This window comes from Dama dama, chromosome 18 (genome assembly GCF_033118175.1).
Source record: "Dama dama isolate Ldn47 chromosome 18, ASM3311817v1, whole genome shotgun sequence".
NCBI classification, from domain to species: Eukaryota; Metazoa; Chordata; class Mammalia; order Artiodactyla; family Cervidae; genus Dama; species Dama dama.
Genome location: NC_083698.1, coordinates 84,866,947 through 85,011,125, shown reverse-complemented (window position 1 = coordinate 85,011,125; position 144,179 = coordinate 84,866,947). Strand labels below are relative to the sequence as shown.

The following is a 144,179-nucleotide window of genomic DNA, read 5'->3' as shown; positions in this document are numbered from 1 at the left end:
AAAGATGTTTACTCCTTGGAAGAAAAGTTATGATCAACCTAAACAGCTTATTAAAAAGCAGACACATAACTTTGCCAACAAAGATGGTCCGTCTAGTCAAAGCTGTGGTTTTCCCAGTGGTCATGTACGCATCTGAGAGTTGGACTATAAAGAAAACAGTGCCAAAAATTGATGCTTTTGAACTGTGGTGTTGGAGAAAACTCTTGAGAGTCCCTTGGACAGCAAGGAGATCCAATCAGTTCATCCTAAAAGCATTCAGTCCTGAATATTCATTGGAAGAACTGATGCTGAAGCTGAAACTCCAATACTTTGGCCACCTGATGTGAAGAACTGACTGATTGGAAAAGACCCTGATGCTGGGAAAGATTGCAGGCGGGAGGAGAAGGAGACAACAGAGGATGAGATGGTTGGATGACATCACCGACTCAATGGACATGAGTTTGAGTAAACTCTGGGTGTTGGTGATGGACAGGGAGGTCTGGTCTGAGGCAGTCCACGGGGTTGCAAAGAGTCAGACACGACTGAGAACTGAACTGAACTAATTTAATATTAAAGACTTCCCAGTTCATGTGTACCTGAGGTGCATTTAACTTTATTTCTCTTCTATTTAGAATTGTTTGGTTTGTAAATGCTTATTTTTATTTAAGCCAATTAAATAGAGCTCTTTTACAAATCAACGGTAGCTATGCTATCCAAAAACAAAGATGAATTATGGGACATAGTATTAAACAAATAATTTACCAACACATTTTGATATGTGAATTGAAAGTAATTGATGTATCCCTTAGGTATAATGTCAATTTCTTTTCTAATACTAGTTAAATATAAAAGTTCTTTCTTATGCATAATATTTTCCTAAATTATTAGTATCATTATATATGAATATGTTAATATCATAATATTGTGTTAGTGTCTTACATAGTCTATTATTTGCACCATAAACTTTTGTTTATGTGTCATGATCCTTTCAGATTGTAGAACTCTTGCCTAATTCAATGCAGTCTTTAATAAAACCAATATAACTTTTGAGATAGTATATTAAATAAATATTAAAATGTTAAAGAAACTATTCAGACTAGCTTAAAACTTGTTTTGTGGAAAGTGCCTAGTTTTTTCTATTGACTGTTATTTATTGAATACCTTCCAAGCATAGACATGTCATAAGCTGTGTATTATAAAATCAAATTAATTATAAAAAATTCTCCCCAGCAAAGTAAAAAAAAAAAAAAATCTAGACATTTGATAATGTAGTAAAATGTGTTAATACCACAGTAAGTTAAGTTTAAAAAAATTAAATGCAAGATTTTCTACAAAGTTCATTCATTTATTAAACAAGGTTTAATTAAATGATCTGTATGCAGCAGTTTAGTAGACATTAGGTAAATATTTGAGAAGAAAATCATTATAATCTCCAGTTCTTTGTATTGTTCTTTAGTCCTTGGGATATGCTGATGATCTTTGTACTGTAATAGCATCTTCTTAGCCCTTGAGAATTTTCAGTTACTTGGAACTTGGAAAAATGTAGAGAAATTTCATATGTAAAGACCAGCTTAAATGAATAGTACTAGAGGTCACAAAGAATCCCTTCAACCTAATTATTTTTGTTCTAACAAGTTTAAATACAATATGGATTAATCATTCTGAATATGAATTATGACATCTCCTAAAAAGATAATACCTTCCATGTTGAAAATTCATAGATTTTAGAGAGATGACAATAAATCATATTCAAAGGTGACATATTAGTTGCTATAGATTTTGTATTTGTTGATAGAAATGCATTTCAATCCCAGAAAGAAAATAACAATGAAACTCTGAAATCTAAGCAAATTATCAAGTTTTCAAGTGAGTATAATATAATACAATAAAAATAATTACAGGAAAGGAAAAGCTCAAAAAAACTGTGGACTTCATTTTTTCTGGCAATAGTTGCTTCAAATCCAAAGAAAATCAAGAGCTTCTTTGTTATTGAGATTTAAAATGTTTGGAAGAACTTAGATGTGTCTAAACTTTTCTGAAACCTACTCTCCAGATAGAAATTGAAGTTTTCTAAAATTAACATTAAGAAAGACAGGCCAAATCTATCAGAAGTGAAAGCATTTTTAAATAGTGATTTAAAAGTCAATCATATTACTTCAGGTAAATAGGCTCAACATGTGTATGCATAAATGTATAGAAGAAATCATTTGATTAGTACAGAAATGTAAAATGTTTGCCATTAATTCTCTCAAAAGGCTATGATAGAAATAATGCATAAATAATTATCCTAAAGTTTACAAACCACGTTCCAGTGGTCATCCATTGGAACTTGAGAAAAATGTAGAGAAATTTCATATGTAAGGACCAGCTTAAATGATTAGTACAGTACTATTCATAGTACTCTTAAGTTAAGAGAACTAAAAGGCCACATCTGACCAACTTTTACTCTAGTTGGCATTCATGTTTTCTCTTTTATTTACTTTCTTCTTGGTTTTTTAAAGAAATCCTGACAGGTAGCAGTTGTAAAACTTACTTCTTTCTCTAACGCAGAAAACTTGCAACAGAATTATTTAAAATGATAACAGTAATAAAAATTTGCAGAGCACCATGTGACTGAAAGGCAATTTCACATTGATAATTTAATTTTCAGATATCCCTTTAAAGTCCTTATTGATATATTGCAAACCATTTTGTTTCTTAAAGATAGATTGCTATGCATAGAGAACTTGAAGCTATTTCTGTGATAGTAAGGATTGAGTTGTTCAAATCCATCCCTGAATCTTCTGCCTTTCATGCATACTCAGAGTAAAATTGAACTACTAAATAAGCTTATCAGCAAGAAAATTAAGATTTAAAAAACAATAAATGTATACATCTCAAAATTAGGTAGGGGTACTGCATGAATGTATACACTTGTAATCATTCTCAAGAATAAAAGAGAGAGAAAGAGGGAGAGCAGAGGAATCCATTTTTATTTCTTTAAAATTAACTGAGATTTCATTTTTATCCCCCAAACAGAAGAGTTACATGGATAATTTCCCTTTGACAGATCTAACATCTTAAGAAGAAAGGCAAAACTAACAAGTATTTTTATATGGAGATATGCAGTGAATCACCATGGAAGAACTTACAATTGGAGGAGCAAAGAGGGTAAGTATTTTCTCAATAAATATCTTCTCAAGAGCTTTTAGAAATAATACTCTCCTCTATAGGGTATGCTTTATACATCAGCCTCATCTTCTTAATGACAGATGGCAAGTATCAATTCCATAAGGGAAGTTTAGGAACCAGGCAAGAGAAAATAGAATGAAGAAATTTCTTCTAAAGTCATATGACAAATCTGTGAGGAAAAACAAAAAAAGAAATAGATGCCCAAACTTTAAACTTTATCTTTGTTGCCTGACTGAATAGACCATGTTGCCTCTCAGGATATGTGGGGTTGAGTAATTCTTACAGCAATAGAAACCAATGGGAAAACAGTGATTCTGTTTCAAGCTTGAATGGGTGTGAACCGACAGGTAGTCTGATGAATGTAGTCATATGATTTCTTTATAAGAAGATGTTTGACAAGCTGTCAAAACTCTTTTAGAGAGAGAAATAGTGGATAGGGTTGCTCTAAGGAATACTTGTCAATTCAGTTATCTTATTCCTACATCATATTTTGATGCAAGGTGAGTAATCTCCATGGGTCTCATGCGAAGAATCAGGTTAAAGTAACAACAGTCAGATTGATTTTGAAACATAGATTTAGTTAATGTCATCAGAGCAAGATGACATTCATGCCAAAATTTTACCACAAAGTAAGCTTGTTTTTAACCAAGATTTAAGGCAAAAATTTATAATAAACAGATATGTCTATGGCTTAGCCAAATAATTCAATACTCTAAGTCAGAGGCTTGTAATAGATCTTCAAATGTTAGAATCTGAAGGGAAAATCTATCTGAGAATAGGGGGAAAGCAGTAATTCTCTGACAGCAGACCTTCAATCTGCCATCTGGGCAAGGAGATCAAGAATCAAATGTACAGTTGACATATTGAGTGGAACATGATTTTCCTAAAAACTCTATTCTGTCATGCACTAAAATATTTTATGACTTAACATTTCTTTTTTTTTCCCTCTGTGTCCAGATTTGGATTTTACTCTTTCACAGCAGGATAACCAACATAGAATATCAGTTCAGTTCAGTTCAGTTGCTCAGTTGTGTCCGACTCTTTGCGACCCATGGACTGCAGCATCCCAGGCCTTCCTGTCCACCACCAACTCCCGAAGGTTACTCAAACTCATGTCCTTTGAGTTGGTGATGCCATCCAACCATCTCATCCTCTGTCCTCCCCTTCGCCTCCCGCCTTCAATCTTTCCCAGCATCAGGGTCTTTTCCAATGAGTCAGTTCTTCGTATTAGGTGGCCAAAGTATTGGAGTTTCAGCTTCAACATCAGTCCTTCCGGTGAACACCCAGGACTGATCTCCTTTAGGATGGACTGGTTGGATCTCCTTGCAGTCCAAGAGACTCTCAAGAGTCTTCTCCAACACCACAGTTCAAAAGCATTAATTCTTTGGCACTCAGCTTTCTTTATAGTCCAGTTCTCACATCTGTACATGACTACTGGAAAAACCATAGCTTTGACTAAATGGACCTTTGTTGGCAGTAATGTGTCTGCTTTTTAATAAGCTGTCTAGGTTGATCATAGGTCTTCTTCCAAGGAGCAAGTGTCTTTTAATTTCATGGCTGCAGTCACCATCTGCAGTGATTTTGGAGCCCCCAAAAATAAAGTCAGTCGCTGTGTCCACTGTTTCCCCATCTATTTGCCATGAAGTGATGGGACAAGATGCCATGATCTTAGTTTATACATGGAATATAATTGCAAATATTCAACTGTGCAATGACTAGGTATTTCTTAAGGAATACCATCCAGCTACTTGGCCCTCTGTGATCTCAACCCCATTTGCCTTTCCAGTCTTATTCCTTGTTCCCTACATTCCAGTTGCACTAGTCCACTTTTTTGATGTCTACACATTGCCTACTAGCCTTCACTGCTAGTCTCTTTCCATGAACTCCTTTCTCTCTCTCCACTTCTGACTGCTGAAATCTTACCTAATTTTTAATACTTAGTACAAATGCTCAAATCCCATATCTTCCAAGGAAATACCCCTGATTTCCTAGCAAGCATTATACTCTTTTTGCACATATTGATCTTGAGGTGACTCTATAGCTGACTCAACACTTTTTGTCATAAATCATAGTTAATTGTATTTATCGGTCTCTTCCGTATATATAGTCCTAAAAGTAAGGAGTCATATTTTTGTCACTTTGTATCTCATTTCTCTTTGAAAGGTTTGTGGAATGTAACTAAATGAATGAATAATCAGACTAGGTAATCAACGTTACATTTAAATATCCTTTATTTTAAAAAATTAACAAAACCTCAGACAGTCTTTACAGGCCTGACTTTCCATTTTTTGTAAATGGGGAAAAATATCCTCTGGGATCTTCTGTCACAAGTCTACTTTGCCATTTGAGTGCCCAGGTATGATCCTAGGGTCATAAAGTTCTGAAAAATTCATCTTAGACTTACTTGTATATTTATCTCCTGGTACATCACCACAGCATCATGTGTTCATGCCCAAAAGCACCACACAATTTCTTCTCTTTTGGGATTTTAAGAACAGTCTCTGAGCAGAACATCATGCCGACTGCACTCTAAATGCTGAACATTAAAGTTGGAGACATAAGATGTTGACAATAACTATTATATACTTGTAGGTATATGTGGAGTTTCAGATGCCAGACTAAAAAGGAAACATTTCTTTGATGTGCAATAACTGCAGGGTGTTCCACAATGACATTCTGAATTTTCCTATGCAGCAAAAAGGAAAAGGATCTTTGTGTTCACTGATTTAAAAGAAAAGCATTATGTTGGAGTTATTCTCTGATATGAGCTCATATCTCCTCCAGACACTCTCAGCAGTTAACATCTACTAACTAAGCCTTGTCATATTAACATTTTATGAAAACACAGGCTTAAATGATCAACATAAGAACTATCTCTCCCAGAAAATTCTGACTTTCTGCTCTGGCAATCCCGCAGAAGTCAGGTCTTTGTTTTTGGATGCTAATACCTATAGGCATCCAGGCAAGAGTTACTCAGGACTGAAACTCATTGGCATGAGATAAGAAGAAAGTAAGTTGGGCTGTGCGGGAGCAAATAGCCCCAGTTTCAGAATCATTTCTTTTTCCATGACTCTGGCTCTGTATCTCTGTTCTCCAGTTACATCGCCCTAGCTCCTTCAACTGGTGAACATTTCTGATTCATCAATATTTTGACCAACCCTTCTCCTACTGCTGCTTCAGCTTCTCCAGATCTCTTTGCTCCTGATCACTTACTTGAACCTTAGAAGTCCTGCTTTGCTTGGTTTCTTTCTTTCTTTTTTTTTTTTTTTTTTCATGTATTTTTATTAGTTGGAGGCTAATCACCCCACAATATTGTAGTGGTTTTTGTCATACATTGACATGAATCAGCCATGGCTTTACACGTATTCCCCATCCCGACCCCCCCTCCCGCCTCCCTCTCCACCCGATTCCTCTGGGTCTTCCCAGGGCACCAGGCCCAGTTTTCTGCTTTTACTTGGCATTGGGTGCTTCTCTTACCTGAACCTATTATTTGTCTGTCTTTGGCTTCCTTCCTTACAGTCCTTTAGGGGCTTCTCTACCCACTGCCTGAAGAAGCAATCATAAATAGCAGTTTTTACCTTCTCAACTTTTCTCAAATAATCAACTTATTAAAAGCATTGAACTTAAAAATTTTACTATGAGAAATGGTTTATCTTTAAATGTTGTATTTTAGAACAAAATGTGATCCTTTTACTGGCATTAAGATCTAGTTTTCCCTATGAATACACTTTTACCTAATGAATACTAAGATATGGGAAATCTTGTCAACATTTATGAAAGTTAAACATTAATTCTAAAAATAAAAATCTACAGCAAATATGAAATTCTCCATTCATTGTCTACATGTCTCCCCATCTTAGGTGCCCTGGGTGCTCCTCACCTCCCACTGACGCCATCTTGGCAAACCCATTATCATGTGTTTTACCTTTATTCCCAAGCAGACTCGAAGGATTTTAAGTGTAAACCAGAAATAATATCTCAAAACCATGCCGTCTAGAAAGACTCCTATATTTCCATTACATTAAACCAGTCCTAGGTGAACATTTATATCAAATCAAGGAAGCCAAGAATTCTCCAGAGTAAATGTCCAAGTATTATGAATATTAGTGTCTTGTGAATATTAGTGAGATTTAGTAGTTCTGTTTATTTTGTTTGCTATAGCTACAAATAGTTTCACATTTGTACTATAAACAGGCTTATATCTTATTCAACAAATGTTTACATTTCTATTCATTAACAAACCTCATTCCTCTCTGGACCAAAAAATTAGCCATTTTAGGAGTCATGCCTGCTTATCTTCTTGGCAAATGTCTTTATCCAGATGCACTGAGAGAATTAGAACACATTTGAGAGCAAATTCATACCAAATAGAGAAAAATTTGATAATATTTTAAAATATGAATCTCTTGATACATAGACAGACATTAATAATTCTGCCAGAATATGGAAGTAAAATGCATTTGCAAAAGTAACTTTATACATTCTTAAAAACATCTTACTCATAATTGCTCAGTACAGAATATTTCTCCCATGCCTGCTTTTTTTTTACATTTAAAAGAACACTGACTTTTAGAATTTAATTGGCTGCTAAGCTGTCATGTCACAGATAATAAAGTTGCATGTAATTTTTAAATATCATACAAAGAAACATTGAGGGCAAATATTTATAATGTTAAGTTCTCAGTGAAAGTATAATAAAAAATTCTTTTAGGTTTATATGGAAAAAATCATATGCCCTATACTGTCCACCTTTATTTAGAAAGTCAAAATGAAATGTTCCTAAAGACACATAAAAGTTACATAATAAAAATTCATTGTTTATGAAATAGTTCATTAGTAAAGCAAGTGCATTTTTCATGCTAGAATTTATCAGCAAACTGGTATTTACTTGTCTCTGTATGTGTACAGAATTTTTGATCTGCCAGAGTAACAAATGCTATCCCTGAATGTAGAGCATTCACTATGACAAATTATTGATGAAAACAAACAATAAGTCATTGTTCACTTTTATGGAAAGGTGTTGGGTGGAAATGAACTTAATTGAATTAAATACTATCTGACATTTGGATGATCATGCTGAACTAATTAGTACAACACTAACTGAAAGGAATGGAGAATTGGGCACCAAGCCAAGATATCTCCTTTTAAACAGGCTCTTCTGCTCCCTTTTAAAGAAATGAAAGAAATGACAATCTCTAAATGAATGCTTCATTTACCCCATAAATAAAACACTAACAGTGAAGAGGGTATAAAAGTAGCACAAGCATCAGTGAGATTGTGAATCATTTCACAGTTCTATTTAAGTAACCATTTTCTCCCCTCATTTTTTTTTTAACAGTTAAGACAGTAATACCTTGAAACATATTTTTTTAAATTATTGTTATAATCTGCTAAAGTCTTTCATCCAAGCAACTGATATCAATGGAATTTGCTCAAGGTAGCGTCAAGGGCTTCCCAGGTGGCAGAAGTTATAAAGAACCAGACTGCCAGTGCGGGAGACATGAGAGACATGAGTTTGATCCCTTGATAGGGAGGATCCCCTGGAGGAGGAAATGGCAACCCACTCTAGTATTCTTGCTTGGAGAATCACATGGACAGAGGAGCCTGGTGGGTTACACTTCATATGGTTTTGCACTTCAGTTGAGATCAGTTCATTCTCTCAGTCATGTCTTTGCAACCCCATGGATTGCAGCATGCCAACCTCCCTGTCCACGGCCAACTCCTGGAATTTACTCAAACTCATTTCCATTGAGTCGGTAATGTCATCAGCCATCTCATCCTCTGTCAGCCCCTTCTCCTCCTGCCTTCACTCTTTCCCAGCATCAGTGTCTTTTCAAATGAGTCAACTCATCACATGAGGCGGCCAAAGTATTGGAGTTTCAGCTTCAACATCAGTCCTTCCAGTAAATATTCAGGACTGACTTCTTTAGGAAGAACTGGTTGAATCTCCTTGCTGTCCAAGAGACTCTCAAGAGTCTTCTCCAACACCACAGTTCAAAAGCAGCAGTTCTTCGACAATCAGCTTTCTTTATAGTCCAACTCTCACATCCATACACGACTACTGGAAAAACCATAGCTTTGACTAGATGGACCTTTCTTGGCAAAGTAATGTCTCTGCTTTTTAATATGCTGTCTAGATTGGTCATAACTTTTCTTCCAAGGAGCAAGTGTCTTTTAATTTCATGGCTGCAGTCACCATCTGCAGTGTTTTTGGAGGCCAAGAAAATAAAATGTGTCACTGTTTCCATTGTTCCCCCATCTATTTGCCATGAAGTGATGGGACCAGATGCCATGATCTTCATTTCCTGAACATTGAGTTTTAAGGCAATTTTTTCACTCTCCTCTTTGACTTTCATCAAGAGGCTCTTTAGTTCTTCTCTGCTTTCTACCACAAGGGTGGTATCATCTGCATATCTGAAGTTATTAATCTTCCTCCCAGCAATCTTAGTTCCAGCTTGTGCTTCATCCAGTCCAGCATTTCTCATAATGTACTCTGCATATAAGTTAAATAAGCAGGGTGACAATATACAGCCTTGACTTACTCCTTTCCCGATTTGGAGCTAGCCAGTTGTGCCTGCCATATCCAGTTCTAACTGTTGATTCCTGACCTACATACAGATTTCTCAAGAGGCAGGTCAAGTGGTCTGGTACTCCTAGCTCTTGAAGAATTTTCCAAAATTTGTTGTCTACACAGTCAAAGGCTTTGGCATACTCAATAAAGCAGAAATAGATGTTTTTTCTGGAACTGTCTTGGTTTTTCTATGACCCAATGCATGTTGGCAATTTGATCTCTGGTTCCTCTGCCTTTTCTAAATCCAGCTTGAACATCTGGAAGTTCACAGTTCATATGCTGTTGAAGCCTGGCTTGGAGAACTTTGAGCATTATTTTACTAGTGTGTGAGATGAGTGCAATTGTGCAGTAGTTTGAGCATTCTTTGGCATTGCCTTTCTTTGGGATTGGAATGAAAACTGACATTTTCCAGTCCTGTGGCCACTGCTGAGTTTTCCAAATTTTCTGATATATTGAGTGCAGCACTTTCATAGCATGATCTTTTAGAATTTGAAATAGCTCAACTGGAATTCCATCACCTCCACTAGCTTTGTTCATAGTGATGCTTTCTAAGGCCCACTTGAACGTGGTCCACTGGAGAAGGGAATGGCAAACCACTTCAGTATTCTTGCCTTGAGAACCCTGTGAACAGTATGAAAAGGGGAAAATATAAGGCACTGAAAGATGAACTCCCCAGGTCAGTGTGTGCCCAATATGTTACTGGAGATCAGTGGAGAAATAACTCCAGAAAGATTGAAGAGATGGAGCCAAAGCAAAAACAACACCCAGTTGTGGATGTGACTGGTGATGGAAGTAAAGTCCCATGCTGTAAAGATTGATATTGCATAGGAACCTGGAATATTAGGTCCATGAATCAAGGCAAATTGCAAGTGGTCAAACAGAAGATGGCAAGCATGAACATTGACATTTTAAGAATCAGTGAACTAAAATGGACTGGAATGGGTGAATTTAACTCAGATGACCATTATATCTACTACGGTGGGCAAGAATCCCTTAGAAGAAATGGAGTAGCCATCATAGACAACAAAAGAATCCTAAATGCAGTACTTGGGTGCAATCTCGAAAATGACAGACCTTTGTTAGTTTCCAAGGCAAACCATTCAATATCAGAGTTAGCCAAGTCTATGCCCTGACCAGTAATGCTGAAGAAGCTGAAGTTGAATGGTTCTATGAAGACCTACAAGACCTTATAGAACTAACACCCAAAAAAGATGTCCTTTTCATTATAGCGGACTGGAGTGCAAAAGTAGGAAGTCAAGAAATACCTGGAGTAATAGGCAAATTTGGCCTTGGAGTACAGAATGAAGCAAGGCAAAGACTAACAGAATTTTGCCAAGAGAACACACTGGTCATAGCAAATACCCTCTTCCAACAACACAAGAGAAGACTCTACACATGGACGTCACCAGATGGTCAACACTGAAATCAGATTGATTATATTCTTTGCAGCCAAAGATGGAGAAGCTCTATACAGTCAGCAAAAACAAGACTGGGAGCTGACTGTGGCACCGACCATGAACTGTTTATTGCCAAATTCAGACTTAAATTGAAGAAAGTATGGAAGACCATACTAGACCATTCAGGTATGACCAAAATCAGATCCCTTATGACTATACAGTGAAAGTGACAAATAGATTCAAGGGATTAGATCTGATAGACAGAGTGCCTGAAGAACTATGGACGGAGGTTCATGACATTGTACAGGAGGCAGGGATGAAGACCATCCCCAAGAAAAAGAAATGCAAAAAAGCAAAATGGCTGTCTGAGGAGGCCTTACAAATAGCTGTGAATAGAAGAGAAGTGAAAAGCAAAGGAGAAAAGGAAAGCTATACCCATTTGAATGCAGAGTTCCTAAGAATAGCAAGGAGAGATAAGAAAGCCTTCCTCGGTGATCAATGCAAAGAAATACAGGAAAACAATAGGATGGGAAAGACTAGAGGTCTCTTCAAGAAAATTAGAGATACCAAGGGAACATTTCATGCAAAGATGGGCTCAATAAAGGACAGAAATGGTATGGACCTAACAGAAACAGAAGATATTAAGAAGAGGTGGCAAGAATACACAGAAGAACTATCCAAAAAAGATCTTCACGACCCAGATAACCACAATGGTGTGGTCACTCACCTAGAGCCAGATCCTGGAATGTGAAGTCAAGTGGACCTCAGGAAGCATCACTATGAACAAATCTAGTGGAGGTGATGAAATTCCAGTTGAGCTATTTCACATCCTAAAAGATGTTGGTCGCAGAGTCGGACACAAACTGAAGCGAGTTAGCTGGCACACACAGGAGCAAGGTAGACCCCAAGCAGCTTGTATGAGGAAGATAAGCATTCTCTTCAGGCCGTGGTTCTAAAGCAGACAATTATGGCGTCAGGAATATAAGCCCTTATGTACTGTGCATGCTAATTCTTCATTTTTAGTTGTTGGGACAGGTAGTGAATGTGCTGGGCGGACCTCACAGGGGGCTAGACTTAGCAAGAGAAAGCACAGATCTACACTGATAGAGCATTCTAGAGGTACATGTTGCTTAGGATAGTCATTTGTACAATTCATATAAAGCCAGGAACTGGTACCCAAGGTCAAAGTGTTGGTGAGTTTCTAACAACCCTAAACTTTCATCTGAAGCTGACCCTCTCCCTTATTTGGTAGAACTTTGTTTCATCCCTGTTAATTGGAAAATTTTGGACCTACTTTTCTTGCTCTGATCTTTTTCTTTTTCTCTCTTCTACATCATTTTCGCCTCTATCCAGGTTTATTCTTGATTTTATTTAGCTCTTCCTGCTCCTATGTGTATTTCCCTGGAAGTTATATAGAAGATTTGGCTTTCTGGTTTGATATTCATCCCGTTACTCTCCAACTCCCTTTATCTTTGGTCATACCAGAGAAAGAATAGGAAACAGCATTAGGGAAAGTTTGTAGGTAGGAAAATGTTATTAAATAAAAAGTCTGGCAAGGCAATAAATGGGGGGAAACGACATGAAATTAAAAGGCTGAACAATCAGAGACATATTAGAATGTGACGATTGTAATAATGAGATGCACTTTTTAAGAGAGTTACCAAGAAAAAAGGAAGGATGTTGGTGACCACTTATGTAGCATGCCAACTGTGTTGTAGAAGTAAGTCAGAAAACTTAATAGGACTTGCCTGTCTCCTTGAATACCCTTGTCCACCCCACTCCAATCTGCCTTAATAATTCCTTATTTTTTTATAACATTTGGCAGCATCTGTAACTAATGTGCTGCATTTATTTGTGAACATATTTATCAGCTCTTTTTCCTAATAGAGTATATGCTGTGTGATGTCAGAAGCCTCTCTTGTTTACAACATAGAGCCAGCACTAAGCATGGTGCCTGGCACAATATTGATGCCTAATAATTTTGAGACATACATTCATGCTTGAATAAAAGAAGGAATTAATGAATGAATTCAAAGTCTAATTCAAGCATCATATCCTTTGTAAAGCTTTTACTATACACCTTAATAACTTCTTACAGTGAGGGTACCTTCTATATACCATTGTATTGTGTTCCACTTTAATAAAATCATTTTTTCACTTTTGACTTCTAACAGAATATTAGTCCCTTAAAGGCTGGGTCATGTATTATTTCTCTTTGGAACTCCCATTTAGGGTACAGTTTTGTGATTAGATGAACATTTTTGAGAATATATTATTGGGGGCCCAGAACCATCCTGACTACAAGAGAAAAACCAAATTTTCTAAGTTATTGCATATGAAAAATATACTTTAAATTCAGATAGCAGAGAGGTTTATATTATTTACTTATGAAAATATGTCATATTTTAATTACATATATTTCTTTACTTGTAAGCTCTATACCCTAATCACTTCCTTAGCTAAAATAATAGCTGTCAATATAGGCACATGCATGGCTTTCAAACTCTAAAGTATTCTTTCTAAAAATTGATAAAAAACTTAATAGCTTTTTCACTTTCTTGAACTAATCAGATGGTATGGTAGCTGAAAATAACTGTGAGTTTCTCTACAATGCTTCATAAAAACTCAAGGAGTACTAGAGACTTGACAATACATATTAATCTAAAGGAAGTCATATTCCACCATTTTGTAAATTTCCATTTAATAAAAACACTATATTTAACCAAAATAGAAGGAGATATGTAGGCTACAAAAGCATAGACATTTTCCTTTTGTAGCAATAGAAATAGAAGACTTTGATTTTTAAAAACTGTTATACTTTTCTCTATTATGGATATTAATTTGGTTGTTGCCCAAACATGTACTTAGTAAAATTTAAGTAAAAAGTATGAGTTGTATGCGTTATAGATTTCTTAAAAGAAGACTGAGATTATTTAGGCAACAAGATAGCCCAGTTTCCTTGAGATTGAATTACAACCTGAGAAACTTGATTTTCAGTGCTAAAATGAGGCAGACCAAACGGTTGTTCACCTTAGACTGACAGCATTATTTTTTCTTTTCTAACTTAAATAATATGCTTGAAAGACTTTCTGGAATTTTACAAGAATACATCTCTAAGGTACAGTTAAAGAAAGGAAGGTAACTCATTTTTGCCTGAAAGGTTGACACTTTTATGTTTTATTGTTATCCCAAGATGGCCATTATTATTTATTTATAATAGTTGTAAGGGTACATGGCACTTATAAACACATAAAATACAAAGCTCCTGTGAGACTTTCTATCTAACTCAATATAGGGTACACTATATAAAGGCATAGGAGGAGGTAGAAATGGGCTAGAAAAAAATCAATACTGGTAGGCTTAGTGGGAGAAATGTGTTCTAAACTTTCAAGGAGAGATGTCAAGGAATAAGGAGAAGTTTGTTCAAGTAGGACTAATCTAGTTTGAAGCTTTTTGAGAATTATATATTCATAAGTAACAGGAAAATGGATTTCTATATCTTTTTTCTTGTTATATCTTCCTAGTGAGTCTTTTAAAAAATCATTTTACAATGACCCTTTTAACCTGATAAATGATTCTTTCCTTAAACTGTTTTCCCTGAGAGTTACATAGTCACAGAATCTTCTTGTGGTTAATATGTGTCAGATACAACATTTTTATTCCCCTTATTTTCATATATACTGAGGGCAGTTAAGGTAAATACTTATTTCTAATATTTTTAATTTAAAGTTCTGATTTCATTCACATTGACGACAATGTTATTTTATATGATTATCAATGAAATGTGCTTTTAAACAAAAATATAAAATATTTAAATTTTCTTTTGTCAAAATAGTTTTCTTTCTGGAAGGCTGTAATGTTTTTTGCTGTCAAATACATTTTAAGAAGCAATAAATTGCATTTTAACACAAAAACTTATTCTTCCAGATAAATATCACAACAAAACATTTATTACAAATACAGGTCTTCTTACAAATTATGAATGATTTCACATAGTTCCAAAATATCTTCTAGCCATACAACCTTGACTACCTTCATCTTACCTGGTGAGAAAGTTAACAAGCTGGATATATACATTAAATATATATGGGTTTTATTCAGAAAGGAAGACAAGCAGAAATCAAGGTATACAATATGCTTCACTTCAGCTCCGTTCAGTCACTCAGTCGTGTCCAACTCTGCGAAACCATGGACTGCAGCACGCCAGGCCTCCCTGTCAATCACCAAATTCTGGAGTTTACTCTAACTCATGTCCATTGAGTTGGTGATGCCATCCAACCATCTTATCCTCCGTCAGCCCCTTCTCCTCCTGCCCTCAATCTTTTCCAGCATCAGTGTCTTTTCAAATGAGTCAGTTCTTCCCATCAGGTGGCTAAAGTATTGGAGTTTCAGCTTCAACATCAGTCTTCCAATGTACATTTAGGTCTGATTTCCTTTACGATGGACTGGTTGGATCTCCTTGCAGTCAAAGGGACTCTCAAGAGTCTTCTCCAACACCACAGTTCAAAAGCATCAGTTCTTCAATGCTCAACTTTCTTTATAGTCCTACTCTCACATCCATACATGACTACTGAAAAAACCATAGCCTTGACTAGACGGACCTTTGTTGGCAAAGTAATGTCTCTGCTTTTTAATATGCTGTCTAGATGGGTCATAACTTTTCTCTCAAGGAGCAAGCATCTTTTAATTTCATGGCTTCAGTCACCATCTTCAGTGATTTTGGAGGCCCAAAAATTAAAGTCAGCCACTGTTTCCACTGTTTTCCCCATCTATTTGCCATAAAATAATGGGACCAGATGCCATGATCTTAGTTTTCTGAATGTCGAGCTTTAAGTGAAATGTTTCAGTCTCCTCTTTCACTTTCATCAAGAGGCTCTTTGGTTCTTCTTCACTTTCTGCCATAAAGGTGGTGTCATTTGCATATATGATGTTATTGATATTTCTCCTGGAAATCTTGATTCCAGCTTGTGCTTCTTCCAGCCCAGTGTTTCTCATGGTGTACTCTGCATATATATAATTTAAATAAGCAGGGTGACAATATACAGCCTTGACATACTCCTTTTCCTATTTGGCACCAGTCTGTTATTCCATGTCCAATTCTAACTGTTGCTTCCTGACCTGCATATAGGTTTATCAAGAGGCAGGTCAGGTGGTCTGGTATTTCCATCTCTTTCAGAATTTTCCACAGTTTATTGTGATCCACTCAGTCAAAGGCTTTGGTATAGTTTGTATGAATTTATATATATATAGCTTACTTCATCAATTAGAATGATTGTGAAGTCATACATTTAATAAATGTATGTACCATATGGTATAACTATAATTTATCTTAGCTTCAACAAAAAGATGTTGACTTAAAAAATATTGACAACTTAAAAGTTGAAGGTTATGTTATATTCAGTGGGAATTTTAGAATTTCAAGCCCAGGAGACATCATCTCAAGTGACCTAGGTGAAAGAACTACTCAAGGAGACAAAGGGGACTAGCCAGGTAAATAGAAGTTTTGTAACAAAAGGTAGGTAGTGTAAACATCAAAAGTTTTTTTTTTTTTTTTTGTAAATTAAAGAAAAACAGATATCACAAGTAAAGGAATTTAGTTTTTTTCCTTGTAGTAGAAATGGAAGAGTCTGGGAACACTAAAATTATTCCTTTGATATGGACCTCAGCTATCTGGAGCCAGGATCCTGTTTTCACATCCTGAGCTCCTTAGGTATGCCCTCAGGGCTCACCTTAGGGAATGGCTGCAGTCTCAGTTCAGTTCAGTGGCTCATTTACAACTCTTTGTGACTCCATGGACTGCAGCATGCCAGGCTTCCCTGTCCATCACCAATTCCTGGAGCTTGCTCAAACTCATGACCATCCAGTCGGTGATGCCATCCAACCATCTTATCCTCTGTCATCCCCTTCTCCTCCTGCTTTTAATCTTTCCCAGCATCAGGGTCTTTTCCAATGAGTGAGTTCTTTGTATCAGGTGGCCAAAGTACTGGAGTTTCAGCTTCAGCATCAGTCCTTCCAATGAATAGTCAGGACTAATTTCCATTAAGATTGACTGGTTTGATCTCCCTGAAGTCCAAAAGGCTCTCAAGAGTTTTTCCAACACCACAGTTCAAAAGCATTGATTCTTTGGCACTCAACTTTCTTCACAGTTCAACTCTCACATCCACACATGACTACTGGAAAAATCGTAGCTTTGACTAGATAAAGCTTTTTGGGAAAGTAACATCTCTGCTTTTTAATATGCTGTCTAGGTTGGTCAAAGCTATTCTTCCAAGGAGCAAGCATCATTTAATTTCATGGCTGCAATCACCAACTGCAGTGATTTTGGAGCCTCCCGAAATAAAGTCTGACACTGTTTCCACTGTCTCCCCATCTATTTCCCGTGAGGTGATGGGATCAGATGCCATGATCTTAGTTTTCTGAATGTTAAGCTTTAAGCCAACTTTTTCACTCTCCTCTTTCACTTTCATCAAGAGGCACTTTAGTTCTTCTTTACTTTTTGCCATAAGGGTGGTGTCATCTGCGTATCTGAGGTTATTGATATTCTCCTGGCAATCTTGATTCCAGTTTGTTCTTCATCCAGCCAGGCATATTGCATGATATACTGTGCATAAAAGTTAAATAAGCAGGGTGACAATATACAGCCTTGATGTACTCCGTTCCCGATTTGGAACCAGTCTGTTGTTCCAAGTCCAGTTCTAACTGTTGCTTCCTAACCTGCATCAGATTTCTCAAATGGCAGGTCAGGTGGTCTGGTATTCCCATCTCTTTCAGAATTTCCCAGTTTGATGTGATCAACACAGTCAAAGGCTTTGGCATAATCAATAATGCAGAAATAGAAGTTTTTCTAGTATTCTCTTACTTTTTCGATGATCCAGCAGATGTTGGCAATTTGAACTTTGGTTCATCTGCCTTTTTTAAATCCAGCTTGAACATCTGGAAGTTCACAATTCACGTACAGATGAAGTCTGGCTTAGAGAATTTTGACCATTACTTTGGTAGCATGTGAGATGAGTGCAATTGTGTGGTAGTTTGAACATTTGTTGGCATTGCCTTTCTTTGGGATTTGAATGAAAACTGATCTTTTTCAGTCCTGTAGACACTGCTGAGTTTTCCAAACTTGCTGACATATTGAGTGCAGCACTTTCACAGCATCATCTTTTAGGATTTGAAATAGCTCAACTAGAATTCCATCACCTCCACTAGCTTTGTTCATAGTGATGGTTCCTAAGGCCCACTTGACTTCACATTCCAGGATGTCTTGCTCTAGGTGAGTGATCACACCATCATGATTATATGGGGCGTGAAGATTTTTTTGTACAGTTCTTCCATGTATTCTTGCCACCTCTTCTTTATATCTTCTACTTCTACTTCTGTTAGGTCCATACCATTTCTGTCCTTTATTGTGCCCATAATTGCATGAAGTGTTCCCTTGGTATTTCTAATTGTCCTGAAGAGATCTCTGGTCTTTCCCATTCTGTTGTTTTCCTCTATTTCTCTGCATTAATCTTGAAGCAGGCTTTCTTATCTCTCCTTGTTTTTCTGTGGAACACTGCATTCCGATGGGTATATCTTTCCTTTTCTCCTTCGCCTTTAGCTTCTCTTCTTTTCTCAGCTGTTTGCAAGTCCTCCTCAGACAACCATTTTGCCTTTTTGCATTTCTTTTTCTTGGGAATGTTCCTGATCACTGCCTCCTGTACAAGGTCACAAACCTCCATCTGCAATTCTTCAGGCAGTCTATCAGATCTAATCCCTTGAATCTATTTGTCACTTTCACTGTATAATCATAAGTGATTTGATTTAGGTCATAGCTGAATAGTCTGTTGGTTTTGCCTACTTTCTTCAATTTAAGTCTGAATTTTGCAATATGTGAGCCATAGTCAGCTCCTGGTCTTATTTTTGCTGACTGTATAGAGCTTTTCCATCTTTGGCTGCAAAGAATATAATCAATCTGGTTTCAGTTTTGACCATCTGGTGATGTTCTTGTGTAGAGTCTTCTCTTGTGTTGTTGGAAGAGGGTGTTTGCTATGACCAGTGTGTTCTCTTGGCAAAACTCTGTTAGCCTGCTTCATTTTGTACCCCAAAGCCTGTTACTTCATATTTCTTCACTTCCCACTTTTGCATTCCAGTCCCTTATGATGAAAAGGACATCTTTTTTGGGTGCTAGTTCTAGAAGGTCTTGTAGGTCTTCATAGAACCATTCAACTTCAGCTTCTTCAGCATTACTGGTCAGGGCATAGACTTGGCTAACTCTGATATTGAATGGTTTGCCTTAGAAACAAACAGAGATCATTCCGTTGTTTTTGAAATTGCACCCAAGTACTGCATTTTGGACCCTTTTGTTGACTATGATGGTTATTCCATTTCTTCTAAGGGATTCTTGCCCACAGTAGTAGATATAATGGTCATCTGAGTTAAATTTACCCATTGCAGTCCATTTTAGTTCACTGATTCCTAAAATGTCGATGTTCACTCTTGCCATCTCCTGTTTGACCACTTCTAATTTACCTTTATTCGTGAACCTTACATTCCAGGTTCCTATGCAATATCACTCTTTACAGCGTGGGGCTTTACTTCCATCACCAGTCACATCCACAACTGGGCCTTGTTTTTGCTTTGGCTCTGTCTCTTCATTCTTTCTGGAGTTATTTCTCCACTGATCTCCAGTAGCATATTGGGCACCTACTGACCTGGGAAGTTCATCTTTCAATGTCTTATATTTTTCCCTTTTCATACTGTTCATGGGGTTCTCAAGGCAAGAATATTGAAGCTGTTTGCTATTCCTTTCTCCAGTGGAACACATTTTGTCAGAACTTTCCATCTTGACCCGTCTGTCTTGGGTGGCCCTACATGGCATGGCTCATAGCTTCACTGAGTTAGACAAGGCTGTGTTCCTTGTGATCAGTTTGATTTGACTCCTTCAGGGTTCACCGTAGGGAGTGACTGTAGTTTGATGGCTGCTAAACGGCAGGTTTCTTCTTCCTGAGTTCCCTCAGGTCTCACCAGCTCACATTGAAGGGCTGCAATCATTGATGACTGTGAAATTCTTTTTACTAATGTGGCAGGAAATACTCCATTTCTCAAAGGTTTTATAGAACATAAAACTTTGTTTTATATTACATGCTGACATTATTTTATATATTTTTGAACGTGTGTTATGGTTGATTGTTGATCTAATTTAAACATGGGCATGTGTGTGTACTCACTCAGATCTGAATCTTTGCGACCCCATGAGTTGCAGAAAGGGGGACCCCCTTCCAGGGCCGAAAGTGCACTCTTGTCTAACACTTGGAAATGAATCTGAGGTGACACATGAGCAGACAAAGCAAGATATTTTATCGGGAAGGGACTGCCAGGAGGAGAGCAGCAGGCTAAGAGAGCCCAGGAGAACAGCTCTGCCAGCTCTGGCTCACAGTCTCGGGTTTGATGGTGATGGGATTAGTTTCCAGGTTGTCTTTGGCCAATCATTCTGAGCAGAGTCCTTCCTGGTGGTGCACGCATTGCTCAGCCAAGATAGATGCCAGTGAGAAGGATTCTGGGAGGTGGTTGGACGCATGGTATCACCTTTTGACCTTTCCTGAACTCTTGTGGGTGGTGGTGGCTTGTTAGTTCTATGTTCCTTACCAGGATCTCCTGTCATAAAACAACTCATGCAAATGGTCAGTATGGTGCCTGGCCAGGGTGGGTGGTTTCAGTCAGTGTACTTCCCCTAACATATGGACTGTAATCCTCCAGGCTCCTCTGCCCATGGGATTTTCCAAGTGGAAATACTGGAGTGGGTTAGCCACTTCCTTCTTCAAGGGATCTTCCTGACCCAAGGATCGAACTGGAGTCTCTAGAATCCCCTGCATTGGCAGGCTGGTTCTTTACCACTGAGTCAGCCGGGAAGCACACTTCCAATTTATTAAAATATGTATTTGATTTTGTGTAATTCTACAGGTTCAGTGTCGTAGGATGAAGATTTAAGCATGCCATTGCAACAAAATTAACAGCTGATATTGCCTGCCTTAGCTGTGAGTTTATTTCATAAAGAATTGTTTTGCTCTGTTGCATTCCCCAGTAGATTTTAATCTCATTTCCTCATAATTTAATCTTTTAAAATCTTTACAAGTGATGTTTTTATTATTATGTTAATTACCTTCTAACGAATTTTTTTTTTTTTTTTTTTTTTTTTTTACCTTGTAGAAATAATCAACTCATTTTCACATTTAGGTAAAAGTGTAATATTTTTGTTTTAAGCATATCAGGTTTTGCAGCTCATTCACTTTTCTATATCCATTACTTAAAAGTTTCCATTCAGTTGCCTGGATGTCAAATAACAGTAGTGCCATAAAGTAAATATAAGGGCTTTTCATTAAAGATGCATAAGCTTCAATAGTCTTTCAATTAGTTATTGATAAATGGAAAATGACATTCTCCCCAAAAGAAGAAGGGGAAAAAAAATCCTTGTATTTATCTCAGAACTTTTCTGTTAAGGCAAAAAGAAAAAGTATCACTGCTTGCATTCTTTCCATTGCAGTGAAAATTTAGTATCTGACCCATCCCAATAGAGACTGTGAAAATGATAACAGTTTCCTAGACACCAATAACTAAAAATTGGTCCTAAAAATCTTAAGTATTTTTGTACAAATTATCAGAACTGCAAGAATAATGTCAAGTACAAAATACAATGTATATGTTTTTGTCACTTGATAAATTTAAATTTTCTATAAAGATATCCATTGGTGTTATAGTTTACCTACCACTTTTTCTATTATGTAAGTGTCCACAGAAAGATTTTGAAATCAGTGTGAGGTAATGGTTGAACATAAGAATTCAAAGTAATATGAATGTTTTCATTTCAAAATATCTTCATTTTTCAGATGATTTACTTTAAATTTTATACAAACTCGGTATATGAGCTACAGATTGTGAGGGCATACACTTCTCAATGTAGACTTTGCTGCATTTTCACAACCTAAGATTCTAGTTACCAAGTAATAAAATAACTAGCCTCTCTGGTTTCAGATAGTGTTTATGCTATAAATCAAAGCACTAGCTACAAGTAGAATCTTAGGTTGTGAAAATGCAGCAAGGTGTATATTGTAGACTCTCTATGAAGCCAAACAGCCTGGAACAATTTAATACCAAGATGATTTACTTTAAATTTTACACAGACTCAGTATATGAGCTACAGATTGTGAGGGCATACTCTCTCAATGTAGACTTTGCTGCATTTTCACAACCTAAGATTCTAGTTACCAAGTAATAAAATAACTAGCCTCTCTGGTTTCAGAGATAGTATTTACGCTATAAATCAAAGCACTAGCTACAAGTAGAATCTTAGGTTGTGAAAATGCAGCAAAGTCTACAATGTAGACTCTCTATGAAGTCAAACAGCCTGGAATAATTTAATACCAAGAGATGTGGGGATTTCCTCTATTTATCCTAAAAAAGTGTTAACTTCAAAATATTTAAGTGCTTGCAGTTTTATTTCAAAATAAAAACCGCTCAGATCCAGTTATGGCAACTTAATGAAGTCACTTTTCATTCTTCCGTCTTTCTTAGTTTCTGCTGTGTAACTACTACTATAAAAAAGAATTCTCTAGAACTGATGACAATAATTGGTAAAATACATTTCTGAGCATAAGCACAGAAACATTTTACTATACAGTCAAAGATTTTTATCAATAATAACCTTGAATTTGCCTACCCTGTAATAAAATTGCAATGTTACTGCATAGTTAGACATTGGCTTAGAACAGAAACTGAACTTGGTTATAAAGCATTGGGTCTCCAGTGAGATTTTACTGGACTGTAAGTTAATAGACAGAAAGCTGAATTTTAAAAAGTCAGGAGACCAGAAGGGGAGCTCTCACACCCTGTGACCAGTATCTAATGAAGCTTGGAAGAAGACAGACTCCTTGTCTCTTGGCAGTGAGAAGTCAGCCAGTGAGAATGGTCACAAGTCAACCAATGAAAATGCTTGGATGCTTTGTTTCCCATAACCCTCTCAACTTCCTTTTCCCCTCTCTGAAAGAGTTCTGTTCTCATTCTAAGAGGTGATTTTGCAACTCTCCCTCAAAAATGAGAAGATTGGGATGCTCTCCTCCTTGTTGATTTCATTTCAAGGAGATACCTTCCAGTTTCCTAGAGAGAGACATAGCTGGGTCATAAAGTTCTTAAGAATTTTATTTCATTTCTAAAAGATTTACATAAGTTTCAGAGACAAAGGAAAAGCTTATCAATTGCGGCTTTCTAAAGTAAGCATTCTAAGAAAAGGGGTGAGGGAAGTCTCTCCTTTATTTTCAAAATGGAGAATTGTCTCTTATTTTTAATTTATATATGCCTTTATAGTAGAATTGGAAATAGAATGGGGAAAAGCAAATAGAAAATCTCTGCCATTTATCTTCAGACTTAAGATGCAGAATAGAAATCATGGAGAAGGAAATGGCAGCCCTCTCCAGGATTCTTGCTTGGGAAATCCCATGGACAGAGGAGCCTGGTGGGCTACAGTCTATGAGGTTGCAAAGAGTAGGACATACCTTACAGACTAAACAGAATGACCAAAAAAGAGAAACAAGCATTTTTAAATTAATTGTTGATGTATAGTTGTTTTACAATTGTGTTAGTTTCCACTGTACAGCAAAAAGTGAATCAGCCATATATATATAAACACTCTTTTTTGGATTTCTTTCCCATTTAGGTCACCACAGAGCACTGAGCTGGGTTTTCTGAGCTATACAGTAAAGATGTTTGGTTTTTATCTACTTACTAATGTGTAATATCAACAGTTCTCATTAAGAAGGAAAATATTTGTCATAATGTAATCTAAAATTATAAGAATTATTTACCATTTATATCTAAGCTTAATCTAATAAAATTATGCTTACAAATGTGAAAAAAAGAACTTTCTTTACTTGTTTCCAAGTTCCAGTATTCATTGTTCCAGGAAGGTAACTGGAAAGTAAGATAAAAAAGAGTTTCACAGGGAAGACTTGTACAACATTTACACAAACCCATTTCCTGGAATATGCTCTGAGAAAAGAAGAATACATGGGAGAATAGCATGGGAAACTTTTCATTTGCCTCCCTTTGTAGGATGTTCAAAAACCACATTTTCATCTTGAAGTCTTTGTGGAGTCCAGCTTTTGGTAAGTCCTTTTAATTTTATTTTTGAAATAACATAAACTATCCAAATTAGAGCAATCTTTTTTTCAAAGCTTGCAATAGTAAGTGTCATCTATGTTCACTTGTCTGCTGCTTTTACAGATAAGCAAAAATTTAAAGTAGTACAAAATATTTGAGTCATACTTTTCCTACTTGAGGGTTTCCTAGAATTGCTTTATTTCTTTCTAACGATGAAACATGTTGTAGTGAGGGTTAAAACCAATCTGACAAGTAGCTTAAAATAAGTTACTCTTCCATTTTATTTTGATTTGGTGACTTAAAATCCATAGGAATCTTTCTTCAGTTTTAAGTCCAGGAAATGTAAATGAAAGTGTCATAGTGTTTATAATTCTGAGCCAATTTTAATTACAATTCAATGTCCATCTTCTGTTTATTGAATCAAAAATTTTATCTCAGAAATTTTTCTTTATTTATATTTGTAACTCTTTTAGGTTCAGATTGTTGTATTCTCCTCTACATGGATCCCAGGTATGTGTGTAATGAGTCTATGTTGGCAAACTTCCACAACTATCTCTTTCTAATTATTAAATGCTTTTTTGTCTTTACATTTAATTCAATATGCTGAAATTTGTCCTTCATTAGATAGCTGTTGTTGTTTAGTCACTATGTCATGTCCACCTCTTTTGCAACCCCATGGGCTGTTGCCTACCAGTCTCTTCTGTCCATGATTTCGCAGGCAAGAATACTGGAGTGGGTTGCCATGTCCTTCTCCAGGGTATTTTCAGGACACAGGGGTTGAAGCTGTGTCTGCTGCATTGGCAGGCAGATTTATCAACACTGAGGTAATGAATAAGGGAAGCCCCTCATTAGATAGACTTGTTTAAAATTGTGTGGGTGCATCAACTGTTGTATCATTATTGTGGTTTTATTTTTGTTCCCACTTATTTTGTTGTTTTATGATTTCTCCTTATATTTCTTATATTCTTATATTTCTACCTTAAATCTTCATGCATGGAAGGCTTTAAACAATTAGAAAAAAATTTTGATTTATTAAGCTATTTGATTCTATAATAAAATAATTTGCAAAAGTTTTTATCTACTCCATGTTAAAACATTTTGTTAGCCATCTTTGTTGTCAGCTTTTATAATCTGACTTTGTTTTATGTGTCCCTCTTATATTCCATCCCCCAAAAAGAGAAATGCAAAAAGGCAAAATGGTTGTCTGAGGAGGCTTTACAAATAGCTGTGAGAAGAAGCAAAGCTAAAGGCAAAGGAGAAAAGGAAAGATATACCATTAGAATGCAGAGTTCCAAAGAATAGGAAAGACAGATAAGAAAGCATTCCTCAGTCATCAATGCAAAGAAATAGAGGGAGAAAAAAATAGAATGGGAAAGACTAGAGATCTCTTCAAGAAAATTAGAGATACCAAGGGAACATTTCATGCAAAGATGGGCACAAGAATGGGCAGAAATTTTATGGCCTTAACAGAAGCAGAAGATATTAAGAAGAGGTGGCAAGAATACAGAGAAGAACTATACAGAAAAGATCTTCACAACACAGATAATCACGATGGTGTGATCACTCACCTAGAGCAAGACGTCCTGGAGTGCAAAATCAAGTGGGCCTAAGGAACCATCACTACGAACAAAGCTAGTGAAGGTGACAGAATTCCAGTTGAGCTATTTCAAATTCTAAAAGATGACGCTGTGAAAGTGCTACATTCAATATGCCAGCAAATTTGGAAAACTCAGCAGTGGCCACGATCTGGAAAAGGTCAGTTTTCATTCTAATCCCAAAGAAAGGCAATGCCAAACAATGCTCAAACTACCGCATAATTTCACTCATCTCACACGCTAGTAAAGTAATGCTCAAAATTCTCCAAGCCAGGCTTCAGCAATATGTGAACTGTGAAATTCCAGATGTTCAAGCTGGATTTAGAAAAGGCAGAGGAACCAGAGACCAAATTGCCAACATCTGTTGGATCATCAAAAAAGCAAGAGCATTCCAAAAGAACATCTACTTCTGCTTTAATGATTATGTCAAGCCTTTGACCATGTAGATCACAATAAACTGTGGAAAATTCTGAAACAGATGGGAATACCAGACGACCTCTTCTGCCTCCTGAGAAATCTATATGGGGGTCAAGAAGCAACAGTTAGAACTGGACATGGAACAACAGACTGGTTCCAAATCGGGAAAGGAGTACATCAAGGCTGTATACTGTCACCCTGTTTATTTAACTTATATGCAGAGTCCATCACGAGAAATGCTGGGCTGGATGAAGCACAGGCTGGATCACCGGGAGAAATATCAATAACCTCAGATATGCAATGACACCACCCTTATGGCAGAAAGCAAAGAAGAACTAAAGAGACTCTTGATGAAAGTGAAAGAGGAGAGTGAAAAGTTGGCTTAAATCTCAACATTAAGAAAACTAAGATCATGGCATCTGGTTCCAACAATTCATGGCTAATAAATGGGGAAACAGTGGCTGACTTTATCTTTTTGTGCTCCAAAATCACTGCAGATGGTGACTGCAGGCATGAAATAAAAAGATGCTTATCTTGGAAGGAAAGTTATGACCAACCTAGAGAGCATATTAAAAAGCAGAGACATTGCTTTGCCAACCAAGGTCTGTCTAGTCAAGGCTATGGTTTTTTCACTAGTCATGTATGGATGTGAGAGTTGGACTATAAAGAAAGCTGAGCATTGAAGAATTGATGATTTTGAACTGTGGTGTTGGAGAAGACTCTTGAGAGTCCCTTTGACTGCAAGGAGATCCAACCAGTCCATCCTAAAGGAAACCAGTCCTGAATATTCATTGGAAGGAGTGATGGTGAAGCTGAAACTCCAGTACTTTGGCCACCTGATGCAAAGAGCTGACTTATTTGAAAAGACCCTGATGCTGGGAAAGATTGAATGTGAGAGGAGAAGGGGACGACAGAGGATGAGATGGTTGGATGGCGTCACAGGCTCGATGAACATGAGTTTGAATAATTTTCGGGAGTTGGTGATGGACAGGGAGGCCTGAAATGCTGCAGTCCATGGAGTCACAAAGATTCGGACATGACTGAGTGACTGAACCGAACTGAATTGAGTAATCTACATCTATGACATGTTGTTGTTTACTCTCTAAGTCGTGTCTGACTCTTTTGTGACCCTGTGGACTGTAGCCCACCAGGCTCCTATATCTATAGGATTTCCCAGGCAAGAATACTATAGTGGGTTGCCATTTCCTTCTTCAGATGATCTCCACCCAGGATCAAACCTGGTCCTCCTGCAGGCAGACTCTTTACCACTGAGTCACCAGGCAAGCCCACATCTATGATAAGTCATGTTACTATTTCTGATATTTTTATAACATTTGGCTCAGTCTAAAGATGTTAATTAAATGCCTTTCTTCAAAAATTGGGTTTGACCACTTATGTAATAAAGCATGTGTGCTTGCTCAGTTGTTTCAGGCGTGTCTGACTCTTGGCAACCCTATGGACTGTAGCTCACCAGGCGCCTCTCTCTTTGGGATTCTCCAGGCAAGAGTACTGGGTGGGTTGCCAAGCCCTCCTCCAAGGGATCTTCATGACCCACAGAATAGAACCCACATTTCCCCTGTTTCCGGCATTGCAGGTGGATTCTTTATACACTGAGCTATGTGGGAAGCCCTAATAGTCTATTTTCCTTACACTGCTGCTGCTGCTGCTAAGTCATTTCAGTCGTGTCCGACTCTCTGCGACCCCATAGACGGCAGCCCACTAGGCTCTCCCCGTCCCTGGGATTCTCCAGGCAAGAACACTGGAGTGGGTTGCCATTTCCTTCTCCAATGCATGAACGTGAAAAGTGAAAGTGAAGTCGCTCAGTCGTGTCCAACTCATAGCGACCCCATGGACTGCAGCATACCAGACTCCTTCGTCCATGGGATTTTCTAGGCAAGAGTACTGGAGTGGCTTGCCTTCTCCGTTCCTTACACTAGACCTTATGATTTTGCTTGTTAATTTCTGTTTGGCTGTCTGTGGTATATGTTCTGACATCAGAGCTGGCCTCGAGAAACCATGGGATTGAAATGCTGGTCGACCGCCTGAGATTTCTGTCTGATTATGTCTGGTTTCAGTGACTCAGACACTGACTGTCACCACTTTGCTCTGAGGGCAAAGGCAGCTGAGGCCCAGAAAAGAAGATTCTGCCCAGATCTTCCACATGCACTCACCCAAGTAATCCCTTCTCTGGGGATCTCCCCAACCATTTTAATGCATTGCTCTGTTATTGAATCATCCTTTGGTAAACATTTCACATCTGTCCCTCTGTCCTCCTCCTAATGTCTTTTGGGCATTTTGCATGAGCCGCTTTTCTCTGTTTTACGTATGTAACTAATTCCTCAAATTGCATGGCTCCTTGATAAAAGATATTCTAGTTTTCTATCACCACTTTATACTTATTATTTTGTAAAATATATATATGACCATTTAAAAGGGATTTGGCTAGGAGAGGGTTCTTATGTTTAGTCAGCCACCTTCATCCAATGTCCTTGTTCAGCACTTCCTATGATTACTGATTGGAAGCCTGATTTTTTTCTCTGGTCCAGGTTGAACTTTCCTAAGAAATTGTCTTTGTGGATTTATTTATTCTAGAAATTTAGGAGGTTGTGTTAACGGTATTTTTGGTGAGGGAATTTGTCACTTGCAGAATGTTTTTTCCATGTGCATTTAAGAGATGGGGCATATTGCAAAGCCCATAATGGTAGAAGAATGGCTTTATTATGGCTTACACATTAAAACACAATAATTTGTGGTACAAAGTTCTGAAGAGTATCATTAGATATTGTATTATCTAGTGGTCCTAATTGAAAGGGGCCCTTTAAAGCTTGTAATTTAATTAACTTTAGGGGTTTGGGGGCTTCCCAGGTGGCACCAGTGGTAAAGAATCAACCTGCCTATGCAGGAGACCCAAGAGATATTGGTTCCATCCCTGGATCGGGAAGATTTCCTTGGAGGAGGAAATGGCAACCCACTCCAGTATTCTTGCCTGGAGAATTCCACAGACAGAAGGGCCTGTCAGGCTACAGTCCATGGAGGTGCAAAGACTCGGACATGACTAAGCACACATGCATGGGGATTTTCAATATTTAATAGTGTCTTTGTTTTTCACCTCTGTGGTAGTCATCTCCACAGAATACAAATATCAGGTCACAGGAATGGTGTAGATGAATCCATGCAAAAATGTGGATATTTGTTCACTCACTTAAATGAGTGTTGTTTTAATATTTGCTTTCATTAAAAAATTGGAGATATGTCAAAAGTCTAGCTTCAAAAGTCCAGCAGTTAAACTTGAAGCTATCAGAGAGTAATCAAAGTATGCAATTAAAATTAGAATGTGCTTAGCCCATCAGTCTACAAATATGACTCTAGCTGTAGTGTATATTTTATTATTTGAATCTGGGGAAAGCTGGAAAATTGTGACGTATATACAGGCCTGTGGAAATTGCCCCATATACTATTCTGGGAAGTCTTATAATTTTGATATTTCATCTTATATTAATAGTTTATATGAGTTTTTTTTTTTTTTCTTTTTACAGTTCTCCAATATTAACAACAGTGCTAAACTAGGGTAATAGATAATTTTATTTGCCAAAGGGCCTCTAAGAAACCAGAATTAGATTATCAATTACAGGTTCCAGAATGTTCTGAAAAGTGTTCATATTATTGTTTTCTCACGGATTGCTGATTCATCCTCAAAAACAAATAGTTTGGATGAGATTTGTTTTACTTTGAGGTTTTTACTGTCTGGACTTTTTCTTTTTGTTTAATATTCCCCAAGGGTAAGTGCTTTACCTTCTAATTCTGTGTCCTGGAATAGATAGCTGTAAATCAGTTTTCAAAAAGTGAGATAGAGATACCTAGCATATACCATATGCCCTCTCTTTGCCTTTTTAGACCTTCTCACTCTTCTTCTTTGATCTGCTCTCTGCCAGAAGAGCCTTACATGTATAGACCAATCATTTGTACCCCATCCCTTTTGGTTTCCTAAAACTAGGGATCTGTGGTTTATCCTGAAGCTGGCTTCATCACTACACTGAAAGTCACATCTCTGCTCGACATAGTCTTCTCTACGTGACTTTCTCCTTCTAAGATCTAGCATCTGCTCCTTCTCCTTACTGTTGACATAGGTGGTCTCAAGTTTCACAAAGGAAAGAGTAATGGAACTGGTAACGAAAAGGAGATGGCAGTAGTTCTAATAGTGAGGTTCACATAATATAGCCAAGCTCAGATTTTGGCTCACGGAGAGTTAAAAACTTGTACTAACTATTAAGTTATGACCAACCTAGATAGCATATTAAAAAGCAGAGACATTACTTGGCCAACAAAGGTCCATCTGGTCAAGGCTATGGTTTTTCCAGTGGTCATGTATGGATGTGAGAGTTGGATTGTGAAGAAAGCTGAGCACCGAAGAATTGATGCTTTTGAACTGTGGTGTTAGAGAAGACTCTTGAGAGTCCCTTGGACTGCAAGGAGATCCAACCTGTCCATCCTAAAGGAGATCAGTCCTGGGTGTTCATTGGAAGGACTGATGCTGAAGCTGAAACTCCAGTACTTTGGCCACCTCATGCGAAGAGTTGACTCATTGGAAAAGACCCTGATGCTGGGACGGATTGGGGGCAGGAGGAGAAGGGGACGACAGAGGATGAGATGGCTGAATGGCATTACTGACTCAATGGGCATGAGATTGAGTAAGCTCCGGGAGTTGGTGATGGACAGGGAGGCCTGTTGTGCTGCAATTCATGGGGTCGCAAAGAGTCGGACACGACTGAGCGACTGAACTGAACTGAACTGAACTGAACTATTTTGTTGCAAATTAAAACAAAACAAAACAAAAAACAATCTCATGTCAAAATGTTGTAAGCAAAAATGGATTATAGCTCTTATCACTGAAAAATCTAAGAGTAGATGATCAATTATCAACAGATCTGGTGGTCAAACATTGTCAGTTGGACTGATAATATATAGTCACCCATTTGCTTTAGAACTAATACAAGATAGCAAAGAATAGTGAACAAATGGTTAGAAAACCACCCTCCAGCAAGGTAACTTTTCAGTAGAGACCTCAAGGAAGACAGTCAAGTTTCTTGACTATTTGGAGAAGAGAATTTCAGTGTGTTTAGTCTGTTTCCAAACCAGGAGAAGTCAGTACTTTTTAGCAGAGAGACAGGGGGGAATATCTGGATGTAAAAGTGGAAGTGTTGAGAGGCTAGATTTTTTTTTTTTTTTTCAGTGTGGTGAAAAACCACTGAAAGATATTGTAAGCGGAAGTGACATTTTCTCAATATATTTTTTAAAAAATCCCTCTGGGTCCCATGTGGGGAATTAGATGTAAAATAATAAGAATGATGGTTAGTAATCCATTTTAGAAGGCTGTTACTTTGAAACAGTGAAAGATGATTGACTTGATGGAGGTGATGGCAAGTGCCTGGATCCAGAATAGGATATGATCTGAAAACAGAGACATCAGAACTTTCAGATTGGTTGTGGAGTGTTAGAAGAAATAAGAGCATCCTCAATGTGGTTTAGCCTGAGTAATTAATTGCATGAAAGTGGTGCCATTCATTGAATTAGAGAATATTAAAGTGGAACAATTTGGAGTTCATAACATCTGGAGTTCTCTCTTAAGCCTGTTCCGGTTTGAAAGTTGGAGATATCTTCCAGACATATGAGTGGAGATATCCAGGATGCCAATGAAAATATTAGATTATTATTAGCAATGTTAGATGTATGAATTCCCTGGTGCTAGTCTGAAAGAAGTCTTCTTTTGACTGCCAGTCATGTAAAATTGAAACAAGTTCATAAAACTTGAAATTCAGAGGCATGTGAATTTCAGAGTTAGTTGATACAAGGGCTTAAAGTTATCAAATGCAGATTTTTTTAAAAAATCTGACATTCTGCTCCTTTAGCACAGACTGGCTTCATTTTAAATGTGTTTCCTTTTTGGCCATGGAATGGCATACAGGAATAATTGATCTACATGTTTCCTCACTTTGTATCAGAAAGATGGGAGGCTGGTTTGCCATACTGTTGCTGTGACAACAGAGAGAGGAAAAAATTTTCTCACAGAAGTCCCCAGCAAATACTTTTTCATCTGTCTTTGGGCCACATGCTCATTCCTGAATGTGTAATTGTGGCAAAGAGAATAGAATTTTTCTGAGGGAGGAATGAATGGTTTGATATAAAGGCTAATGGGCAGAAGTTGAAAGAAAAGAAGAATGTTTAATATGAGGGAAAACTGAGATTTATCAGGATTAATATTATTAGTATTGTAAAGGTATTATGAATAGAATTGATTAGCGGATTACTTGGAGTACATAAACAATTCTTCATGGTAAGTATAAATGACATGCAGAAAAAATAAATTTTCTTTTCACCGATTCCTTTCTTTTTGATAGAGTTACAAAACTGTTAAACAAACACGCATCTAGACTTTGGACTCATTTACACCATCTTAATATGAAAATAAGTAGGAAAAGCAAAGTATTTGCTTTTCTCCATCTGTTCTATTCCTTTGACTATGCCAGACTTTGACAGTGCCAGATTTTGACACTGTACTCTGGGTTGAATATATTCTAATTGAACTAGAAGTTTTTCAAACATGATTATATGGTAATCATTTCTATTCTACTCTAATCATAGGAAAGATGCTTTGAACTAATTTTTTTACTACTGAGGACTAGATAAAAGTAGGGCCAACACAAATCATATTTCATCCTCCAATACAGTAGCTATAACCTATTACTGTAGGGAGAAAAGATAAACTGTCATTTATATACAGAACTTCTCACTGTTATTGTATACAAGTAAAAAAAAGAATAACATACCCTCAATTTTCATCAAGGGGATTCTATGATGTTGAATTTTGCAATTCCTCAAAAAATGTATGAATGTAATGAATAAATGCAGATTCTATTTAAACTAATAGAAGAAAGATCTGACAAAAGTACAAAATGTCTTTTTGTGTTAAAAAACATATTTTGAACCTAGAGCAAATGGTTCTCAATTATGCCAAATAACCATGAAGAACTAAAAAAAATGCAGCTTCTTAATCAATTTTCCATTATTTAAACTATTTTTAAACTATTCATTATGAAGGATTAAAAGTCTGCCTATTTTTGATCACTTGAAAAAGATGGGTAAAAAAGAGAAAAAAAATCAGATTACACTTTACCACTTGTTACCATGCTCTCCAACTTTCAGCACTGGACCAGAGTCTTTTTAAAACACATATTTTGAAGTCTAACACATTTTTTTAATCCTAAGATTATATAAAGTTCTATAGTGAGTATTATTGCATGCAGGATTTTCCAGAACTATCCTCATATTATACTCTGCAGGACATTCAGAAAATAGTGACTCTAAACTCAAGATATAAACCCATACATCTACAGTGTTAAGAAATTGAAAGTTCCTCTTTGACTAGTCTATCCTTCATGTCTGCTCATTTTCAGCAGGTCTTTCATTATTATTTTTCTTTCTCTCTCTTCAGTGTGTGCTGCCTCAATTATACTTGTATCAGTCTGAACATAGACCAAATCCCATACTTACTGTGATCAATCAGATCAGTTCATTTCGATGGCTCAGTCGTGTCCGACTCTTTGTGACCCTATGGACTGCAGCATGCCATGCCTCCATGACCATCACTAACTCCCGGAGGTTATTGAAACTCATGTCCATTGAGTTAGTGATACCAGCCAACCATCTCATCCTCTGTTGTCCCCTTCTCCACCTGCCTTCAATCTTTCCCAGCATCAGAATCTTTTCAAATGAGTCAGTTCTTTGCATCAGGTGGCCAAAGTATTGGAGTTTCAGCTTCAGCATCAGTCCTTCCAATGAACACCCAGGATTGATCTCCTTGAGGATGGACTGGTTTGATCTCCTTGCAGTCCAAGGGACTCTCAAGAGTCTTCTCCAACACCACAGTTCAAAAGCATCAATTCTTTGGTGCTCAGCTTTCTTTACAGTCCAACTATCACATCCATTCATGACTACTGGAAAAACCATAACTTGGACTAGATGGAACTTTGTTGGCAAAGTAATGTCTGCTTTTTAATATGCTGTCTCAGTGGGTCATAACTTTTCTCCCAAGAAGCAAGTGTCTTAATATCATGGCTTCAGGCACCATCTGCAGTGATTTTGGAGCCCCCCCTCCCCCAAATGAAGGCTGTCACTATTTCCATTGTTTCCCCATTTATTTGCCATGAAGTGATGGGACCGGATGTCATGATCTTAGTTTTCAGAATGTTGATTTTTAAACCAACTTTTTCACTCTCATCAAGAGGCTCTTTAGTTCTACTTTGCTTTCTGCCATAAGTTCTTCTTTGCTTTCTGCTTGATTGGGTCAGGCCCCAAGATAACCTCCAGTTTTTTGATGTTTAGTGACTAAGTTGTGTCTGACTATCAATGCTAAAAGATAACCTCCATACTTAACATCAATTGATTTGTAAAATCCCTTCACAGAAGCACCCAGATTAGTGCTTGATTGTTAATTAAGGAAAACCAGATATCTCAAGGAACTTAATGCTTTTCTATGTATGGGAAGATGCAAGCTGGGCTTACTGAAATCATTTCTTTCATGTGCACCTAATCTATCTGGGGCCACTATCCTGTTTTCGCATCCTGAACTTCCTTTCCTCAGGGCTTAATATAGGGAGTGGCTACAGTCTGACGGCTGTTCAGTTCAGTTCAGTCTTGTCTGACTCTTTGCGACCCCATGGACTGCAGCACACCAGGCTTCCCTGTCCATCACCAATGCCTGGAGTTTACTCAAACTCATGTCCATTGAGTCAGTGATGCCATCCAGCCATCTCATCCTCTGTTGTCCCCTTTTCCTCCCACCTTCAATCTTTCCAGCATCACGGTCTTTTCAAATGAGCCAGTTTTTCACATCAGGTAGCCAAAGTATTGGAGTTTCAGCTTCAACATCAGTCCTTCCAATGAACATTCAGGCCTGCTCTCCTTAGGATGGACTGGTTGGATCTCCTTGCAGTCCAAGGGACTCTCAAGAGTTTTCTCCAACACCATAGTTCAGAAGTATCAAATCTTTGGTGCTCAGCTTTCTTTATAGTTCAACTCTTACATCCACACATGACTACTGGAAAAACCATAGGCTTGACTAGATGGACCTTTGTTGTCAAAGTAATGTCTCTGCTTTTTAATATGTTGTCTAGGTTGGTCACAACTTTTCTCCCAAGGAGTAAGCATCTTTTAATTTCATGCGATCAACAACTTTACCAAATGAGAAATTGTTTTAATGGGTTAATGAAGGACAGCACAGGCATCAAAAAATAACATCTCTTCAGGGAATCACGTATACCCCTCGGCTTTTTGCTAGCTCCCTCTCAATTCCTCTCTCTTCTCCACCTCTACAGAGAAACAAAGAACCATTTTCTTAGGCAACGTGTTTCATTTCACACATTGGCACCTCGAGGTTTTGTTTGTTTGTTTTTTAAATTTTTTTTTCTATTAACAGTTTTCTCAGAGAATCTTATTCTGAATTAACTTATGTTGATATTGTAAATGCAGATCGTTTCCAATACTTATCTTTAGTGTAACTTAACTAAAATTTCTCTCTGTTGAGACAGCCTGTTTCAATCAACCCTGTGCCTCTTAGATTCTATGAATTACTTAGGTGCCTAATGGCTTAGTTGGAGAAGACTCTTGAGAGTCCCTTGGACTGCAAGGAGATCCAACTAGTCCATCCTAAAGGAGATCAGTCCTGGGTGTTCATTGGAAGGACTGATGCTGAAGCTGAAACTCCAATACTTTGGCCATCTCATATGAAGAGTTGACTCATTGGAAAAGTCCCTGATGCTGGGAGAAATTGGGGGCAGGAGGGGAAGGGGACAACAGAGGATGAGGTGGCTGGATGGCATCACCGACTCGATGGACATGAGTTTGAGTAAGCTCCAGGAGTTGGTGGTGGACAGGGAGGCCTGACGTGCTGCGATTCATGGGGTCGCAAAGAGTCGGACACGACTGAGTGACTGAACTGAACTGAACTGAATGGCTTAGTCCAAAAGGAAGAGTGTCTCACTCTTCTTTCTGATAAGATCATGGTCCTTCTTGCTTTGCTCACCCTTCCTTCATGTATCCGTATCCCTGTAATGTTTACTAAACGTTCAGGCTGTTATGTTCTGTTTCCAGTCATTCACTTTTTCCTTAGTGTGTGATTTGTCCCTTAGTATTCCTCTCAGACAGAGCTTTTCACTGAACTTGATGTGATGATAACTGGAAGTTAATTGTAATTTTTAAAAAATACTACTAAAATACAGAAATTGTGGTGGAATCTCTTCAAGCGACTCTAATGTTTTTCTCAATTTGTGATATTCAATATTATGTTTTAAAAATATCTTTATTGTTTTCATAATATACCCTGTGATTACAATCCTTATTTAAATTTATGTTTGAAATATAATGTTGCTATAAATTTATGTTTGAAACATCTTTTAAACTATATAACAATATAAAAAGTTGATGCTTTAGAAATAAGATTTGATACAGTTACTGATATGTTCATTAGGATTGGACACAAATGCTATTAGATTGCAAGGAAATGAACTCTAAACAATGTAATCTAGTTACTACTGTTAGGAAAACTAAAGAATAAGTAGAACATGATATTGTCAAGCACTTGGGATGCAACATGATACCAAATGCTTGCAGGAAGATAGCTGATTGCAACAGGAATGGGTAACAACCCCACAAGTAATGCATAGGAAATAAATTTGGAGTACTGGGTGACTAGAAAATTCAATTCAAAATATCAACATTAAAAAATAAATAGGTAAGAGCAGTTTAAAAATGCTTATGAGAGATAAGAAGTACCAGAAGCTTGTAGATTAATTTCTTTCCTTCTGGTCAGTCACTTAGGAAAAAAGTGTCCATCCATCATGCTCAGTTGTGTCCAACTCTTTGCGACCCCAGGGACTGTAGTCTGCCAGGTTCCTCTGTCCATGAGATTCTCCAAACAAGAACACGGGAGGGTGTTGTCATTTCCTACTCCAGGGAAACTTTCAGACCCAGGGATTAAACTCACATCTCCTGCATCTCTTCCAAGGGCAGGTGGATGCTTTACCACTGAGCCACTAGGGGCGCACCGAATCCTTACATTCATGCTTTTCTTAGTTAAAAATTCTACTTTCAGCACTTATTTTTTATTAGTGAGAATCTCATTTTAACTTTTCTTAAAATTGAACATTTTTACATTGTAGATTTTATACCAAAACTTCCTTCTCTGCACCTTTAAAAATTATAACTTGGAATAGCTGTTACATGAATTGTTAGTCTTAGTGTAGCGTTTTAGATTGCTTCAGTAAAGGTAGAAAAACAATAATGGATTGATTTGGCATTATATGAGTTCATTGCCCTATCTAGTTGATTCAATCTCTTTTTTCCTCCTCTTATTATCTTAAATTATACTGTATTTCGTATTCAGTTTTTTGTGGGTTTTTTTTTAATTTGTAGAAAAAACTAATTGCTAATGTGAGGAAGAAATGTGTAGGATCCGGAGCCAGACCCATCCCCATCTCAGCCACTAACTGGGAAGTTATGAAGAAGAACAAGATTAGAAGTTGCTTGAATGTGTAGGGAGCATTTGGGTCCTAGAGTAATTAAGAACAATCACAACAAAAAAGCAGTTTTGTATACTACCTCTCTTAGATATCTTCATCATAGTAGAATATGGACATTCATAGACTTTAACAGGAAAGAAAATAAGAAAACTCTAAAGGTTTCTATTGATAGAGGGTAAAAGAAAAACTAAGAATATGTGGTAGTGTTACCAAACTTAAATTTGGCTGCTCATGGCTCAAGAATCTAATACTGAGAGACCAATATTGGGTAAAAGGAAAGAGCATTATTAAGGAAGTTGACAATCCCAAGGAGAAGGTTGACTCACAGACCAAAGAACTGAGTCCCTACTCCCCATGGTTTGCTTGGATGTTATACAGGGGAAAGAGAAAAAGAGCTACATACTCGTGAGAAGGTTTCAGGATATATGCTCAGTTCATGGACATCCTTTTGTTTGACTGGTGATGAGATAACCAGGAGTCAACATCATCAACTTCTGGTTCCAAATGGTCTGTGGGTCTACATGCTTGTGGGCAGCATGTTTGTGAGCAAACTCGTCTGATGGGGGTTTTAGTATATGCAAAATAGTTCAAAAGATATGGTGCAGAATGTTTTATATAGCCCTTAAGAAAAACTGTCTTTGACTTTGTTTAATAGCTAAACTTTCATTATTTTGTCTTGTTTGACAGTTTTCCTTTGTTTCTGCATTTTCTCATTTTTCTGATTAAATTTATTATTTGGCTAAAGTTTTTTTTTACAGACAAGAGGCAAGTGGAGGACATGAGTGGCGAGGGTCTGTCCCAGAGAGGCCCCAAAAGGCCTTGTGCAGTTACAGTAGCAAGATGAAAATACTTTTTTAAAAGATGAGTAAGAAAGACTAAACAGTGTCCTTTTGGCTTAGCAACAAAGAACTCTTCAGTTATCTTGGAATGACAATTTCAATGTAATATGGTAAATTAGGGGTGAAATGGAATGATGGAAGCCAGAGGTGAGGAAAGAGAAAATTTTTTTCCTGAACATTTGTTCATTCAACAAATATTCAGCACCTACAATGTGCCAGACATTGTTCACAACTGGTCACACTGGTCACAATAGCAAACAATCCTCCTTGCCCATAGTAAGCTTAGGCTGTGGAAGAAGGTGTTTAAATGCCAATTGCAAATGTAAAAATAAATAAAATAAAATAAGCAGAAACCTCAATTAAATAGAGTTGGATTGGATACATTTAGAATTGCCATTGGATACAATGACATATTATTCTCCACAGTCAAACTGAACTTTCAAAACAGTCCTTGTGTTCTAAACTTTTCCAACATATACCTGATTTATATAACTTTGTTGTTGAGTAAATTGTCTTGCGGTTTATGGAGATGAACTATTATGTTTGTATTAAGATTTGCTGGGAGTGATAGGTGGACATATCTATATATCAATAAGGACTAACCATCTCTCTCTTTTTTTGTATATAGAAATTGACAACTATACTGTTTGAACCCCACAGTGTTTTACTCCACTTTCAAAAAGATCAACTTGGCACTTTTCCCCGTTTTTTTTTTTTTTTTTTTAATTGAAACTAGGATTTTTTTCTCATTTTAGGGCAAAGGAGAACTTGAAGGATTAAACTAAAAAGATAGTTTAGATGGTGTATATTTTTAAAACTAAGAACATGTATACAGGTTCTGTGTTGCCAAGTTTACATGTGACAGTTGAAAAAAAAAATTCCCCTGTAGTGATCATGGTGTTAAAATTTTGGGCTTAATAGTAAACTTGGAGAACCAGTAGTCATAAGGTCAGTGGATAGTTTCATTCCCAAAGAAATGAATTGCCCCTGTGTATTTCCCTGTAGGACCCAATAGTAAATCCTGTCTCAGTCCTGTATATTTATAAGGATCCTATAAGATGACCACCAAGGCTTTGGGCCTACGCTAAACAGTAAGCTTATGAAAATATCTTGTATAAATTTGTTTTTTTTTTTTTTCTTTCCAATAAGCTTACATTTGGATAAGTTTAAAAAGATAGTAATTACCTTTATGTTTCCATAATGCTATAATTTAGGTGATTGTTAATTCAGTTAGATATTGGAAAAAAAAATAGAGTTGGGAGACTAGAAAACTGAAGTCTCATACCCTGCTGACCTCAACAGGAAGAAGACAGACTTCCCTTTCCTGGCAAAGATATTTGATACAAATGAACTTACAAAACAGAGACTCACAGATTTAAAGAATAAACTTGTGGTTGCAGGGAGGAGGATGGAGGGAAGGGATAGATAGAGAGTTTGGGATGAAGTACATACTGCTATATTTCAAATAGATAACCAACAAGGACCTATTGTATAGCACATGGAACTCTGCTCACTGTTATGTGCAGCCTGGATAGGAAAGGAGTTTGGGAGTGAACAAATATGTATATATGTATGGCTAAGTCCCTTCATTGTCCACCTGAAACTAATCACAACATTGTTTATTAATTGACTATACTCCAATATAAAATAAGGTTAAAAAAGACTCAATGAAAAGCCATGAACTCTTTGCTATTAAAACCCTCCCAGCTCCCTTTCTCTCTATATACCAGCTTTCTTCTTCCCTTTCCAGTCCTTTTCTTGCATGTTTCCCCGTGGTTGCAAACCTTGGGTTGCCCCATTCTACTGATCCCAAATAAACACATCCTTGTTGGAGAATTATCTGGTAGTGTTACTTGTTTCAGGTCAACACAGAGAATAAGAAGGAAAAGTTGAAAATAGGTTGAGAAAAGATGTGTATTGACCCCTTGGATAGTTTTCCTCAAATAACCAGCTGCAGAGCTCAAATTGTTATCACAAGTGGTGCTATATGAATACAGGGATGGGAGAGAAAGGGAAGATGGACTAACACACGTGCTTCCTGCTGAAAAAAATTTTTTTCTTCAAATATGTTAGCTACTTCTTCCTGCAAATATATACGTACAGCAGATGTTTCAGTCCAAATAGCCCTGGAAATATTTATGTGAATCTTTATTTCATTCTAGTCTTGCACTGGGGTGGTTTCACGTAAATGATTGGAGGGAGAAATAAGAAATAAGCAGAAGATTCACATTTAACAGCATCTCATTAACTACGGTGGCTCAGTGGTAAAGAACCCAAATGCCAGTGCAGGAGAGGCAGGTTTGATCCCCGGGAGGGCAAGATTCCCCTGGCAAATGAAACCGGTAACCCATTCTAATATTCTTTCCTGGGAAATCCTACGGACAGAGAAGCCTGGCCAGCTGCACCTGGGGTCGCAAAAGAGTCTGACAAGACTTAGCAACTAAGCAGCTCATTAATTATAGCATCAAATCACAGTCCTATAAATCATTGAAGTAGTTAATCAAATCTGAAAAGTAGCATTCCTCATTGCTAGATTTATTTCACTATAAATACTGCGTTAGAGCTCTTGCCTTTAGGGGGAGACAACTGGGGACTAAAATAAGGGCCCTGTCCCCAGGAGCTTCCAACCTACCAAACCCGCCTAGGTTTGCGAAAGGCTTTTCATTGGTTACGGGATTTAGGAAACGTGTAGCACCTCCTCTCCTCCCTCTGTCTCCCGCCTGAGAGACTGCTCGAAATTGGCGGGAGACGCCCTAAGTGAATCGGCGGGAATTCGGGGCGCCGGGGTAGTACAGCCGCCACCCGCCCCGCCACGCGCTGGATCCTCTAGGTATTCCGGGAAACTTCCAGCGCATTTTAGGCCTAGACACCATCTCGTAATTCGTCCTCCAAAGGCCCGAGAACGAGCAGGGGGTTTGCCCTAGCGGTCGTGTGCGCATGCGTGGGAATGGGCTGCTGGCGTGCGTGTGACGTCACGAGCGCGCCCGTCCGAACTCTTCCTGGTTTCTCTTAAGAGAGTGGGTCAGTCAATTTCCAAGTAAGTTTGGAGATCTTGACGTGGTTGCCAGGTGAGTTGGGACCTGAACCGATATTATGAAGAGCCTGGTTTAGTTTAGGTCAACATTTGGAGGAGTTATTGCAGGGAAACTCTTCATACTTGTCTTTCTCGTGAGCTTAACTTGTGTTGAGCATCTTAGCATTGCATTTTGTGAGCAGCTGGCTTCAGTTAGTCCAGGTCTCCGCCCTCAAGACGGTCATCTGGCTTGGAGAAGCTTGGTGCGCACACACTAAAACTAAATATAGATACTAGTGCGTGTCCCAGGCAATAAGTTTGGGGAAAAAAAGAACCTGAAAATGCGCAAGTTAACAGCAGTTCAATAGTTTCTTTAGACTGCGTAGGGGCTGGAGGGAGGAGGCAACCGATATATTTTGGAGTCATAAACTTTTGGGGCACAGTTTGTCTACACAATGTTACAACTGCCAAAGGGATTTAAAAACAAGCGAAAAACATTTCAACCTCCTTTCCCTTCCTCAATAGTTTGTACACTTTAAAGCACAGTGGTAAAGGCAGTTGTTAGGGCACTTTTCACAGATCCTAAAACTAAATTGTACAAGTAGTTCTTAAAATGCAAGACTAATAGAAAATGGTTAAGTTTGAATGCCTTAGGAGGATGTGTGTATTGATCCTCGTAATAGGATTACGGAATAATTCACCGGTCCTTCTCCCCCAACAAGTGATGACTAACTAGAAAGGAAAAGCAAACGTAAGTCAAAGACGCTTCAAGCAAATTATTTACTGTATTTTGGATAAAATAATGGTTTTTGTGTTTTCAGCAGTAAGTTATCAACTTCTCTAACTGAATTTGCTTTCCATCACACTATGAAGCAGATCTGATATGCCACTTGAATTAATAAAAGAAGTCAACGGAGTGCCTGAAGTTGATCTGCTAAATAAATTACACAAAGTCGATATCAGATCCCTACAGCCAGGTTGTGATTATGACAAGAAATATATCCAGGTAAGAATTGACGCAACTCAGAATAGTTATCATTTGTTTTCAGAAGTTGGATTGTCTAGTGCTTTGGTGTGTTCTTTATTTGAACTTATCCTGATGTGAGTAACTGAACTTCTTGGATGCACAGGTCAATAGTTTTTTATCAAATTAGGGAAATTATTGACTAATGTTTCTTGGAATTTTTTTTTCTTGCTTATTTTTACTCTTTTCTTTTTCTGGATGTCACTTACATGTATGTTTGCATGTTGATTTCTTTGATATTGTCCTTCTGGTCTGTCAGGTACTGTTTGTCTTTCTTCAGTACTGTTTTTGTTTTGTGTTTTGGCTGAGGATTTTCAGACTGTGGAATTTCTATTGATTTTGTCTTTAAGTTCCTGAACTTTTTGGGGGGTTATATCCAATATTTGTTATGCATATTTAGTGAATTTTAAAATTTCAGTTATTGTGTATTTAATTTTGGGTCAAAGTTAAGAGTGATGGGAAGCAGGTAAACGGCTTACTGACAAAATGTGTCATATAGTGAAAGAGAAATGATGTAACTTTTCAGTTTTACCCCATAATCAATATTCTCCATGTAGACATTTATCTTTCATTTTTTTTGTTTTCCATTTTCCTGATATTTCCAGTCATATGAAGTAAAGTTCTGTGTATTACAGCTGGTCTTCTCTACTTCATTGTATTTAAATTCCTAATCAAATGTTTTTTAGTATTTGCAAACTCACTTCACGTTTGGTTGATTAGGATGATGCTTCTTGCATACTTCTGTTTATTAATAAAATGCTTTGATTAATTTTCTTTCTGATGGATCATTAATTTTAATTATTACTATGCTGTACCTAACGTCATCATTCTTCTCTTATTTTGTGTGTTTGATATAGAAGAACTTAAGTGAAATATTTAAAAAATTCTAGCATTTTTATTAGTTATTAAGATAAGCCCTTTTAGATATAAATGAAATGTCAGTTTGAATTCTTACATTCCTTTTTCTAACCTGCACATGTCTGCAGGTATCTCAAGAAACATTTACGTTTCTTGAATTTTATTAAATGCATTTTACTATGAAATTCACTGTATTTTAGTATATATAGGTCTGTGAGTTTTGACAGATGTATAAAAACGTGTAACTGCAACCATAATCAAGCTGTAGAACAGGCTTTCACTCCCCCCAAATTTTATAGTCAGCTGCTACCTTAATTTCAATCCATGGCAACCACTTTTGACCAGTTTTCTCAGGTTATACAGTATTTTTTGCCTTTCAAGAATGCCATGTAAAGTGAATCATACAGTATGTAGAGTTGGACATGACTGAGTAGAGTAGGACATGACTGAGCAACTGAACTGAACTTTTTAATTATAGTTGATGTACAATATTATATGTTACACGTATCAGCGTGTAGCCTTTTGATTATGGCTTCTTTTCACTCCTCACAATTCTTCAGGTTGTTATGTTTATCAATAGTATTACATTTTATTGATTGCTGGAATTCCACCACAGTCTGTTTATAACATTCCCCATTGTAGCAGTACTTGGATTCTTTCCAGTATTTTGTAATGATGAATAAAGAAGCCTTAAAATTTTATTCTAATTTTTACTTATGTTATTACAGTCTCTTGAATTTATGTGTAACTATTTTTTTTCTCACTTCAGGGAAAACTCTCACTTATCTCTTCTTTAATTTGTGGTGAAAACAGAAGAGCTATTTTAAAGATTGGACTTCAAGGTAAATGACAAGACCATTTCTGCTTAACTTTTTGAAATGGGTAACTTTATGTATACATACACACATAACCACAAAAATCATTTTTAGTATGAAACTCTATAGAGTGAAAAGTTATTGTTTTACTCCAGCATCAAATATATGGAATGAAAAGTTACTCTTTTCCTCTCTAAATCTTTTTCTTCAAAGTCTGTCCACTCCTCACTCCCCCATGGCTTCCATTTTACTTCAGATTCCTTTAATGTCCTATCCAGATATTACAATAGCTAACTTATCTCCCTATTTCTAGTTTCATTAATGTGACCCAAACAGCACATTGTAAGATAATGCTATTTTCAGCATGTTATTTCTTTCCTAGGTGTTACATAAGCTAATTCTTCTCCCTAAATAATCTTGGTAAGAGTTAAATAATCTTGGTAAGAGTTTAGAATACTTAGAGACCAAAGTAAATCTCATCTGAAGTCTGAAATTAGTTAAATGAATGAAGAATGGTCTACAGCAGGAAATGGGAAATAAACTTTGAAGTATATTTCCAAAACTATTGGAAACCATATACATAACAGACATTGTTCTAGGTACAGGGAATATAGCAATGACCAAAACAAGGTTCTTGCATTCATGGAGTTTACATTGTAGGGGAATAAGTAAATTCAGCAAATAATTGTACAAAGTAATAATTGACAGAAATTTAGTTTGAAGAAAAATAGAGCAGGATGTGGTGGTGTGCCTGATGTATTATCCTTTTATATATTCCTAGGTTTGATTTGCTAATGTTTTGTTAAGAATTTTTGCATTTAAATTTATTAAAAATATGGTAGGAATCTGTCTTTTCCTATAGTGATTTTGATTGATTTTGATGTTGGGGTAATGCTGTCCTTAGTAAACAGTTGTTTATGGCCCCTCCTTTCCTATTTTCTGGAAGACTTTACCTGGAATTGTTTATTTCTTCCTTAAATGTTTATAGAATTCACTGGTGAAACCACTTGTACCTGGAGATTTTTTCATTCAGTTCAGTTCATTTCAGTCGCTCAGTCGTGTCCAACTCTTTGCGACCCCATGAATTGTAGCACGTCAGGCCTCCCTGTCCATCACCAACTCCTGGAGTCTACCCAAACCCATGTCCATCGAGTCGGTGATGCCATCCAACCATCTCATCCTCTGTTGTCCTCTTCATCTCCCACCTCCAATCCTTCCCAGCATTAGTGTCTTTTCCAGTGAGTCAACTCTTCGCATGAGGCGGCCATTAGAGTTTCAGCTTCAACATCAGTCTTTCCAGTGAACACCCAGGACTGATCTTCTTAGGAAGATTTAATTCTAACTTCAGTCCCTGTAATTGACATAGGGCTATTGAAATCAAATATTGAAATCAAATATTGGATTTATTTGTAATTCTTTAAATATTGTTTGTCTTCATTTTGGAATACTACAAATTCTCTTGGAATCAATTTGATTAACTTTGTTAGGATGGGTCTAGAGCAGCGTTTATGTGGGGACTAATTTGTCCTGATAACTAAGGAAGTGCCCTTCTGACAAGTTTACCATGTGCTTTGTGTATGAGGATTCCACTCTGGAGCCAGAACAGTTCACAGCACTGTGTGAGTCTCAGAATTATTCTGCCTCTTTCTTTCAAGTGGTTCTGATTCCTTTTTGGGATTCTTTCCTCCCGTGCTTTTGGAGATCAGTACTCAGCCAAGACCCAAAGGCACTCATCTCCAGAGCACTTGTCTATGCTGCTGTCTTCCTTTCAGCAACATGTTGCACAAATTCTCTCCACTTTGCTGTCCTCAAATCTGAACTCTTCTGAATTCAGTGAGGCTGTTGGGCTTTCTTTAGATTTTACCTCCATTTTCTGTTGCCTAGAATCTCCAGGAAATAAATTAGGGCTCTGGCTTTGCTTTCCTTCTCAAAGAGAATAGTTGCCTGCACTTCCTGTTGTCCAGTGTCTGAAAACTGTTGTTTATATATATATATATATATATATATATATAGTTGTTGTTTTTGTTAGTTTTCTAGTTTCTTTAAGGACAGAACAAATCCAGTTCCCATTACTCTGTCATGGCCAGAAATAGACATCTGACAGGGCATTTACTGTATTAAAGAAGTAAGTTATATCTTGATTAGAAGCCATTGTATTTTTGTGTTTAAGAACATTAGTGTTTTAATTTATGTATCTACTTATTTTGAGGAATTAGATGACAGAAGTAAACAAAAGGAGGTAATAGGCAGATGTGTGATCGTTTTTTCTTTGCTGGTGATAAAGTAGCAGATTGAAGAATATAAGTTACACTGCAAGTTTTGGAAAGATGTTTCATATACTTCATAGATATGTGAAAGTCTGATGTGAGGGCAGTTGGAGTAATTGTTTGAAACCTGATATTAACGAGACCTCCCTCAGATGATACAGTAATTGAATCTTAGCATTTGGCTTTGCTTCAGTGGTTCTAGGAGGTGACCTCTGGAAAACAAAGATTATGGAGAGTCTTCTCCAAAGCCTAGAATTTCCAAATGAGATTTCTCATAGCATATCTGTTTCTTCTTTTCCAAATAGTTCTTATTGTCAAAATCACAAAAAGTTCAGTTTTTATACACACACTGCTCTTCTACTCTTCAGTGAATGGGTGCTGCAGAGAACTCACTTGTCGAGATTAAAACTTAAAGTTCTAATAATTATATATTACCAGAAGTTCAGTAAAAATAAAGCATTTGGAGAGTGATGTTATACATGATAAAAATTGAATTGTTTTTATTTTTTATATTTATAATTTATATATACTAATTTCTATTTATATATATAATTGATATATTTATATATTAAAATATAATATAATATATATTATATTATAATATATATAATATAATTAAATATAAATATATATTTATTATATTAATATAAAAATAAATATAGATAAATAATATAAATAATATATATTTATTTATAATTTATACTAATTTATATTTGTATATAATAATTTATATATATTTATATATATTATTTATATTTATATATATAATTCATATATATTTATATATTAGTATATATAATTATACTAATTTATATATTATTTATATTTATATAATTTATATATATAATTTATATATATATAATTATATATACTAATTTATATATAAATTCTTATTCAGTATCTTATTCAGTTCTTTTGATTGTAACCATGGGAAAATAAATTGAAAGTGATTGTTATGTGATGTTAATGTGGTATTTACAGAAATTTGTAAAACATAGTTGAAACTAGTTATAATTTTGGTTTTAATGCCTAATAGCATTCTGTACATTATTTTTGCGATTCTTAAGGTGATAGAGTAAACTAAAAGTGAATTATAAGCATTTTAATTACTCTTCTTCATAATTTTATTTTGAAGTAACTATGGGTTTTAGAATTTAGTTGTCAGCAATTTTTTTGTGTCTATAAAGCTGTATCTGATGTGTTTTTCTGTGTGTTTCTCTATAGAACAAGATAATTCGAGTTCAGAGATCAGCAAGATCAATATATTATTTTTTGGAAGCTTAGCAAAGGACTGTGCCAAAGTTTTCTATGAAGGGGTAAAATCATTTTATATTACTTTATCTCTTTAGAAATAGAATTATTGATCATGCTATATGTATCGTACAAGCCATTTTTTAGAAGTTCATTATAGATTTGCAGATGGATGAAAAATTAAACTTAAAAAGCAACATCCTTAAAATTGAACACTCCAAAGAGATTAGTGAAACTTAGCATTGACAGAAAAAGGGACAATTTTTCCTCTCACTGAAGTTTAATTTTTAGTATTCAATAGACTGTCTTAAAGATAGGTACATTTTCTCTTACTTAAAAATAATCCTTACTAACTAAAAAATAATATGGGCTATATGTCTATATGAGTATGTCTATAATATTTTCTGTAATTATTATAAAATAAATGCCAGCTAAAATCCCCAACAAGATGATACCAAACCAAACCCATCAGCATATTAAAAGTAGAGTAAACACCATGACCAAAGGTATTTATCCTAGAAATTGTGTTTGGTTCAACGTAAGAAAATCACTGTATTACATTGTATTACATTGTAATAGCATCACCAACTAGATGGATATGAATTTGGGCAAACTCCAGGACATAGTGGGGGACAGAGAAGCCTGAGTGCTGCAGTCCATGGGGTCTCAGGATTGGACACATTTAGCAACTGAAAAGCAACAAAATACGTCTCATTAATAATAGAACAGAGGGATAAAAAGCACTGCTACTCAGCATTGCACTAGAACTTCTAGTCAGAGCAATCAAATAAGAAAGAAAAGAAAGACATCTAATCTGTAAAGAAGAAATAAAAATATCTCTCTTCTCAGAGTAGGAAGTCTTCTCAGAGTAGGAAGTCAAGACATACCTGGGATAACAGGCAAGTTTGGCTTTGGAGTGCAAAATGAAGTGGGGCAAAGGTTAACAAGAGTTTGGCCAAGAGAACGCACTGGTCATAGAAAACACCCTCTTCCAACACACGAGAGACAACTCTACACGTGGACATCACCAGATGGTTAATGACTGCAATCAGATTGATTATATTCTTTGCAGCTGAAGATGGAGAAGCTCTATACAGTCAGTGAAAGCAAGACTGGGAGCTGACTGTGGCTCAGATCGTGAACTCCTTATTTGAAAATTCAGACTTAAATTGAAGAAAGTAGGCCATTCAGGTATGATCTAAATCACATCCCTTATGATTAAACAGTGAAAGTGACAAATAGATTCAAGGGATTAGACCTGATAGAGTGCCTGAAGAAATTTGGACAGAGGGTCTTAACATTGTACAGGAGGTGATGACCAAAACCATTCCCAAGAAAAAGAAATTGAAAAAAGGCTAAACGGTTATCTGAGCAGGCCTTACAAATAGCTGAGAAAAGAAGAGAAGTGAAAGGAAAAGGAGAAAAGGAAAGATATACCTATTTGAATGCAGAGTTCCAAAGAATAGCCAAGAGAAATAAGAAAGCCTTCTTAAGTGAACAATGCAAAGAAATAGAGGAAAACAATAGAAACCGGAAGACTAGATCAGTTTTCATTCCAATCCCAAAAAGGGGCAATGCCCATGAATGTTCAAACTACTGCACAATTGCACTCATTTCATATGTTGTCAAAGTAATGTTCAAAATCCTTCAAGCTACGCTTTAACAGTAAGTACGTGAACAAAGAACTTTCAAATGTTCAAGCTGGATTTAGAAAAGGCTGAGGAACCAGAGATCAAATTGCTGACATGCATTGGATCATAGAAAAAGCAAGGATATTCCAGAAAAACATCTGCTTCATTGACTGTGCTAAAGCCTTTGATTGTGTGGATCACGACAAACTGGAAAATTCTTAAAGAGAGGAGAAAACCAGGTCACTTTACCTGCCTCCTGAGAAATCTTTATGCTGGTCAAGAATCAACAGTTAGAACCAGAAGTTGAACAACAAACTGGTTCCAAATTGGGAAAGGAGTATGTCAAGGCTGTATATTGTCACTCTGCTTATTTAACTTCTATTACATCATGTGAAATGCTGGGCTGGATGAAGCACAAGCTGGAATCAAGATTACCAGGAGAAATACCGGTAACCTCAGGTATGAAGATGACACCACCCTAACGGCAGAAAGTGAAGAGGAACTAAAGAGCATTTTGATGGAGGTGAAAGAGGAGAGTGAAAAAGCTGGATTAAAACTAAATATTCAAAAAATGAAGACCGTGACATCTGGTCTCATCATTTCATGGCAAATAGATGGGGAAACAATGGAAACAGTGACAGACTTTATTTTCTTGGGCTTGAAAATTACTGCAGACAGCAACTGCAGCAATGAAATTAAAAAAGATGCTTGCTCCTTGGAAGAAAAGCTATGACAAACCTATACAGTGTATTAAAAAACAGAGACATCACTTTGCTGACTAAGGTCCATATAATCAAAGCTATGGTTTTTCATTAGTCATGTACGGATGTGAGAGTTGGACCATAAAGAAGGCTGAGCACTGAAGAATTGATGGTTTTAAACTGTGGTGCTGAAGAAGACTCTTGAGAGTCCCTTGAACAGCAAGGAGATCAAACCAATCAATCCTATAGGAAATCAACCCTGAATATTTGTTGCAAGGATTGATGCTGGAGCTTCAGTACTTCAGCTACCTGACGTGAAGAGCTGACTGATTAGAAAAGACCCTGATGCTGGGAAAGATTGAGGGCAAGAGAAGAGGGTGATAGAGGATAAGGTGGTTGATAGCATCCTTGACTCAGTGAACATGAGTTTGAGCAAACTCAGGGAGAAAGTGAAGGATAAGGAAACCTGGTGTGCTGCAGTCTATGGGTTTGCAGAGTCAGAAATGACCGAGCGACTGAACAACAAGTCTTCTCAGATGACCTGATCCAATATATATAGAATCTTTAAAAATCCAAAAAAAAAAAAAAGCTGAGAGGGCTAATATATGAATTTAGCAGTGTTGCAGGGTGTAAGATAGACACAGCAAAAACAGTTGTACCATCCAATAGATCTGTTTGCTATGCTGGCAATGTTCTAGATCTGTGTTGTCAGTATGGTAGCTACTTGTCTTATTTGGCCAATGAGTACTTAAAATATGGCTCGAGGAACTGAATTTTAAACTTTGTATCATTTTAATTAAATAGCCACATATGGTTAGTTTTTACTGTATTGGACAGTACATCTACAGAACTTAACCACTCTCTGGTGTATAATACAGATTTTTTTTCTTCGTGTGTATTAAAATGATTTAAAATTGTGTTTTAATAAGAATCATATGACATCTTTGATGTTAATTAGTGATCCTCTGGATATTTGCAATACCAGTTTTGGCAATTAACTAATATTGAAGCATATAGCTATAAAACTTATTGAGTCATTGATAAGTCTCCAGATAAATTGTTTAGTATTAGCAAGTACTTCTAAAGTGATGCTACAGAAATATTAGACATATGGTTGATTTATGGTTGTTACTAACAAGTAAATGATATGGGGAAAAACAATGGTTTCTGCAAAACGACAAAGTCAGATGAGATTGTCTGTACTCTGTCTCTTTTTTCATTTACATTCATTTAGGTTCAGTAAACATTTATTAAGGGCTGACATTTTGCTTGACTTTGTGCTAGGCTCTAGAGAAACCAAAATGAATAAGACACAGTGCTTGACCTTATGGTGTCCACTATCTCTAGTCTATTGGAAATCATTTAATGGTGGTGACTATAATAGAACTGGAGTAGCAACCTCAATAAACTGAATCTGCCTGGAGGATTTGGGGAAAAACATCAAACAGTAGGCACAAACTTTTTAGTGGAACATTTTATCTGTTAGTCTTTAAAATTTTTTATTGTGAAAACTTTCAAACATATGTATAAGTGGTAAGAGTTGTATAATAACTGTCCATATTCTGAAAATCTAACTTCAGTAGTAATCAATACTTAGGCTCTTATTTCAGCCATTTCATCTACTCATTTTACCGCCACAGATTATTTTGAGGCAAATAGCAGGAGTTATATAATTTAAACCCTAAAAATTTCAGTATATAAAAGAGAAAGCATCCTAAAATTATGTATATATGTATATGTATGTATGTGTTTATGTATATACACAAATGAATATATACACAATATAATTACACTACTGAAGTGTTAACATCAGCTTTTATAAATCATGACATCATCAGTGCAGTCATGTGTACACACGCACTCATATCTATGTATATTTTTCTTTTCCTATGTGTTTGTATACATGCATAAGCACAATTTCATCATTATGCCTATAATAATTTGTGTATATATATATGTATATACATATATATATAAAGCCTGTTCCAGTTTCCCTGATTATCTCCCAGATTATTTTTCAATTTATATTCTTCTACCAGGAAGAGATTTAAGGTAGAGGAATCAGTGAGAGATTAACAGAAATTCAGAAACTGTAAAGACCAAAACTAATAAGGCACTTGTTGACTTGACATAGAATTGATTAGTTGTATATATGTGTGTGTTTGGAGACTGACGTGAGAAGACATTGCTACGATTTGTGTCAGAGAATGTTTTGCGTATGTTCTCTTCTGGGATTGTTTTGCTAAGTTTCTGTGAAGAGATGGTAAATCAGTTAACTTTTTTCTTTAATTTTTAATTTGAACAAAGAAAAGAATTAATGTAGTGATTTATTTTTTCCTCAGTGAACAGCTGTTATTAAATCAGTGGTCTATCTTGAAATCTTACTTTAAAACTTGAGGAAAGCAAATAGTTGCCATGCAGTTCATGTTCTAAAACTCCTAGGATAGTTCATTAGGCTTTCTCTCACAATAGTAACCAGAGTAATTTTTGATGCAATTTTAAAAGTTTTGATTGTGATATAGTTTTAACATAGTTGGTATGGCACTGTGAAGTTCTAGAGGCAAGTATACTAAAAAAAAAAGTACTACCCGACAGCCTTATCAGGAAAGTGGACTAAGAAATAAAAGTTTATGAAGCTAGTGTATCACACACACAATCAAATCTGCTTGAGGCTGTTTAGGTAGGGTAAAAATCAGTATCTCTGTATAGCTATTTTAGTGAGGCACTTCTGTGAGTGGCTCCAGTAGCCGTCTGTTATTACTGTTATTCCTTATGATTATTCTTGCCCTTAAAGGCATGACTTTTATTTCAGCTTTGTTTAAATAATTAATATTTATGATGACAGTTCTGAATTACTAAGAATCCAGTGTTTCATAAGACTCCAGATCATGTCTTTTTTTTTTTTTTTTTTTTTTTATTAGTTGGAGGCTAATTACTTCACAACATTTCAGTGGGTTTTGTCATACATTGATATGAATCAGCCATGGATTTACACGTCTTCCCCATCCCAATCCCCGCTCCCACCTCCCTCTCCACCCGATTCCTCTCGAAACATCCCACCCTCGCCTTCTCCCACAGAGTTCAAAAGTCTGTTCTGTATTTCTGTGTCTCTTTTTCTGTTTTGCATATAGGGTTATCGTTACCATCTTTCTAAATTCCATATATATGTGTTAGTATGCTGTAATGTTCTTTGTCTTTCTGGCTTACTTCACTCTGTATAAGGGGCTCCAGCTTCATCCATCTCATTAGGACTGGTTCAAATGAATTCTTTTTAATGGCTGAGTAATATTCCATGGTGTATATGTACCACAGCTTCCTTATCCATTCATCTGCTGATGGGCATCTAGGTTGCTTCCATGTCCTGGTTATTATAAACAGTGCTGCGATGAACATTGGGGTGCACGTGTCTCTTTCAGATCTGGTTTCCTCAGTGTGTATGCCCAGAAGTGGGATTGCTGGGTCATATGGCAGTTCTATTTCCAGTTTTTTAAGAAATCTCCACACTGTTTTCCATAGCGGCTGTACTAGTTTGCATTCCCACCAACAGTGTAAGAGGGTTCCCTTTTCTCCACACCCTCTCCAGCATTTATTGCTTGTAGACTTTTGGATAGCAGCCATCCTGACTGGCGTGTAATGGTACCTCATTGTGGTTTTGATTTGCATTTCTCTAATAATGAGTGATGTTGAGCATCTTTTCATGTGTTTGTTAGCCATCTGTATGTCTTCTTTGGAGAAATGTCTGTTTAGTTCTTTGGCCCATTTTTTGATTGGGTCACTTATTTTTCTGGAATTGAGCTGCAGGAGTTGCTTGTATATTTTTGAGATTAATCCTTTGTTTCTTCATTTGCTATTATTTTCTCCCAATCTGAGGGCTGTCTTTTCACCATGCTTATAGTTTCCTTTGTAGTGCAAAAGCTTTTAAGTTTCATTAGGTCCCATTTGTTTAGTTTTGCTTTTATTTCCAATATTCTGGGAGGTGGGTCATAGAGGATCTTGCTGTGATTTATGTCGGAGAGTGTTTTGCCTATGTTCTCCTCTAGGAGTTTTATAGTTTCTGGTCTTACATTTAGATCTTTAATCCATTTTGAGTTTATTTTTGTGTATGGTGTTAGAAAGTGTTCTAGTTTCATTCTTTTACAAGTGGTTGACCAGTTTTCCCAGCACCACTTGTTAAAGAGGTTGTCTTTTTTCCATTGTATATCCTTGCCTCCTTTGTCGAAGATAAGGTGTCCATAGGTTCGTGGATTTATCTCTGGGCTTTCTATTCTGTTCCATTGATCTATATTTCTGTCTTTGTGCCAGTACCATACTGTCTTGATGACTGTGGCTTTGTAGTAGAGATCACTGATGAACATAGATGCAAAAATCCTTAACAAAATTCTAGCAAACAGAATCCAACAACATATTAAAAAAAATCATACACCACAACCAAGTGGGCTTTATCCAAGGAATGCAAGGATTCTTCAATATCCGCAAATCAATCAATGTAATACACCACATTAACAAATTGAAAGATAAAAACCATATGATTATCTCAATAGATGCAGAGAAAGCCTTTGACAAAATTCAACACTCATTTATGATTAAAACTCTCCAAAAAGCAGGAATAGAAGGAACATACCTCAACATAATAAAAGCTATATATGACAAACCCACAGCAAGCATCACCCTCAATGGTGAAAAATTGAAAGCATTTCCCCTGAAATCAGGAACAAGACAAGGATGCCCACTCTCACCACTACTATTCAACATAGTGTTGGAAGTTTTGGCCACAGCAATCAGAGCAGAAAAAGAAGTAAAAGGAATCCAGATAGGAAAAGAAGAAGTGAAACTCTCACTGTTTGCAGATGACATGATCCTCTACATAGAAAACCCTAAAGACTCTACCAGAAAATTACTAGAGCTAATCAATGAATATAGTAAAGTTGCAGGATATAAGATCATGTCTTTTTTTTAAGAAAGATATTCTTCAGAAATACTGATGAGAGGAAGGGAGAGAGGGGAATGAAAGTGAGAATACTTAGTAGGTGTTTAACAGGGAAAGTTTCACTCCCATCACTTACTCCCATTATTAGATAATACCACTGCTATGCCATTTTTCTGGTATCCTTCCAGTGTTATATATGTATGTATGTATGTATACTTACATATGTATGCATATATATATGTATATGTAAACTCATATATGTGTGTTATCAAATGATGTCATACTATCCATGTTTTGTAAATTGCTTTATTTCACAACATATCTTGTACATCTTAGAGAAGTGTTTTAGAAATAAATACATGGTATTGAATATTAAGGATCTGTTTGCTTATATTTTAAATACATTTTAATCTTTATCCTTAAAATTCTTGTGTTTATTCTTATTTGAAAAGCAATATAAAAAGTTTGTAATAAAATGAATTAGCATGTATGCATTCTGTGAAACATATGTGGTATATTAGATATTAGTATTTTTCCTAACTGATATGAAAGGTGTTTTCTGCTATTGAAATATATTTTAAGTAGGTATTCACTAAAATAGGATAAAACTACACAACTAATTAGTACTTGTCTGGTAACAGGATATTGATAATGGTAAGTCAGTGTTTCTCCTTTTAAAATATAATGGTGAGAAGACTGAGTTCACAATTTAAATTCTTTCTGCATTTAAAGTCATGAATGCTAATCATCCGAGAGGTCTAATTAGGCTATTTTTTAGAGTTTTTAGTGTCAAGGGTAAAGATTGTTGCAAATCAAAGGTAAAACTTTTTGCATAAAAGGATGAACTTTATTTGTACTTCAGTTCTTATACCATTTTTCGTCACTTGTTTTCTTAAGCTTGGCTCTGTGTTTAAGTACAGCAGTCCTAAAACATCTTTGCTAGATTAGTGCACATTTTGTGAGAATATGAATGCTCTGATTGAAACTCCATTCATCTGAGGCTTTTTTTTCAGTTTTAGCTTTCGTTTAAAGAAATTTTTAGCATTAGTATGTAGATATAAAATACAACTTTTTCAAAGTACTTTAAAATATTTTTTTTCCCATCCCTATAAGATTTAGTTTTGAAAGAGCAGGTAGAGTAGTACCTGGAAGTCAGAGATCTGGATTCTTGTCTTGTTCTGCAATAATTAGCTGTATTTGACCACAGACTGTTCATTTATCCTCTCTGACCCTTATTTTCTTATCTGAAAACTGAAAATATACATGATTACATGATTTCTAAGGTCCTTTGCAATTCTAAAATGCCAAGTTTCTTTGAAGTAATTTTTGTGGTAGTTGTATAGTTTATGTTAAGATTTAATGAAGGTATATTTTATATAATATGTGTGTATGTTTCATGTGTATATTCATATGTTTCAGTCTTCATTGACTTGTCTAAAGCTTTGTTGACTGTTTTTTGTCTTCTATGCTTGATGTCTGAAAAATCTTAACTGATTAAGACATTTATGAACCTTGCCATCATGCAGTAGTTTTCAATGGAGAAAAGTGAAATTAAACAACTATTATGTAATTAATTATTTTATCCAGATGTGATGTGTACTGAGAAGATTGAGTAGCAGAATAAGAAAAATAGCAGGAAGAATGAGCACAGGGGTACTAGGAGAGTAGATCATCCCTGCCTGAGGATCCTGGAATGCTAAGGAATTATGGGAAGGCAGAATTCCATAGTGAGTCCCACAAAATATGGCTGTTGGTCTGGGGTGGGGGTATCAGATCATAAAATGTTTTGAGACCACTTAAAGATTTTGGTTTTCATGCTAGTATTGCATGTATTACTTCCAGTTATGTCCTTGGTGTTACACGATCCAATAGATGCTAGTAATACCCATGAAATACATTTCATATGTTAGAGAAATCCTTTCTGTCGGTCACTCTACTATCAGTGACATCAGGTGCCTGACTTTTCCCTCTACCCTTTCACTCTTGAGCAGTGTTTTAAGGTGTAATAACCTAACAATATTTGCAAGTTCTGTATAGTAAAAATTACTTTAATGCTTGGTAAAGTCAGATAAATTTTTCTTTTTGGATTATCAGTTGCTTCATATTTTCTCTGCCTTTTTCCTGCTCAGTCATGAGAATTTTTAATGTATTATCCATTAAAATTAGCAAATTAGTACACTCGTTTTGTGATTTACATTTTTTGATATCTATTGATTTACTTCCTATCTCACCACTGATTGTGTTCATCATTAGGAAATATTAGCATGTAAAAACCATGTTTGTTTATATGCAAGTAAGTTGCCTGATTTTTTTTTTTTAATTGTTCATTTTTAAAGAACACTTATGTTAAAAAGATGTGTCCTGATTTCATTATGTCAGAGACTCATTTGTGGTAGAAATATTCCTTTTGGCTAAACTAAAAATTGTTTAATGACGAGGACTCAGTCTTTCTCTTTTTTTCTTTTTGACTCAGTCTTTCTAAGGCACTGTAACAAAACGGAAATGACCCCTTTGTGATACCTGAGTATTCTGAGTTGGTTCAAAGATTTCATTTCATGTGTTTTCACTTTTATAACATTGATGCAAAGATAGTGATTAAAACCTTATCATTTTTAGTAGCAGGGTTATGCTTCTCAGGCTGATTTCCTATTTCTGTTTTCAGTAGACTGAGATAGGGGCCCACTCTGACATATCAGAATACTGTAGTCTCACTATTGAACCGTGTATTTCCCGTTCTTGTTTGATTGGCTTCAGTATGCTCTTCTCAGAAACTTAGAACAATTTATATTAAATCTCATTTTCAACTTAGTCTAATGAATGTTCATGCAAACTAAAACAACCTATTGTATATTTATCTTTCTTATCCTCTGTGTATTTGAATTAATTTGAGAGCCATTATGATTAATAAATTCATTAAATATGAATCCTAGGTCACTTATTTTTCTCTTTGTGAAGTTCAATATTTCAGTTTTTACCAGTGCTGATTAATTTATTCAGAACATATTTATTGACCATTGATTATGAACAGCAGCCTCCACCAGTCACTTGTATAAGATAGCCATATGGATAAGACATTCTTCGTCTCAAGGATCTGACAGAGTTTTAAGGGCAGTAAAAATATTAAGAAAGTTTATAAATAACACAGAATATAAAAAATATTAAAATGATGTATAGGAGAGTTTAGAAGAAGGAAGAATTATTTTTCCTTCTCCCTTCTTTGGGGTACAATCTAAGGTAAACCTCACAGGGAAGAAACATTTACAGCCTAGATTTTCAAACATAGGTAGGATCAGATATGTGCAGAAGAGAAAAAGAGCTATTTATTATTAGTGGGGGCTAAGAATATTCCAAAAATATATGTGGATAAGCACTAGATATTTAAAAGAATATGATTTATGTAGTATTGAATGGAAGTATATGGAGATAAAACAGGCAAATTCCATTGGGATGAGATCACGGAGCCCCTTCAGGGCAATTTATATGTATAAATTAAACATAAATTCATGTATATAGGGCTTCCCAGGTGGCTCAGCAGTAAAGAATCTGTCTGCAATTCAGGAGACGTGGGTTTGATCCCGAGAGGATCTCCTGAAAGAGGGAATGGCAACCCACTCCAGTATTCTTGCCTGGAGAATCCCATGGACAGAAGAGATTGGTGTGTTACAGTCCATGGGTCGTAAAGAGTCTGACACGACTGAGACGACTGAACACATGACACACACGTTTATAATATAAAATATAAATTGGGGAGGGATAAATTGGGAGGTTGGGATGGACATATCCACATTACTGTATGTAAAATAGATAACTATAAGGACCTGCTGGATAGCACAGCACTCTCTATAGCACTCAGCACTCTGTAATGTGATAGGTGGCAAAACAGTCCAAAAAGAGGGGATATATGTATATGTATAACAGATTCACTTCACTAAAAATCTCTATGTGATTTAATTAGTGCTTTCCTGGTCCATTAAGAGAGGCATTGTACTTGCCTATGCCTACATTACTGATACCCATTTTTGTAGGAGATGGTATTCTAAATCTTAGAGTCAGAAAACATTAAGTTTAGGGAAGCCTGTTTTCCATTTTACAGAAATGATTTCCTTTTTTTTACATAGTAATAAAAACCAAAATCTATGTGGCTTTCAGAATTATGGTATATTGATGGTTTTAAATTATTTTATTCTATATAGGACACCATTGCAGTGGCTGGATTTGTTGTTTTGTCAGCATCTTCATCTCCAAGCAGAGATGGTAAACATTGCTTATTTTTGAAAGCATCTGAGAACTTCAAATCAACTGTTTATGTAAGTGTGCAACTTTTTTAGTCTAATCATTTTATGATTTTAATGAGCTAAAGTGATGGAATAGAAGTAGTATGTCTGTATATCTGCAGATAAACTATTTTGTCTGACTGAATTATTGTAATTAAATATTTTAAGTTTAGAAAATAGAAATCCTTTTCTTACCTTTATGTTTAGAATGAAGTCATTCTAAACATAATATCCCTTAAAGATAAGTAATTTGTTAATGAATTTCATAAAACTTCACAGGCACTTTAAACCTGATCCTGTTCTTTGCAATTGTACTGTCATCCTCTTTTGATGGTCTGCTTGAATTTACCTTAAATTAATCAGATTCCCCTTTTTAGATAAAACTGATTTCCTCCTGTTGTTGTTGTGTTGCTAAGTCTTGTCCAACTCTTGGCGACCCTATGGACTGCAGCACTCCAGTCTCCTCCTTTGTCTAGTATCTCCCAGAGTTTGCTCAGATTCGTGTCCACTGAGTCATTGATGCTATCTAACCATCTCATTCTGTTTGCCCCCTTCTTTTGCCTTCAGTCTTTCCCGGAATCAAGATCTTTTCCAATGAGTTGGCTCTTCGTATCAGGTGATCATAGCTTCAGTATCAGTTCTTCTAATGAATATTCAGGGTTGATTTCCTTTAGGATTACCTGGTTTGATGTCCTTGCTGTCCAAGGGACTCTGGACAGTCTTCTCCAGCACCACAGTTCAAAACCATCAATTCTTTGGTGATCCACCTTCTTTATGGTCCAATTCTCACATCCGTCTATGACTGCTGGTAAAACCATAGCTTTGACTAAACAGACCTCTGTTGGCAAAGTGATGTCTCTGCTTTTTAATACACTATCTAGGTTTGTCATAGCTTTCCTTCCAAGGAACAAACATCTTTTAATTTCGTGGCTACAGTCACCATCTGCAGTGATTTTGGAGCCCAAGAAAATAAGATCTGTCACTGCTTCCACTTTTTCCCCTTCTGTTAGATTGGTTCAAAAGTAATTGCAGTTTTGGACTGTGAATTTTAAATCATTATAACTAGACTCAAACACATCTTTATTAATCAAAATAGGAATCATTACAATCAACGTATTTTTGCCAATAAGAAATAAGTCTCTCTATTCCTGTAGCATAAAAATCTGTGCTTCAGGATTTGATGAACTCTTGGAAAGCATTTTCTGCCTCCTGCTCATTGTGGAAGCGTTTTCCTGCAAAAAAGTTGTCGAGATGCTTGAAGAAGTGGTAGTCAGTTGGATATGGCAGATGAGGCAAAGCTTCATAGCCCAGTTTGTTCAACTTTTGAAGTGGTGGTGCAGTCAGGTATTATGGAGAAGAATTGGACCCTTTCTGTTGAACAGTGCTGGCTTCAGGCTTTGCAGTTTTTCATGCATCTCATGGATTGGCTGAGCATACTTCTCAGTTGTAATGGTTTTGCTGGGATTCAGAAAGCTGTAGTGGATCAGACCATTAGCAGACCACCAGTGACCACAACCTTTTTTTGGTGCAAGTTTGGCTTTGGTAAGTGCTTTGGAGTTTCTTGGTCCAATCACTGAGCTGGTCATCACCGGTTCTCATATAAAATCCACTTTTCATTACACGTCACAATCCAATTAAAACATGGTTCGTTGTTATTGTGTTGAATAAGAGAAAATGACACTTCAAAACAATTATCTTTTTGATTTTCATTCAGCTCGTGAGACACCCCTTATCAATCTTTTTCACCTTTCTGATTTGCTTCAAATGCCAAATGACTGTAGCATGAACAACATCGAGTTCTTCGACAACTTCTTGTATAATTGTAAGAGGATCAGCTTCGATGTTTGCTCTCGGTTGTCAACTTCTGAAAACTAGCCTCTCAGCTCCTCCTCATCAAGGCTCTCATCTCCTTTGCAAAACTTCTTGAACCATTGCTAACATATTGCACTGTATGTTAGCAGTTAGCAGTTCCTAGGCCAAATGTGGTGTTGATGTTGAAAGTTGTCTTCTCTGCTTTGTGACCCATTTTGAACTCAAATAAACAAGTTGCTTGATTGCTTTTTGTCTAACATTATTTCTATATTCTAAAATAAATATAAAATAAACACCAAATAATAAGTCATTAGGAAAACCACAGTTAAAAATGCACAGTAAAATGATGTATGATATAACCACATTTATTTAATAATGTATTCCAATATCAAACAGCAAAATTCAGCAATGCAAAACTGCAATTACTTTTGCACCAACCTAATACTAAGTGATGAGACCAGATGCCATGATCTTAGTTTTTTGAATTTTGAGTTTCAAGCTAACTTTTTCACTCTCCTCTTTCATCCTTTCCTAGCGGCTCTTTAATTTCTCTTTGCTTTCTGCCACTAGAGTGATATCATCTGCATATCTGAGATTGTTGATATTTCTCCTGGTTGATGTTTCCTCCTGTTTCATTGCTTATGATCATCCTCTCCCTCTCTCTTTACCGCCCCCCCCCCCCATACACATACACGAAAGTGTGCATCCTCTTCCTCTCTCTTCATCCCCACCCCTGTCAACACACACAGATACACATACACACACACACAGTTGGAAACTACCTGTTTGGTCAAGGCTGTCAGGTAGAGAAGCAAAATTGGGTCAAGCCATGTGCCTGCAGACCAACATCTACCTGTTTTGTTGTGTTCTGTTTGTCTGAACAGGGCATTATATGAACCAGTGTGGTCCTGTGATATTAAAATTAATGAATTAAACTGAAGCTTAGCTTAGACAATTTTGTCACTGTCACTGTTCATTTGTAAGCTATTATGCCGTTCTAGTGAACTTTAATATTATAAAATTAAGATTGTAGGTTTAATACAGTTAAATGTCTGTAATTACATTGGACATGATTGTATACATATAAATCCTCTCTTTTTTTCAGGTTTATGTTAAATCCGTAAGAGATTGTTCTACAGAATCAATGTCTTTGGTAAGATGATGTTCATTTTAATTTACAAATGTACACCCTCCCACACACACATACCTATATTTACATACAAATATGTATTCAGGCAACTTTATAGCTAGCTATAAACTTTGAAATTGTATCAGTACAGTGGGAAAACATAATCTCTGCTTTTTCAATACACGATGATATTACATTTGAGTTATATTTGCATAGTAATTAATATCTGGTTTGTCTGTTACATGGAATATTTGCTTATATTTTGTGAAAGTTATGTGCACAAGAAAATTAAAGTGGAAAAAAAGTTTTATTGTGTGAAGACACTAGGATTTTTGCTACTTCTAAATCTTAAGCAGTCATTTATTTTGCTTTTCATCAGCTTATGTTTAAAACTGATTATTGTGCACTAAACTGTGATTTGATAAATTATGTAATTTTCAGTAAAGAAGTTTTTTATACTTGTGATACATTTTGCTTTTTTTTAAAATCATTTTTTCAATATTTTTAAAAATATTGTTATCTCATAGCAATGAAAAAGTCCCCATTTTTTCAAGTAAACTACTTGTAGCTGAGTGAAACTAGAAAGAACGTAATATGTTGATAAAGTTTAATATAAAGTTTATGTTCTACCTATGTTCTTAAACCTTTACTTTCTATTGGACAGAGTTCATCAACTTTGTTTCTAGTTGACGGTAACTTCAGGGTATAGGCTTTAAATTCTGAATACTACCATAACAGTATAATTTAAATTTGTTATTTAGGGAAACTATAACCAATAACCAACTTTGAAAAAAATATCAGTTAACTCTGATATTAGTATTTTTCAAAATTGTTATAAATAGGTCAAGTTCAAATATTTGATTCATCCATGCACCTGTAAATAAGGCAGAAGTAAATGAAAGCCTCTGTCCTTAGCAAAAATGTTTTTTCAGGAAGCTCAGGCATTAGTTTATAACTGAAATGTTAGCATATAACTTATCTGCTATACACACATATACATATGTTTTACTTACATTGAAAACCAAATTACTGTCAAGAAGTTTATTGCTAGTTGTGAATTAACAAGTACATATTTGGAAGACCATAATGGTTAGGGTCCTGGAGCTGTGCTGGCCTTTGCTTCATCTCTACATTAGGGAGATATTTGTTAAGAGAGTTTACTGGATCCAGTTAGTTTGGGAGCTGAGCTCCTCTCAGGTCTTCCTGTCCTATATGCTGACCATTATTTTTCTTTCTTTCTTTTTTAATATCATGGTTTGATGAGATTTCTAAGCAAGCTCTGTCCTTCTTGTGTTTGACCTGATCCTCCTTGAAAAAAATCAATTCATTTTGATTTGATTTTTAAAATTTTAACTGTTAGTGTGATAGGTAACCTTATTTCAGTTGGGAGTGACATTGGTGGGTGACAGAGCCAGGTGACTGAGTCCTTTTAAGGATTGTTTGACTAATATTGTTTGTAATTTCCTTGGTTCTGTCTTGCCACAGCAAAAATTTGAAGTGATGGACGGACCAGTGTTATTACAGCTTGGTGTTACTGCTTGGTTACAGCTCAGTTTTATTTGGCAAACAAAGGATAATACATCCTCGAGGCGTGAGGGAGGGCCAACCCAAAAGAAGCGCAGAGAAGAGAGAGAGAGTCTCCATTTTGGCTCCTCTTTTTATATGTTTTTCTTTTCTCCTCCCCCTGAGCCTGCCTTATGTAAATTGGGCTAGCCAGGAGGGCTTTTTATTTCACCTGAGGTTCTCACTCCACTCCTCGGATCTTCCTCTGTTCTATTTTTGTGGGCTTTTTCCTTTCTTTGTCTGTTAGCCACCACCATTCTCGACTCCTTTTTCCTATTCTAACCACCTAACATTCCTCCCTCAAGAGACTCGAGATGGGAGGCCCAATTCTTTGGGAATAGGGGTGTCAAGGTCTCTCTGGCTACTTCCTGCTGAACTGGGATGGGGAGAGGCATTGGGCCTACCCCTCTTGCTAGTCTCAAGCCTCACAGTCCTTATAGCAGTGTCCATCTAAGGGTGAGTGATATTTTCCATAGTTGGCTGTAGTTTTATATATCCTTGTTGAACTGGCACTGCATGTTGTAGCTTGTTGACCTGGGCAGAGACAAAACCGGTTAGACAATTGATACTACATGGAGCAATCATAGGCAGCACCAATATGGTGATAACAAAGATTAGTAGGGCTATTCAGTTGAGTTCAGTCACTCAGTCGTGTCCGTGAATTGCAGCATGCCAGGCCTCCCTGTCAATCACCAACTCCCGGAGTCCATACAAACCCATGTCCATCGAGTCAGTGAGGCCATCCAGCCATCTCATCCTCTGTTGTCCCCTTCTCCTCCTGCCCCCAGTCCCTCCCAGCATCAGGGTCTTTTCCAGTGAGTCAGCTCTTCGCATCAGGTGGCCAAAGTATTGGAGTTTCAGCTTCAGCATCAGTCCTTCCAATAAACACCCAGGACTGATCTCCTTTAGGATGGACTGGTTGGATCTCCTTGCAGTCCAAAGGACTCTCAAGAGTCTTCTCCAACACCATAGTTATTAGCCAACTCCAAATTCCCCATTGCCAGGAGAAGGATCCCCCAAAGAGAGACTGTAGCCACCCTGAGAACTCTCATGCTCATTCTTTGAGATCTGTAGGATCTGAATTTTTCCTTTTTTTTTTTTTTTTTGAGGACTGTAAGACTTTCTTTAACTTACCTGGAGGTATTTATCCAGAAACAACACGTCTCATTCAAGGTGGCTCAAGTCCCAACTTGTTCAGGGATCAGGAGATCTATCTCATGTCTGTTTTGGAACACAGCCCCTGCCAAGCTGTGTTTGCTCTTTAGAACTGTCCTGAGAAATCTTATCCCCAGAAACTTAATTTTGGGGGTATTCATTGGAATGGCACTCATTTGTAGTCTTGAATAGGTATCTGAGATCTTCCAGGGGCTCACAGATATATTGAGTGTCCTCTTCTGTTTTTTTCTATGGCTTGACTCATGAGTAGTGAATCCAGGAGTCATGTCCAGGTACCTTGACTGCTGTGGGGGTAGAAAGTATTACAGGGTAGGGGCCCTTCCATGTGGGCTGGAGTTGAGCCTTTGGGACCCATCTTTTCAGACTTTAATTAGGACTTGAGTCTCTGGTGCATATAATGGTGGCTGTTTAGAATCTTTTAGGCCTTAGTTGACACCCCACAAGTGTATATCTTGTTGGAAGTGCACAATGGCCATGGTATAAGACTGGAGGGTCTGAACCTGTGAATCTAGGAAGAGGTCATTGACATAAACAAAAGGTCCCCCATATAGCATCTCATAAGGACTAAGACCAACCTGTTCCTTAGGGGCAGTACGGGTGTGGAGGAGAGCTATTGGTAAAGCCTCCTTCCATCCCAGGGAGGTCTCCTGGGTTATCCTTTTATTGCTGATTTTAAGAAATGGTTTACCTAATACCTGTAAATCACTTCCCCTTTTATTTCCAAACTTATGTACAGTTATTTCATATATTTTCTTCTTTTATTACCATTTTTAAAGTCTTTATATCATTTATAATCAAATCTGCCTTTACATAGGCCTTAGTAAAATCTTCATAGCAGTATAAGAAAAACAAATATATGCCGTAAGTTTTGAAGTGATTCTAGTTAAAGTTAAAAGCTAAAACTAAAATCTCTTAAACTGCCTTTTAAGTTGTATACAGATTGCAAAATTAATAATCAAAGCTATTTATAAGAAAAAGTATATACAGTAACCTTTATAAGCTGTACATTTCCCTTTTTTTTAGACATCTCATTTTTAGACACAAAGAAATAGATGCAGATTAGTTTACTAACTTACAGATTGATCATAACATGATTCTAAAATCTAAAAATAAATACTTAATAATACTGATACATTCACTGTCTTTCTTTAGGCTCCAGCCACACATTATGTATATACACCCCTGAATCAACTTAAAGGTGGCATGATTGTGAACGTCTATGGTGTCGTGAAGTTCTTTAAACCTCCGTACCTAAGCAGAGGAACTGGTAGGTATTAAAATGGGTGAAGATTTTAATGAACTGGATCTGCTTTATTGGTTTCCACACAGCTCCTTCGGTACTCTTAAGTCTTACAAGCTCAATTCAGATTCGTCATTGTCAAACAATACTGATGCAGATTTTTTTGGCCAGTTTTAGTTATAAAATAAGTGTCGTCTTTAGGTTCTAAAGAATAAAGAAATTAAAAGGATGCTAAACAGTAACGTGACAGCATGTGCAAGTATATATGAAAGTATAGAATAAGAAAAGGTAAATATATAGCCAATTACAGAATACTGTAATACTGTAATGATGATTTGTAAATCATTTTAATTCTGGTACAGAAGTTAAATAACAAATGTATAAAAAAGAACTACCTGTAAATACATGTTAGTGGGTACACAATATAAAAGGATAACACTGTAATGTTGTAACATCAGTGACATGGAGTATGTGTTGGGGAGAGTAAAAGTGTAGCATTTTTGTGTGTGATAGTTTATTTTTTATCAGCTTGAGACAGTTTTAACTGTAAAATGTCTTATGTAAATTTTCTGTTAACCAAAAAGAAAATACCTATGGATGATACTCAAAAGAAAATGGGAAAGGAATCAGACTTTATGTAATGACAAAAAAAAAAAAAAATCAATGAAATACAGAGGAAGATCATAAGAGGAAACAGAGCAAAAGAGCTACAAGTCAGAAAAGAATTAGCAAAATGGCAAGAGTAAGTTCTTCTTTAAATGTAAAAGTGTTAAACACCCTATTCAAAAGACTTGGGTTGCTTTAAAGCTAATTGAGAAGATATAATCTATTATCAGCAGTGGCCACAGGATTGGGAAATGTCAGTTTTCATTCCAATCCCAAAGAAAGGCAATGCCAAAGAATGCTCAAACTACCGCACAATTGCACTCATCTCACATGCTAGTAAAGTAATGCTCAAAATTTTCCAAGCCAGGATTCAGCAATACATGAACCATGAACTTCCAAATGTTCAAGCTGGTTTTAGAAAAGGCAGAGGAACTAGAGATCACATTGCCAACATCTGCTGGATCATCGAAAAAGCAAGAGAGTTCCAGAAAAACATCTATTTCTGCTTTATTGACTATGCCAAAGCCTTTGACTGTGTGGATCACAATAAACTGTGGAAAATTCTGAAACAGATGGAAATACCAGAACACCTGACCTGCCTCTTGAGAAACCTGTATGCAGGTCAGGAAGCAACAGTTAGAACTGGACATGGAACAACAGACTGGTTCCAAATAGGAAAAGGAGTACGTCAAGGCTGTATATTGTCACCCTGCTTATTTAACTTATATGCAGAGTACATCATGAGAAATGCTGGGCTGGAGGAAGCACAAGCTGGAATCAAGATAGCCGGGAAAACTATCAATAACCTCAGATATGCAGATGACACCACCCTTATGGCAGAAAGTGAAGAAGATCTAAAGAGCCTCTTGATGAAAGTGAAAGAGGAGAGAGAAAAAGTTGGCTTAAAGCTCAACATTGAGAAGACAAAGATCATGGCATCTGGTCCCATCATTTCATGGCAAATAGATGGGGAAGTAGTGGCTGACTTTATTTTTGGGGGCCTCCAAAATCACTGCAGATGGTGATTGCAGCTATGAAATTAAAAGATGCTTACTCCTTGGAAGGAAAGTTTTGACCAACCTAGACAGCATATTAAAAATTAGAGACATTACTTTGCCGACAAAGGTCCTTCAGGTCAAGGCTATGGTTTTTCCAGTGGTTGTGTATGGATGTGAGAGTTGGACTATAAAGAAAGCTGAGCACCGAAGAATTGATGCTTTTGAACTGTGGTGTTGGAGAAGATTCTTGAGAGTCCCTTGGACTGCATCATCCTAAAGGAGATCAGTCCTGGGTGTTCATTGGAAGGACTGATGCTGAAGCTGAAACTCCAATACTTTGGCCACCTCATGCCAAGAGTTGACTCATTTGAAAAGATCCTGATGCTGGGAGGGACTGGGGGCAGGAGGAGAAGGAGATGACAGAGGATGAGATGGTTGGATGGCATCACCGACTCGATGGACGTGGGTTTGGATGGACTCCGGGAGTTGGTGATGGAGGCCTGGAGTGCTGCGGTTCATGGGGCCGCAGAGAGTCGGACACGACTGAGCGACTGAACTGAACTGAACCTATTTATGTAAAAGTGCAAACTTTTAAACAGACTAACGTAAAATAATGTGTTCAAAAAGTGTGAATTTCAGTTTTCTGAGAGTTAATGTAGTTAACAGACAATGCACTTCATCTTGGTTTAATTCAGTTCAGCATTAAATTTCACATTTATTACTCTGTTGCGACTGAACTGAACTGAACTCTGTTGAGTCTAATTTTAAACGACAACAATTTGTAAAACGTATCATTGTTTTATGTATTATTAAGAAAAGCTATACTTTACTGTCAGTTGTAAAATGTAGCCATGTTTTAAGATGTAAAAACATGAAACGGGTGGTGGTAATGAAACATTTTCTTTATCTACTGTGTGTCTGCCAACTGCTGTGGCTCATGCTGAGAACACTAAGATGTTCTCAGTGAGTTAATATTCTTTAAAGATTTAATTTATTAAGTTGTTGTTCAGTCACTAAGTCTTATCTGATGCTTTTGTGACTCCATGGACTGTAGCCTGCCAGTCTCCTCTATTTATGGAATTTCCTAGGCTCGAATACTGGAGTGGGTTTCCATTTCCTTCTCTAGGGGACCTTCCTGACCCAAGGATCGAACCCGTGTCTCCAGCATTGTAGACAGATTCTTTACTGAGCCACCTGGGAAGCCCTCATTAAATTACATGTGTAAATTTTATTGTGAAATGACCTCTAAGTTTACTCCTTGCTTTGTTGGATGGAGGAAAATTTTATTTTCATGTGGTCCTTATATTTTGTTAATGTGTAGTCACAACTTAGTTTATGTGAAAATGACTATGTGAAGCCTATTAAATCTAGAGATAAGAAGTTTGAAATAGAAGGTAGCTAAGTTTGAAGAGCCCAGAGGGATGTTTTATTGAAAACCCTGACTTCTGTTATTTTAGCAGGAGGGGAAAAAATTAAACACTAACATTGAAGCAGAGAAATTTTTGTTTGAATTTCTCAAATATTTTTATTCAACTTTACCTTTTTGCAAAGTCTATATTCCATACCCCATCTTACCATTCAAAATACACATGCATACTTTCACTTTAGTAGGATCTTCTCACTGAATTTTTCCCCCTGAATTTTACATTGCTCATCCTGAGAATTCTGTTACTGTGATCTTCTTCCGATGGTGAGTGTCATCCCGCTGGCTTTCATTGACCTGACCAATTTAGGAATAAGCGCTGGTAGTAATGTTCTCTAACTTGGTAGAAGATATAATTTTAAAGCTTTTTTGCACTTGGTGTATTGCAAATGCTTATCATTAAAAGTTTATAGTAAATTAATCAGCAAATATGTTAAAAAATAACATGAAATGAAATTAGGAAATAAAAATATGGCTGTTTTTAAAACAGCTGTGATGACTCAACATTAATTTGTATAGCATAATCATTTTCTTCTGACAATGATATTAATTCATGTGTATATAATGAAAGCAATGGGAAACTATATAATGTTTATTATATAGTCTATGCATCTTATATGTCTCTCAGATATCCAATCCCTATATTTCTGTTTCTTCTGAGATACTAAGTTAAAATGAATGTCATCATTTTTTTCTGAATATATTCACTGAAGCTCTAAAATATGTCTGAAGATATAGGGAGATATCTTTACTAGTAGCAAGATAGTAGCATTTGCAAACTATCTGTCTTTTCATTTTAGTTACACTTAATTTTTATTTCTCTTTGATAGAGTTTATCCTTCAACATGCTACAGGAGAGTCAGACAGAAAGTTCTGATTTTTGTGTTCAGGAAAGGATCAGCTTCATTAGTATTACCACTGAGAAGGACTAGAATAAATGTACAGGAATAACCCACAGCTGTGCGTCTTTTGTATGATATAAAGCAACGTTATTTCACAAATACATGGTCACAACCTGAATATTACATCTTAATGTATAAAATAGTTATGTGGAGGAAAGTTATCTTTGTGCAACTCAAACTTAGGTAGGTGGAAAAAATTTATTCTCTTATATATCATCAGCTAGAATTTTTCATTAAAATTCATTTTATAAATGTTCAATTTAGTGCAGTAGAGACAGTTTGATGCAATTTTGCATCCTTACTACTTGGCTGAAATTTTTCTTGAAGACTTTGCTCCTCTGTGATAATGAATACACATGACCTGTAGCACGTTGCCATCTTGTTTTAAAGCATTGCTCATGCTTTATTTCCTAAGCTTTGTATTGAGTCTCAGGGCAGTTGCAGCCTTTATTCTTCCGGAAGTCTTTTTTTTTTTTTTTCTTCTTCTTTCTTCAGTCCTGTTTTAAAAGGACTATAGTTACTCAGTCTCTTACTAATTTGTGATGATGTCATGAAAACTGAGAATTTCTCAGGGATAATGAGAACAACGTGTATTAAAAGATCGTTGTATCATCCAAATTGATTTATCACTCATTGGGGTACATAATATGGCCTCTTTCATGTAGGAAGACAAGGTTATTGTCACCTTCTTGGGATTTTGAGATTTATATCAGTTACCTCCTGTGAAAGCCTTACAGTTACTTTCACTTTGCAGAGCTGGATATAGAGAGCTAGGTGTGCAGTGTTTCATCTTGTACAGATAACATTGGGCATATTTTCTAGAAAAAAACATATGCATGTGTAAAGACTTAAACATACAATATCAAAGGTTCATTCCCTGCTTCCTTTGAGCTTCACATTGGAAACTCCTGATCTGTGATATGTTTAGAGTCACTTATCTGAATATTTAGTTAATATCAAAGCTACAGCATATGTATTGGTTTAATGTATGGCATTTAAAACAAAATAAATATAGTTTTTTTTTTCAGTTCACTCGTTTGCATTTATGCAACAAACATTGACAACTTTCTATGTTCCAGGTGTTATATTAGACGTGAAACATTCAAAGATGTATGTAATTGTTTTCCACCCTCAAGAAATTAAAATTTTTACTTTAGACAGATAATCATTACAATAATTATAATTGTTCATGATTTCACTTTGGTTTTAGTCTTTCCCCAATTTGTAAAATTCTAGTTGTCCATTTTATTGTTGAAAATGAACAGAATCATCATGGTGAAGCATACTAAACTTTTTAAATATGTATTTTAAAGCTGAATGATGGATTTACCTTTTATATGAGATGAAGGTTTTGGGCAGGCATGGAGTTTTCCATTTCTCTCGAGCTAAAGCATTATGTCTAGTTGAGTGACTTGAGACTCTTCTCAAGGGCTTGGCTGTCTTACTTTCATGAGGGGAGGGCAGCCAGAGCACGGCTAGTCATCACTTATTCCTTTAAGGATTTGGAAAGGAAAGCTAAGCCTCTCTTCACTATTTTCAGGCTATTCTGTCCATGCCAGTAGGAAATACTTAGGTTTCCACTTGGAGAGTGAAGGTGAAGAAAGCTCTTTCTTATTCTATCACTGAACCTTTGTATGGCTTGCTTTCTTATATTCAAGATGACTTCTTTGAGGAGGTTTGTGGCATCCCCTCTTCCTTATCCATATCCTAGGAATATGTCTCTCAGAATGTTTTCCTCTAAAAAATTATAAGCCTACTTACTATGTTTCTTGAGTTTATAGTTTTAATTATTTCAGTGAATAATAATATGAGTGTTTTCTCATTCTTTCATGAAACTTGTGGTACATTCTTTTATTCATTCAATTGGAAAATGTCTTTGCTAGCCTTGTGTAGCATTATATTATAGTTAGTTGTTGTCTAAAGACAGAGACTAATAGATTGTTGTTCATAGATAAAATAACTCTGAGAGAGTTTATGAGTGAGAGAGACCCAAAGGTAATCAGCTAATTAATACAAGGCACAGTTGTATTATGCTGTGACTAAAGGAATAAACAAGTTGCTTTTAGAGTGGGAAGGGAGAGATTAATGCTAATGGAGAAAAGTTTCTAGGAGATGTAGCATTTGAGCTGAACTTTAAAGGATATTGGATTTTGATAGATGAGGAAGAAGAGGTAACAGTCCAGACTTTGAAAATAGCAACAAAAGTTGTCAGCTTTATAATAAAAATGTGTACTAGTGCTGAAGCAGTCGACTTAAATATAATTTGAAGCAATAGAATGTCAGCAGTATATTGATGCATACTTTTATGCTCTTGTAGCAGGGTTTTTTAGGGATCATTATTAAGGACCTATGATACACTGTGTGATACACTCCTTGTTTATATTCCTGAATAAATTTTTTTTTAAATTTTGTATTTAATTTATGGTTTCCATATGTGGTAAAACCAGCTTGTTCAGATTGTATTGGTTATATATACAGTCAGCATCTTTATATGCTAGAGCTGTCACGTATCAATCATTGGCAATTGGTCTTTGCAAGGTTATTCAGAATTATTACAAATATATTTTAAGTGGACTTCCCTATAGCTCAGATGGTAAAGAATCTGCCTGCAATACAACAGACCCGGGTTTGATCCTTGGGTCAGGAAGATCCCTTGGAGAAGGAAATGGCAACCCACTCCATATTCTTGCCTGGAGAATCCCATGGACAGAGGAATCTGGTGGGCTACAGTCCATGGCGTCACAAAGAGTCAGACACAACTAAGTGACTAACACACACTCATATTTTAAGTGGCTATCAATGGAATACTTCATTATATTATTTCACAGGTCTAATGGATTCTATTAATATTGGACTCACAAAAATTACTTATAAGTTACAAAAAACTTTGATTTCTATCTGCATTTTAAAGATTTTCTTCTACTTCAGTATATTACTTTCCCTCCCAACTTCACATACATCAATTAAGAAAATAAAAATATAATCTCTTCTATGTTTTTCAGTTTGGTTGTCCTCTCAGTGATTTCTGGCAGCTTCTTACTCTTTTTCATCATATATGTTATGATGCTTTCCCCAGCACTTTAGTTTTGTGCTGATAATTTTTGAAATATAAATGTTTATAGTGCTTGTGGAGTCATAATTTGTTTGTTTGGAGAGTCTTACCCATAGAAGATCTGCAAAAAGATATTTTTCTTTATATTTTTTAAAACTAGAGGTATTGCCTGGAATTTTATTTTGTATGTAATGTGCAGTGATCTCACTTTTTGTTGGTAACTGCCTTGTTTCAAAATCATCTATTAAATTTTGTGATGTGTGTAAGTCATGTATATTATCTGTACCTCCATATAAGGATCTGTGGAAGAACAGCTAACAGAGAGCCTGGGGTGAATTCTCTTCTCCCAGTGTCTGACCTGCAATAAGTCTCCTCAAAAAGAGGACTATTCAGACGTTGCCCAATTTTTAATCATTAGGCAGAGTATTTACTACAGCCTCTACATGAGTTTTTTATGCCACTGTGTTCCTCATCTTCAAGGCTCTTGTCTCCTTTGCAAAACTTCTTGAACCACCACTGCACTGTATGTTCGTTACAGTTCCTAGGCCACATGTGTTGTTGCAAGTTGTCTCCGCTGCTTTACAACCCATTTGAACTTGAATGAGAAAAGTACTCAAATTTGCTTTTTGTCTAACGTCATTTCCATAGTCTAAAATAAATATACAATAAGCAGCAAGTAATAAGTCAAACCAGTGAGTCCTACATGAAAGCAACCCTGAATACTCATTGGAAGGACTGATGCTGAAGCTGAAGCTCCAATACTTTGACTACCTGATGAGAAGAGCTGACTCATTGGAAAAGACCCTGATGCTGGGAATGATGGAAGGCAGAAAAAGAAGGGGGCGACAGAGGATGAGAGGGTTAGATAGCATCACTGACTCAATGGACATGAGTTTGAGCAAACTCCGGGAGATGGTGAGGGATAAGGAAGCCTGGCATGCTGTCGTCCATGGGGTCGGAAAGAGTTGGACATGACCTAGCAACTGAACAACAACAATAGTAAGTCAGCAAAAAAACATAAAGGGAGAAATGTGCATTAAAATGATGTATAATATAACCATATTTATTTAAGAATGTATTCCAATATCAAACAGCAAAATTCAATAATGCAAAACCGTGATTACTTTTGTACCAAACTAATATTTTTATGCTTTTATGTACACTTCATATAGACAGCCTCACTTTGCCTCTAGCTTCTTTCACTTAGCATAATGATTTTGAAGCTCCATGTTATAGCATGTATTAATAGTTTATTCCTTTTTATTGATGAATATCAATATACTTTTATAGTTATTTTAAAAGTCATTCTTTTTATTTTATCTACATTATTTTAAGCACAAACTCCGGAAAGATAAAGACCACTGCTAGTTTTAATATAAATCCTTAAACCTGGTATACCATCTATGACCTGTGGTTGCTCAATACATGGAGTAAAACATGAGGAAAATGCCTCCAGGCATAATTCTAGAATAACGTTTATAAACTTGTCGAGTATCTGTCTACCTACCTACTTAGTCTCCTGTGTAATCTGTGTGTATATGCACACATGTATTTAGAACCTATATCTCTATCATACTGTTTATGCTTTCTTCTCTTCCTGCTTCCCATGGTCTTTTCCAATATTATAAAACATGAGTGGAAATTATGTTAACATCATACCAGCATAGTTAGAGAGTGCTGTTATGTATTATATAGCAAGTATCCTTGTAAACAGATAAGGTTGTAGCATATAGTATCACCTTAGTTCAGTGATTTGCCTTCATGGCTTTTACTTTAGTGTTCCAATAATAAACTTTCATACAAATAGAAAGCTGTTGGGGAAATTGGTTTAAAAGTAACGCTGCTCTAGTATTGATAATAGATAAAAGATGGTGAAGCAACTTTCATGGAGGAATATTTTGTGGATTATATAATTTATGCATGCATGCATGCTTCTTTGATTAAAGACCTTACTTAGATGAACTACCAGCTTTTCCTTATAATATAACTCCAAGGCAATTTACACTTAATCATACTGAGGAAATTAGGTGAATTGCTTAAGATTGCAGACTATAGGGCTTAATTTATCATTTGTTACCTGTTCTAGATTTATATCAAGTTACATGAAGTATTACCTAAGTGTTAAAGTAGTTAAAACACTTTGTCAGTTTAAACATGAAGTTTTACTGAAGCATTAAAGTAGTTAAAATCAATCCTTTATCAAAAGTTTAAATATGTGTTTTAGAGGTTATTTGCAGGGTTCCAGGTGGCTCAGTGGTAGAAAAACTGCCTGCCACTGCAGGGGACACCAGAGATGCAGGTTTGATCCCTGGGTCAGGAGGAATTCCTGGAGGAGGAAATGGCAACCCACTTCAGTATTCTTGCCTTTAGAATCCCATGGACAGAGGAGCCTGGCTGGCTGCAGTCTGTGGGGTCACAAAGAGGCAGACAAAAATGAGCACACACATACACAGACATTATATTAATATGTTACTTTGATAAACTAAGAAAGAATAGTGATTTATTAAATGTCTTTCTACTCTCCGTACTTTCTCTACTGGTATTAGCTTTCAAGAAAGTAAACTTAAATTACCTTTGTTTTGTAACTCTGTTATTAAAATACAAAGTTCTAGGTTGACTGTGACTTCACAAGTTTTTTTTTTTTTTCATTCATTTGGGAGTCAAAAATGAGGCATAGGGAAAATAAATATTTTTTATTATTTTAGGTAGTCATTATTGAAGGATTATTTATTTGGTGGAACACTTGTTTGGCAGTTTGCCCTGTTAGTATTTGTTAAAATGAGTAGCTTGGTTTCCAGTTATGTCAGGAATCTAATGGTAATTTGTGAAAGAACCTGAAAGTTCTTTAATATTTCATTTGTATTGCTACTTTACTGTTCTTGAGGGCAAATTATTAGACAGATTTTTTTTTAATGCCCCCTGTTTCTTGGATCTGAAGTTTTGTTTCTTTTATAACTGTATACATATCTAAACACCAAAATATATAAAATTTTATTTTTAAACTCATTATTTTTGTAGATAACCTTAGGAGAGTCTGAGAACTTCCTCAGGTTTAGTTATGCTCTTCTAGAGAGCTTGTTTTGTAGCTGGTAGATGGTATGTTGATTGCAGCCATGAAATTAAAAGACGCTTGCTCCGTGGAAGGAAAGTTATGACCAACCTAGACAAAATATTAAAAAGCAGAGACATTACTTTGCCAACAAAGGTCCGTCTAGTCAAGGCTATGGTTTTTCCAGTAGTCATGTATGGATGTGAGAGTTGGACTGTAAAGAAAGCTGAGCACCGAAGAATTGACGCTTTTGAACTGTGGTGTTGGAGAAGAAAGACCCTTGAGAGTCCCTTTGACTGCAAGGAGATCCAACCAGTCCATCCTAAAGGAGATCAGTCCTGGGTGTTCATTAGAGGGACTGATGTTGAAGCTGAAACTCCAGTACTTTGACCAACTGATGCGAAGAGCTGACTCCTTTGAAAAGACCCTGATGCTGGGAAAGATTGAGGGCCAGAGGAGAAGGGGATGACAGAGGATGAGATGGTTGGATGGCATCACCAAAACAATGGACATGGGTTTGGGTGGACTCCGGGAGTTGGTGATGGACAGGGAAGCCTGGCGTACTGTGGTTCATGGGGTCACAGAGAGTTGGACACGACTTGAGCGACTGAACTGAACTGATAATATTTTGAAGAACATTGCCCGTGGTGCAGGAGACCCAGGTTTGGGAAGATTCCCTGAAGAAGGGCATGGCAACCCACTCCAGTATTCTTGTCTGGAGGATCTCATGTACAGAGGAGCCTGGTGGACTACAGTCCATAGGGTTGCAAAAAGTCAGACACAACTGAAATGACTTACCACACATGGATATATTAATGTTACCTTTTGAATGTATAGGATAAGTTTGAGAGCAGAGTTGTTTCTGAAACAAGACACATTCTGCCGAAATGTATAACTTCTACCCAAATGGCTTAAAAATAGATTGTTTTTCAAGTTTCTTCATAAACTTCCAACTTTCTGAGAGTTGTATGATAACCCCACCTTCCCATCTCCTCTTCTCTGAGTGAAAACATATTCAAATAATTTCTCTTTTGGTTAAAAAATGAGAAGGATTTTTTTTTAAAAAGAAGTTTGGAATAGAAAAAGCAATGAAAATTAATTTATGCCTTGGATTATTTCTTTTATTTATTTGTTTATTTTACTTTACAATATTGTATTGGTTTTGCCATACAATTTTTTTATACTTTTAGTTTTTTACTTTTAGGAATTTGAAAAATTTTGCTTTATTTGGAAAACAGTATCAGGACTTCATAGAATTTGTGTGTATACCTGGATGTTATTACCAGTTGAAAACAAGTGAATTTGATTTTTAGGGTGGAGTGATAAACCAAATTCATATTCCCTGCAGAAATGTCATGATAAGAAAGCTCATATTTTATGTTAAGTATTTGAAAGATTTGTCATTGAATGCATTATATTAGATTTAAGCAGAAGGTTAATGGAACCATGTACCAGCAACAGAATAAGAACTTAGAAATACACATGAATTTCTGTTACCACTAGAAACAGTTTTGATCATTTAATCATAAACAAAGTGGGTATACCCCAATCCCTACCAAAAGCTCAACAACTGTCCATCAGTTTTTAGCAGATTCTTCAGGCTTCTCTTAACTCCTCTCAGTTTCCCAGTACATATGATTCTTTGGAGAAACTGGTATCATCACCAATAATCACCTTCTATAACTGAAATAAGATTCATGTAGCATTATAGATAGGAAAACACTTCAAATTGAGAAAAGAAGAAAGATCAAAACTATGGTTTATTGATTTGTTTATTATCTTCCATAATACTGTCGAAATACTTTCTTTCATTCTTGGTACTTTTGAGATAAGTTTATTAATACCTTTTAAATTCTGATATACCTAATTCAGGATTTTTTGAGAATTTAACAGGTCAAAAGATTCTATAAAGATGTTCTAGTCAAACAGCTAATGAAAATACTGTTATACAGGAAATATTTTAAAAAGTACTTGTTTTTCTCAGCATTTTTATAAAAATATTTAAATATACAGAATATTTGAAGGAATTATGCAGTGAACACTCATATATACTGACCGTTATTGGTGATTCTATTACTTAATTTATTTTTTGATCCATTTCAGAGTAAGTTGAAGATACCAGTACATATTATCCCTAAACATTTTTGGATATTCATCACTATCAACTAGAGTTTATATGCAGTTCTTTTTTTGTGGGGAGAAACTGTTACATGCAGTGAAATGTATGAGGGTTTTGTTCATGTTGATCCACTTAAATCCATTATGTGTAGTACAAGTTTATGAATATGTTTTTGTCTATCCATAATAATATAAATATATAAATACTATAATACTTTTGGATATTCAAAAAATGAAAAGCTTTATCACTTTATTGCTTGAAAATACTCATTTGTATAGGATATAATAAAAAAAGGTCTATAAACTTTAAAGAAGATGGAAGAAGATAAACTTTAAAGAAGATAAAGAAGATTGAAACTGAATCTTAGACTTTTCTGATGGTCTTTAAGCTTTTGCCAAGAAGGTTGCTAGTTATTTGTATTATTAGGGACAAGTTACAAGGTTACATATTCACTGGATTTTAGTTCACCCAGTTGTTTAAAAGTTTATTTGGTTGCTTTTGTTGTTCAGTAGCCCAGTCGTAAAGCAAGACAGTTCCAGAAAAACATCTATTTCTGCTTTATTGACTGTGCCAAAGCCTTTGACTGTGTGGATCACAATAAACTGTGGAAAATTCTGAAACAGATGGGAATACCAGAACACCTGACCTGCCTCTTGAGAAACCTGTATGCAGGTCAGGAAGCAACAGTTAGAACTGGACATGGAACAACAGACTGGTTCCAGATAGGAAAAGGAGTACGTCAAGGCTGTATATTGTCACCCTGCTTATTTAACTTATATGCAGAGTACATCATGAGAAATGCTGGGCTGGAGGAAGCACAAGCTGGAATCAAGATAGCCGGGAAAACTATCAATAACCTCAGATATGCAGATGACACCACCCTTATGGCAGAAAGTGAAGAAGATCTAAAGAGCCTCTTGATGAAAGTGAAAGAGGAGAGAGAAAAAGTTGGCTTAAAGCTCAACATTGAGAAGACAAAGATCATGGCATCTGGTCCCATCACTTCATGGCAAATAGATGGGGAAGTAGTGACTTTATTTTTGGGGGCCTCCAAAATCACTGCAGATGGTGATTGCAGCTATGAAATTAAAAGATGCTTACTCCTTGGAAGGAATGTTATGACCAGCCTAGACAGCATATTAAAAATCAGAGACATTACTTTGCCGACAAAGGTCCGTCTAGTCAAGGCTATGGTTTTTCCAGTGGTTGTGTATGGATGTGAGAGTTGGACTGTGAAGAAAGCTGAGTGCTGAAAAATTGATGCTTTTGAACTGTGGTGTTAGAGAAGACTCTTGAGAGTCCCTTGGACTACAAGGAGATCCAGCCAGTCCATCCTAAAGGCGATCAGCCCTGGGTGTTCATTGGAAGGACTGATGCTGAAGCTGAAACTCCAATACTTTGGCCACCTCATGCCAAGAGTTGACTCATTTGAAAAGATCCTGATGCTGGGAGGGACTGGGGGCAGGAAGAGAAGGAGATGACAGAGGATGAGATGGCTGGATGTCATCACCGACTCGATAGACATGAGTTTGAGTAAACTCCAGGAGTTAGTGATGGACAGGGAGGCCTGGTGTGCTGCAATTCACGGGGTCGCAAGGAGTCAGACATGACTGAGCGACTGAACTGAACTGAACTGAGCCCAGTCGTGTCTGACTCTGTGACCCATAGACTCCAGCATTCCAGGCCTCCCTGTCCTTCACCATCTCATGGAATTTGCCCAAGTTCATGTCCATTGCATCAGTGATGCTATCCAGCCATCTCATCCTCTGACACCCTCTTCTTCTACCCTCAATCTTTCCCAGCATCAGAGACTTTTCCAATGAGTTGGCTGTTTGCATCAGGTGACCAAAATACTGGAGCTTCAGCTTCAGCATCAGTCTTTCCAACGAGAATTCATGGTTGATTTCCTTTAAGAATGATTGGTTTGATCTCCTTGCTACACAATCTTAGGAGTCTTCTCCAGCACCACAGTTCCAAGGCACTGATTCTTTGGTGCTTTGCCTTCTTTAGGGTCCAGCTCTCACACATGTACATGACCACTGGGAAGACCATAACCTTGACTATATGGACTTTTGTCAGCAGAGTAGTATCTCTGCTTTTCAACACACTGTCTAGGTTATTTTGGTTACTTAGTTTTATAGTTTATGTAAATTGGGAATATTCTTCAGTGTGGCAGTTGCCCCATACTCATTTTATGGGCAAATAAGGACAGCCATTTGACATCCCTTTTGGAGGATTAGGAGAAGTCATTATATCAATTGGTTTGATATCAGGAAGCATCAAAATGAGGTTTTATTTTTTGATTTTTATTTTAAGTTGTTCTCTTGTAAGTAACAACAAAGAGGGAGTTAAGGCAAAAAAGAGGAGACAAAAGTATAAAACAGTGGATAGCCAGGAGATCGGTAGATAATGGAGAGTTGGGAACTGCTAAAGAGAATATCCCAAGACAACAGTAAACTACAGTCTTGAAGAGGTGTCTGCCTTTTCATCAAGTGAGTCTATAAGTTCTCCATTTTCTCAGTAATACTTCCCTCAAAATAAGTTGCAGATCTAATCTGCGTACACTTTTAGAAAAGAATTTTCAGTGGGAGAAACACCAATTCTGTGAAACATTCTATGAAAAAGTGGTAAATTTTACATACTGTATCTGGCTCTTGAGGTTCACAATGCATTATTAGCATGTTGTCACCTCTGAAAAGTTTTAAGAAAGGAACCTGTTTAACTTTATTTTTAGCATATTTCACTTGGAATTACTTGAACATGGAACCCTTTTTAATGTACTCTGATTTTTGTTTGCTGAAACTTGTTCTGTAGAGTCAAGTTTAGAGATTAGCAACTAGGAAGGGTTAGGGCCAATTCTTATTTTTTTGCAATTTTTAAAAATTTATTTATTTTTAATTAGAGGATAATTGGTTTACAATGTTTCATTGGTTTCTGCTGTACATCAGCATGAATCAGCCATAAGTATACATCTGTATCTTTGCAATTTGATTATGGTAGAATTGCAAGGGCCTCGTCTCTGTAGTTTTCTATATAAAATGTAGTACTTTGTGAATTTTCACTTTCAAAGAGTATGCCCTAAATCAGTGGTTTTTAAGTTTTTTATTCTTCTAAAAATTATCAGGATTTCAAGGAGCTTATATTTTTTATGGGTCATAGTTACTGATATTTAAACGTACAGGAAATTAAAAGTGAAAGACTAACATTTAATAATTTTTTAAACCAAAAATAGTCTATTACATGTAAACATAAATAACATTTTTAATGAAAAATATATTTTCCAAAAACATGGAGTGTGGTATTGTTTCACATTTTTTAAAAGTATTTTTATCTTTAACAAATGATAAAAGTAGCAGGATTCTCTTATCTCTTTAGCAGTTCTATATTATCTTCAACATTTTCATTTTTGAATAAGTGGTTAATGTTATTTTCCACCTTATAGCTTCTCAGAAACTCTTTGTGTTCCAAATGATATTTCACTTGAGAACCAGATTATCTTGTTAACTATAAGATATTTCTCTGTGGGAGGTTGATTGATGCATATCTAAAGGCCACTAATTAAAATTCCAGTGGAAATTCAAATTGGAATTCTTTTGCAATCTCTTACATCTGTACTTTTCTTTTCATGTACCAACTGCAATCAGTTTGACACTGTATATTGGTAGTGTCTTTAGGTTCTTTGTTAAGGCAGATTCTAAGATTATATCTGAGTTCATTAGATAAGAATGTTAGTTTATTAACAGTAATAGAAATGCTGCTGTTGCTGCTGCTGATACCACCACCATCACCACCACTGACCAGCTCTTATATATACCATTTAGCCATGTTGTAGGTGCAGTTTTAAGCACTTTACATGTGATTACATGTTTAATTTTAGCAATCATATGAGGTGAATACTAATTTCCTCCATTTTTCAAATAAGGAAATTGAGGCATAAAGAGGCTAAATGATTTTCAGTGTCTGCAGTAGGCTTCAGAGGGAGAATTTTTACAAGTACCATATATTCACTGTAGGTGGTGCTTCCCAGGTGGTGCCAGTGGTAATGAATTGCCTGCCAATGCAGGAGGGTCATTGCCAGAGACTTGGGTTCAATCTCTGGGTCAGGAAGATCCCTTGGAGTAGGACATGGCACCCCACTCCAGTATGCTTGCCTGGAAAATTCCATGGGCAGAGGAGCCTGGCAGGCTACAGTTCATGGTGCTGCAAAGAGTCGGACACGACTGAACGACTGAACACACAATGACATGCATTAATTTAGTAATGATGGTTGGTCAACTACTGTGTATTATAGAATTTGTGAACTGTGAAGACTTAATACTAAATCTGGAAGCCTATTGTCTGTGTTTTCTGGTTAAAGAATGTCTGCTTCTGGCATGCTTTAGAAATCTATATACAGTCACTATTCTGAAAAATATTTGCTGTGTTCACATAGGTCATTCATTACACAATAAATATATGTGATCTATTTCAAGACACATTGGGTGTCTTCCCACAGCTAAGTCCTTATTTAAATAAGAAACTTAACCTATCTCTTATCTAATTTGACAATGAGCAAAGTGTTTCCACTCCCTCATTAAACCCTGTTACTGATGCTTTTATCATCCTGAGCTCTCACAACTGGGAACTGGTTATGCGAAATTGACCAGCCCTAACGCCCCTGCTCATTTCTGCTCCTACTAGTGGAACTGTATTCTCTCAAGAGTTGTGTTCTTACAGTTTTGTTCCCAAATCTCTTTGTACTCTTTTTCCTTGTTATTCTGATTAAGTAATTTCATTAAATCTTATGGAGACAGATGAATATGAATGTGAAAAGGCAGTTTTTTTTGTGGTTTTTTTGAAAGTTGAATGCTTTGGAAAGATAATAAACAGGCAGTGGGCTGGATTTGGCTGTGGACCATAGTTTGCCAGCTCCTAATTTATAATACTGTGCTCTCTTCTTTTTCTTCTAACCACTCAAAATACCTCTCTAAGTAGCCTCACACTTAACCATATATCTGCTTTTATTGCCTTTGTCTCTTCACTAGGATTTAACTCTTGTTCAACTACCTCAGAAGATGCTCTTTTTTGTCTCCTTTTCTTCTTTTAACTTATGAGGCAAAAAATAATTGTTGCAAAGAATGTAAAAATAAATTCAAGCATTATTATAATGAATTTTTATAGACTTTTTCTATGATATGAGGTCTGTTTCTGGAGTAAATTTATAGGTGAAGGAAGTTTCATTATAATGAATGGTATGTTAATTCTTCAGTAATGAATTCCTTAATAGGAGATGCATGAAATTGTAGATGATATAGAGTTAAGATACAGTATAATTTTTCCTATTTAGAAAAACTCTCAAGCCTCCATCACAGTTTTAGGCATAATATTTTACTTTCTTTGAAATTACTGTGTATGTTTGAAAAATATGTAATATGGAGACAGTACAGTGTTCTGGTTAAATATAGAAACACAGGAATCAGTTATGCTAAGCTACATGTGACTTTCATACTTGGGAATCTTACCTAGACCTTTTAAGAAACTTAAGTTCTCTTGTTTGTTAATTGCAGTATACAACTATCTAAAAATTCAGGGAGACAATGCATATAAATTGCTTAGCAGAAACCTGGTATTTAGTAAGCCCTCAGTAGTTGCTGACTGCTAAGTAACATAATTTCCCCCCCATTTTTAGTCCTGAGAATAAGATACCTTGCATAACATAGGTACTGTGGTTTTGTTTTTTCTGTCTGAGAAGACAAATACATTATTCCATTTCATAAATTAATTTAGAATGTTGACATTTTATTTTGCACGTTACTATTATTATTTGATAACTCTAACTATATTTAGGACTATAAATATCTTTTACAGAAGTATACATCCTTTAATGTTAAACATAATTTCAGACTCTGGTTAAGCTTCAGTCATGGTTTGAAATTTATCTTAAGGTCCCTTATGTGTTGAACTCCAAAGCTGGGTATGAAATGTATGAAAAATTTTGTTTTCACCACTTTTCTGAAATATGAATGCTTATTTTACTGTTCACCAAGGATCCAGGGCCATCTTAAGCCTGTCTGTTTATCCAGTGTCAAGCTTAAATGTCAGTTTCCAGTTATGCTAGAAAATGTCATCTGGATCATTAGTTCTGTGGTTATTGTGATGAATCATTACGTATATAGAGTATAAACTCTATACACTAACAGATGTTCGCATATAAAATAACACACAAACTGAGATCACAGCATTAGTGTTTAAAGATGTAAGTCAATGTAAGGAAAATGTAAACTTCATAAGAGAAGGTGCCATGCCCTGTTCATTTAGTAATCTTCCCGACTAGTATATATATATACCTAGCATTAGGTAGGGAGAAGGCATGGCACCCCACTCCAGTACTCTTGCCTGGGAAATCCCATGGATGGAGGAGCCTGGTAGGCTGCAGTCCATGGGGTCGCAAAGAGTCAGACACGACTGAGAGACTTCACTTTCACGCATTGGAGAAGGAAATGGAAACCCACTCCAGTGTTCTTGCCTGGAGAACCCCAGGGATGGGAGCCTGGTGGGCTGCCGTCTATGGGGTTGCACAGAGTCGGACACGACTGATGTGACTTAGCAGCAGCATTAGGTAGACACTCAATAAAATTTAGATTAGCTTATGTACTAAATTTTTTTTAAAAAATGGATTGGAAAATAGCAGAGACCCAAGCAGGGTTCCTTGCTGCTGAAATATAAACTACTAACCACCCTGAAATACCCAGCATTCTATGGTGGTGGAGGGAATTCCGAAGGAGGTTTATGTTCTAGAGAGCTTTGTCATTCACCTATAGTTAGTATCTATGGTGATTCTACCGTAGGTGTTGCGTAATATTTAGATCCTTGCTGAACTAAGTCTTATATGCTTACAGATGTCAGTATTTTATCACTGTATATATGTATATAGTATTAAGTTTGTCTCTATCTTTTTTGCTTTCAAGGAAGCCTTTGCTCTATGGAAAGATTCTCTTTTTTTCTCTGTTAATAAAATCTTACTTTTATAAAAGGATTTGAGCACTAGGTAGATCTTTCTGGCTTACACTTGTGAAAAGCCATTGGTAGTACTTCCCGTTGAAAGAGAAAGGAAGCAAAGAACAGAGACTCGGCATGTGATGACTCATGTGTGCGGTGCCCAGGTGTGCACTGGCTAAGGAGGTGCCTTTCTCATCCACATGGAGTCACTTAGCTGAAAACACAGCTGTGTAGATTTCAGGCCAAGTTCTGCTGCCACTTGGGAATGTCCTCTGCTACATAAATCTATAGCAGCATGTGGAGCCATTCCTTTTACCCACTTAGAATTCTGAGCCTGTACCTGTACACCCTGACACACACAACTGTTGTGTTGTTCTTTGGGCAATCCCGAGGTCACTTCTTTCTTTCTTGGCAGTCCGTTCCTACCTAACTCCTAACTTGACACAGACACTTCAAGGGGAGTGGGGAGGAGGAAGGACCTAGAGAAGGAATGTGTGCATTGCAGGTGTCGTGTGTACAAGTGTCCCTGTTTCTGAAGGTTTGCATAGAAAGTTGTTCAATCACTAAGTCGTGTCCAACTGTTTGTGACCCCATGGACTGCAGCACACCAGGTTTTCCTGTCCTTCACGATCTCCTGGATATCTCACTGTCTCTTGCTCATACTCATGTCCATTGAACCATTCAACCATCTCATCCTTTGTTGACCCCTTCTCCTCCTGCCCTCAATGTTTCCCAGCATCACAGTCTTTTCCAGTGAGTCAGCTCTTTACATCCAGTGGCCAAAGCATTGGATAGAAAGGCCAGAATGTAAATGTGTGCCAAGACTGCTACTCTCTTGGGCTCAGTAAAGTTTTCCTGAAAGCTGGTTAGGTTGTAGAGTATTTCTGTTTGAGAAAGAGGAGTCTTTTTCTAATTTGCACAAAGATACTACAAAAGCTAATGGTGACCCTCTATCAGACCCTCTGGACAATGGGTCTCCACACTGTTTCTCAGAGTGTCATATGGAGTCCTTTGCAACCTGTCAAGTTGTCTACGGGAAGGCTGCATTTTCCAGGAAGAACAAAACCGTGAGGCAGTTTTGAATATTCTGAAATTTAGGTTAAGCCTGATCTTTTTTTAACCACACCCCAGTTTTGTTTTGTTTTTCAGTTATTCCACTCTTCAGTATCATGTATATGCCAGAGAGACTGGGCTCTGTCATTTCATCCTGGCTAACATTTAGATTCAACTACTGTTATTTATGCCTGCTAAATTTGCAATTTTGTTGATGTATTGTATTCCCAATTTACAAAAGTGGCTCATTGTGAAGCATTTAAAATGAGAGGAGTAATTTAGAATCACTGCAACTTAAAATAACACTATAAGTACAAGAAGTAACTAGTTCTCTGGTATAAATATGAAATGTGAGTTTGTGTATTCTAGTACAAATAAATCTGTTTTACATGATTTTGGAGAAGCTGTCAGGAAACAAAAATGTAAAGATACCAAGTTTGATCTTTGTGTACCTGAATTAGATTTCATTAGACTAGTGATCTCTTTGCCCTTATGTTTTGCCTATCATGAAATTACATGAAGCTTAAAACCTTCAGATCATTTGTGTTTTATTCAAAGTACATTACTCATTATGCAGTGCTGTTGCCTGTCTTTGCATTCAGCTTCTGCTTCATCTAATAATGGTTAAAGGACTTCTGTCGATTTTCTTCTCTATGGCCATTAGCAGAAAATTTCAGTTCTAAATTCTTAACTGAATTCTTAAAGCCGAAGAAGACATTCCAAAGATCATTTTCAAACTTGGTTTTTTATGTCATCTTGAAAGGTGTTATAGCACATTGAGCAGTGCAGGGCACCAGGGATGACTCATTACACTCTTGCATCTTTCTCATAAGCAAGTCTCTCATTTTCCCATTTTAATATTAATTTAGTCTTTTTTAAGCATAGGTAGGAATAATGATGAAATAATTAATAGGAGAATGAAATTGCAAAATATTTCAAGATAAAGGAAAATACATGATTAAAAATTCCATAATGGATCTTAGATTTATAAAAGGGTAAAAAGCAGCCATATGGTTATCACAAGCAAGAGTGTGTTTTATTCTGTTAAAAAAGAATGTGTTTTATTCTATTAAAAAATAAGTGAATTTACCTTTAATCTTTGGAAGACTGCTAAGAGAAAAAATGTCACAAAATAACACTCCTTACAAATAGTTAGAACTACTGACAAAGGAAACCCCAGAACTAAAAACTGGGTCCGATAGACCCTCCACATGAAGAGATGAGGATGTAATATATTTTCACTGTTTTTGAAGATGCTCGTTAAGGTTTTGTTTTTAAAGTTTTTTAAAACACATATAAATCCATGGCTGATTCATGTCAATGTACAGCAAAAATCACTACAATATTGTAAAGTAATTAGCCTCCAACTAATAAAAATAAATGAAAATAAATAGTTTTTTATGTTCTCTCAGTTAATTGTTGTCCCCTCCTCACAGAATCGGGTTTCTGTTTTTCCTTTTTCCCTCCAGTCCTGTCTCCCCATTTTCCCATTCCTTCCCCTTTCTCCATACTCCTCTGTTCTCCTCCATCTCCTTCTCCCTTCCCCCTCTTGGTGTTCTTCCTCCTTTTCTTCTATTTTTGTTCTGTGTCTTGTTTTTACATTTACAAACGTAGGTATCATTTATTTTAGATCGTAGACATTTGTTTCCTCTGCTTTGTATATGAAGAATTTGTTTTTTCAACGTGATCTCTTTTTTAAATGGGAAATCTTACAATGTTCAAACTTCTAATAAGAGACAAATCTTATAATAGGAGACAAACAGTACTCACACAGGACACATTGAAAGTATCAGTCTAAGGTGGGTGAGAAGACAGCTTTCTACCTGGTTATAGACCTCCTAATGTGATAATGCAGAGGGTTTATTCTGGGTACTAACATCCTCATCAGAAAGCTTACCACTTCTTGGTGTATCAGTGAAACTTACTTGGAAAGCAGTCTGTGTTCCACGAAGAGGTGCAGTTAGAGACTGAGATATCCTACCTGCCTACCTGAAATCATCTCCAAAGGAAGGTTAAGATGGGTGATCATTGAAGCAGTTGTTCCATGTGTAAACTTTTCAATAGCCCTAATTTCAGCTGTTTTTCTCTGTCTGCCTTAATCCCAAAGGCTCCCATCTTTGCTGTAGCTGCTTAGGAGTATTTTCTGTTTGCATCCTCCTCTGTCCATCTGATCCCTTAACCATCTACTTTCCCAACTTCCTGAAATAATGTTGATATCTTTTTTCCATCTCCTTCACCCTCCTCTCCTCACCTCTCCTCTCCTTTCACTGCTTTGGGTTTATCTTTTCCTCGGTCTGCGCTGTCACGAGTATAGTATTGAGAAGGAGGGAAATCAACGCATATTTTCAGTGTTCATTTTTCTGAAACTTCTACTTTAAATGATAACATCTGTTATAGTTTTTGCTACCACCGGTTTGAAGTTACTTGTTTTTCATGCAGCCCAACTATCATTATATTTGGTTAGTTTTTTTTCTTTTGCCAGTTTAAATTGTATGAAATACCCCTCTTGTTCTGATGTGTAACCTTTTGTAAGTATTAATAGCAGATCATCACTTTTCCTTTTAATTTGGTATTATGTAGTTTTCTATGAATTGTTCATTTGAATTTCATATTCACTGTAAAACCCTGGGGTTTCTTTTTGCAGTATGTTCACTCTTGAAATATCTTATGGTATTTTTTGTTTGTTTTTGCTCTAAATTTAATTTTGTTTATAAATTATGTTATTTAAATATTTTATCTGTTTTACAATTTATAAATTTGAGGTAATAAAAATGACAATTTACATTAAGTAGGGTTTTTATTTTTGTTTTATTAAACTTTCTAAAATGAATTTTTTGTGAAACATTTTTGCAAAATAATTTGGCAGTGTGTTTCAAGAGAGAAGAAAATTTCTTTATGTTTTGATCCTATTCTTAGAAGACTAAAGGAAGGAATAAAGTTTGATGTTTTGAACTCAGTATTATTATTTTATTAGATGCTTTGAAATACAAAAAGTCAGGTAAAATATTTTTGTGTTTTCCAGATTATTGTTCAGTTGTAACAATTGTGGACCAGACAAATGTAAAACTAACCTGCCTGTTCTTTAGTGGAAATTATGAAGCCCTTCCAATGATTTATAAAAATGGAGATATCGTTCGCTTTCACAGGCTGAAGGTATAACTCATACTGTTTAGAACTTATATTTGTTTGAAGAGAACTAAGCATTGCTCACTGAAACTAGTTAACGCTAATTATATGTGGTTGCTTTGTTAGAACGTGACTTCAGGCATTTCAAGAGATAAGAAGAAATGTAAATAAGATCAGACTTCAAGTGATTTATATTAGGAAACCTCTTTATTTGAACAAACTACCTGCCCTCCGTCTACAGAAGTGTTAGCTGCTGTCATTCAGACTAGCTGCATTCTGTGAAAGAATTTTAGTAAAAAAGCAAAACTATTAGATAGTATGTGATTTTTTAATAATCAGCTTTTCAGTACTTTAATATTTTCAGTCTCTTAATTTTTAAACATTTTAGTTCCTTGCTATTTTGCTCTTGTTACATGAGTTTCAATACAACTCCTTCACTATCTTTGTTGTCTTTTCTTCTAATGCTTCGGTTTATCTGTGGTTCTTGTGATCACTGATGCTCATAAATGAGTGAGGTACTCAGGGTGTATTCTATCAGTGGTCTTAGATATGGTGGGAGATAACTCTGTTGCTCTATTAATGCCTTTCCTCTGAGAACAGAAGAATATTGGAGAACGTTGGTTAAAGAGAACTGGAAAGATTATTATTATAGCACTATATTACATGCTTATCCACATTTCAAAAAAAAATAGCTGATTGGCACACATTACTGTTTCCTATAGTACAGTTGACCTTTGAACAACACAGTTTTAAACTTCACAGGTCCAGTTATGCACAGATTCTTTTCAGTAGTAAACAATATCCCATGGTTAGTTGAATCCATGGATGCTGAAATGAGGAGAGAGGGCTGACTGTAAGTTATAAGAGGATTTTCAGTTACATGGATGGTTGGTGCCCTTAACCTCAGTGTTCATGGACAACTATATTTACAATTTTTGTCTGTTGTTTAATTGAAGTGGAATATAGATCTCTCTTTCCACAGTACTAGCATGCTCATATATCTAACACTCTAGAAACTTCCACCATACCCTCACCTAGGGTTGCCATTCACACTCTTCCCACCCCTAGCAGTAAATAATCTCATAACTTCTCACAACATTTATTAGTTTCTCTACATTTGTTCTTTATATAAAAAGAATACAGTTAGTCTTTTTTTTTTGAACGTTTGGTTTATGCTTGTTTGATTGAACTGTACTATTGCATATAGTTTTTACTTTCTTCATTTTCACTGCTAAATGGTATACCATTGTTTGAATACACTAGAATTTGTATATTTATTCTGTTAGTTGTTTAAGTAGTTTTCAGTTTGGGCTATTATGCTGCTATAGACAGTCTAGTACATATATTTTACTGAATATGTATAATTATATAATATACACATTTACATATAATTATGTAATTATAATGTATATTATATAATATGCATTTCAGTTGATTGTATACCAAGGATTGTAGTTCCTAAGTTCAAGGCTGTGCATATATTTGCTTTAGTTTATAGCTAAACTATGTATTTAATTTTGCAGAGTGATTTTTACCACTTATACTCTCAGTGATACAGAAGAATTCTAGTTGTTCCACATTTTCACCAGCACTTGATATTTTCCAGTTTTTTGAATTTCAACCATTCTGTTGCATTTGTATTAGTATCTTATTGTGATTTTAACTTGAATTTCCCTGAAAAATTAAGAAACTGAGAACCTTTTAAAGTCTGTGTGTCAAAAAAAAAAATAAAAAAAAAATAAAGTCTGTGTGTCTTCTGAAGCATGAAGTGTCCATTGGAGTCTTTGGCTCATTTTTTATATATCAATGTATGACAAAACCCACTGAAATGTTGTGAAGTAATTAGCCTCCAACTAATAAAAAAATTAAAAAAAAAATAAATAAAAAATAAACTCCCATTTCTTAATGATTTGTGAAAGTTTTTTATATATTTAGGCTACAGATCTTTTGTCAGGTATATGGATTGTGAATATCTTTTTCACTCTATGTTAGTGCCTACTTACCCCCTTAACGGTGTCTTTGGATGAACAAAAGTTCTTTATTTTAATATATTCTGCTTTATTAACTTTTGTTTTATGATCAGTACTCTTGTTTAAGAACTCTTTGTCTACTCATTTTATGAAGATAGCTTCTAAGTTTTCCTCGAAGTCATTACAATTTTCTTGTTTCATATTTAGACCTGTAATTTCCTTTTCCTACAATGTCTTTGACAGATTTTGAAGTTAAAGTTTTTCTGCCTCATGAAAACAGGAAATGTGCCCTTCTTTTTCAATTCTGGAAGAGTTTATGCAAGATTACAGAGTTTTTTCCTTGCTTAAATGCTTGGTAAAGCTATCTGAGTTTGATGATTTCTTTATTGATAGATTATCTTAATGAATTAAGATTTCTTTAAGACGAATGAGGTTTTTTTAATTCTATCAGCTTTGGTGTATTTAATTTTTAGAAAAAATTATATCATTATCAAAAATTATTTCATTCAAATTGCTGACTTTATTGATACAAATTTGATCATATGTTATTCATCTTTTAGATGTTTGATGGATTTGTAATGACAAATCCTTTTTTGCAGTCTTAATATTATGATTTGTGTTTCTTTTCTTTTTTTCCAAATCCACCTTTTTCTAGGGTTATTATTTTTGTTAATCTCTTCAGAGAGCTAGTTTTTAGCTTTGATTTTCTCTACTATATGTTTCTATGTCTCTTACATTGTGTTTCCCTTCTACTTTCCTTGGATTTGAGATAATATTCTTTGTGCAGCGTCTTGAGATAGAAGCCTAAATTTCTGATTTTTAACCATTATTCCTTTGTAAAATATTCACTTATTTCTATAAATTTTTCTCTATGTACTGCTTTAGTTATATCAAACAAGTTTTAACACATCACAGTTTAAGCATCCATCAGTTGAATACATTTTCCAATTTTCCATAAATATATAAATATATTTATTAATATCAGACAGTATTACAGGAGACTTAAAAGGCATTTCATAAGTTCAAAAGGATTGTTTTATGGTGATGTAACAGTCATAAATGCATGTGCACCTAATAACTGAGCCTCAAAATTCAGAAAGCCAGTGTTTTTAAGGTTTATCTGAGTTCTCTCAGTCAGACTGATGAAACCTTAGCCTCAGCTCCGTTTTATCCACTTCATACTCTTTTATTTTGAGTGTTCTAGTTTTCCCTACAATATTCATAAGTAACTATCTCTTATTAGCCTTTTTCTTTTTATAAATTATATCTTAAAATAAGCTAATGATTGTCTTGTCAGTAAAAGTGTACTGATAGTATTAGGGGAGCTACCACATAGCTCTTTAAAAAATAAAAATAAATTTTGCATAATGTTTTACAGTTTACATGGTAAAAGGATCACATGGTACTAAAGGATTTTGACGTAGCTGAGTAGATTTTTATCATTTCATATTCTAATTATTTAAAGATTATGTCCTCTAATATCTGTACTGGCAAAATTTTATAGTCTCCTGTTTCCAGTTCCTAGGTTCTACATCAGTAACCTGTTTGTTTTGTTTTCTACGTTGCCACTTTCTTAGATCCAAGTATATAAAAAGGAGACTCAAGGTATCACCAGCTCTGGCTTTGCATCTTTGACATTTGAGGGAACTTTGGGGGCTCCTATCATTCCTCGTACTGCAAGCAAGTGTTTTAACTTCACTGCTGAGGACCAGAAAATGGTAGAAGCTTTACGTATTTGGGCATCAACTCATATTTCACCTTCTTCAATATTAGTCAAATTGTGTGATGTCCAGCCAATGCAGTATTTTGACCTGACTTGCCAGCTCTTGGGCAAAGCCGAAGTGGATGGAGCATCATTTCTTCTAAAGGTAGGTATTTTTAAGTACTTAAAACTGTAAGTTAGCATGACCTCAAAGCCAAAAAGACCTTTTATTTCAGCATTCTGATGGAATAAATAAGCAGCTATGTATTAAGAACTTAAAATCTAACCTTTTTAATGGTCCTGTATTTCCATGCATCCTTATTCTTGAATTTCCCTTCTTCATCCTAAACTTTTAGAGAAAAATAGTGTTATCAGTTCTATATTTTAAATATAGTATACTTTATGCTGTTTATGTATTTCTTATTTTAGTACTGGTAAAAAGAGTTGTTTCCTCTTGCTATTTTTAAACTACATTTCAAAAAATGTGTAGTTTTGTTGCTTTATGTGGATGTAGCCTTTCTTCTCACTTATTTGCTTTCTTGGTTTGTTGTCATTGGGTTCTCTTCTGGGTTATTTCACTACCTGCTTCATGGGTAGATCATGGATGGTTTTGAAGTGTTTATTTTTCTTGTATTTTGTTTTGTTTTTAAATCCACAGGATTAAAAAGGTGGCCTAAGACCCATCTAATCTTTGTTTATACCTATTCCAGTTTATTTATGAATAGCTTCTGGAGAGGTCAGTTGTCTGATATTATCTTCACCGAACCCTGCCAAGGCAGGATGCTGTTAAACAAACACTTCAGCCCTGCTTCTGTGGTTCTTTCTTAGCTTTCTGCTCTTTACAATGATGGAACGTAATGGGAAATGGAGTTCAGTGTCATTGGGCGGATATTGGGGTATCAGATGTATCTTGCCCATATTAAAAAAAATAGCGAAGATAGAAATGATTGAATAAAATAGGAAGTTTCTGAAGTTGAAAATAGCACATATTTATATATACATAAGATAATCTGAGAAAATAAATGTGTGCTATAAAAAAGGGTGAATGAGTTAAATATGACAAAACTGAAGCTAAAGAAACATAAAATCATCCAAACAAAATGAGAAGGTATTTTAAGTCCACCAGTCGTACTTTATGCCCAAAGTGACTTACTTAACAAATGAACATTTGTTAATCATCAAACATTTCTAACGATAATGAATCTGCTGTGCACAGAAATATTCTCCATCTTTTGACTGCTGTGTTGTTAGTATGTAATTCTGAGGTAAAACCTGACACCTTTTAGCTGACATAGCTGAATCTACATTTTCTCTCTAAAGCAAGAAATCATGCATGCATCCCATTTTTATCAATAGCCTTTTCAGATAAGTAAAAACAACTTTCCTGTAGAGATTATTTTAAAATATAGCATTCAGCTTTGAATATAAGAAATTATTTTAGTAAGATTTCCTTGAGGACAATTTGAAAGAAATCTCAGAAGTCTCTCTATACGTCTCAACAACTCTTTTCATAAATTATTTTATACTAATAATTTAAAATGTGAGAAAATGCCTTTAAGGGAATATTTCTCCATATATTTCTTACAGTGACAAAAATCAGAAAAAACTTGGGCACTAGCAATAGAGAATTTTGTGAATTATTTATGTATTATGGAATACTGTACTCTAAAATGACATTGTAGACATAAACTTACTGAGATAGCAATACACAATATTCTCTTTAGTGATTAATGCACCTTCACTTATATACTAAAAAATGTTTCCTATACCTAGCAAAAATATATTGAAATGAATATATAGCAATATTTTACTCATTTTACATATAGGAAGTCAGATTTTAATACTTTCTTTTCTGAAGTTGATTTTCCTATCCCAACCTAGAACTATATATTTTTTAAATTTTATTTTGAAAACAGAAGGAGCCAGATCTTACTCCAAATGAGTTCTGGTCACCATGGAATATAACATAATTGTTTCTCCTCTCAACTGAGATGATACTAATATCAGTCTCCTTGTTAGTAACTATAATACATTCACTTTGACTATTCTAGTAGACATGATTCCCCTATATAGTGCTGTTTCTAAAAGAAATTAATTTTAATTATAGGTTATTAAGACTATTATGTTAATAAGATAAGTTAAAGGCTATGTCTGGAGGTATACTCAAAGACAAAATTTACAGCCTTAAATGTCTTCATGAACAAAGAAAGAAAAAAAGGCATAGCATATTAGAATAATCTTTCAAGTCAAGAAATTGAAAAAGTAACAAACACAACTGTGGAAAGTATAAGGTAGTATTTTAATAAGGTATTTAATTTGGGGGTAGGCAATTTTAGCATTGCCCAGAAATTTAAAAAAAATTTTTTTAAAACAATACTTATTAAAAAAGTTTCTCTCCTTGCCATCCTCTCTTATTTCCATGCTGCTATTAATACAATAATAAAAATAACATTAGCATTTCAAATTGACAAAGAAAGATTGTTAAATGGTGATTGTTATCTATTTGGAAAAAAGATCTATATATAATATGCAAATTCCTAACACATTAAGTTTTGATACAAGATTGCAAAAGTTCCAGAATTTCAAAGCAAAGTCTGACTTACACTCTACTCTCTCAGGCCATCCTTCAAAAGACTCATGAATTGGTCTGTAAAGCCATTTAAAGTCTCAAAAACATGTACACACAATGAAAGAACAAACTCCAAGTAAAGCTAAGTGTCTGGGACATAATGTTACTACTTCCAACGTTATTGTCCTAGCTCTTTTAGGTGACAGAGCTAGTGACACAAACTCACGATACTTTAACACCTACACTGGCACCAGCATTATTTAATACTTCCTCTGTAAGCTGACCCTGGCAGACACTTGTATAGAAATGTGGTGTTTTCCAAACAACCCCATCAGAAAATAGGCAGAAGACCTAAAATGACATTTCTCCAAAGAAGACATGAAAATGGCCAAAATGCACATGAAAAGATGCTCAATATCACTAATTATCAGAGAAACACAAATCAGAACTACAGTGAGTTATCAAAACTGGTCAAAATAGCCATTATTAAAAAGTCTACAAATAACAAAGGCTGGAGAGCGTAGGGAGAAAGGGAAGCTTCCTACACTGTTGGTGAGAATGTAAATCGGTGCAGTCACTGTGGAGAACAGTGTGAAAGTTCCTTAAAAAACTTAAAAATAGAGTTACCATATGATCTAGCAGTCCTGTTCCTGGGCATATATATGGAAAAGGCAAAAGCTAATTTGAAAAGATACATCCAGTTTTCATAGCAGCACTATTTACAATACCCAAGACATGGAAGCAGCGTAAATATCTATGAACAGATGAATGAATAAAGAAGATATACATTTTTATGTGCGTGCATGCGTGCGCACACACACACACACACTAGAATATTATTTAGCCAAAAAAAGAATGAAATAGTGCCATTTGCAGCAACATGGATGGACCTAGATATTATGGTACTAAGTAAAGAGAAAGACAAACATCATATGATATCACTTATGATTGGAATCTTAAAAAATAAAACAAATGAACTTATTTACAAAACAGAAATAGACTTATAAACATAGAAAACAAATTTATGGTTACCAAAAGGGAAAGGACAAGGGGAGGAATAAATTAGGCATTTGGAATCAATAGATACACACTACTATATATAAAGTAAACAATAAGGACCTGTGTATAGCACAAAGAACTATATTCAATATCTTGTAATAACCTACAATGGAAAAGAATATGAAAAAGGTAACATGTATGTATGTGCGTGCTCACACATGTGTAACTGATTGCACACATCTGTAACTGATCGCACACATGTGTGACTGAATCACTTTGTTGTACACCTGAAACTAACACATTGTAAATGAGCTCTACATCAACTAAAAAAAAGCAATAACAGTTAAAGAAAGAAATGTGTTTTCTACTTCAGTTCAGTTTTCTACTTAAGTAGCTTGTTTTCTCTTATACAGCCAGACTTCGGACATGCAGGGCTATTCCCACCTCTATTAAATGTCTTTCGCAATGCCTTTTTAGCATAATAAAGCATCAGTCATCTCTACCAATCTAGCACAGCACAGGCTAGTTCAGGTCTTGAGGATGGGATAGTGCATCCTTGTCCTGGGCTCCTTTCCCATCTCTGTCTCAAGGTAACTTAAGTAGCAATCCAACATACCTTTCCCTTTTCAAGGACCCATGATATTCATTCATTTGTGTTCATTACATCTAATATAAGGTTGCTTGAAAAACTACCCAACAGTAAAGTAAGAAATAAAAGCAGAGTAGAATGCCAGTTTGGTAAAAAGGAAAAGACATATATATTATAAATACACAAAAGAAAAAAGAATAAAATTAAGCAATGTGTTAATCATTTTTCTAAGCTCAGTTTGAATTTTTTTACTTATATTTTATTCATTGCCTCTACATATGTAGTCCTTGTACAATCAGGAAAAAATATAGATCATATTTAAAGCTTACCAGATATTTGGGGGAATATAGTTAATTACTTTTAAGCTATATCACCAGCAAATAAACCTCTTTTAGCCTCCACAGTTTTATAAAAAGATCATAAATGTTTTGTTCTGCCTCTTATGCAGGTATGGGATGGCACCAGGACCCCATTCCCATCTTGGAGAGTCTTAATACAAGACGTTGCTCTTGAAGGTGATTTAAGTCGCATCCATCAGCTGCAGAATCTGACAGTAGACATTTTAGTCTATGATAACCATGTTCAAGTGGCTAAATCTCTAAAGGTGATGTTACTTTGCAAACTTGTTTGTCTTTTGTATTTTTATTAATTTTAGGGTAAATCACATGGTAGGTGATATTTGAGGTCCAGAAATTAACTCCAAATTTATTTTTTCTTTAATTTCTAATTTGTAAAATGCATGTTTAAAATAAATTATTAGATGATACATTAAATTACAATGGCTTGAACAACTTTTTAAAATTTAAGAGCATTTCTGAATATCTTAAAGCTGTGCCCAATTTTGCTATGAAAATAAGAAAGAAAAATTTCATCCTGCAATAAAATTTGCTGAAACTGATGAAGGATGTATGAAATATTTGTAAACTTAAAAAATGCTAAGCTTTTTTAATTGGTTTGATAAAATCCAGTCTTTAACTTTGTACTCATTGGACTAAGAAATTGTTAATCTACCTCTAAAATATATTGTAAATTGTGTGTATCATGCAGTTTATTAGAATTTGCTCAGTTTTTGAGATAAAATTTTCTAGGTAAAAGCATCCTGCTTAATTATGGCACTTCTTGTTTTTTAATAACACTTTAAAGAATATTTTTCTTCATTTTACTCTATTTTATGTTTGCAAGTATCCCTTCTTGCCAAGAATAGTATCACTAATAATAGCAATCATAATGGTAACATTTATGAAACACTTCACATGTATTTAGCACTGTCTCGGGCAGTAGGTACTATCATTTCTGTGTTACCAATGAGAAAACTGAGGCACTCAGAGAGGTTAAGCCCAAGATTTCACAGCCACTTGGGTGAAGCCTGTATTTGAATGTACAGTGTCTGCTTCTAGAGCTAATCCTCTTAAGCAGTATAAAGAAATGATTTCCTTTATTGCAAATAAAGCTTCCATCCTACCTTGAGGGAGTTATACAGCCAACTTAATAGGAAGAAAACAGTGAAAGTGAATTGCAATTTTTTTAGATATGAATTTTACTGCCTAATTTCTTTTTTGCAAATAAATGTTCTTGAAGAGGAAATATTTCCACTTCCATATTATGTTACAAATAAGCCCACCCAACTCAATAAATTAGGTTCAAGTCCAGGTCAAGGAAGGTGACAAGTGCACTTTTTTTTCCTTTGTGAGTGTGTTCATACCTTATGTCAGAAAACTGACGGTTGAAGACATATTTTGATGCTTTTCCCTGATTTTATCTGCATTGATTAGTTTCAAAAATAATATAATGATAAAACCAATTCTAAAATCTTTTTAAGATACAGGTAGAGTTCTTTTACAAATGAAAAAATTTACATTTAAAATTGGACTTTTACCGTTTAATTCCCTTCCCTGTCCCCTGTGCTGCTTCTCTAGGTCTTTCTGTTCCTCTCCAGTCCAAGTCCTGAACAGTACCTACCAAGTGCTTTCCATATTGTAAGGGTGAAGTGAATACTATCTTCTGATGAATGAATCAATCTGTGAGCCTCCTGAAATTTAAAAAAATTTTTTCATCTCCCTTTTCGCTGCTTTATCTCACCCACTAGACGGTGCTCTGAGCACACATAATTAAGAAAATGTAGGCAATTAATTTTTATCTAAAGATATCATGACATATTTATCTGTAATGTAATAGAAAAATGGAAAGAATTTTATCTGTATAAAAGTAATATAACTGTAGGCTTTTATTTAATGTACACTGATAGCATATTTTATTCGTTCTGAGGTAACCGCCATACCAACCATTTCATACTACTTTAAGAAATCCCCAGAGTCGAATGATACTGATAGCCAATGAATTCTTATCAGTGCTTGAAGAAAACTGGTTAAAATTGCATATGTATATTGAAATGCATGGAATGCATGTATTTTTGTTGAGTAGGAACAGGAAAAATGTGGTTTTTATTATATTTAATAAAGAACAGTTAAGGCAGTTATAAAGCACGATATAATTGAATTCTCTGTACAATACATTTTACAACTTAAGTTTTTTTAGCGGTAACGTTTTTAACATTTTTCTGAAAATTTGCTTTTTAAGTAAGATACCACATTCCCTATACGTTTAATACACATACACACACATAATGACATTTCAAACATTTTGTCTATAAATGAAAGCAGGGTATTTTCAATCCCCAGACTTACTCTGACACAATTTAAAAATAATTATAAAATATACCTAGTTAGTATGTTTGGCATTCGGTGACCCAAGAACTATAGTTTGGTTATTTTCAGACATATACAGGTTATTAAAAATGTTAAACCTAAAGGGAAAGTTTTGAAAGTTTATAAGGAATATTTAAATTATTTGAAAAGGAATAATAATTTCTTAATAGCCAGTTTGTTTTGCTTTTTTTGTTTATGTATTAAAATGGACTTTTATAACAGTGTTTAGAAATATGTTTTATAATTTTTGGGTTATGATTCCCTCACCTGTATTTTTGGAATATTACCACATTAACAACAAGACTATTTATTATGTATTTGTCTATTTTAACAGAGCATCTGGCATATTTTATAGTATATTTAGCAAGCTTAAAAAAATACAATGCTGCCTCCAGAAGGAATTTCTGGAAATAGCAACTTGTCATTTTTATAGCCTATGTATATACAAATTCTCTCTTGATCTTTAAAATATGATTTTGTTTAATTATGAAATGCATTAGTAGAGACAAACGAACATCCATGTGTCTGTCACCCATATGTTTTGCACACTTATTTTAGGTACTTTTAACTTTAAGAAATGAAACTCTACATGTGAAACCTTCTTTGTACTTCTGCTTATCCTAATTTTTTGCTTTCCAATATCCTCTTTTTAATTATCCTAACATGTAGGTGTGTACAACCATGTTTAGTATGCTTTTATTTTATGATTTTTTTCTGAAAAATGCATGTAGTTATTTATCATTCTATAAATTGCTTTTCTCCTTTGACATTATATTTCTAAGATTTATGCATGATCATACATGTGTCTCCATTAAAACCAGCCTGTCTTAATTTTTATACCTTTATTTTTAAATGATACTTCATAGGTTAAGCCCTCACTCCTAGTTCAGTCTTCAAAACTAACTTAACTATTCACTTTCAGATCAGTTTTTACAGTTGCAGGAAAGGCACTGGGGATTTTGACAGAAATTGCATTGATTTTAAAGAATAATTAATTAGGAGATTATCATTATATTTTGAAACTTTTCACTTATGGATATGGTATCTTTCACCTGGGTCTGCCCTTAAGTACTTTTTAGGTTACATACAAATACTATTCTAATATATTGAGTATATTAAAAAGAATTATAGAGTAATAAATGTTCAAAAAGAATGAGATAGAAGTGCATAAATAGAAATATATTTTATATTTTCTTTTTACTTTACTTTGGAGACCATGAGGAAAATCAATTTGTCATCCTTTTTTTTCTTTTTCCTTTTGTGTTTTTTTCCTTTGAGTTTATTTACCCTGCTCCCCTGCTGTTCTGTCAGTGTTAGAAGTCAGAGAAGAAAAGACTAAATGTTTACCTCTTTATAAAACACATGATTATTTGGGAAAAGTATCCTTGAGAGTGAAGAAGTAGCTCAAGGAGTGTGGATTTCCCCCTCCTTTTCTTTCCCCCACCATTTATCTCCTCTATCAAATCGAGAGAGTGATGATGAGAAATACAATGAACTGAGACAGTAATAAGCAGACGTGGGAAATTGATTTATAATAAATGTGATTTAGGTTTTACAGCTTCTTCCTTTAGTAGATGTCAGTTGCTTTAATAATGTTCTGTATGTACCTCTTTATAAGTCTTCTTAAGAGAGTATCAATACTCTATATTAAAGGTATTTTTAGGACTCAGTTCAGTTGCTCAGTCACGTCTGACTCTTTGTGATCCTGTGGATTGCAGCATGCCAGGCTTCCTTGTCCATAAGCAACTCCCGTAGCTTGATCAAACTCATGTCCATAGAATCGGTGATGCCATCCCACCATCTCATCCTCTGTCGTCCCTTTCTCCTCCTGCCTTCAATTTTTCCCAGCATCAAGGTCTTTTCCAATGAGTCACTTCTTCGCATCAGGTGGCCAAAGTACTGTAGCTTCAGCTACAGCATCAGTCCTTCCAATGAATATTCAGGACTGATCTCCTTTAGGATGGACTGGTTTGATCTCCTAGCAGTCCAAGGGACTCTCAAGAGACTTCTCCACACCACAGTTCAAAAGCATCAATTCTTTGGTGCTCAGCTTTCTTTATAGTCCAACTCTCACATCCATATATGACTACTGGAAAAACCATAGCTTTGACCAGACGGACCTTTGTTGGCCAAGTAATGTCTCTGCTTTTTAATATGCTGTCTAGATTGATCATAGCTTTTCTTGCAAGGAGCAAGCATCTTTTAATTTCATGGCTGCAGTCACCATCTGCAGTGATTTTGGAGCCCAAAAAAATAAAGTCTGTCACTGTTTCCATTGTTTCCCCATCTACTTGCCCATGAAGTGATGGGACCAGGTGCCGTAATCTTAGTTTTCTGAATGTTGAGTTTTAAGCCAACTTTTTCACTGTCTTCTTTCACTTTCATCAAGAGGCTTTTAAGTTCTTCTTCGCTGTCTGCCATAAGGGTGCTGTCATCTGCATATCTGAGGTTATTGATATTTCTCCTGGCAATCTTCATTTCATTTGTGCTTCACCCAGTCCAGCATTTCGCATGATGTACTCTGCATATAAGTTAAATAAGCAGGGTGACAAGATACAGCCTTGACAGACTCCTTTACCTATTTGGAACCAGTCTGTTGTTCCATGTCCAGTTCTAACTGTTGCTTCCTGACCTACATACAGATTTCTCAAGAGGCAAGTCAGGTAGTCTGGTATTCCTATCTCTTGAAGAATTTTCCACAGTTTATTGTGATCCACACAGTCAAAGGCTTCAGCACAGTCAATAAAGCAGAAATAGATGTTTTTCCAGGACTCTCTTGCTTTTTCCATGATCCAGCAGTTGTTGGCAATTTAATCTCTGGTTCCTCTGCCTTTTCTAAATCCAGCTTGAACATCTGGAAGTTCACAGTTCACGTACTGTTGAAGCGTGGCTTGGAGAATTTTGAGCATTACCTTGCTAGCATGAGGGATGAGTGCAGTTGTGCAGTAGTTTGAGCATTCTTTGGCATTGCCTTCCTTTGGAATTAGAATGAAAACTGACCTTTTTCAGTCCTGTGGTCACTGCTGAGTTTTCCAAATTTGCTGGCATATTGAATGCAGCATTTTCACAGCATCATCTTTTAGGATTTGAAATAGCTCAACTAGAATTCCAACACTTCCACTAGCTTTGTTCATAGTGATGCTTCCTAAGGCCCACTTGACTTCACAATCCAGGTTGTCTGGCTCTAATCCAGTGATCACACCATCATGGTTATCTGGGTCATGAAGATCCTTTTTGTATAGTTCTTCTGTGTATTCTTGCCACCTCTTCTTAATATCTTCTGCTTCTGTTAGGTCCATACCATTCCTGTCCTTTATTGAGCCCATCTTTGCATGAAATGTTTCCTTGGTATCTCTAATTTTCTTAAAGAGATCTCTAGTCTTTCCCATTCTGTTATTTTCCTCTATTTCTTTGCATTGATCACTGAGGAGGGCATTCTTGCTATTCTTTGGAACCGTGCATTCAGATGGGTATATCTTTCCTGTTCTCCTTTGCCTTTAGTTTCTCTTCTTTTCTCAGCTATTTGTAAGGCCTCCTCAGGCAACCATTTTGCCTTTTTGCATTTCTTTTTCTTGGGGATGGCCTTGATCACTGCCTCTTGTGCAGTGTCACAAACCTCCGTCCATAGTTCTTCAAGCACTCTGTCTATCAGATCTAATCCTTTGAATCTGTTTCTCACTACCAGTGTATAATCGTAAGGGATTTGATTCAGGTCATACCTGAATGGTCTAGTGGTTTTCCCTACTTTATTTAATTTAAGTCTGAATTTGGAAATAAGAAATTCATGATCTAAGCCACAGTCAGCTCCCGGTCTTGTTTTTGCTGACTGTATAGAGCTCCTCCATCTTTGGCTGCAAAGAATGTATCTGATTTCAGTGTTGTCCATCTGGTGATGTCCATGTGTAAAGTCTTCTCTTGTGTTGTTGGAAGAGGGTGTTTGCTAAGTCCAGTGTATTCTTTTGGCAAAATTCTGTTAGCCTTTGCCCTGTTTCATTTTGTACTCCAAGGCCCAATTTCCCTGTTATTCTGGGTATCTCTTGACTTCCTACTTTTGCATTCTAGTTCCCTATAATGAAAAGGACATCTTTTTTGGGTGTTAGTTCTGTAAGGTCTTGTAGGTCTTAATAGAACCATTCAGCTTCAGCTTCTTCAGCATTACTAGTTGGGGCATGGACTTGGATTACTGTGATGTCAAATGGTTTGCCTTGAAAACAAACAGTGGTCATTCTGTTGTTTTTGAGATTGCATCCAAGTATTGCATTTCAGACTCTCTTGTTTACTCTGATGGCTACTCCATTTCTTCTAAGGCATCCTTGCCCACAGTAGTAGATATAATGGTCATCTGAGTTAAATTTTTAAGACTAAGTTTGGCAGAACATCTAAAATTAACAATAGGACATTTAGTTCAAAAATATATTGTTTAATTATACATTTGAACTCACGGAATGTGTTTCACATTATGGTGTCCTGACAGAAATTGTTTTTACAAATGTTTTCTTTCCATCAAACTTGTGGAATGTGTGCTGCATTCAAAGTTGTTCAGTTGTTTCAGACTCTTTGAGACCCCATAAACTGTAGCCCACCAGACTCCTCTGTCCATGGGATTTCCCAGGCAAAAATACTGGAGTGGGTTCCCATTTCCTACTCCAGGAGATCTTCCCAACCCAGGGATTGAACCTGTGTCTCTTGCATCTCTTGAACTGGCAGGTGAATTCTTTACCATTGAGCCACCTTGGAAGCCCAAACTTGTGGAATAGAGGAAGTTTATTATTTTGATATAATAATACATTTGAAAATATTCTAGTATTCTCATAATGAGAGTATTTTATTGGTCATATTTAATTAAATGTTACCTTAAATTGGGCTTCCCAGTGGGCTTAATGGTAAAGAATCCACCTGGCAATACAGGAGACATGAATTTGATCCCAGGTTAAGAAGATTCTCTGGAGAAGGAAATGGCAACCGACTCCATAATTCTTGCCTAGAGAATCACATGGACAGATGAGCATGGTGGGCTGCTGCCCATGGGGTAGCAAAGAGTCAAACACAACTGAGTGAGCCAGCCATCAGTGATACCTTAAATTAGTTAAAGCAGGTTATTTTCAAAAACCCTAATCAAATAGGGGGCTTGGGTTTGATTTAGGTAATAGGTTTCTAAGCTACTGTATTTTACCAGAGCTAAGACTCAGTCATATTTCATGTCTTAATATCCCCAAAATGAAAATGTGCCTTTAGATTTGAAAAAAATGCATACATACATCTCTATACATGTATATGTGTGTATACATACACACATTTTGGTTTCAGTATGGTGTCCTTGGGGCTGATACTGAGTATACATCAGTGTAGTATACCAGTTCCCTTTCTGATGGGTCTACACCCCTGGTTATTGGTCTGTACCCCATATTAGTTGTTAAATACTATATCATAGATTTTTTTTTAGTTTTCTCCATTTTCTAAATAATAAACTGTCTATTTTTAGGTTGGAAGCTTCCTTAGAATTTATAGCCTCCATACCAAACTTCAGTCAGTCAGTTCAGAGAACCTAGCAACGTCTTTAGCCCTAGAATTTCATCTCCATGGAGGCACAAGTTATGGTCGGGGAATCAGAGTCTTGCCTGAAAATAACTCCGATGTGGATCAGCTGAAAAAGTAAGCCTATTATATACCTATCTAGAAATTGTAAATAAGGTATTAATTAAGCTGATTTCTAAGATAATGTAGTTCTGAGGTGAGGAGAGGGAATCTAATGAATCCCTTGTAATTCATTCTCAGCACCTTCTGTGCCATTATTCATTTTTTTTAAATAGCTGAACCAAATGAAACAAATCAAGTGATTGTTGGTTCAAATAGCTAAACAGTAGCAGAGCTGAATAGTCTTTAGTTTTCCAACATTTACTTATATTCTTTCTTACTTTTACTCTTTGCACTTTATGTTCTACCATTTTCCACCTTCTCTAAGTATGGAAACAAACAGTGGAAACTGGAGCTTAGCTAAAATTTGGAAAACTTGATATATATACCCAGGATGCCAAACATACTTGGTCCTCTGTGGAAAAAAATCTTGCCTTTTTAAAGTGTGTATACCTAAGAAAATAGATAGCATAAATATTTCATGGTGTCATATTTTTAAAACTTTTAGGTGTTCCCAGAAAGTGAATAGTACCTTAAATCCTGCTACACTTGTACTTCCCTTTTCCCTGAAGTATTCTTATTAGTCATAGTGTGTAGAAACTCTTTGATCTATACTCTGGGGAAATAAAAAGTCTTCTGTATATTTTCAAAGAGATATAGAAAATATCCTGTTCAGTAAATTGAAATGACAAAACTATTTTCTAAGTTTTAACATATTGAAATCAAGATGACTTTAACATCAATGAAATTAGCTATTTTAATAACCTTATATCAGTTTTCCTACTTTATTTCTTAGATTGCAGTATATAGCCATATAGTATTTCATTGCTTGAGTCTAGAGTGAGATTGTTCTGACTTAGAATGACATGCATTATATACCCAGCTTATTTGCAGTATTTCATGATCCCACTATTTCACTTGTATCTTTCTAGACTTGGGTTTTTTACATTTTAGAGTCTCTTGGAACCCCCTGATAATCTGATGAAAGCTATAGACCTACTGCAGAATGCGTACACACTCACAAACGCACACAGAATTTTTACGTAATTTCACTAAGCTCTTGCTTTCTAAGGGTAAACTGACCATTCTTTGATTGTGCTTTATGCAATTAAAAGTTGTATTCTTTCAATTATAGGATTTTAGAATCTGCACATTTGCCCCCCAACCAGAGTTTTGTCGGTGTATGTCAATCAGAGCAAGAGGACAGCTTTTCAAACATTTCAAGTAAGGACAGTTTTTTAATACATTACCTAACTGTAGTTGACTTATAATATTGTGTTAGTTTCAGGTATACAGCTTTAGATTCTTTTACATTATAGGTTATTAACAAGATAGTGAATATAGTTCTATGTGCTCTACAGTAAATTCTGTTTTTTTACCAGTTTTTATATATAGTGGTGTATATCTGCTAATTCCATACCCCTAAGAACTAAGGGTGATTTTTGATGCTGCCAGTTTAGTTTCTGTTAAGTAAAATTACTACATCAACATAAATTCTCTTTTTTAATACCTTCCAATCTCCTTTTTTACTTGTTAAATTGATATTCATTATAAAGAGACAAGCTAAACCTTTACGTGTCCTAGTACAAAGATAAATATTACTCCCCCCTCAATTATGTAGTTACATTTTCAAATTGGAATGGTAAGGATTACTTGATTTGGGTTATATTAGTATTTATGTATATACATTTATTGGGCTTTGTAGGTGACTCAGGGGTAAAGAAGCCACCTACCAAGACAGGAAATGCAGGAGACATGGGTTTGATTCTCAGGTCAGGAAGATCCCCTGGAGAAGGAAATGGCAACCCACTCCAGTATTGTCGCCTGAAAATATCCCATGGACAGAGGAACCTGTTGGGATTGGAATGAAAACTGACCTTTTCCTGTCCTGTGTCCACTGCTGAGTTTTCCAGATTTGCTGGCATATTGAGTGTAGCATTTTAACAGCATCATCTTTTAGGATTTGAAATAGCTCAGCTGGAATTCCATCACATCCACTAGCTTTTTTTGTAGTGATGCTTCCTAAACAAATTCTTAAAGAGATGGGAATTCCAGACCACCTACCTGCCTCCTGAGAAATCTGTATGCATGTCAAGAAGCAACAGTTAGAACTGGACATGGAAAAGCACAATGGTTCCAAATTGGGAAAGGAGTACATCAAGGCTGTATATTGTCACCCTGCTTATTTAACTCATATGCAGAGTACATCATGCGAAATGCCAGGCTGAATGAAGCACAAGCTAGAATCAAGATTGCTGGGAGAAAATCAATAACCTTGGATATACAGATGACACCACCCTTATGGCAGAAAGTGAAGAAATTAAGAGCCTTTTGATGAAAGTGAAAGAGGACAGTGAAAAAGCTGGCTTAAAACTCAACATTCAATAAATGAAGATCATGGTATCCAGTCCCATCACTTCATGTCAAATAGATGGGGAAACAGTGACAGGCTGTATTTTCTTGGGCTCCAAAATCACTGCAGATGGTGACTGCTGTCATGAAACTAAAAGATGCTTGCTCCTTGGAAGAAAAGTTATGACCAACTTCAGTTCAGTCGCTCAGTCATGTCTGACTTTTGTGACCACATGGATTTCAGCACGCCAGGCTTCCCTGTCCATCACCAACTCCCGGAGCTTGCTCAAATTCATATCCAGTAGAGTCGGTGATGCCATCCAACCATCTCATCCTCTGTTGTCCCCTTCTTCTCCTGCCTTCAATCTTTCCCAGCATCAGAGTCTTTTCAAATGAGTCAGTTCTTCACATCAGGTGGCCAAAGTATTGGAGTTTCAGCTTCAGCATCAGTCCCTTGAATATGCAGGGATGAATATTCAGGACTCATTTCCTTTAGGATGGACTGGAGATCACTCCTTGCGGTCCAAGGGACTTTCAGTAGTCTATTTCAACACCACAGTTCAAAAGCATCAGTTCTTCAGCACTCAGCTTTCTTTATGGTCCAACTCTCACATCCATACATAACTACTGGAAAAACCATAGCTTTAACTAGACGAACGTTTATTGGCAAAGTAATGTCTCTCTTTTTAATATGCTGTCTAGGTTGGTCATAGCTTTTCTTCCAAGGAGATAGCCTTTTAATTTCATGGCTGCAGTCACCATCTGCAGTGATTTTGGAGCCCAAGAATATAAAGTCTGTCATTGTTTCCACTGTTTACCCATCTATTTGCCATAAAGTGATGGGACCAGATACCATGAAGGGAGACCGACCTAGACAGCATATTAAAAAGCAGAGAGATTACTTTGCCGACAGTGGTCCATCTAGTCAAGGCTATGGTTTTACCAGTAGTCATGTATAGATGTGAGATTTAGACCATAAAGAACTCTGAGCGCCGAAGAACTGATGCTTTTGACTGTGGTGTTGGAGAAATTCCTGAGAGTCCATTGGACAGCAAGGAGATCAAACCAATAGATCCTAAAGGAAATCAGTCCTGAATATTCATTGGAGGACTTACGTTGAAGCTGAAGCTCCAATACTTTGGCCACCTGATGTAAAGAACTGAGTCACTGGAAAAGACCCTGATGATGGGAAAAATTGAAGGCAGGAGAAGAAGGGGACGACAGGATGAGGTGGTTTGATGGCATCACTGACTCAGTGAACATGAGTTTGAGCAAGCTCCAAGAGTTGGTGATGGACAGGGAAGCCTGGTGTGCTACAGTCTATGGGGTCACAAAGAGTCGGACATGACTGAGCGACTGAACTGAGCTGAGGAGCCTGATGGGCTATAGCCCATGAGGTGGCAAAGAGTCCCACACAACTTTAGCGTGTAAACAACAATAACAACAAAAATGTATATAACTTATTAAAAATCTGTATTCATTTCCCATTCAACTGTTTGCTTGTTAGTTTCTCAAAGGGACAAATGTTATTTTTGCTGCTTTACTTCCAATAGCCCAAGTATTTTTTGATCATACATATCTTAAGAGTTCCCAGTTGTATTGAATTAATCAAGTACCTAATTATAAAATATTAACAGATAATTGGTGGTATATTTATATTATTATCTACCTGAATAGATGGCTATTCAAATATAAATTTTAAAAATTTGCTAAATCTGTAATAATTTTTCCTTTACCATTTTGTCTCAGTATTTGCTTGTACATCCTGAGCTTTAAAATCTATATCATGTTTCTATCCCATATGATTGTTTTTTTTTTCTTACAACCTAACTTCTTCCCTACTGTGATCTGTTTAATGAATATGTATGCTCTTTATATCTATATCAGTAATAATAAGCATTAAAATTAACATCTGTGACTCGATAGGCACTAAATAAGTGCTAACAGTCATTATTTAATCCTAACCGCACTCCTGTGAGGTTGCTATTCTTCCCTTTTGCAGAAAGGAAACTGAGGCTTTGAGTAATGGGAATCATATAGTTTGCCCAACCTCCCTTACTGTTAACTGATGGCAAAGTCAGTGCCATTCAAGTGCTGGCGATTTGGTTGTTTTGTCCATGTTTATTTCTTCATTTTATGTGCTTTAAAATTCTTCATATTTCCTAGCACCTTGATGACAGCATTTTAGCCTAATCTGTGACTACTTGAACTACCCATTATGAGGCCAGTTTACTTCAGTTGACAATCATTTAGAGCCAATGTGATTTATAATTATACTTTTTGAAATCTCTTTTCTCCTAAAATGTTTTTCTGATTATTTTCAAATTACAGAAGTAGTACATATGACAGTATCAAGTTACGTAGCTTTCCCATGCCTTTATTCCCACTTGCTGAGGGAAAGGTAACAGTTGACTATGAATTCTTCAAACCATTCATGTTTATAAAAATATACATACTTCTATATGAACATATATATCTTCTTCCTCTGTTTAAAATTTTCACAAAAGTGAGACCTTAGTATGCTGGTTGTTTTCTTTAATGATAGATTATAGACCTCTTTCTGGGCTAATTCATATAACTCAAACTCATTCTTTTAATAGCTGCATTATATTTTACGTTAATCTAATATAATGAATTCAGCCATTTTCTATTTGATAAACAGTTGTTTTCAGTTTCTTACTCTTACAAATAATGCTTTAATAAACATCCTTGAACAGTTGTACATTCAAGATTATTTTTTCTCTAAAATTCGTAAAGGTGGGGTTGAAGGATCAAAGAGTAAACACCTGTTATTTTCATAGATGACACCAGATTATATGCCAAAATGTCATAGAATTCAAATGCAAATAACAGTGTGGGAGCATGTCCCTTCCTCAAACTGTCAGTGGTATTGCTTTAACAATATATGTACTTTTTTCAGTTTGGCAGGTGTTAGGTATATTTAGTTTCCCTGAGTACTTGTAAACCTAAAAAATCTTATATTTATCGACCCTTCTTACTTCTTTGAATTGTCTGCTCTTACTCTTTACCTGATTTTCTGTTGGGCTCTTTATCTTTATTCTTATCAGTCTGTGGGAGATGGTTTTAATACAATTTTGCACATCTTTTCTCTTATTTTCTTATTATTTGTTTACTAATCAGGCTTTTACATTGTTTCACTTCATGCAGAATAGCAGGTATTAAGTAATCAGATTCTTTGAAATTATAGTTTTCCAGCTTAATGTGTCCATGCAGTTTCTCTTACCATGGGTCCTTGTGCCATTTAATAGTGATGTTGAAGAAGAACAAGTAATCCATATATTTGTATATGATGTTTCATATAATAAATTATAAAAATATAACACACTATTATATGTAATAGAATGTGGTAAGCTAATATAAGTGCAAAATGTGAATACTTTTTTTAAGTCTTCAATTCTTCATTTTAGAAAGCATCATTAAAATGTATTGCTGTGGTCACTATTTTTGCTGTTTTGTTTAAGTAAAATTGTATTTGATGGCATTCGTCAAGTCATCTTATTAAACTTAGTAAATTTATTATTTTATCCACTTATCCCTTATTTCCATCACAGTCTACTTTTTCAACATAAGAAAAACTTGCAAACATATAGAAAAGTTGAAACAGTTGTTCAGTCAACATTCGTATTCCCACCATCAGTTTCTCCAGTTAACCTTTTACTCTCTTTGCTGTATCTTTTATCTCTTTTTTAATCCATCAGTTTGTTTTAGTTTGTGATGCATTTCAAAGTAATTTGCAGACATAAGTACACCTCCCAAACACTTCAGTGAATGAACATCATTATCTACAGTTCAATATTTGTTTAGGATTCTAAACAAAAAATTTAGAATGTTTAGATTTTAAATTCCTTGCCATTTTCACTTAAGTGATGGAATCCACTTGTCTCTTTCTATAATAAAGCCTATGCAGTTTTGATTAAGATTTCATTGAAACTACAGATCACTTGGGAAGAATATCAGTTATTTATAATATTGAACTTTCCATTCCATGAACAAATGACATGAATCCATAAACAAATTTCTCCATTGACTTAAGTTTTCTTGTTTCTCTCAGTAATGTTTTATAGTTTTCATTGCCACATTGAGCTTTTAATGGATTTTCAAATATAATTCTCTCCTTTTTCCTAATAGGCTCTGGATCAGTATCACTATATGAAGTCGAAAGATGTCAACAACTCTCAGCTACAAGTAAGACCATTTTCATCTTTGAAATTGAGACACAATAATAAGCATAATGAAGTCTGTCTTTAAATTTAATAAGGAACTCATCATTGGGCTTCCCTTGTGGCTTAGATGGTAAAGAATTTGTCTGCAGTGTGGGAGACCTGGGTTCAATCCCTGGGTTGGGAAGATCCCCTGGAGAAGGGAACAGCTACCCACTCCAGTATTCTGGCCTGGAGAATTCCATGGACTGTATAGTCCATGGTGTCACAAAGAGTCAGACACGACTGAGTGACTTTCACTTATCACTATCTAATGTTGAGAGCACATATCCATGAGAACAAAAACATACCCATATTTATCTTTTATTCCTCTACCTCATGCTAAGTGGCATAAAATGGAACCCATAAAGATATATGCTTTTAAATTGAGTGTGTATTTTTATATCATTTATCTATAAAATTTGTAAGGAATATTTATAAAAATAAGCCCCATTGCATAGCAGAGAGTATAAAATATTTTATCTAGTATTAATCAATCCACACTATGTATTTAATGGTATACCCAAAAAGGAGCTCCTTAAAATATTCCCCAAAATTTTAATGTTAGCAATGATAATCAATTCATCACATACCCATCTTCTGTTACTTTAGTTCAGTTCAGTTCAGTCGCTCAGTCGTGTCCGACTCTCTGCGACCCCATGAATCACAGCACACCAGGCCTCTCTGTCTATCACCAACTCCCGGAGTTTACTCAAACTCATGTCCATCGAGTCGGTGATGTCATCCAGCCATATCATCCACTGTTGTCCCCTTCTCCTCCTGCCCCCAATCCCTCCCAGCATCAGGATCTTTTCCAATGAGTCAACTCTTCGCATGAAGTGGCCAAAGTACTGGAGTTTCAGCTTCAGCATCAGTCCTTCCAATGAACACCCAGGGCTGATCTTCTTTAGGATGGACTGGTTGGATCTCCTTGCAGTCCAGGGGACTCTCAAGAGTCTTCTCCAACACCACAGTTTCAAAAGAATCAATTTTTCAGCGCTCAGCTTTCTTCACAGTCCAACTCTCACATCCATACATGACCACTGGAAAAACTATAGCCTTGACTAGACGGACCTTTGTTGGCAAAGTAATGTCTCTGCTTTTTTAATATACTATCTACGTTGGTCATAACTTTCCTTCCAAGGAGTAAGCGTCTTTTAATTTCATGGCTGCAATCACCATCTGCAGTAATTTGGACCCAAAAAAATAAAATCTGACACTGTTTCCACTGTTTCCCCATCTATTTGCCATGAAGTGATGGGACCGGATGCCATGATCTTAGTTTTCTGAATGTTGAGCTTTAAGCCAGCTTTTTCACTCTCCTCTTTCACTTTCATCAAGAATCTCTTTAGTTCCTCTTCACTTTCTGCCATAAGGGTGGTGTCGTCTGCATATCTGAGGTTATTGATGTTTCTCCCGGCCATCTTGATTCCAGCTTGTGCTTCACCCAGCGTTTCTCATGATGTACTCTGCATTTAAGTTAAATAAGCAGGGTGACAATATACAGCCTTGACATACTCCTTTTCCTATTTGGAACCAGTCTGTTGTTCCATGTTCAGTTCTAACTGTTGCTTCCTGACCTGCATACAGGTTTCTCAAGAGGCTGATCAGGTGGTCTGGTATTCCCATCTCTTTCAGAATTTTCCACAGTTTATTGTGATCCACACAGTCAAAGGCTTTGTCACAACCAATAAAGCAGAAATAGATGTTTTTCTGGAACTCTCTTGCTTTTTCGATGATCCAGCGGATGTTGGCAATTTGATCTCTGGTTCCTCTGCCTTTTCTAAAACCAGCTTGAACATCTGGAAGTATATGGTTCACGTATTGCTGAAGCCTGGCTTGGAGAATTTTGAGCATTACTTTACTAGCATGTGAGATGAGTGCAATTGTGTGGAAGTCTGTTACTTCAGCTAAGGTGAAATAGAACAATTAAGAAAATATTTCTCCACATAATGTATTAAATAAAATTCTGTAATATACTATTATAAAAACATGAGTTTTTCATGATTGGAGAAAGGATGTATAACTATGAAATGGCAGAGGGCTAGAAGAAAGAAGCTTATGGTATTATATTAGAATTGGAGGTGTTAGTATGCACTCATGGTGTTAGAGACAGATAAAGAAATATATATATATGTGTGTTTGCATATATGTATTCGCTCATGTATATATTCATACACATGCAGGCTCATATGTGTAAGTATAGGTGTAAACATACATGCATATGTGCCCCAGCTCTAATGGAAACAATGACACCCAGTAGCAATAAGCACACCTAGTATTCAGATCTTAATTTATAAATAATATCCCCAATCAGGGCTTCTTGGAGAAATAGCATATTCCAGAATTGGGAAGCAGAATTGTAAGATGATTCTGGAACATCTTATTGTGCCATAAAGTAGAGAAGTCCACCAGGTTAATGGTAACAGGTGTCAAATCTGGTGCAATTTAAGTGTCAAAATTAAAATTACTAGTGATGGGATAGTACTGCTTGAGTAAAGTAGGAATCTATTAGTCCATATGGAGAGTAAATAAAGAAGAAAACAAATAAATGAGGTTGAATAGAAAACTGTTATTTTAAGTAGAATGGCAGCTGATAAATATAAAAGAAATAATCAAGTTAGGGCACAAAGTCACCATTTTTAATTATGATAGTGATAATTTATTAAGATAATTTATTAATTGCCAGTTGCCTGTCATTGGTGGATCCTAAGCTAGCAGGATTCTAAGCATTTGATGAAATTGGGATATTTATATTTTATCAAATGCTTTCTTATTAATTATGGAGGGGGAAATAATAAGGTTATAGTGGAGAAACCTACTGAACACCACCTTCATGAGCTGAGCAAAGTTCACATCCCCAGGAATGAAAACACTGATACATGTGCCTCTTCATATGCTCTGAGAGGGCCACAGTATCACTTATATGGTAGTATTCCTACCAAAAACGCATAACTGATATCTGATCATGATAAAAACCAGACACACCCAAATAAACAGCCTCAAATTCTCAGTATATCAGTGTCTTGAAAGACAAAGAAAATCTTAGGAACTATTCTACACTGAAGGACTCCAAAGAGACAGAAGAAATAAATACAATGCGTTGTTCAGGATTAGATCCTGGACCTGAAAATAAAATGCTAAATAGGAGCATTATGGGGCTAGTTGGAGAAATTTGAACGTCTGTTGATTCAGTAATAATCATTTGGTAAGTGTTTTGATGTTGAAAATTGCATTATAATATGTTAATGAAATTCCTTGTTCTTGTAAAATATACACTGAAGTAGTTAGGGATAAAGGGGTATAATGTTTGGAAATTACTATCAAATGATTCATATATATATATATAAATATGTGAAGTATGCATATGTGAGTCATGTATCTGTAAGATTTATATATATATATATATATATATATATATATATATATATATATGCATATATATATATATGGAGAGACTGAGAAAATGACAGAGATGATGTGGCAAAATGTTACCAAGGTTGACAGTTAATACATCTTAATTAGATTTGATTGTATATTTTTTCATGGAGATTCTTCTCATGAATACATTAATATCCTTATAGATTTATCTAACTTAATCCAAAAATTCTTTGTAGTACTTACAGATCATCAATATTTGGAGAAAACCCCACTGTGTGCTATTTTGAAGCAAAACGCTCCTCAACAATATCGTATCCGAGCAAAACTGAGATCATATAAGCCCAAAAGACTCTTTCAGTCTGTCAAACTTTATTGTCCTAAGTGTCACTTACTGTAAGTATTTTCTGTAATAAAACCAAAGTTTTCATTTCATAAAATGTGTGTATATATATTTTCTTATGTATAAGTTTAAGTACTGGAAGTGAATCAGTTATGGTTTAAATCTATTGTATTTTGAAAGAATTGTAATCTTTTTAAGAAAAAACACTAATTCCTTAAAGATAAATCCTTTTGATATTTCTTCATAATAGTAAAAAAAAAAAAAAGTAGATGCTATTTTTAGATCTGAAATTCAAGTTAGTAGCTCTGATACATGCAAACAAGTAACAGACTATGAAAATATTTGAACAGACTTTCTTATTTGTAACAAAAAATCTTGAAAGTAAACCATTATTAAGTAAAATTCTTAAATCGATAAGATTTCTGGTTAGTTGAAATTCTTAATTGTTAGAGAAAACCTTGTTGGAAATATTCCTGTCCTGCTTAATAACTACAATACAGTGAACATAATTTAAACTTTTGTTAGTAATTGAGGATTTCTCAGTTTCTGAAAATCTTTATTCTAAGCATCAATTTTTATATAAATGAGTAAATAAATATATAGGACATTAGAATATATATGTACTTATTATTGGCTCAAGACATATTCTGAAAATTATTTTTAATCCCTCTTTCTCTATTTATGCAACCTGACTCTCTTCCCTCTATGTATGTAACAAATACATGTATGTGCATCGTCATTTGGACATGTTGTTTGTGGGTGTACTCTATACACTAATATACATATGGTTTCCCCTCTGAAATGTAAGTATAGTACTGTTTGTGGAGATTTTTAATCATCAGATCTCCTTCTGCAAAACAAGGGATTGTTTTCTGTCTATTTGGGCTTGAAATAATAGAGTATAAGTACAGATTTTAGATCTTTAAGTATTATCAAATTATAGTTGGTAAAATTCTGTAAAATTATATAACTTTACCAAACAAAGCCACCCTGTATGATCCTTTTTAAACAAATGAGGAAAACATTTCAGAAAGGTTGAGGTTTGGGGCTTTCCTGGTAGTCCAGTGGTTAAGAATCCACCTTGTATTGCAAGGGACACTGGTTCAATCCCTGGTCCGGGAGGTAGCCGCATGCCTGAGGGCAGCTAGGCATGTGTACCACAGCTACTGAACCTATACTCTGGAGGCCACAAGCCCCGATTGCTGAGCCCATGTACAACTCCTGAAGCCTGTGCACCTTGGAGCCCGTGTTCCTCAGCAAGAGAAGCCACCTCAGTGAGAAGCCCATAGTGAAGTGAAAGTTGCTCAGTTGTGTCCAACTCTTTGTGACCCCTGGAATTCTGCAGGCCAGAATACTGGAGTGGGTAGCCCTTCCCTTCTCCAGGGGATCTTCCTAACTCAGGGATCAAACCCAGGTCTCCCGCATTGCAGGCGGATTCTTTACCAGGGGAGCCACGAGGGAATCTCCTAAGAAGCCCGTGCACTCCAACAAAGAGTAGCCCCCACTCATCACAACTGGAGAAAGCCCATGTGCAGCCACAAAGACCAATCATAGCTGTAAAATTAGATAAATATTAAAAACAACACCGAAAAGCAGAACATTTAGAAAGGTTAAGAGATTTTACCTAAAGTTACACACTTGATTGGTGACAGAACCAGGAAAGGAAATAGACCTTTTGATTCCAGATTATGCAGTTTCTACTGTATCATATTTTGCCATATGATATTAAAAAATTATATTCTACATTAAAAGGAATCCAATATTGGTCTATAAAATAGGTACCCTATGAAAGTGAAATTACTTAAATGGTAATGAATATTTAGCTGGAGTGAAGATGGGGTTCCTACTGGGAGGTTTAGCATTCCTTACAGAGGAGAACAGTTTGGTGAAGAAATAATTATACATAATCTTGGTATCACAGAGCCAGGCAAGGAAATTGGTGGTTGTTAATGTAATTATGATATGGATCTAATTAGCCATGAAATGTCATCAAATATCTTTCTATTGAATGAGTCCTTTAATCTGCAGAGTGAATTATCTCAATATTTTAAAATAAGTAGATGGTTCATAAGCATATAAATGTTCTTTTAATTGGATAATTTGTTAAATTGACTTTCTAAGCTTATACCAGTTGTTTTTGTGTTATTCCATTGTTGATGATTTTAGGCAAGAAGTGCCACATGAGATTGATTTGGATAAGATTTTCCAAGAGGGTGCAAGCACAACCCCAGATACAAAGCTACAAAATACATCCTTATATAATTCGAAGGTCTGGACCACTAAAGATCAAGGAGAACGAAAAGTAGCTATTCATTTTGTGAAAAATAATGGTATTCTTCCACTTTCAAATGACTGTCTAATTTTGATAGAAGGTATGATGTTTTTACTGTTTTATTAACATACAGCTTTTTCTTCTGCCTTTCTCTGATTAATTATTGTTAAATTTATTTTAGGGGCAACCTTGGACATATAAAGTCAAAATATTATTGCTTTAAATTTCAAATAATATATGTAACAATTATATTCAAATAGATACATAAACATATACATATCTAAGCTTAACTGAATGACATTTTGAAATTAGACATTAAACTCAAGTGTTTGCATTTGTTCATCTTGTTGGAGTCCTGCATGCAATCTTAATGCGATCCAGTGTGGTTTTTGAGCTAAATAATAATCAAGAAGCTGTTTATTATATATAGTTGCTGTTGACTTGGCCTCTGGATGTCACTCTTGTTTCATAAAAATTACAATGAAAGTCATCTATTGATAGCTAAAAGCAAGGAAGGAATCCTAACTCAAGTAAAGATAACTTGACATACAGTATTTTAAAAGAATGAAGCTTTAAGTCAGATTTATTTTTGCATTTCTTTTATACTTTTGTCTTATTTTTATCTAATATTTATATAACAATCCATAATAAAAGAAGACCACTTCTAATTTGAAATAGAGAAAACTTTAGTTTCATTTTGTAAATTAACTGATCTTTATTACAGTGAAATATGATCATTTTTATTACTGACATTTTTCTGTTTATAAAAGTAATTCGTAATCTTTTAAAAAAATAATTATATATATATGTGAATACATATGTGTATAAACATTGGTGTTTTCATGAACATTTCTTGTTTTAATACATTATAGCATACAGGAAACTATTCGAATTAATTTCTATATCTTAACTGATTTAATAATCACAATAATCCTCTGAAGTTGGTACTATTATTATAAGCTATTTTATGCATGAGAAAACAACCACAGAGAGATAAATGTCTTTCCCAGTATAATGACTAGTGAAACTGAGTTGCCTCCTGTTTTTTGACATAGTAACTCTGTGATAAACTTTATCTCCCCCTGGATGAAGTATAATTATGGGAGCACAAAGAATTAAGTAAATGTTACCCAGTTTCTCTCTAGGAAAGTTATCGTAGTGTGCGTATGCTTTAGTAGCATATGAAATTATCTGTTCCCCTACCCTCATCATTATGATATACTAGAGCTTTAAAAGACTTGGCCACTTTTATGAGTGAAATGTGGTGTCTTACTCCATTAACAGTATTTTTACCTGTACCAGGAGATAGACATAAAAACAGAAAGACACGCACACACAAATGGAGTAAGACTATTTATATGCCCTAAAAATAAAATAAAGCCATGATCCTATCAGACTATATTAGAACTGTCCTTGTAGAGCCAACTAAGAGGATGTCAAATACGCCTTCGGGTCCTTCTGTGCTTTGCTGCCTCCCACAGAATTCTGTGCTTAGCCAAGTTGGCCTTGAGCGTCCAAAGGAAGCTTAACAAAGAAGTCCCTGTAGTTCCTGCTTCTGTCTTTAATTACCAGTTATCCCTCCAACTTTCAGTCTCATCTCCTACCTCAATTCCCATCCCACCCTCTAGGCATACTGAACTGGTCATACATCCTAAACCTAGTGTATTTCTCTGTAGCTCTTTGCCATTCCATTGCCACTTTCCTGGGAAATTCTGCTCTAAAACTTCTTCAGAAGTAAATGCAGCAATTCTCCTTATTCAGCAATTCACATATAATATTTAATGAACACCTACATGCATCACACATTTTTCTGATTCATCAGGCAGATTTGAGTGGTTCTTATTACATACCATATGAACTTCTAGTAGGGTATTTTTCTTATATTTGTGCTTTAGCTGTCTGTTTATAGATTAGTTGTCTTTATTAGAATGTAAAAATTCCCTGAGGTCAGAATGCATGTAATTTTAATCTGTGTAACTTCAACACCTAGAGTAGTAAACCTGATGTGTAACTAGCTTTATTTGCAACCCTATGGACTAGAGCCAGCCAGGCTATTTTTATTTTATCATATTTCTGAGTATTATAACTCCAAGCCTAGGCTAGGATCTTAACTGTAGTTAGATCCTGCTATTACAGAGCTGAGAAAAGAAGTATGGGAGTTGGGCAAGTTAAAATGCCACAAAGCTTGCTGTTCTCACCAAGATTTATCCACTTTTTTTGAATGAACACTCCTTGAATTGTTGCAAACCTTTGGTTAATTTCTGTACTTAGTCACTCAGTCCTGTCTGACTCTTTGTGACCCCATGGACTGTAGCCTGCCAGGCTCCTCTGTGGTAGGAATTCTCCAGGTAAGAATACTGGAGTGGATTGCCATGCACTCCTCCCAGAGATCTTCCTAACCCAGGGATTGAACCCAGGCCTCCCACATTGCAGGCAGTTTCTTTACCGTAAATAGAGTTCTGAAAAAGTTGAATTTGATAATTTTTGCCATAGTTATTTTTGCTATTATAGAGATGTGTATTTTTGAATGTTTTTACTCCACTATGCTATACCAGAAATACTTCCCCCTCACAATTGAATTTCAACATTACAAATTTTATACAAACTTTAGGAAATACACAGAACTATTTTTATAAATCCTGTTCTGTTTCCCTGGAGAGGAAAAATTATCAGTCTAAGTAAAAGTGTACCAGAAAAGGTACTGGTAGGTTTGAGTAATCAGAGATAAGGCTGCCTTCTAATAATGGTATGCCATTGAACATTCTATTTCTTCTCAGCCAACTTGATGGTTTTAGTGCCCTTCCTGTCATAACATTTGGGTGTGATGATTTTTCATAGGAAAAATGTACAAACACTATACAGGAGTTTCGATTACTTGAACTGTTCACATCTATATTTAAATTAAATGTTAAACTGAAAAGAACTGTGAACCATGAACTTCCATATGTTCAGCTGGTTTTAGAAAAGGCAGAGGAACCAGATCAAATTGCTAACATCCACTGGATCATCAGAAAAGCAAGAGAATTCCAGAAAAACATCTATTTCTGCTTTATTGACTATGCCAAAGCCATTGACTGTGTGGATTACAATAAACTGTGGAAAATTCTGAGAGATGGGAATACCAGACCACCTGACCTGCCTCCTAAAGGAGATAAGTCCTGGGTATTCATTGGAAGGACTGATGTTGAAGCTGAAACTCCCAATACTTTGGCCACCTCATGTGAAGAGCTGACTCATTTGAAAAGACCCTGATGCTGGGAAAGATTGACGGCAGAAGGAGAAGGGGATGACAGAGGATGAGATGGTTGGATGGCATCACCGACTCAATGGACATGGGTTTGGGTAGACTCCGGCAGTTGGTGATGGATAGGAATGCCTGATGTGCTGTGGTTCATGGGGTTGAAAAGAGTCGGACACAACCAAGCGACTGAACTGAACTGATCTGCCAGTTGAGAAATTGTATGCAGGTCAAGAAGCAACAGTTAGAACTGGACATGGAACAACAGACTGGTTCCAAATAGGAAAAGGAGTCCATCAAGGCTGTATCTTGTCACCCTGCTTATTTAACTTATATGCAGAGTACATCATGAGAAATACTGGGCTGGAGGAAGCACAGGCTGGAATCAAGATTGCTGGGAGAATTATCAATAACCTCAGATATGCAGATGACACCACCTTTATGGTAGAAAACAAAGAAGAACTAAAGAGCGTCTTGATGAAAGTGAAAGAGGAGAGTGAAAAAGTTGGCTTAAAGCTCAACATTCAGAAAGCTAAGATCATGGTATCCGGTCCCATCATTCATGAGCAAATAGATGGGGAGACAGTGGAAACTGTCAGACTTTATTTTTGGGGGCTCCAAAATCACTGCAAATGGTCATTGCAGCCATGAAATGAAAAGATGCTTACTCCTTGGAAGGAAAGTTATGACCAACCTAGATAGCATATTAAAAAGCAGAGACATTACTTCACCAACAAAGGTCCATCTAGTGAAGGCTATGGTTTTTCCAGTGGTCACGTATGGATGTGAGAGTTGGACTATAAAGAAAGCTGAGTGCCGAAGAATTGATGCTTTTGAACTGTGGTATTGGAGAAGACTCTTGAGAGTCCCTTGGACTGCAAGGAAATCCATCCAGTCCATCCTAAAGGAAATCAGTCCTAAGTGTTCATTGGAAGGACTGATGTTGAGGCTGAAGCGCCAATACTTTGGCCACCTGATGCAAAGAACTGACTCATTGGAAAAGACCCTGATGCTGGGAAAGATTGCGGGCAGGAGGAGAAGGGGACGACGGAGGATGAGATGGTTGTATGGCATCACCAACTCAGTGGACATGAGTTTGAGTAAACTCCAGGAGTTGGTGATGGATAGGGAGGCCTGGCGTGCTGCAGTCCATGCGGTCGCAGAGTCAGACACAACTGAGAGACTGAACTGAACTGAAGTGAAAACTGAAAAGATTCATTTCAAACTCAAGAGTAAATTTGCCTAGACATTAGTAGTATATAGCAAACTTAATAATGGGAATCCTGTCATTTTTTCATTCTCAACTTCATTCTTTTTAGGTCATTTGAACCGAAGTGTTCAGGCATAAAGAGCAATTTGTATAAATTTTAAAAGATGATGGTTCATATTTCACAAACCTTTTGTTTTGCTTATATCTCAGCATTTTTGCTTAGTGGTTTCTTTAATCAATGAATAGGATCCTAAGTTTACAAATTTCTGTTTTTAACAATAAATGTATAAGTGTGTTAAATTAATGACATGTGTTGTCTTTTTCTGTCCATCCTTTTAGTCTTTTACTGCCCCTAAGGTGTTGCACAATAAATACCCCAGTTTGTCTACTTTATATTTGTACTATTTGAAGGGTTTATTTGTTCCCTTTTAATAGGAGGTACACTCAGTGAAATCTGCAAACTCTCAGACAAGTTTCATAGTGTAATTCCTGTAAGATCTGGCCATGAAGACCTGGAAGTCCTTGACCTTTCAGCTCCATTTCTTATACAAGGAAAAATACATCACTATGGGTATGTTTTCAATAATGGGAATTTTTAATTTTATTTATTTGTTTATTATTTTATCCCACTTGTTACTACTGTATTCAGTGGATAGTGGTTGAGTACCAGTTTATAGGTGATAGATTTTTTTGGTACATGTATCTTCTTGAATAGCATGTATATTGAGTGTCTGTACTCTGCTAGGTTTAAGGCTGCCCTAAAAGCTAATATTCATTTGCTTTCTAAAAATTTCGATACTTGTTACAGAGAAGGTTCAGAGCTGCATGCTAGTAAAAGTTAGGTAATTGAATTCCAGAATTTCTGTGCCACAAAGTTATAAATGAGTTGCCAGTGGGAAAGTAAAAGATATAAAAATACATTAGGAGCTACTTACTAGGTTTGGAAAGAGGCAGTGTAGATAGCATCTGTGTTTCCACCTGATCAAACAGTCAAAGGGTTCTGCTTTGTGAAACCTTGGGCTATAGAATATTTTCTGCTTTATTGGAAAACACCAGACTGTTTCCCAGTGATTATGGTTCAGTCGTGCGTGTGTGCATGCTAAGTTACTTCAGTTGTGTCTGACCATTTGTGACCCTGTGGACTGTAGCCCTCCAGATTCCTGGCTATGGAACTCTCCAGGCAAGAATACTGGAGTGGATTGCCGTGTGGGTGAATCAGCAATGTGTGAAAATTTGCTTACCTTGGATTCTCCTTGACACGTAGTTCTTGGTATTAGTCTGACTTGTGACTTTGTTAGACTGATGAGCATCAAATAGTATCTATGTTGCTTTGGTGAGTTTAAACATCTCTCCTGCTTGTTGGCTATCTAGGTTTTCTCTTCTGTGAACTCCATGTACAGATTGTCCACTCGTTGGCCCCTGTTTTGGTTCTTGTGTGTGTTTGTGCCACGTGCTTACTCGCTCAGTCGTGTCCGACTCTGTGGCCCCCTGGACTGCAGCCCGCCAGGCGCCTCCATCCAGGGGATTCTCCAGGCAAGGATACTGGAGTGGGCTGCCATGCCCTCCTCCGGGGGATCTTCCCGACCCAGGGATCCAGCCCATGTCTCCCGCGTTGCAGGCGGATTCTGTACTATCTGAGCCACCAGGGAAGTCCTGTGTGTGTTTAGCCGATTCTAATAATTCTACAAAGAGATGTAGAAAGTATTTTTGTAAGCTTTTATATGCAGTTACATGCATCTCATCAAACTTCTAGTCCATCCTCTACTTTTTTAACTGTAGTTCCTTTTATTTTATAGATTTTTCCAAGATTAATATATTCATATTTACCAAAATGTTTGACAAGACCTTAAAGTTTTTATAAAACTTGACTTAGATTTCTGGATATGATACTTTTTTAATAGAACTGAAACCACTGCTTCAGATTTTTAGCAGTTGCACATCTTTTAAGAATTTGTTTGTCCTTGAATCTATTTTAGTAATGAAAGTTTTCTAGAATAGTATTTCGTTTGTTTTTCAGGTCTAAGTTTATTGACATAAAATTATTCATAGTGCTTAAGTCTTCCTCTTCTTGAATTCACTTCATATTATTTGCAACTTTTTGATCCTTGGCCTTTTTTGCCAAAGCAACAACTAGCTTTTGTTTTGTTGATGGTCTGTATTTTGTTTATTATTGTTCTTTACTTTTTTCCTTTACTTTCTGTAGGTTTCCTTAGTACTCCATTTTTGTAATGTTTTAAATTGAATGTTTGCCTCACTTAATTCATTGTTTTTTAGTATACGTTTAAATATTTATATTGAAGTCGATAATTTTCCCCTGAGAAAATAGCCATAGCTTTAACCGAAGGTTTGATAGGTCCTATCTTTCTTATCATTTCTAAATGTTTCACAATTTCCATTATGATTTCTTTGGCCCATTAATTATTTCACTGTGTATTTTAAATTTTTCACACACTCATTTTAGGTGCTACATTCTTATTTATATTTTAGTTAATTACTTTTTAACCAAATAGGTTGATGTATTTCATAATGATTCATCTTCGCTTTATCAAGGAATATGTTTTTTCATAATTTGTACATACTACATAGATTTTTAAAAGAATGTGTATTTTCTAACAGTTGTGTTTAATGTTTAGTAGTATTTAGTTATGTCCATTAGACAAGCTTATTAATTGTATCCAAACCTTCTTTCCTTTGTCATTTTATCTATACAGTACCTTCTTAGAGGCTACAGTTAATGTCCTCTGTGATTGTGAGTTTGTGACATTTTATTCTGTCAATGTGTGCTTTATATGTTTTGAGTCTTTTTTGCTTGTTCATTCAGGTTCAGCATTTCATCTTCTTGGTGAATTCAGTGTATTGTATGTCCTTATGTAAAAACTTCATCTATAATCATGATTTTTTGTTGTAAAGTTTATTTTTTTTCATATTCTTATAACTGTATCAGCTTTTTTGGTTGGTAATTAATTGCATGGTGTACCTTATTCTCAGCCCATTGCTTTTATATTTCTTTGTTGTTGTATTTTAGTAGGTCTCATAAATGAATACCAGTAGATTTTAGTTGTTTTTTGTAGATGTTTTAAAATAAGTTAATTGCTGAAATATCTAGGTTTTATTTCTACACTATATTTCATGTTGTTTTACCCTTGGTTGTGGTGGTGGTGGTTTAGCTGCTAAGTCATGTCCAACTCTTGCGACTCCGTGGACTGTAGCCGCCAGGCTCCTCTGTCCATGAGATTCTCCAGGCAGGAACAGTGGAGTGGGTTGCCATTGCCTTCTCCACACTTACCATAGTATTGTTGTTTCCCTTTTCATCCTTTTTTGTTATTACTTTATTTCTCCAGTCATCTATTGGATTAGTTTATAAAAATGTTCTTGTTTTTCTCCTTTTTCCTCTTTCATTACTTTGGAAGTAATGAATTCTCTAATTTATGCTTGTTACTTTTTAATTTTTAATTTGTATACTTAATCAATGTCTAAAGTTTAATATTATGGCCATTTTTAAAGGTAACTCCCCCAGTTACCTTTTTCTGTTAAAGAAGATGCTTTGGTGTATTTGAAGAGTGGAAGGAGATAATATTTAATATAGTTACCCTCTGTTCCTCCCCAGATTGCAAATGAAAAGTATTCTGCATGAACCTTTTGAATGTTAATTTTTATATTTTTGTTCAAGCGTATTTTCTTATCAACATCTCCTAAATATTAATATATAATAAAAAGTAAATTACTTATATTTACAATGTTTATATATTAGTAAAGCAAAATATCTATACTAGATAATGTACAATTTTAAGTGTATTATATGATTTTAGACTGATTTATATTACAAAGAATAAATATAGTATTGCGCAGGCATGCCCAGTTGCTCAGTCTTGTCCAGCTCTGCGACTCCATGGAGTGTAGCCCATCAGGCTCCTCTCTCCATTGAATTATCCTGGCAAGAATACTGGAGTGGGTTAGCATTTCCTCCAAAAGATCTTCCTAGCCCAGGGATTGAATCCACCTGTCCTGCATTGACAGGCAGATTCTTTACCACTCTGCCACCTGGGAAACCCCTAACTATAGCATTAGGCATCATAAACTATGATTCTCTAAATATGTCCTAGTACTAACTTCTTTAGTTAGAGTAACTTTCTCCTATTGGCTATATTTATAAATTTAAGGTCTTGGGTATTACATATTGTTCTCAGAGCCATAAATCAAAAGAGTCTTTAGAGTTTTTCACTTTACGAATAAGGAAATTGGCCAAATTAATTAACAGCCTGCACCTGGAACCTTTCTCATTGTCAGCTTAGCAAAGTAAATTCTGACTGTACTATCTTTTTTGATTGCTTCTATTGTAAGGAGTTTATTTGTTTTAATAATTCTGTTTGTAATATGCACATTAAAATACAGAAATTGCAGTGCTCTTTTGTTTAATAATATACTTTTTAAATTGTGCATGCCTAAACAGCAAAGATTTATAATAATTAAATGAGTTGTAATAATTACTTATAATAAATTATTTTTTCTTTTATTGATTTCAGATGTAAACACTGCTCTAGTTTGAGACCAATAAAAAATCTAAATTCCCTGGTTAATAAAACATCGTGGATTCCTTCTTCTGTGGCAGAAGGTTAGCTAAATTTCTCTGTCCTGTAATTGTAACTGTCTTTGTATAGGATAATCTCACTGATAATATTTTAGTATTTGTGGATATTTTAAAATCAGAGCAAAGGTTATGCTAAAGTTTAGTTTTTCTTAAGCAGAACCATTCACAGTCATCATAATAAAAATTTAAATATTTTAAAAACCTGAAAATGTACTTTTAAGAATCTTCCAGTATTTTTCAGTTACTACATTTTAATTTTCAATAATTTAGTATTAATCATAAATACAACTTGTGAAAAATCTCTCCAGTTTATGGTATCTTGGGTTTGAAAAGAATTTTAGAGCTAGCTATTAGAACTTTTTACCCAATACAAGTCTTTAGCTGGAATAATAAGAGTCTTTTTATATCACATCATTAACTGTGGTCATCCAGCCTTGGCTTAAAACTCTCAGCGACTGGGGACCCATTTACATTGCTAAGTCACTTCAGTTGTGTCCAACTCTGTGAGACCCCACGGACAGCAGCCCACCAGGCTCCTCTGTCCTCGGGATTTTCATTGTAAGGTAACAAATCTTACTTTTTAGATGCAGTACTTAACAGTGGGGCAAAATCTGCTTACCTGCAATTTCAACATGAGTCACGTTCTGTCTACTGTTAAGAGAATTAGAGTCCGTGTGTTCCCTCTTCTATAAAATCAGTAGACTGTGCATTTGAATGTAATCTGTCAAGTATTCATTAAGTCCTTATTTCTCCAAGCAGGTATCCACACTTCCTTTGGTATTTTCTCATGTTTCTTACTGCTTTATTTCTCCTCTTCAATAAGCATTCTATTTTACCCATGTTCTTCTCAAAGTTTGATACTCAAAGCTAGAAATAGGGCTGCAGATGTTGGCCAGTTCAGAATATGGAGAAAACCTTTATTCCCTAAAATTGGACAGTGCTCCTGCTTGCCTGAAAATTTTATTGTGTAGATATTGGTTTGTATTCTTGCTTTTGTTTTCTTTCTCTTTTAATTTAGCTATGTGATACTACTAATTCATGTTTTGTTTGTGGTCCAGTTAAAATCCAGGTTAACTTTTGCATGAGTTTCTTGCTGTGTCCTTCAAGCTTGGTCTCATCATCCTGTACTTAATGTAGTTCTTCGTTTGCTTATTGGTCTCTTAGAGTAGGTTTTCTGTTCATCCTTCTTGGTTTTAGCCCACAGTCTATTGAGTACTATTGAATCTTGAAAATCAGTTCCTCTCTATTAGTGATTTTTCTCATGTCTGTATGCCCTAATTTATTTTTCTTACTTGCCCCCTTTATTAGTCATATTTGAATATGAATTCCACAGATGGAAGACAATATTCCATTATATAAGCATCTTGAATGTCTTTCATTTATAGACACAAAGTAAGATGTTCATTTTAACCTATACATTTTCATATGATTTAGTATCTTTAATTTCTTCCTTTTTCCTCATCTTAACCAAATTATGAAATCTCAGATTCTGGCATCATTCAACCAGATGCTATCTTTTAAAAAATAAGTGATCTCTGTGCTTAAAATCCAAAGGATAGAGACAGGTTACAAAATCCTAACCATTGAACTGTATGCTGTTTTTTTTAAGAACATTCTGACATTTAAATTTTCTCTTTCATAAGCTAACATGCATTGAATTGCCTTTTATATTTTCTATGAAGATCGACTCATTTTAAAGATAATGCTATATCAGTATTTAGTTTTTTAAAAAGATACTGGGACTTCTCTGATGGTCCAGTGGTTAAGAATCCAGGACAATACAAGGACATGGGTTCCCTCCCTCGTCTGGGAAGATCCCACATGCCGCAGAGCAGCTAAGCCCTTGTGCCCCGGCCACTGAGCCCACACTCAAGAGCCTGTGCTCCGCAACAAGAGAAGCCCCCGCAGTGAGAAGCCCCTGCACTGCAATGGAGAGTGTCCCCCGCTTGCCACTCACAACTAGAAAAAGCTGTCATGCACAGGGCAGACCCAGTGCAGCCAAAACATAAATTTTTGCAAATAAAATTAACAAAGATACCATTGCTCTTGAGTCATTGTCTCTATACAGGTGTAGTATAATATTCCAAAATTACCCTTCTAAAATGAGCTTAACATATTAGTATCAGGGAACAAAAAGGAGTGCTTTTTTTTTTTTTTTAATCTCTTGAATTATTTTAGTAAACAAGATTAACAGGAACATAATATCACAAAACAACTTTTTTCTTTACTGTTATTAAAAGGCATAGTGGGACTTCTTAGTGGTCCAGTGGTTGTGAGACTCCATGCTTTCACTGGAGGGAGCACAGTGTGGTCAAAGAAAAACGACGTAGGAGATTCATATGGTTTCAACTTTTTTCCTTCATTAGCACTGGGCATTGTTCCCCTCCGACAAGTGTTTGTGATGACATTTACTCTTGATGATGGAACGGGAGTATTGGAAGCTTACCTCATGGATTCTGTAAGTAACAGAGGTAGTGAAGATATTTCTAACTATTAGAAGATATTTCCAAAATAGTACTTTTTTGAATTTTAATATATTTATCCATGCTTACCTTATTACTGAGAACATTTAAGGCAACTCAGAAGAATAAATAAAACACAAGCACATAAATCTTAAATTATGTATGTATTTACTCTCTTGATTTGACACTATAATCTTAATATGTGAATAGTGAGAAATTGAAAAATCAGCATTTAAGGAAAGACTCCTTCTCTATACCATGCAGAAGTTCCACTCCAAGAACAGGAGGCAGAGGTGTGGCCATACCCTCAGGCGTTATCTATTAGCATTTCACTGGGCTTTTTAAGTCTCCAACATTTCATATTGGAAAGAATGAAATTACTTTGAAGGGGAGATCCATTGTATTATGTGAAGCTTGGTAGCTATCTACAAGACTACCTTCATGTCTAACAATTTCAAGTTGAGGGGTTCCCTAGACAAAGACCCTTACCTCTGACACCAGTCGAAAGTACAGAGGTCTCCAGGACCACTCTTAGTTTTGATAATTTACTAGAAAGACTCACAAAACTTAGTGTGTGCATTATGCTCACTGTTAACAATTTATTATGGCTAAAGGGTATAGGTTAAAATCATCAAGGGAAGAGGTGCATGAATCTGAATCCAGGAAAGTTTCAGACATGGAGCTAACATTTGTTCTCTTCCTGTGGAGTCGTGGACAGTGTTACTTTCCCTGTAATGATGTGTAGCAGTCCACGTGAGGTGTTACCAACCAGAGCAGCCCAAAGGAGCCTTAGTATCCAGTTTTTATTGGAGCTTCATCAGGTAGTCATTATTGGCTGCCCCTGTGACTTATCTCAGTCTTCAGCCCCTCCAGTGGTCAGGTTAAAACCACATGCTCCAAACTCTCCACCCTAAACCACAACCTGACCCAGGTTCCCCAGGCAAATGCAGACACATCTGTGAGGCGTGATGTTCCAAAGTTTTAGAGGTTACCTCTCAGAAACTGAGGGCACAGGCCAGTGAGGTTTTTACTACACACATTGGGAACAAAACTGGGATAAAGATGAGGACACCTTTTCTTCTGTCTAATCAGTTTATCCATTTATTAAATATTTAATGAGCACCTGCTGTATGCCAAGTGCTATTCTTTGTGATAGGAACATGGCAGTGAGTAAAGCAAGCAAACTCCTTTCCCTCCTAGATCTTACAAATAGTAAAGGAGAAAAAAGTTAAACAAATAAATATATAGTATATATTATACTCTTTTAAACTCGGCACTTAGACATTGTAGGTGCTTAGTCTATGTGCTGTCAAGAGAGTAGTAAACTTCACTGTGTTCTGCTCACTACTTTTATCATTATGTCAAAACAGTTTAACTTGATTTTATATGTATCTCAAAGCTGTCCTTAGATTAAAGTAATGGAGAGTTTAGCACTCTAGTTTATGAATTCTACAATATAAATAGGGTGAAATAGTTTAGATGATTTTAATTAGATAATATTCAAATAATTTCACATTGATTATAACTTCTAATCATTTCCTTGTTTCTTCATGCTTTTCTTAAGGAAAATTTCTTCCAGATTCCAGCATCAGAAGTCTTAAACAATGATAACCTTCAGCATAACATGGAAATGATCATGGATATGTTTTGTCCCCCAGGAGCAAAAATTGGTAGGCAGTAATATTTGTTAATGCCATTCATTCTTTTTCTTGAAATAATACTTAGCTTATGGCTAATCTCTGGACTTTTAGAGGTAAAAAAGTTTTGAAATCTGAATCCATATAAATTTATAAATTAGTGATTGATGAGACTGTATGACCTACCTACTGATGAAGACTGTGGCAAGGATAAGACAGGTATGACTCATAATTCCTGAAATGAAAAAAGATTTTTTATATATTTTGAAATGTATCAGGGGGAGGCAGTTTTGATCACAAACACATTTGATAAGCTGCTTGTGCATACAAACAGTTGAAATTGAGCCAACAGGGATGAAATTTTGACAAACATTTCCTATAAAAAACTCACTTAGTTCACTAATGAATTGTTTATTCAATATTAGCTAATTTCAGATTTTATAAGTTTTATTTTACTAAATATTTTGTTAGCTTTTATTGTTTTCTGTGTAATATTTGATCACCAGCCAGTCTTCAAGTCAGGTTGCACTGATTACACCTACTTCCTTTGGTGGCCATTATTTCTCTTTGCCTTAAATGTGCAGATCTAAATCATTTTAAGGCAATTTGACTTCTTATCACAATTTTTCATCAGTAACAGATTTTACCAGCAGCAAATTTAGCTGTTGTCAGTTTAACTTTTATAGTTTGTCTTAAATCAGGTTTTATTTTCCCCTGATCAGTCTTTGCATTTTATAACAGTTCTAAAAAGAGAGAGTTTTTGTACATCCGTAACTAAGTCTAACTTACATACTTTTATTTGATGTCAGTTTTCATTTTTATTGGCTGTTGAATTCTTTTGGATAGATATTTGAAAATAAAACAGTCATATCAAAAAGCATAGATGTGATAGGCTTTTGATACATACTGCCAGATGGCTTTTCAAGAGCATTTTCCCTATTCATGGTTCTAACGACAGTGTGGGAGAAGCCTGTCTTGCTTGACCCTTGCCAATAGTTAGGACTATATTAAGAGTCTTTCAAATTCAAACTCTAAGAAATATTACCAGACTGTTCTAGAAGGTATATATAGATTCGCTGGGGTCATGACCAAAGCTCAGAAATGGCACCTGTGGCTGCCATATTGCCTGGACAGAGTACCTGGTACCTGACAGGGCTTTCAGCTAGACACATGTAAAGGTGAGCTGGCTTCTTCACAGTCAGCCAAGACAAGCAAAACAGGGGAGATCAGTAAGCACTCGGCAGGGAAAAAAGAAAGGAAAGTCCGCACCAGGGACTTGTCTGGTGGTCCAGTGGTTGAGAATCTGCCTTCCAGTGCAGGAGACGCACGTTCAAGCCCTGGCCCAGGAAGACCCCACATGCCACGGGGCAGCTCAGCCTGTGTGCTGTAACTACTGAGCCTGCTCGTTAGCACTCCTGCGGCTCAACTGCTGAAGTCCAGTGCTCTAGAGCCTGTGCTCTGCAACGAGAGAAGCCACCGTAATGAAGCCCGTGCGCTGCCAGGAGAGTAGCTCCCACTCACTGTAACTAGAGAAGAAAGCCCAAGTAGCAGCAAAGACCCAGCACAGCCAAAAATAAAATGTAAAAAAAAGTTGGGAATGATTTAGATTACTACCTATGATATCAAATGTTTTGAAAACCCTACATCATTACTTTTTCTTGTTATTGGGGAAAAATTCAAATTAGTCAGAATTGCTGCAAAGCAGTAACATGAAGTCAGTGTGTATTTGAAAGAACAGATGATGTTAAATTTGGTGAGTGTATTTATTTACTTCTCAAGCTAAATTAAATATGTTAATTTTACTAGTTAAGTGTTATGCTTAGATACATATTACTGAGTTACATGTTTAGTTTTAATGATTCAGTATCACTTCTTTTTTTGATTTGTAGATGCGTATCCATGGCTGGAATTCTTCATCAGGTCATATAATGTCACAAGTGGAAAGGAGCAGCAGATATGCTATCAGATTTTTGATACTACAATTGCAGATGATGTTATCTAATTTTGACATTCAGCTTAGAGCATATGAAATATTGTACTTTTAGAAAACATTACCATTTTCTATGAGATTGCTATAAAACACATGAAATATCTAATTCTGTAGTTTATTTTCCATTTTAGCCAGTTGTTTTTTTGTTTTTTTGACCAATAGGCATTGTGTTATCTTAATGCCTTCTTGTAAGTTCAAAATGTTCCTGTTGCTCAGAATCTCCAATATGATAGCTGTGAGGGGTATAAAAGAGAAACATCAAATAAATAAGGACTATGTTTTCACTTACTCTTGACTCTTCTCCTTTCAGAAAAGCTATTTTGCTACCCTGCCCTAACAGTTGGAGTAGGAAATGGCAACCCACTCCAGTATTCTTGCCTGCAAAATTCCGTGGACAGAGGAGCTTGGGGGACTGCAGTCCATGGGGTCGCAAAGGGTTGGACCCACCTGAGCTGTTGAGCACAAGCACCCTAAAAACCCTCCCCCTGTTGGTTTTTCCATGTGTCACCCACTGATTTCTCTGCCATCCACCATCACTGGTTGAACTGCTCTTTCTGAAGAAAAAGCATCAGCATTACATTAGCCATGTGGATGATTTTAGCAAGCCTATGGGCTTAGGAAATGTCCTCACCTTAAACCTTCAACTTTTACTGAATGCAAGGATTTGATTTGTTTCATTTTTGTACAGAGGGATCTGCTTAAACAAGTACTCCTTGAAGAAGTGCTTGTCTGCGTGAGCTACAGTGTGCTTTAAAGAGTGATTCGCTTTAAGTGCAAGGAGTGGAATTGCTTTCCTCGGGTGCTGATTTTGACCCGTTGAGGATAACTCCATTGTTTCAGACTTATGTGCTTTGATTGCTTGTTTCTCTACATGATACTAGAAGTTATTCCATTCCTCCTCAAATCTAATCAAGTGGTCAAATTTGCAGTGTTCGTGGCTTACTTGTATTAACCTTTTTGTGAGGATCTTGTGTAAAATGGACTTCTATTTCAGGCTGAACATTGAGAGTGAAATTAATTCAGTATGATAGTCTGCTTTTTACCTGATGATATTTGTCAAATTTAAAATCATGAGTATTCAGTTTTATACAAATACTTGTATATATTTGTATATATGTAAAAATTTGTGTATGTTATTTGCTGATAACAGAGATATAGATCTACCTAGTTCAGTATTAATAAAGAATAAATAAATATATAATTTCAACTGTTTTTATTTATTTGCCCTATGTTGAGCTGAGGCATGATTGGAAGTGAAGAGTCAGAGCAGATGTATCAATATAACGGATATTTAGGACTGTCCGTGCACCAAGTACCATATTACCTAAGTACTTAACTTGTCTTTTGGACTTCTGTGGTGGCTCAGATGGTAAAGAATCTGCCTGCAATGCAGAAGATCCTGGTTTGACCCCTGGGTCAGGAAGATCTCCTGGAGAAGGGAATGGCTACCCACTCCAGTATTCTTGCCTGGAGAATTCCATGGACAGAGAAGCCTGGTGGGCTACAGTCATGGGATCACAAAGAGTCAGACATGACTGAGTGACTAACATGTATTTTAGTTTCAGGCAACCCACTTTCCTGATAAGAAAACTAAGACTTGACAAGCTGACTTGCCTAAATGCATACAATTATTAAGTGTCAGTCAGCACTTCAATTCACACTGTCTCTGCTCAGAGGCCGCACTGCTAATAACCACTCCAGGATTCTGGAGCAAAAGCTAGCATGGGATTTTTCTGCAAGTGAGTTCTCCCTTAAATATCTGAAGTAATGTTGGAGATAGGTTAAAAGAGAAGTCAGTGATGTGTTCTCTGACACTAACCAAAAGGTTTTTCACACATTATTGACAAAAAAGGATTGGATATCTGATTTCCTCTGTTCACAATAACTCTAAATTAGAGCTCCTGAGTATATTAACACATCTCCATGGCTAAATACCCATCTCCCCCCATCACCAAATTGTCAGCATGTTCGAGACAGTGAAGGAGACTGATGCTGCTGTTTTGGATTCAAACGATTGGAGGAAAAAAGTGTTCAGAACCATACAATTGAGTCGGTATGTTTCAGTGTTGGTGGTACGGTAGGGAGACAAGAGTGAGAGAGGCATTTTCTCTTCCTTCGAGAAGCACCCAGTCTAGGGGAGTAGCAGTCAGAGGGCAGTGGGTACCACACGTGTCAGCCTGGGCTGTCCTGTTAATAAAGTAAGTCTTCCTATGAGTTTTCGTGCTTTCTGTTTGTTCATTTTGATAAACCCCAAGACTGTCATTTGTTTTGTTTTCTAAATTGTCAGTTTTGAACAAAAAGAGTTTGTCAACCAGTAGTGTTTATCCAGTGATATATGTACCTTACCCAAATCGGGAACCCTAAGTTTTAGAGGAGTTCCATTTCTGGAGCAGCACCTAGTTCATTGTGCCCAGGTTGAAACCCTGTCCCCTTTGTGGTCCCTGTGAATGGTGGTAGAAACTTCCCACCAGACTTTAAATGACATAAACTTAAGAATGCAGTTTGTGTTCACCCTCTTCCTCAGTTTCTAGTCTCCACAGCTTCCATTGTTTCAGACACTACTGGATCAACTCTTGAGGCCCCTGCCCTGTCGTATATGAGGAAGAGAGTGCATGTCTTAGAAAATTTGAGGCAGTTGATCCTTCTTTATCTAGATGTGACAATGAAAAGTACCTGCTCAAAGTCTGTTTCTGTGGCCACCCTCATACTGCCTTATTTGAAGGAGTGCGTCATACTGCCTACCAAGAAGGAGTGCGTCATTCCCCACTTCTTTTTACCCTGGTCATGTTGTTGCACATTGGGCGTTGTTTCTAAATAAATACGGAAATGTTGATGTTGATAGTCTTAAAGGAGCTGAATACATGTCTGACTACCTGGGAAAGCAGTCGCCACACAATACTGGCTGCTGGATTTTTGAATCCTGCACCTGGGGCTACCCTGGTGTCTCAGGAATAAAGAATCTGCCAGCAATGTAGGAGACACAGCTTCCTTCCCTGAGTCAGGAAGATCCCCTGGAGAAGGAAATGTCTCTTGCCTGGGAAATCCCATGGACAGGGGAGCCTTGAGAACTACAGTCCAGGGGTTGCAAGAGAGTCGGACTGGACTTAGCAACTAAGCCACCACCCAAGCTACTTGCACTCACAGAACTGGACCAAAATCTTCCTCCCGCCTGCTTACCAGCTTAGTGCCATTTTGTTTCCAAAGTCAAAGCATTCGTTTGTCACTAATTGTGACTCTTAACCGAGCCAACTCTTCTATACCTTCTGGAAAATTTCACTGGTACCTGGGAAAAACACTACATTATTTTGATTATTTTCAGTGTCTTGAATTTTGACCATGCATTTCATTGAGTTTTGCTTTTATCCAACATTTAAAAAAAAATGAAAGTACTACTTGTAAAAGTTTGAAACAGCATAAGCTATATAAGTTTGTATTAATTGCTGGTTTAACTAGCACCCCAGAGGAAAACACTTGCAATAATTTGGTATATCATTTTCCAGACTTTTTCCTGAGAACAACTATGTATATATATACATCTTTAAAATAGCATCATGTTACGAATATATTTCTGCAACTTGCTTCTGTCACTCTGCAGACTTTTTTTGTTAGTACACATATAAGGGGGCTTCCTTGGTGGCTCAGGATGGTAAAGAATCTGCCTGCAATGCTGGAGACCTGGGTTTGATCCCTGAATCAGGAAGATTCCCTGGAGAAGGGAATGGCTACCTACTCTAGTATTCGTGCCTGGAGAATTCCATGGATAGAAGAGCCTGGTGGGCTACATTCCATGGGGTTACAAAGAGTTGGACATGACTGAGTGACTAACACACACACTCGTGTGTTAGAAACTTGTTTGTAATCACTCAGTAATGTTTTAGTGGGCAATTATTACTGTTTAGACTCTTATCCGGTATTGTTTTCCCTCTGGGCTTCCCTTGTGGCTCAGCTGGTAAAGAATCTGCCTGCAATGTGGGAGGCCTGGGTTTCATACCTGGGTTGGGACGAGTCCCTGGAGAAGGGAAAGGCTACCCACTCCAGTATTCTGGAGTTTTATTAAAAACTTTCATTAAAATTTTTTTTTTTTTTTAAGAGTTTTCCCTTTAAATAAATCTGAGCCCCTGGGACCTCATTTCACTTTTACCCCCTGGGGGTTTTCAAGTGATCAGAATTTTGAAAGCCTGTCCATACTTCCTAATACAGGTTAAGACTCTGCCATAGACATAGCTGCCTTGATATATTCTTTTATGCTCTTTTAAAGAACTCATTGTGAAAAAATCATGTTAATGTAAAAAAAAATGCCTCCTGTAGCGCTTTTCATTAGGAAATTCAGGCTCTTTGACGGCTATAATGGGTCACACTCAAGTTCTAGAGCATGATTTTAAGTGAAATGAAAAAAATTTCTTCCTGTGTTGGCCCCTCGGGGTCTCTGGATAGTGTCAAAGCCTCCCACCTACTCTAGGAAAGGCAGAGTGATCTTTCTTCTCCACCCTCTGGTACTAGGAAATAATATCAGAACTCACCAGGGTGCTCAGGTATGTGAGATCATATCTTCTGGCAGTCAGGAAATGAATCAGTAGCACTCTGTATTATTGTTCCCTTCAGTGTTGTGATTTAAGCTGTTCGGAAATGTGAGATCACTTAGGATTTCAAAGTGATGATCGTCTTACAAAGAGATTAATGTCCCTTCCATTCAAGACTGCTTTTGATGGGTAGAAAAGCATTAGGCATCAATTACAATGATAAAGATAATGCATCAATGTGTAAGGGAGCTCTCCCTCAGATGTGCCGATTGGTGAAACATGGGTCGTTCAGAGACTCTACTATTTTTAGACCATAGCAATATCCTGATGAATGTCTGTCTTGTCTTCCCCTTGAAATCTAGGCCACAAAGTCACATTGGTATTTGTGTGTGCATGTGAGTATATGCTCACGTTTATTCTCTGCTTTGAGTTCACTTTGCAGGGCACTGTGTTGGAATTTACTTGACAACCTTATCCACAACTGCCAAAGCAAGACATTTCCAACTTGTGTGAAAATTTTCTTTTATTTCAGTTATTCCACAGTACTTTGAAGACGTGGAGCCTGTGTTTACTGAAAGCCTTATCATCTATTAATAAAATATTTCATCAAATATTGTTGCAATTTCTAAATAGGTACCTTTTCATATATAACCTGAAACCCTGGTATATGCATTTTTCATTTTCCTGTACCTTCAGAATGATTTTTCCCTGCTGTGCAATATGGATTTACAGATAAAGCCAATTTGTCTTTACATAAAACTATCCCTCAGCAGATTTTTGTCCTCCATTAGAGGGCAAAGTCTTTCTAGAATTTCTCTTGCCAAGTTTAGCTACCTCTTAAATGATTTTCTGTCCCAAGTTGCCGTAAGTGTTAATAACAAAGGTAATACATTTAAAAATCACAATTGCTGAAGTCAGGTGAAAACACTGCTTGTGATAGGTAGTCATAGTTGTGGTTTTATGGGGTTGTGTGGGAAGTACTATGGGCTTCCCTGTGGCTCAGACAGTAAAGCCTGCAATGTGGGAAACCCAGGTTGAGTCCCCGGGTTGAGAGGATCCCCTGGAGAAGGGAATGGCTACCCACTCCAGTATTCTTGCCTGGAAAATTCCATGGACAGAGAGTCCTGGTGGGCTACAGTCCATGGGGTCGCAAAGAGTTGGACACGACTGAGTGACTGACACTTTTGCTTAGGAAGTCCTATGTGTTTACTCCCCATGGTTCTTGAATGTTAAACTTGCCCTTAAATTTTGGAATCATTAACAAATACTTCTGCACAATGATCAAAGCTTAAATGGAGGTTAGCTCAAGAATACAGAGTAGGCATTTAAAAGTCAGCTCACGCCTTTACATTCATTTATAATTCATATTGTGTGTATCCAAAGAAGAGTTGAATGTGGTTTACAATAAAATAGAAACATGGGACACAGCCTTTGGAAATAGAGCAAGAAGACAAGAACTAAATAAAGAGAAGAATGTCAAAGCAATTCAAAATTTGAAACCTATGGGCTACTGCAGGTTTTGAACAATATTGGAAGGACTGATGCTAAAGACGAAACTTTGGCCACCTCATGGGAAGAGTTGACTCATTGGAAAAGACCCTGATACTAGGAAAGATTGAGGGCAGGAGGAGAAGGGGACAATAGAGGATGATATGGCTGGATGGCATCACCGACTCTATGGGCATGAGTTTGAGTAAACTCCGGGAGTTGGTGATGGACAGGGAGGCCTGGCGTGTTGTGGTTCATGGGGTCGCAAAGAGTTGGACACGACTGAGTGACTGAACTGAACTGAATACACGAACATATAACAGGTTACATAGTTCTTATTAAATAATAAGAATTACATCTTTTTTTAGATACAAACTTTTATTAACCTCAATTTGAAGACAAGGTAGATTTTTAAACACATGAAACAACAATGATTCAGGGATTAATAGTACTTATTTTAAAACTTGATCTAGAATGGTGGGAGGTAAGCTCTGAAAATGAAACAGAGTAAGGGAATTTTCCACTGGCTATCTACCTTTTGGTTCTTATATGAGGCATTTTTTTGTTTTTACTATTAGTGACTAAAGTTTCAAATATCTATGCATATTTAAGAATTACTAAACGCATTAATGAATTAACACAGGGAAAAAAGTCAATTCCCTTCTGATATAAATATCACTGAGAAAATTAGCTTTTTACCTTTTTCTTTTTTAGTCGCAGGTAATGAAATGAAAGAGATGTCATGTGTTCAGTGTTTCATGTCAGAAAGAATGTGGGTTTTAATGAATCACAGTCCTTTGCAAGATAATGCGCTCCCGTATTTCACCTTCAGTGTTCCAGGGAAGGAACTTACTTTAGTCATAAGTAAAAGCTTCACACTGGTGCCCAACTGGGAATTTTCTGGGAAGAGTATTTTATCTTTATCAGATTTACTGAGCACTAGCTGCCCAAACAGGCTTCCCTGGTGGCTCAGCAGTAAAGAATCTGCCTGCAATGCAGGAGACCCAGATTCGATCCTTGGGTTGGGAAGATCCCTTGGAGGAGGGCATGGCAACCCACTCTAGTACTCTTGCCTAGAGAATCCCATGGACAGAGAAGCCTGTAGACTGCTGGCCATAGGGTCACACAGAGTTGGACATGCCTAAAGCAACTAAGCAGCAGCGGCTACCCCAAACAATAGATCTTGTCATCTTGATGCCTATTTCATTCACAGCCCACATCCAATCCATCTGAAAAATCATCATGGATTGCTCTTAAAAATTCATCCAGAATTTGACCACTTCTTAGTGCTTTGTCTGCTACCGCACTGGCCACGCAGCCATCTCCTGCCTTGACTGCAGCCATATTCCCCAGCTGGCCTGCCTGCTTCCGCAGTTTCCCCACATGGAACAGTCTCTGTTCAGCAACCGGACTGATTGATTAAAATGTAAGATGGATACCATCATTTTCCAGTGTTTTCTAATGTCACACAAAGTGAACTTACCATGGCCTTCCCCAACCAGTGTGATCCATTTCCTTACTACCTCTCTGACGTCTTTTACTATTTCATTTTTCCTCTCAACCTTCTCCAAACACGAGTTCCCTTGTTTGCACTCTGTAACTCGATGTTGTTACTTTATTCTGGACATTGTTGAACTCTTCCAGTTTCCATGGTTCATCTAGCCACATCCTCTGTGGCATAAAGACTTTATAGGAAGGCCCTCCCTGATCATGTAAAGACCCCTCTACCCCATCAGGCTTCATCCCCCCCATTCCTGACTTGCTTTTCTCCATTGCACCTATCCACCTGACATCTTTTTTGGTAGTTCATACTCTGTTTCCCTTTCCCAACAAAACATGAACTCAGAAGCAAGGTGTTTGATTTCTTCATTGCTGTTAACCTAGCACCTAGAAGTGTAATCGTTGCCTAGTAATATTCCTAGAACCAACAAAATATTTGAGACTCAAATCTGAAATACTAGAATTCACTAGCACCTATGGTGATACTTGGAGAAGGAAATGGCAATCCATTCCAGTATTCTTACCTGGAAAATACCATGGACAGAGGAGCCTGGTAGACTAAAGTCCATGGGGTCGCAAAGAGTGGGACACAACTGAGCAACTTCACTTTCTTTCACTTATGGTGATACTACCACTTAAACTGATTTCTGGCACCCAGAAATTTGCATTTAAAAATAAAACCTAGGTCTTCCCAGTGCACCAGGCTGGAGGAATCGGGTGGAGAGGGAGGTGGGAGGGGGGATCGGGATTGGGAATCCATGTAAATCCATGGCTGATTCATATCAATGTATGACAAAACCCACTGGAAAATAATAATAATAATAATAATAAAAATAAAAAAAAAATAAAAATAAATAAAAAATAAAAAAATAAAACCTAGGGTAACTTTGATATAAAATAAACAAAGTTTCTGTAGGTCTAAGGCTCAGTAATTTGCATTTTTAGCAATCTCCCTTTCAGGTGAAAGATTCAGAACCATTATTTTACAAATTATGTAGAGTACAGGGTCTGTATCTGTTTGCTTCATTTATTTTATCTGCCTGGTCTTGAAAGCATTTGAGTTGAAGCACCTTAAACTAGAATCAAAACCAGTCTGTGGGTTTTAGCCTTGACTTCATATTATAATCACCCAAGACGGAGCTTTAGCAGCATCAAATCCTTGGGCTCTCCTCAGGACTGCATAGATTCAGCCCCCATCTACACCCCAATCTAGTTGTTGACCATAGACAAATTGGTTAGCCTCTCATGAAAACTGAGAATAATAATAGTGCCCACCTCAAAATACCATGGAGTGGGAAGAGGGCAGGGGACAGTGGATTAAATGAAAGAATAAATAAATAAATAGGTAAAACACTTAGAATCTTGCACATAGGAAATCTTCATAAAGGATTAGATATGATTGCTAAACTTTGGTGACAAAAACTAAGCCTTATTGCTATTCTCTTTTTTTAAAAAAAATGTGTTTATTCTTCTACTTTAGAATCCTTAACATCCAAGCAAGCTCTGCTGCACTTGTGACAAAGAGAAAGAACCACACACTTGGGGTCATTCCAGCCGAGTCCAGTGTAGCTATTACAAAAATGGGAATGGGATGAATATCAGTGGACCAGTGGACCAAAGAATCCTCTCCTAGGATGATTATCTTGGATAATTTCATTATTTTAAATCCCATTTTCTCAATACCTCACTTTTCCTTTTTTCCTTTTCTTTACTGTGCCACAGGAATATAGGATCTTAGTTCCCTGACCAGGGATCGAACCTGTGCCCCTAGAATGGAAGCACAAAGACTAACCATTGGACCATGAGGAAAATCCCTCGATATCTCATTTTTATTGTGAAAAATACAGGGAAACAAAGAAATGCAAGTTAAACCTGGGCTTGTATGACTGATTTTTATTTTTAAATAGAGAATAGCTTGACTAAGTAACAAGAGGAGGACTCTGAACATTGCACAGTATGCAGTCACTGGGAAAGGTGAAAAATATGTTTTCTGGTTAAAAAAACATAACTCTAAAACAATGATGGGAAAGGAAGAAAGGAAAAATTGTGTAATAATTTTATGGAAGATTTTTTGCAGTATAGTCAGTTTGAAAAAGTCTCTTCAGTTTCTGCATCTTGGACACTTAAAACTAAAATACAAATAAAGCTATGGATTTCCCAATGCTTGCATCATTCAAAAATAGTTATATTTAACAAGTCATTCACTAGCCATTATTTGTTTTTCAGAGAGTCATCAAGAAAGTTTCTTTTTAATACTGGATAGTATCTAATTTTGGAATGGGCTTATATAACTCCACATACCTGTCTCTTTTTCATGTAATGGAGCTTTGAACAAAGAATAATGATGTAATACACTGCTAGTGTTGAATCCCTATAGTTTTAGCTGAATCTAAATGCAAATCAAAGTGCATTTTTTATACTGGTATATTTGGTGAGATATTTTAAATGCTTATTTTATGGTTCCACAGACTATAACTGACACCTCTTTGAAAGCACTGAATTTTCAATATTGAATCTGCAAAATTAGTTTCTACTCTCAGATCACAAAAAAAAAAAAAAAGCATGTGATACATATCATAATTTATCTACCTCAGAAAATAAGACTTGGTTATTACAGATAGGACACTTGTTAGGTACTTAAAATTTGCTAAAATCTGGCTTCTGTGTATCGCTATCTTTCTCACATAAGACTTACTTACAGTAAGATAGTGGTAAAACCAATCTTTCAGAACTAGCCCACACCTGCAGGATCATGGCATTCTGCTATGACTTCCTAGGTGGTCCTACTGCAAAGAATCTGCCTGCCAATGCAAGAGATGCAAGAGATGTGGGTTCAGTCCCTGGGTTGAGACGATCCCCTGGACTAGGAAATGGCAACTCGCTCCAGTATTCTTGCCTGGAAAATAAGGGAAACCAACACTGCAAACATTCATAACATGATTTTCCTAGATCTACTCTAAATAAATCAGTGTCTTTTTGGAAAGTTAAAATCCACTTCATATTTGCTTTAATCACTGGCTCTTTACCAGAAATTCCTGTCTGTCTAAGGACACCTTGTGAAAAGCTAAACCTCTTTTAGAAGAGCTTCAGTTCTTTGGTTCAATGCCTTAGACCTTCATAAAAAGCAAAGAAGCCTGGAAAGAAGACAACATTTCATGT

The 144,179-nt window shown here is 36.1% G+C and overlaps 1 protein-coding gene across 9 annotated transcripts; it reads left to right on the top strand.

The window, feature by feature from the left end:
* The first annotated feature begins 41,609 nt into the window (after positions 1-41,609).
* On the top strand, positions 41,610-133,800 carry POT1 (protection of telomeres 1). Of its 9 annotated transcripts, none has more exons than XM_061165717.1 (22): positions 41,637-41,735; positions 42,403-42,431; positions 42,557-42,686; positions 44,332-44,404; positions 47,869-47,960; positions 59,348-59,461; positions 62,346-62,393; positions 66,261-66,375; positions 89,551-89,681; positions 93,202-93,492; positions 97,932-98,087; positions 99,400-99,459; positions 105,671-105,840; positions 106,958-107,046; positions 112,324-112,380; positions 116,012-116,168; positions 118,282-118,487; positions 123,271-123,406; positions 127,359-127,447; positions 129,790-129,881; positions 131,450-131,555; positions 133,412-133,800. In XM_061165717.1, the coding sequence occupies exons 3-22, from the start codon at positions 42,564-42,566 to the stop codon at positions 133,522-133,524; spliced, it is 2,418 nt and encodes an 805-aa protein (XP_061021700.1). In that variant the 5' UTR covers positions 41,637-41,735; positions 42,403-42,431; positions 42,557-42,563; the 3' UTR covers positions 133,525-133,800. The 9 variants fall into 9 exon arrangements, with proteins under 9 accessions (XP_061021701.1, XP_061021702.1, XP_061021700.1 ...); XM_061165720.1 differs by having other exon boundaries at positions 41,648-41,735; positions 42,554-42,686; XM_061165722.1 differs by having other exon boundaries at positions 41,664-41,735; positions 42,364-42,431.
* Positions 133,801-144,179: the final 10,379 nt, after the last annotated feature.

Bases quoted from the DNA above. Each gene is read 5' to 3' on its own strand.
- POT1 (XM_061165718.1), top strand. From the start codon at position 42,564: ATGCCACTTGAATTAATAAAAGAAGTCAACGGAGTGCCTGAAGTTGAT. The intron at 62,394-66,260 runs GTAAGATGATGT...GTCTTTCTTTAG, and splicing joins CTACAGAATCAATGTCTTTG to GCTCCAGCCACACATTATGT. The intron at 107,047-112,323 runs GTAAGGACAGTT...TTTTCCTAATAG, and splicing joins CAGCTTTTCAAACATTTCAA to GCTCTGGATCAGTATCACTA.